The sequence below is a fragment of the Myripristis murdjan genome, chromosome 8, assembly GCF_902150065.1.
Source record: "Myripristis murdjan chromosome 8, fMyrMur1.1, whole genome shotgun sequence".
Classification (NCBI taxonomy): domain Eukaryota; kingdom Metazoa; phylum Chordata; class Actinopteri; order Holocentriformes; family Holocentridae; genus Myripristis; species Myripristis murdjan.
Genome location: NC_043987.1, coordinates 18,331,268 through 18,475,446, shown reverse-complemented (window position 1 = coordinate 18,475,446; position 144,179 = coordinate 18,331,268). Strand labels below are relative to the sequence as shown.

Genomic DNA, 144,179 nt, shown 5'->3' with positions numbered 1-144,179 from the left:
CGTGATTTCATGTGTTTTACAGTAATTTGTCAGTCAGTCAACTGAGAGGAGAAAAATAGCTCCGATTTTGTGTGCCTGCAGCTGGTGGATGAAATTGAATTAGAATTGAGCCAGTTTGGGAAACTCTGGCCAATGATGACCTCAAACAGTCTACACACTTCCCCCTCACTTTTTATTTCTATCAATTTGAAATGATCAATCACATGTGTTGCTCTGGAGTCGTTGAAACAACTATTTTTACATCTTACAGCACAGTCTATCTATATCAGGCAGCTGTGGTGTCACACACAACTCTTTTACTGTTGACTTGATTTCCAAATTTTCCTTCGTTTGATGTTTCATAATTTGGTTTATGTGTGGTTGTAATCCATTTTGCATATTACCGCTCCAACCAAAAATAGATGCTCTCTTTATCAGCTGTATCTGATAACACCTGGAATCATTCCTAAGAAATCCTGACAATATCTTCAGCATTTTCAACATTTAGCTGGAACCTATCTGAAGAAACAAAACTTGTGAATGTGATGTGTCACATGGTCGTAGAAGATTATACTATAACCTTAGAGAAAATGCGTGTGATTTTCCTTGCATTTCAGTTGTAGCTCTAGAGAACAGACAGAGTGATGACAGCATGGCTATGTCTGTGCAAACTTAAAAGGGTGAACCAGGTACTCTAAATATCAGGAAATATGACAGCAAGGAAGGAAATATTTAAAAAAAAAAAAAAAAAAAAAAAAAGTCTTCACTGTCACTGCAGCGGCTAAATCATTAAAAAAAAATGTGTTACATGTTTCAACCACTGAAGGTCTTGGTCAGGATTTTCTTGCCACATTTCCTGATATTTAAGTATTTAAGTACTCCTTAGTCCTCCTGAGCATGTGAGTACTCCTTAGACACATCAGGTTTCCTCCGTTTCCAAGATCACCCTGACTCATTCGTGATCCAAGTTTGATCATATAGAGCAACGTATTGACTTTTTATGTTTGTCAAATTCTTCGCAAATCAAGAGTCCATGTTGCTCGGTCAGTTGGTCAAGCTGTCTCTGCCCCCTGTCACACTCACAGCCAGTACAAACTGGTATACAGGCTAACCCACAAACAGCAAGACAGCAAATGGCTGTCCCTGCTACTTATATAAACACTATTCAGTTCCACACAGTGGTACTTTACTGCAGTCCTCCATCCCAGGTGTGTGTGTGTGTATGTGTGTGTGTGTGTGAGAGTGTGTGTGTGTGTGTGTGTGTGTGTGTGTGTGTGTGTGCAATTAGCGTCTGCACAATGGCAGGCCTGTGTGACCCTGTGCATCTGTGTCTGCCTGGACAAGCTCTACTGTCCTGCTGGCTGCTGGGTCCTCTTCAGCGCTGACAGCACGCTACAGGTGCCTAACACATCTGGCCCTGCGCACAACCAAACACTCCATGCACATGTGCTGAAGCACTGATAAGTCCGATTACCAATAGATAGAATGTAGATGGAGTACAGTGATGAAATCATCAGAGTCAGTACAAATTGCTTTCAGTTGCTACTTTGAAAAGTGTAGATGGAAAAGCCATTAGCAGATGTTTTTTTTTTTTTTTCTTTTTTTTTTTTTCAGTGCAGATCCACAAATGTGGTCATTATTTGACCGGGCCACAAGTTCATGACCAGAGCTCAAGTCATTAATGAAACTCTGTGTCTGGGGCAGGATCCTGAACAGTCATCACACTGTTATTTCATCTAACGCCACCCCGACATCTTTCAGTACCAAACACATCCCACACATAATCAATGCTCTGTCCCACAGCAACCTCTGTTTGCAAACTGTGGTCGAGCAAAATGTTTGTTTGAAAGGGGCCATTTATGGGTGTTTTGGTAAGCAAACAGAACATTTGTAATTCATTTGGTAACCTCTGAAACAAGCTACAGTAGCAGTTGTTAATTTGTGTGTCGGTCTACAGCTTGCAGTTGAATCAAACATATCAGCCAATAAACCTTTCATTGAGCGCAGGAGAAAAAAAAAGTCCGCAGCCCAGTTCAGTTATGCACTGGGCTATGCAAATAAGTCATGTAACCTCATGTCTATGTTACCCGCATGGCTTTGATAGCGCTCTAGCACACAACGCATCAGTGAGATCATCAGCCTCGGTCTGGCCGAAGCAGAAACACAGTGTACACAAGCCGGGGGTTAACCAGTTCACAGGTGCACTTCCTCCTTCACCTGGCTGCAAATTTGCATGAACATCTAAGGAGGAACCATCGCCTCTACCACCTGCTGTAGTGACAACCAAGCGGTTGAGTTTTGTGGCATGTTTGATGTCAAATTTTCCTCCTCAACTAGAATTTAGTCTTTTATTAGTGATCCTTATGAAATCATTTCCTGAGAAGAGCATTTTGTTGTACATCATGCTTCTGTGGCCTGTCTATAAAGCTTTTACAACATCAGTAACAGAATCCGTCCTCCTAAAAGTGCTGGGTGTTCTCCCAGCCACAGATCAGAGTGTTTGTGTGAGAGCTGTGTGTTATTACAGCTCCAGGTCCTGTAGGTCAGGGCACTGGACATGACACCTAGCCAGAGGAGAGCAGCCGCTGGGCTCATACAAGCCCACCCCCCACCGCCTACTTCTCTCTCTCTCTATCTCTCTCTTTCTCTCCCTCTCTCTCTCTGGGTGGCCTGTGTTTACGAGCTCCAGGAGCAGGTCATCACTGTACTGAGAACACGGCTGTTGCAGGGGGACCGTTACTGGTTCAGCCCTGGAGGAGCAACAAGGAATTTTTCTTGTTGTGTGCGTGTCTTTGCATGAGCGTGCATGCTTGCATCTGTGCGTGTGTGTGTGTTTGTGTCTGTGTGTATTGGGACTTCCTGTGTGCAGCAGTGCGGGGGAGCAGAAATGGGGGTGAGCTGACCCCTGACCTCGACCACATGTCCTGGTCTGCTGGCTGATCAACCACACTTCCGCCTGCGGGGCCTCTCTGCTCCACTCTGGGTCTGAGAAATCCCCCTGCATATGGCTCATCAGCACTGTAGTCATCCTCTTGTTCAGTGTTGCTGTTGTAATCATCATCACCATCATCACCAGCAGTTTTGCTGTAGGCATTGCTATCACTACTATTACCATGGTAAAAGCATAGTTTAATTCAACTGATAAAATTTAATTAAACTTACTTTGAATCATTAAAATCACCCATACAGAATGCCTACATATGCCCATATACCAGAGAAATGTAGGCCTGTATGTTGCATATGACAATAAACATCGCACAAAATTAAGGAAATTTGTGTTTGGTAGCATTCTTTATTGTAACAATGCTTCTTGGCAATAAATCTTATACCTCTGGAAAGCCTGTTTACTTCCCTTTGAAATGGCACCACATTTGTAAGGAACATGCATTTGTGGGATGAGCAGCAGAGCTGAGTATGTGGGTTGCACCCATGAAAAATTTGCCAAATCTTCTCTGCCAATGCCAAACAGCTTATTCTGCTATTGACTCTTGTTTGGTGTTTGGTGGATTGGATGATTGAAGTTCATTTAACAAACAGGAGCCTCAGTAGCGTGTGGAAGAACCATAGACAGCCACAACAACCTGGCACCTCCTCCTCATGCTGGTCACCAGCCTGGTCACACACTGCTGTGGGATGGCATCCCATTCTTCAACCAGCATTTGTCTCAAGTCAGCCAACGTGGTTGTGTTGGTCACTCTAGCACGAACAGCACGCCCAAGCTGATCCCACAAGTGTTCAATGGGGTTGAGGTCAGGACTGCTGGCAAGCCGTTCCATCCTGTCCACTCCCAAATTCTGGAGGCAGTCTCTGATAAACCCCGCTCTGTGGGGGCGAGCGTTGTCATCTTAGAGGATAGAGTTCAGTCCCAGACTGTGGAGATATGGGATTGCCACTGGTTGCAGAATGGCATCTCAATATCTCTCTGCACTGAGACTGCCCCCAATGATGACAAGCCTCATTTTTCCAGTGAGGGAGATGCCACCCCACACCATCACACTCCACCAAAAGATGTTACTCTACTGGTGCAGCAATCAGCAGAGCGTTCTCCGCATCTTCTCCACACTTTGACCCACGATCCAAATGCCACAGGCAGAATCTGGACTCATCACTGAACATGATGTTCCTCCACATGTTCAGGTTCCAGTGCACATGTTGCCAACACCAGCGCAAACGGGCCTGATGGTGAAGAGCAGTCATGGCAGGCCTCCTGGCAGCCCTATGACACCGGAGATTGGCTGCGTGCAGTCTGTTCCGGATTGTCTGGGCAGAGAGACGTCAGCCATATCGTCCTGCAAACCTTGACTGCAAATCTGTAGGAGACAGCCTGCGGTACCTAAATGCTGACGGTGAGGAAATGGTCTTCTTGGAGTGTTGTCTTCATAGGACGCCCGCTTTGCGGCCTGTCTCTGACATCCCCTGTTATATGGAACTTGGCCTTGACTTTGGAGATGGTACTAGGGTTCACTCCAAATAATGCCGCAACTTGGTTTTGCGGAACACCAGCTTGAAGTTGCCCTATCGCACGGGCCCTATCCAGATCAGTCAAACGTGGCATGCCAATTCTTGGAGCAGACACCTGGATCAGGTGCCAATCAGGCACCTGATTGGCAGCACCTGGGGGAACCAGAAGCTCAAAACAAGAGTCAATAGCAACAGCAAAATAAGCTGTTTGGCATTGGCAGAGAAGATTTGGCAAATTTTTCATGGGCACAACCCACATACTCAGCTCTGCTGCTCATCCCACTAATGCATGTTCCTCACAAATGTGGCACAATTTAAAAGGGAAATAAACAGGCTTTCCAGCGGTATAAGATTTATTGCCAAGAAGCATTGTTACAACAAAGAAATAATCTACCAAACACAAATTTCCTTACTTTTGTGCGATGTTTATATGAACCAAACATACCACCTTTGGATATGTTTATATATTTGAAGCCGATATATGTTGAACATATGTGTATCTTGTACTATATTATATGGAAATCCTGTATATGTCATTATTCTATATTTCATTTCCAAATGGGCATTCTTTATCAACAAATTTAAGTAACCTTTTTCAAATGCTATTATTATGATTTATACTTTCAAGTATGAGAAGATATACAACTTAGCACGAGTGTCTTGATCATCAGTGACCATTTGACCTCAGGCTTTCCTGGGAACGCCATCATTCCTGTCCTCTCACTCACACAGCAGCAGTCACTGGCCCAGGGCAAAGCCACCACAAGGCCTTCTTTGACTGAGCCTAATGAGAAGACTATGGCAGGGATTGCTACCCACATGTGCAGAGGTTTGCTTCCTTTACCCACTCCTTATCAGCGAGTGAATGGAAAATTATTCAATTGTATACATCTCCTCTTATTATGTCCACCCCCGGTAGTACCCCCCATTCTGCTAATATAGTTAAATACAGTTAAATTATATAATCACCGAGTCTGCAATTAGTATGCTCGTTGATAAAGGGCCCAGTATGCCTGTTGGCAGGTTGTCCCCAACTCTGAGATCCCAATTCCTGTAATTAAACGTAGGGGTCTGCATTTTGGTTTATTAAATTTATTTTGACTGATTAGCCCTGGCACTGACTGATGGCCAGGACAGAGGTGATGGTGTGTTTGTGCAGAGAAACAGGGATCTGTGTGTGTCTGTGGGGGTGTGTGGACATCATGCTGCTGTCCCATACAGTTGACCGTCCTGACGATTAAAGGTCAGCATATAGTCATAAAGTATGAATACTGACCCGTCTCCCTTTTTGGTGATTTCATTTTTACTGTCTAGGGTTACTGCACTCATGGCAGTAACTCATGGCAACTTGCCTATATATACCAAACACAACTGTCAGCTCTTTAGTTCGCAAAAAGTCAGAGTGTGTGTGTGTGCACGGTTGCCTGTTAGTGTGTTTGTGTGTTTGGAGTGGCATTAGCTGTGTTTATTTGGTCCAAGGTGTCAGACAGATTAGCTGGTGTGTTACAGGTGCTATAAAAGTTGTTGGTTTGGACACGGCTCATGAACGGCATAATGACTCCAGGCTCATGTTAATCTCCTTCTGCCTGGCTCTGTCTCAGGGCACTGGCTTGCTTAGCTGCTGGGCCGAACTCAAGAGTAGCTGATCAGAGACTACGCACAGAGGAGTAGAGCGTTCCAGTATTACGCCTACTGGCAGGAGCTGGGAAGAAGGCCAGAGAAGGAAAGAAGGCTGGAGTGAGATGAGGAAGGAAGGGAGGAAGGAAGGAAACAGGTATATTGAACACAGATGTGGTGCTTTGCTATTATCAAAGCTACTTTCACTTTCTATTCACAATGACCTTCTTGTTTTGTTTTTATCTACATTGTTTTCAGGGCAGCAAAGGGAGTGAAGGAGCAAGATCAGAGCAGAGGAAAGATTTAGTACAGAACGGAGAGGAGTCCAGGACTAAGCAAGAGAAGGGGAGAATGAGTGGAAGATAATTAGTGCTTCAGCGTGCTCTCCTGTGGGGGGGTTTAGTGTGTTGTGGAGTCCACGCTGTTTGTTTTATTGGCCCTGGGGGAAAGAGGAACGGAACATTTGTGTTGGATAGAGGGAAGTTTTGCTGCACCCCTCCACCACATGGCCTGCTGTTTATTTGTGGATGATCCTTAACTCTTTGAATGAGCTTCATGAGTCTCCACTCTCAAGTCTCTTACTCTCACACCTTCTGGCTGGCACATTTATTCTGCCCATGTCTCCCACCTGTCGCCTCACTTTTTTCTCTGGATCAGTGTCTTTGCTGTGCCAGCATTGTCCATTCCGATTATCCATCTGTAAATTTACTTATCTTAGTTCTTTATCCCTATTTATCCAATTCAGTGCAAATATATTATGAGGCAAGATTTTGAGAAAAAAAAAACTATGCTTCCTTGGCTGGAAGACTGCCAAGCTGTCAGACATGGTTGTCCTATGAGGTAGTGCATGGGCCAGGCGGGCAGACAGGGTGAAAACTCAGGTGTAGTTGAGAACCGTCGTGTTTACGAGGTACTTTGCTCATGTAATCCAAGTAATTGTTTATTATTATACAGATTTCAGCCTATGCTTAAATAATTATTTATGGGTGCCCTTGTCCTGTAAAAAAAAAAAAAAAAAAAAAAAGTTTTGTTTCCTGTCTGGGTGCTTAACACCAGCCTCTATGCTCCTCCTCCCAAAATGTATGTATTTTACTACACCTTGTGAGTGATATTACATATAATTGTGGTTTTCTGAGAGCAGCACAGTTGTAAAATACATACATGTGTTATTAAGGATCATTAGAGCTTTGATGGCAGAAAGCTATTCCTCAGTGACACTCCACCGCCTATGCTCATAAAAACCTCTGCACTGAGCCAGTGGGGGAGGATTTTAAATGTCGCACAGTTCTCTAATAGCCACTTCCTTAATCAGGCGGCTGGACAAATTGTGATCATTACCACTGTAGTGAGCAATGTGCAGGACATGGGCTTGAAACTCATTAGAGCAGGTTAGCTGGACTGGGCAAAGTGAGAAGGAGAAGGAGAAGGCGAAGGGAAGGAGAAAGGGGAGAGGAGGAGGAGGGTGTAGTCACACACTCACCTGGGTCTGTTTGCAATCAGGCAGCCTAAGCAGGCAGTCCAATTAGGGCCTAACCTGGGGCTGCACCAGCTCACACTGGCTGGACTTGCGTCATCTCCAAGCACACATGGAAGCTGGCATGAGTGCTCTTTAGACATACATGTATATGCACAGTCAGGAAAGCATGCACACTAACCCACCCAAACTGCAAAGCACATTTATAGACGTAGACATCCCAACAGCCACACATGCACACACATACGCAGTAGGGTTACTGTATTGGTCACACTCTGATTCACTCTGTGGCTTTGTTGTTCCTCTGTGCCATATAAAGCTAATCGCTCATCGCAACAAACGGTAGTGTGGTGCCAGAGCAGTGATACCTGTGAACCCACTGGCCCAGCTCCCTTTGTATCTCTGCCATGGCACTATAGATCCATGGAAAGGCACAACAGTAACGCCTGAGCTGAATTTTCAGTCTTCATTAATGTCCACTTGAAGTGGGAATCACACAATCAGGGAACTTCAAGAGGTGAGGTCATGTTCATTTACTCTGCTTTTTACTGTAAAAGACAAGGCCAAAGCAAGTGATCCATTTAGCCACATAAAAATGGTAAGCAGACCATATTTGTGAGCACACACACAAAGGATCATTTTCATACTTTTGCGTACACAAACATGTATACATGTACTAAACAGAAACATATTTACCAGCTTTCACTTATATACACAGAAGGGCAAAGACACACATGTGCATGTACACACACACACACACACACACACATCTGCTCATTCCTGAGCCAACTGTGCATCTGTCCCAGATACATCCGTCAGTGCCTCCACATCTGTGTGCTCCAGCTAAAGGCTTTTGCTCTGGCCCCCTCACCCCACACACGTTCCCCTCAACTGGGCTTGGCGTGGTGCCACCCTGCCTTACTCCTCCAGCTGAGTGATACATACACTAACCTCAGACAGCTATACCGTGCAGGAGTCCCGTCGCCTATTTAAAGTATTCCTGAAGGGGAATGTGTGACGGTGGGTTTTATTTTAGACATCTTTTTGATTGAGAGGGCAATGTGGCAACTGCTTTAGTGAACTCCTAATAGTCATAACATGGAATGTCTTTTCATGGTGACACATGTTCAGAGCTTTTCTGGCATGTTCACTGAAGCGGCAAATGCCGTCCGATGAATTGCCCGGCATCTGTCTAAAACGTGACTTTTCTCTGTAACTTAGCTCATGGAGGCACATCAGCCGAAGGATCATTCATTCAGTTGATAAAAAGGCTGTTCCCAGAAAGTGACTGGCACAGCACATGCTATTCCAGGACAGAGTCAGTTTCAATATATGTGCTGTAATTTGACCATTTACAGAGAGAATACTGTACATATGGAGGCAAGGCAAGCGAACATAATGGCGTACGCCTGTGTTTATATGTCTTGTGTCTTCATGTGTTGTCTTTTGTGGGTTAGACGAAGGTTGCGTTTTGATGCTGTGCTGATGTCGTCTTGGTGTCTTCAGTGACAGCATCAACCCCCCCTTCCCACACACACACACACATAAACACACACATACCGAAACACACACACCACCCCACACCCCTCCCTTCTGTAACCCCTAACTTACCCCTGCCCCGAGGTCATTAGTCATGGGCATGAAGGGAGGAGGGGAGGAGGGAGGAGTGCGAATAGAGCAGAGGGGACAGTGCAGAATGGAACCTATTGTTGGACCCGCAGGCCAGAGGGTGCTGTCTCACCCTGGGAAGTGTCGACCTTCAAACTGTGCCTGCAATGAAGTGTGTTTGCTTCTGCGCGTGCACCCATGTGCATGAATATTTGTTTTTCTGTCTCTGTGTGCCTCTTTGTATTTTTCTGTGTCTCCGCACATGCATGTGTATATGTGCATATGTATGTTTGTCACCACAGGCAACTGCTCTCTTTTTTGTTGTTCACTTCCATCCAGCATGTGACACAGCCTGACACCAGTGCATAAGCATGTGAAGCTTGTCACAAGCAAATTTGTAAACATGTTGTCTTCCAACCATATCACATATCATTGCTTCATTGCTATTGCCTCTTAAGGTATTTCCATATGTTGGCTTCTCTATATGTCTCTAAGTCCATGTATGTGTGGGTTGGAGGGTGGGTTCGTTCACCAGAGAGGCCTTGTCCTAATCTATATTTATGTACTTGTGGTCAAATTAATATAGATTACCATAATCATATCTGTCTGTGACATGACATTGATTTCCGGCCAGCTCTTTTTCATAATCTCGGCAAACCCATTCCTCTTTAACTCCCCTTTAAATTGGCCCCAGATTGTTAAGGGCCTATCCAGCGAGTGAGCACACCTTGTTTCAGGGGACCAGGGCCAAGGGGAAAATCAGCCTTTAATAAGTATGTAAGGGAAAAGACGCACTCTGCCAAAATGGCAGCCGTCCCGTCCACTGTTCAGCTGGCAAACAGACAGCCAGTGAAGGAGGGAAGGGATTGGAATCCTAGCAAAAGTAAGAGTGATTTTCTCCCAGACCTCCTGTTGCAGAGAGAGAGACAGCGTGTGAGAACGTGAGGAGAGGAGTGTGAAGAAGCTTAACTGAACCATCAGATATTCTATCATCACTATCCCTCCTGCGATGCAATGCATTTCTTAATCCAAAAAATGCAATATTACTCTGTCTTTGTTGGCCATAGAACTGCAACCAGTTCTCATATTGTACTCACACTTTGAATGTATACATGGAAAATATCCTAAAACAGCAGTCGTGCATTTTGTAAACTGCCATAAGCAGTGTTACATACATTAGGACTGTGAGCCAGACCTGTCCATTCGTATACCTGCCCCTCCCTTGCTATGCTTTACAGGGTGTTGGTAGTTGTGTGTAGTGTTGTAAGTTGAGCCCTAAGTCTGAGTGGTGTGCAGCTTGTTAGGGAGGAGACTCCCAGCATGTTAAAGCAACACCGGCGCCAACTCCAATGAGACATGAGTTATAGCTCCGGTTTCCCCGAAATCAAATAAATAATCTCTCCGTTATTTATTTACTTAGGCTTTTACTGTGATTTACAGCCCATTGCTTATTCTATCAGGGCAAAAGGGACTTGCTTGCTCACTCATCACATTTGGCTTTCTCTAGAGCCACACACATACATATACAGTACACAAGCATGCACACACAGTCATTGGACACATCACTGTTGCTTGTCAGACACACACCTGTCACCTGTTTTAACCATTTATAAATCAGTCTGGATAGCTCATCATTAAAGTAATTGCAGTGGGGCTGTAATGGTGTAAAATAATTGTCAGAACATTTATGCATCGACAGGGTCTGCAGTTTCAGCTCACCGACAGAGCTGGGCAATTTTAACAGACAGAAGCCAATGCATTTGCCCAACCTACCCATTAACACACACACACACACACACACACACACACACACACTCAAAGTGGTCCTTGGTAGCAACAGACACACAGCTATCAGAGCCCCTTGGCCATGTGTTGAGTGCAATAATGGTAAAGGCAACTATGTGGCTCAGCCCATACGCTCAATAAAGGCTCCCCAAGTGCTAGGTGTGGAAAGGTGTCTGGCAAAGCGCCTGACCACAGCACTCAAAGAGCACTTTGTCTGTACACCTCACACCCACCATACCTGCTCATGTTGTGGAAACAGCAAAGCGTTGTCACACAGTTGATTTAATAAAATTGGATCCCCAATATGAGACTTCTAGTGTTTCAGGGGTGCAATAGCCGTAATGGAAACACATACTTTTCTCTCTCCTCCCCATTTGGCTTTACAGGCCTCCTTCCAGAGTCTGAATGAGCGGGGGGAGACCCTGGGTAAACGGATACTTCCCCACTGTGAGCCCAGTAGTGTGGGTATGGCAAGAGCAACCTTACGTCCATCACAAGCTCGTATCTAGCCGCAAACCTGGCTGTTACTGCAGCTTATAGACTTGTTAAATGATGATGGAGAAAACAGAAAAAGTCGGAAAGGAAAATAAAGGTAGCGCCAGAGAGGTTGAGGTGCTGCTGCGGTTTTGTAAGTTGGTTTTGGGAACTGTGGGGAGCCTGAGGAGTCTCTTGTAGCTCAAGCTGAGGTGCAGTGTGTCAAGATAGATGTGTACTAGTGATTCAGGTCATCTCTAAGTTCACCTGAATCCGCCCGCATTAGTAAGTCAATTGACCGCAACAGCTCCACATGGTGGTAATTTGAATAGAAGACAAAGCTGCACACGTCTTAACCCATTTGCATAACAAAGTATAATGCCTGGAGGTATACAATAAGGGGAAGAAACAGCTAATTTAGCAAAAAATATTCTTCCATGTGGTTCTTTCTAATGTACTTATTTTAATCTTTCCAGCCCACAAAATGTATTATTCTGACCCATATCCGCCCAAAATCTGTGGTTTACCAGCAGAACCTGCAGGTCATGGGTCAATCCACATATCACTTATGTATACGCTCGTAATGCAGTACCATCACATCAGTAACAAAGTGGAATGGACTGACAACATGGAGACCCTGTACAAGAGAGAGCAGTGCAGTCTGTTCTTCAAGGAAGGATGGATGTAACAGGTTAGTCACCATGTTCGACTGATCAGCGATGGCCAATGCACCGTTCTTCTCAGTGTTGTGTTGAGAAGGCATCCCAGCACCGAGCCTGGTGATGCAGACATAACATAAACAAACTGGTGAAAAAGCCTGGTTCTGTTGGATGCGGTGGAGGTGGTAGACGGGAGGATGAGGACTGAGCTGAACACCATATTGGACAACACCTCCCACCCCCTGTGAGCCGATACAGCTACAGATCACCTTCAGATTAAGCTTCATCCCTCTGAGGTGCAACACTGATTGCTAGATGCGCTCCTTTGTGCCAGTAGCTATCAGACTGAACAACGCTTCATGGCCAAACATTTCCAGTCTCAGCCAACAAGGAGAACGCTGAGGCAGGGAGACGGTGCTGCAGTGGACTGACTACACACACTGTCCCGGATTGCTGCATGCATTCCTAGACCCTGGACTATAATATGTAGAGAGTTCCCCGTGCACCTGTGCACATTCTCTGCTCAAGAGACAACATTCATGGCATTTTTCCTATTCCATGCTTTGATAATATAATATCATCTTTCCGTGCATTTAGTACCTCCATCCTGACACTTTGTAAGTTGGCAAAGCTTGTGAAGCACATGTCCCCGAGGCATAGTTTGCATAGCCTTTATAATACTGGTCTGAAATTTTATGCCGGCTACATAGACTGTCTATGACCACCTGCAGATTTCTTATTGAGAATATAATATGAATACGATGCACATTCTGTACATTATGTTTAATTCACATTCTCCTGTCATCATTTTTTATACACTTTATTGCTATATTCTGCATTTATTGATGTTAGACTATTTTACATTTGATTTTGTTGCTTTATTCTGACCTAATTTCCCTATGGGATCCAATAAAGCTTCATCTCATCGTAATGTGCAAATGTGCTGGTATATGGTCCCCTGGTTAAAATCTAGCTGTGTATCTTTGTATAACCTTGCACCTCTCTGTCATAATTCTTCCCCCTAAATTTCTGTGCTTCTGTCCATCTCTCTCTCTCTTTTTTCTCCATGTTTTCCCACCTTTTCCCATGAGTGCGACTTACTCAGCATAGTTCATCCATAGCATATTGTACTTTCTGCTGCTAAGCAAAGCAATCAGGACTCTCCCAGAGGATGCTGGGAACAGGCTGGAGTATTGGCCAGTGGGTAAACAGGTAAAGGCACGAGTGACGTGTGTGTATTTGTTTACCTGCCATGGTGTGTTGACACATCGAGGTGAAATATTGCCAGGGGACTCTTAGGATAGGGTGGGGTGTCAGAGGTGTGTGTGTGTGTATGTATGTGTGTGTGGTGGGGTTCCCAATCCTTATAGAGCACACAGTGTGGTTAGAAACAGTGGGTGTGACAGAGGCCCCTTATTAGCCAATATAGAAAATACCCCTTTGCTTTTTCTTTGCTTTAGAATTCCCTCAGGTTCGGCATGAGTCGGTTCATACAAAGACGCACAGTGAGAGGTGAGAGGGTGCGTGTCAGCTTAATTAATGGTAATGTTACCACAGGTGATTTTGGAGAACTTGTACCATATTTTTCTCTTTGCAAGTTCAAAACAACACAATTCCCGTTCAGATCAATTTTGTGTAAAACACTAGGGCTACTCACATAACACAGGTTGTCAAAATTAGGCCTTGATAGAGAGGCGGGTCGTGGCGCACATTTGGTAAACCAAATGAATAAGACCGTAAAGAACAGAGTTGGTTGAAGCAAACATGATTACAATGTGTTTGTGAGCTTTGGGTATGTTGGTTCCATAAATGGCCTTAGTTCCCCACAACCTTTGCTATCTTTAAAATGGATTCTTCTTAAAGTGATAGTGCAGCAAGACGACTCCTTTGTTTTTTAGTGTGTGTGTGTGTGTGTGTGTGTGTGTGTGCGCACTCGTATGCATGTGAGCCCATATATCATGCAGACATCTCCAGCCGCTGTTCCACAATGATTCAGATGGGTTCGTGGAGGTTAGATCTCGCGGCCTACGACGTGGAGGTTTACTTCCATAATTATGCTCCGCAGAGTTATTCATGTACTTTATGGGTCTGAACTTGTGACCTTGGATGCATCGTGGAACAATTTATGATTTCTTTTTTCTTCCCTCTTGTACATGATAAACATCTGCAAACCTCCCCGAAGCTGAATACGATGACAGCTTACAGCTAAGGAGTTAAAAAATGAAACGGCAAAAATCTCCCCTTTCCTCTCTACCTCCCTCACCCCCCCGCCCTTCCCCTTCCCCTCCTCCCCTCTTATCCCTCTCTCCTCCACTCCCATGTGTTTCTGTAGTCTTCAGGGGAAGGGTAGGGTGGTGGGGGGGAGATCCTGCTGCACATCTGAGGTTTATTTGGCCTCCCCCTGGGGAGTGTGGTGAGGCTCCGCGTCTCAAGGAAATTGCCAGCACTTTCTGGCTTTCTGGTCGGCTTGGCAAACTCTCAAACACACTCTCATACAAACACTCATACATATACACACACACACACACACACACACGTTCCTCAGCTGGCTTAAGTCCTCCTCTTCTCTCTGTCACAGTGGCAAAGTTTGTCCACTTTTCTAACCCTCAGTGCCATTATCTTTGGGTGCACATTTCCATCCAGTGCAAATTATTTCAAACTCGCTGAGGACAGAAATGTATCACATCCCCTTTTCTCTCAGCATCAACAATGCTTCCTATGCTCTGGAAACCCCCTATAGGCTTCTTCCTAAGGCATTTACCACATTTGGGTGATAATGTCTTTACTGAGCATGCCTTGGCTTGTTGAGAAAAGCTGACATGTATGAACAACAATGTGAGTCAGAGCTCGAGTTGCTCTGTAAACAAAACAAAATTTTGCTCGGAGAGAAACCGTGACCAACAAAAAGGTGGCCATTTCTAAAGCAGGTAACAGAAGACTCTCCTGCGAGCTGCACCAAATTCCAAGACCAAAGCCAGATTGTCAAGATGGCCGCCATGGTGGCTGGCAGAGCAAACAGCAAATTGCTCAACTCTACATCCACGAACACAGTCCAACTAGTTTGCCGCTCTTGACTGCCATGTTCCTCCAGTGGTAACGAATTCCCTTTGTTTGAAATAACAGTTAACAGTCAGCATGAAGAACAGAGAGACAACGTTTTTCCCTTTGTCAGATGGGATTATTGGAGTGTTGCCAGTCTTTGCACCTCATCCCCCACTCTCCCATTCAGAGTCCGTTCCCTTCTCTACTTCAATCACAAAACTCCCAGATGGTGAGGAGAAGACACAGAATGACGCCACCCCTCCCACCCTACCATGCTTCTCCAACACCCGAGACCCCTCAGGCCTTGACTCACTCCACACACACACACACACACACACTCTCTCTCTCTCTCTCTCTCTCTCTCTCTCTCTCTCTCTCTCTCTCTCTCTCTCTCTCTCTCCCTCTCTTTGTATCTCTTTTCCACCTGGCTGTCATTGAGGTTAAGATACCAACTCAAAGGGGTTGAGCATGGAGGAGGAGGGAGGGAAAGAAACAACTGGAGACAGGTGGCTCCTCCTGTGACCCGGATGTACTTATCCCCTGATCCCTGGCGACCCTGACAGGAAGTTAGTTGCTGGCCAAGTGACCTCCCCTGGTGGCCCTTCCTGTCCCCATGTTGCCTTGCAGGAAGGAAGGATGCGGTCTGTTGTCCTCAGGCACCGCTCACTCACTCCCCTCCTCAGCCCAACTAGAAAAACGCTATTATTGATTCCAGGCTCGTCTCTCCTCGTGCTCACTTTTTTCTGTCCCTTTCTTCCTCGCTCTCATTTCTCATCTTTTTCTCTCTTCTCTCAGCACCCGGCACTTTTTCCCACTTTTGACATCCTTTCTCTCCCCTCTCTCCATCTTCTGTGCCCGTGTGAGACGTAAGTAAACATTGTAGACGCTGGCAAACCGCAGAGCCCCCAGTCCTAGTTGATTACACCCCAGAGGTTGACAAGACCCTTGATTTTATAGCCTTCATTTTATTGTCTCCATCTGCGACATTGATTTGTTTATTTGTTTGTTTGCTGCTTTATTGGCCATACGTTTAAGAGACATTAAATATACCAGGAGTCATTTCATGTGGCGGAGAAATCCCAGGGTCAGGCTTCTGGGTTTAGTCTGCTCTCAAATGATGTACATGCACACAGTGAATTACAGGACGCCATTTGGTGGTAGTTAGGACTTGAAGGGGACTTCCAGGCAGAGAGACCTCCCTAACAACATCAAACACTGTTTGTGTTGTTCTTTTGGCTGTAGTTTATGAACAAAAACTCAGTGACCAAAGAAGGTGAGAAGGTCACAAAGAATTTTTTTTGCCCTAGTTGATCCGCCATTGGTTGATTACAGTTACAAGCAGAGGAGAAAGAAATAATGCTGAGAGAGGAAAATACTTGCATCCCCTTGAGTCTGAGTGCACATCTATGTTTTCTGCCTGGATCACATGAGCACATGCAAGCATGCCGACATTCTCCATTGCATTTGATGATGTATGCAGGTAGAGTGGGTGTTTTACTGGTCCCAGTTAAAATCGCCAACACATATAAAGACTGTGACACAAGGCACTTTTTAGTTTTGTTTCCCTGTGCATGTGCAAGTTGTCACCTGGTCCCATGCAGGACAGGACCTGTTAGCAATGCAGCCTTTACTTTGTAACTAGTCTGGCTGATTTTACCGGTGCAGTGTGTCTTAAAATAACTCCAAAGCACATTTTACAAAATCTAAAAAGCTTATAGAATTCGTATCAAATAGAAAAATCATCAAACATGGAGAGAGAACATTATGACAACTTTCTCAAGGAGAAGCACTGTTACTCTGATGAAATTTTACCCAAGTAGTAAAATTAGTGTAAAACTGAAATTCAAAATGTACTCAACGTAATATTTAGTAATTTTTAGAAAACTGAACATTGTTAAATCTGATCATTTATATACAACTGTAAAAAGACATAAAGGAAAAGTTTTCCTTTTATGTAAAAATTAGAGATGACAAAATAAATTGTGTAAACAGTAAAAATAGATTGCTCTTTTCTTCTTGGCTGACATACAGTTCACTGACAATGGCTCAACAGTGAGAAGAATTACAGTAGTCCAGTTTCTGTTGCTTATGAACAGCTCAAAAAATGTGTACTCTGTCATGGAAGTGAATTGAAATGTTGCTGTGTAAAAAAAAAAAAACTTAAGAAAAAGTACAATTACTAACTTAAAAAAAAAATGGACCAAAAACTCTGTTAAACTAACTGGAATAAATGTAATCAGTTATTTCTGACCTTGAAAATCAGCCACAGTCTATTTATTTATTTTAATAATTCAAATAAGAGTTTGTTAGGCTAGGTTTACTGAGAGTTGAGGAAATTTGGTATCAACTTTAAGTATAACATTCAGTTAATAATTTCAGGCTCTTACCAAAGCAAGGGTGAGTGACATGAGCAAGACATTGATGCAAAAAGTAAAAATAACATACCTCTAAAAGTTTCCACTATGAATGTGGATTTACATACTGTACTGCTGCGTATGCAAATGTGCCTAGTAAGTGACCTCAAAGAGGGGTCAACACACTCTACAATAATCATAATTTCAGGAGACGGTCTTGCTGCCAAATCCCCACACATAATTTTAACATAATGAGTGGGATGCTGTGATCACTGGATGTCATGTTTGCAGCTTCAGATGGATGTAACTTTTTCAAGTCCATTATAAAATTCACTAAAATTAAGTTTAAATGTCCTCTTCTTCCTCATAGTGTAACTCTTGGCTCTTACAGAGGTAAATCAAATGGATTCTGTTCAAAGAAACACAAGAGCAACCATTAGCATTCCAAAATAACGCAATTCACAGAGATATGATTCTTTCAAGATCCTGGCAGGCAGAGAGAGTGCAAAGTGGAGGTGCTCTGAACACACAGGTGTTTTCCTCCATCCCAGAAAGTGAGTCTGCAACTGTATTGCCACCTAGTGGGAGTGGAGGCTCATTGTGCTAAGACTGCTCTAACTCCAGCTTATATATAATGTGGGAAACAGAAGTTCTACTGATTTCATGCTGTATAAAGCTTAACGAGGCAGCATATCTGAGGCATAGAGTAGTGCTAAATATAAAATTAAGACCAGAATAGCTGAAAGGTGTTCAAACCACCAGTACATCACCATAATCATTTGTTCACTGGTTGTGTCAGTTCAGGATGTCAGTCTGCTGTTATTGTAGCCCATGTTGCCTATAAAAGACAGTGAAGCCTTCCAGCTGAGCTCCTCCATCCATTCCTTCCACTCTTTTAAGCTAATGCAGAACCGACTATCCAGCCATTGGGTTCACATCTGGAACTTATGTGAGACATAGAAATCAACTCTAATATGTTAGGCCTTTAGGCCTTAAGCTGAGACTGAGTAGAGCGCCCTTACAGATGCAAAGCATGAAGGACATCCATAATGGATTAATCACTTATGAGTGACCCAGACAAGGCAAAACACACTTTAAAACTATACTGCTGGGCGCTCAAGCCTGCCACAGAGGGAACAAGAGAAAGATGGAGGGACTGGAAGGAGGGAGGGTGAAAAAGAGAACATGTTGTAAAAGCAAGGGAAGGTTTGTTTGGCCACGTTTTGCTAATTGGTCTCAGTGGAGCAACTAATGGTTTTAGGTTTATGGCCAAGCCTCACTGAAAAATAAGTGGGAACCAATGCATGGCTAGCCGCTGTGTTTTATGCATTTTCATTAATTTGCAAGAGAAGGAGAATTTAAAGCACTGAAAATTGAAATTGGAGACTGAAATCACCTCATTTAGACCCACACTCAGCACATCCTGTTACTCCTTCATGTATTAAACAGATGTTAGGCAAATGTGAATTTGGAACTGTTTAATCCATAGCTAGCTACTCAAGATTTTCTTCTATTTCACACCCACAACGTCAGCCATTTGTTTGAAGATCATCAACAGCACTTTGATATCTTCTCTGTTTGTCTCTAGCTGTCTTTCAGCCCTATCAGGTTATAAGTGGTCCCACTCCTGACCTTTACCAGTCCATATTGTCCGTCTTTCATCAACTCTTGCTGAGGCATGTGGCAACAAAGCTCTGGTGTGGTCAGATGGCATCTGTCCCTTCAATAAGCCTGGCGTTATCGCAACCCATCAAAGCATCCAAGCCTTGCATAATTGAGTTAACGAGTGTGTTTGGTATGTAACCTGATCCTGTGTTCCCCCTGAGGACCGCGGTCACAGTGTGTGACCACAGCCAGAGACAAAGAGAGCGAGAGTGAAAGGGAGAGGAAGAGAAAGGAGAGAGAGGGAGAGAGACTTGTATAGAAAGGCAGAGAGGCAGAGTGAGAAAGCTCTAAAGCCCTGCAACAACTGCGGGTTCAGGCCGTGGGCCTGGCAAGCCGCACAGTGCCCCAGGCCAGTACCAAGCTAATGAAAAAACAACAGTGGGGTAATGCTGGTGTGGAGCTGAGACCATAGCACCATGCCCGCCGCACAACTGCCCCGGTCAGCACTGGCCACAGTGCCAGTTGTCACGGCCTTAATCCTGCCTGCTGAATGACCTCATCATCGCCTGCCTGCCTCTCTGCAGCGGCTGCCATGGCTCGTTACTGCAGCAAGCAATGGAGTGACCTCAGCTACCCAATAGACAGACATATACGCACACATACACAGACGCACACACGTGGTAAGCAGACACATTTGTACAATAAGTGTCCAAAACACAGCAAAACCTCTACTGCGTTAATGTCAGTTACAACAAAAAACATGACTCTATCACATAAACATGAAGCTAATTGCCATTCTGTATACATTGTATGCGGGCTCCATATTGTACTCACAACAAACAAGATCAGACTGTTCTGTACATACAGGCAAAATTACCATGAAGATAGATGATAACAGGCACAAACACAGATGTACATACTGTGCATGAACATATATATCCACACAGAGACACACTTGCGTGTGATGAAAATAAAGAGACACTTGCTCTGTTGGCACCTCCTCCAATCACACACGCCGCCTCCACTCCTTCATCCCAGCTGTCACAACTGCAAAAGCTCCACAAATACACATGCACACTCTCGCATATTCACACTCACCCACACACACCACTTTTCCTGCTCACACCTTTTCCCGCTCACCATGACTCTCTCCAGTTGGTGCTTGTGTGCCCACTCTCTGTTGCAGCTTGTGTGTGTATATATGTACGTATGTGTGTGTGTGTGTGTGTGTGTGTGTGTGTGTCACCCTCTTTCATTTCCATACTTCCAGCTGAGCATGGAAAGGCAGTGCCCACCTCTGGTCGGCAGCTTGAGAGAGAAAGTGACCGACAGTGAGTCATGTTGTTTTACTGTGGCCTCTTCGAAGCTGTGAAATATTACTGCCATCTAAAACTCAATCTGTTCTGCATCTCAGAGCAGAGAAAGGATTGAAATGGCAGTGGGAAATTTCAGCATGCCTTGTAGAGTGTCCCTGCTTTTTCTCCTCTTTATTCACCATTAGTCCCCCTCTTTCCAACTCTCCAACAAAATCCATCCCTCACATTGGTCTAACGTTTGGCCAATGAATCTCAAGACCAGTGCATGAAATCTACTCTATGCTTACTCTGCAAATTCTCTTTTGTGTGTATGTGCATGGCGTGCGTGTGTGTTTGTGTATGGATGAGGGAGCGCTTGTATACTCGGCCCCTCTATCACCAAATCCTTCCTGTTCGACAGCTACACCATGTGTAAGGTCATAAATCTGATTACTACAGCAGCAGAATACAGTGACACTGACTCTGTCAGGAAGCACCCAGGGTGAGCAGGGATTTATGGCTGGGCCCCAGGGAGCACACCCATCCCTTGTGACTGCACAGAATGTGCTCCTGTCCGAAGGTGACAGACTGGCATCCCTACTCCTAGACATGGCAAGTGGCAAACAAGTCTATCTTATACCGCAAATCAATCCGTAAGAACAGAAACAGATTAAAATTAAATTTAACTTAAAGGGCCAGTGTCCAAATAAATAAGGAGAATGGAATAAGGAGCAGATATAGGGGAAAATTGGGCCCCTGGTAGTGATTATTGCTCTAGTGTTTTTCCATCTTAGTATCCTGGCTCAGAGTCTAATGTCTGGATCTTTTAAAGGGTCCAGCGAGGATTGGGTATATATTATTTTCAACACTTCAGATTAAACTCTGCTTTGGCTCTCTGAGGTCTTACTAATACAGACCCCCCGCTGGGTTACAACGAAATTAAAAATGAAAAGCCCCTGACTGTGAAAACAGTGTTAAAATAGAGGTGGAAATGGCAAGTGTGACACTGAGAAGCTGTGATGACGTCGGCCCTTGGTAAGGTAATAATTACTTGTGTCACCTTTTTTACGACGTAAAGGAAAGAGAACTGCGAATTTTGCATGATGACAGATTTGAAGTCAGGGTTTGGCTTTACTGGTTGAACATATTATAATATGGCAAGATTGAGCATGATAATCATGCCAGGACAATTCATGCCATCAGACCATTTGCTTTCAGAAAGACTTATTCCTCTCCACTTTCTCCGGTACTTGTCTCACCTATGTAGAACCATTTCGCACTTTCCTTCACAGTACAATGAGGACAGCGGCATTATGATAACTGCAAATTAATGACTCACATATTCTAGGTCAGGTTTCTACAATTTGTCACTACTGGTAAGCTTGAATAGCAAAAGGAAGTTAAAAAAAATAATAATAATGGAATTTAAATTTTAATTTAATTTAATTTGATCTGAGTTAGAGTTGATACTGTCATACAAACAGAAATTATACTCAAAATTATTCTTATGTCTAAAGTGTTTGATGACTATAACATCTTTGTTATGTCCTCATAATTCTATGCATGGCATTACTACATTGTGTGTGTTGCTAAAATACTGCAATCAGTGGTTTAGTGATGATTATTCTGAATGCTTCTTCTTCCAATTTTCTCAAATGGATCACATGCAAAAAATTTTATTTGAATGTGACTTGAACTGAATGTGGAGCAAAAATAGTTTCCACCCCTGAGTATATCGAATGTCCTTGAATTGGATGTTATTACAGAATAAGTGTTGTGCTCTGTGTCACAGTAAACACAATGCCAATTATATCCCAATTGCACAATATATTGATCTTTGATTCATTCCAATATAACCCTGTATAACAGGTATTTGAACAAGTCAAATCTTACAACGAGGACAAAATAACCCACACGAAAACCACAAATTCTCTTTTTCTTTGCATACATCTAGCCATTTTCTGTTTTGCTTTTTCTCTCCTTCTCTGTCTCACCCTCTCTCTCTCCTCTCCCTCTGTCCCTCTCATTTAAGATGCCTAAGGGAGCGAATCAGTGCCAGGCAGTACCAGTCCACTGATGGTCACTCTTGCCAAGGACTGACAAACAGGGGTGCAGGCTGGCAGGATGCCCCCTGCCCCTCCTCACAGCACTTGGACCACAGGCAGCTGAGAGAAAGAGGGGCCAACAGACCAACAGTTGCTGGGAGTTTGGTTGAGCGACTGGCTTGGCTGCTGTGCGCCGCCCAGCCCGCATTCAGGGCACCTGACCCTGGGTAAACTGACAAATGCCTGCCCTTGGGGTGCGCCTGCTGTATGACCCTGAGGGTGTTATGTCCTTACAGCACCGGGCACACACATGCATGCACTTAGAGCCGCAGTCTCTGTCTGCCTTATGTTCCCTATCACAATGTTTTTTCAAGCACCTGACCAAGTACTTTGTGCTTGTGCTCCCACACAGTTTTGAGGCTGTTTGACTTATTGTCATGGAAATGGCATGTCTAAGTGGAGAAGCTCACACAATGCTTGTACCCGGTAACGAGTGTTGTAATTTGTTCCTAATTACAATGTTGAAGTTAGGCCTATGTGATGTGATGCATTCTTGACAGTTGAATCAAGTTGCCTTGCACTGTATAATGCTAAAAAGAGAGGCAGTAAGTAGGTGTTTGCCTCATTAGCTTGGTTTCAGCTGCCTCCATAATTTGTATATATTAGCCCGTCTCGTGTGTTTGCTGTATATGTTGGCATACACACACACACACACATGCACATCATGTCCTTACAGCACACTAGCATATTTAACTCATCTTGACAAGGCTGTTAATTTCTCTGAAACCAGGGGTGGATTCCAAGCCGCCCCCCCTCACCTTTCCTCGTCCCCTATTCCCTCCAAAATGCCCAGCTGTTGCCACGGGAGACAGCTGCTTTAGGGGCAGAACGAATCTCAGCTGTCGAGAGGAGCTGTGCGCGGGGGGTTGGTGGATTTTAGGGTCTGCAGTTCCTCCAACCAATGACACCACTCTCCGCTCTGCGTTAAGTTAGGTGGGTTTTGGAAAAATGCTGACGGACAGCAGTTTTGGGGATGAAAAACAGAGACACTTCAGCTGTATTTAATGTTTACGATCAAATCTGAAACAGAACCTCTGAACTTGGGTTAACATTGGGCTCAAGTGAGAGATACTCCCTGCCCTTGAGCAAGAATGTACAATAACCTTAGTTTGACTGTTGAATAATTTGAAAAGGAATAATACAGGCTTTAAGTGTATGACTGTAAATGTCATATCAAAAAATAACTACAAAGAATATGTGACAAATAGCAGTTGTAAAATATACCTAAAAATATACCTAAAATATACATGTGCCTTAAAAACGTGCATGTGTGTGTCCTCCTTATATTAGTACAATAGTTGCATTGTAAGTCAGCTCTCATAGTGCATACAATTCATAACCTGTTTTAGAACTCAGGTATTATTTCAACAGCTAATTAGGATTTTCAGTCTATTAAAATTAGTCTGATGGGTCCTGAGCTGCTTCTTTCAGAGTGCACATCATCCCTGCTGCACATTGGCAAGGTCAAAGGTAATGCAAGCTAGTTTCCACCTGTTGCAAATAAAGTCTCTTCGACAGGCTGGACTACAAGCTTTGAACATTTTCTAATGAGCCTGGACAATCTGGCAAATGAACAGAAAGGCAGTGGTGTCATACACTAATTCCATATTTCATACCTAACTAGGCTACAGATGGGAAAAACAAAAACAGCATCTCATTACTGGACACAAAGGATCACAGTCTAATCAGCATACAATAGCTGCTGTTCTTTGTTTTTTGGAATTACATTCAATATGTGGACATCATGACAGAATGATATCCACTTACCACCCCCAGATTATACACGGTGACTTGTTTTATGTTTAAATTGTGGATTACATTTGCTGTGGGCTTAGAGCCAGGTGATCACATCAATGTACAGAGTGTCAAGAGCAATTAAAAAAATATATAAAAACTCATCTAAATACATGTGGATATGTTATTTAAGACAACAGTAAAACAGAATGAAACAAGTATAGCAGTCCAAAGTATTGTGTCATTATTGTTGCTGGACCAGCTCGCAGGATTAAGGATAACTAACCCAATTTGAAGGAGACAGAATCAGCCTCTCTTACTTGAACATTTTTGGACAAATGCTCTGCCACAGCTGAAGTTCTAGTTACAGCTAAACTTTCAACATTAAACAAGTATATGTACTAATAGTATTGCAAGAGTATGATGGTACCAGACCATTTAAAGCTTACCAAGTAAGACTTTGATTTAAAAATTGGCTCTAGCTGGTACTGATAACCAGTGCAGTGGGGAAATAATGGTTGTTACATGGCCATGCTGTCTGGTTTTTGTTAGTATTCTAGCCACAGAGTTCTGCACAATTTTCAGGCTTCTGGCAGCTGACTGGAGCAGGCTGGAGAAGAAGAGCATTGCATTAGTCAATCCTAGATGACAGAAACACATGTATTAGGGTTTCTGAATCGATCATTGATAGGATAAGCTGGATTTGACAGTATGGCGCAGGTGGGTGGTGATAGCCTTGATGATCTGCTGCATGACAGGGATTAATAAAGAAAAAAAAAACAGCAAGGTTACAGAGGTGCTAAGTGTTATTGTGTGGCTAATAAGGTTTAGGGTTCAGGGTCCAAGTCTCTCTTTTTTTTCTCTCTCTGTCACTCTCCCTATCTACCTTTTTTCTCTCTGTATTTCTCTGTCTGTTCTGTGCATTTCTTACAGAAGATGTTTTATTTGCTGATGTCCTAACAGATGCCCCAACTGAGTTTCAGTGCTTTATCGTAGCTCTCTTGATGGCAGTTGCTTGATTATCAGCCCACCTGATGTCGAGCTGCTTGTTTGTACCTGTTGTTTACCTGTTGCACATAGTAAAGCCTGTTGAAACATCTGCCTGTGCCTCCTGCCTTGATTTCTGCTTTTGAGTCTCCCTGTCACAGATGTCTGTTTTTGGCAGATTGAAAAACTAGTACCTCAGTTTTTGCTGTTTGTCTGACTTTTTTTTTTTTCTTTTATCAAATACAGGGTGTGCATAAGTTAGATTATAAAGTTCAGAATGATTGTAGGGGTTTCACAGATATCTGCTCTCATGGTACTTTTATTTATTTTATTTACTGGATTTAAAATGTATATGTGTATGTGCGTGCATGTGTGTGTGTGTGTGTGTGTGTGTGTGTGTGTGTGTAAAATTGACTATTATTTATTTTATTTTACGCATATTTATTTATTAATTTTCTTTTTCCTTATCTTTTGCCTATAAAGCACTTTGAATAACCTCTGTGTATGGTAAGGTGCTATATTAATAAACTTGCCTTGCCTTCCCTTACCTTGCCTATTTACAGCTGCATATTGTCAACATAACAATAACAGTTTGTGCTACATGTAAAGATGATTTCACCAAGCGGTAACATGTGTATGTAAAAATGGACCAAGGAATAAGCCCGGACGCACATCAAACTTAACTGGGGAAAATTTAGACCTGTTATGGACTAAATGTTAAGGATGACTGGAGCCATGACAGTGCTCACAAAGCAGCTGATCACAAAGTTATCATACAGGTTTGTGACAAGTTGGGTGGCTACAGCCCTCTCTAGAAGTTTAGATGTAAAGGGAAGAATGGTGTAATTATTCAGCACTTTAGGATCTAAAGGAGAACACAACCAGAGCTGAGTGACCTGTTAATGATTTTCAGGACATAGCAGTATTGGGGACAGCTCTTTAAAAAGCCTTGGAGGAATGGGATCTAGGATACAGCTTGGAAGTTTGGATGAATCTACCATATGGTGGAGGGTTTGAAAGGACATTTCTTTAAATTACATGAGGTTGCAGTGGACTCTGTGAGGTGCTCTGATGGAGAAGGGTGTGTATCATAAATCTTAAGCAGCCTTCGAGAAAAAAAAAAAATCTTCACAAAAAAAATATTTGGGAAAAAGTGGAATATGAGCAGAATGGTGTCTGTGCGAGTTCAGACATACAGAATGAAAAGCAAATCTCACTTATTAACGACATCTAAGCGTGAAAATTCCTGGATCCACCCAGGAAAGGCACAAGACAGAAGGCAGAAGGCGTTGAGTTTTGTTTTCCAACACTCTCCTTCAAGCTTTCTACAGGACCATTTGAATGTAGGTCATTAATTTGTGTAAGGCACGGTGATGGTGTAAACCACAAGCAAGAGATGAGACAGAACTGAATGTGCAAAAAAAAATCTTTATGGTGTTAGTAACATCATCCAGGATAACAGTGACAGTGTGCACTAAATTAAAGTGATCAACAACATGTAAGGAGGCTGTGGTGCTATTTAGGCAACAAGCATGCATTTTAAAACAGCCCAAAAATGAAATGCCCATCCTATCTAGACAGGAATAATGATATATGAGCTTATTTAGACAAACATGGTCTGAAATGTGGGGTTATGACCTGTGTTACAAGGGAAATTCAAATGAATTGAACAAGCCCAAATCTAAACAAGAACAAAGACATTCAGACCCCAGAATCTGACATGAAGATAAGATGAACTTGACCATCATCTTAAAATATCTCAACCTCCCTCTTTTTTACTCCCACTTTCTATCCTGTATTCTTATATTGCCCTCTTGTGGTGTGTTGGCGAAATCACATCTCCAGCCCACTCTACAGGTGTTCTCCTTATCCGACTCTGTAAATTTCATGAAATGGGATGGCTGTACGGGTTTTTAACAGGGTCAGTATGGAAATTCCCATGTAAATGCCCATGTCCTGGCTTTGCATTCATTTAATTTAGTAGACGTGAGCTGCAAATCTGGTGAATAGCAGAATTAACTGTTGACTTATCAACCACTCTTCAAAGTTCACTAAATGCCTCCTGGCCTCGAACTAGATACACACTTCTTATTGAGGCTTAAAGTGAATAAGATAAGATAAGATAAGATAAGATAAGATAAGATAAGATAAGATAAGATAAAACGTTATGATACCCCCAGGGAAACTGGGTCTTCGCAGCAAAACAGTAATAGGATAAGTAAATGAATAAATAATGGAGAAAGGCATTGAAAACATCATACATCATCACGTGAGCGTAAAATTATTAACATACTGAGACAAATAAATGCATGCACGATATGAAAATCGAAATGATAAAATGAAATGGATGTAGCATGAAATAATGGGAAACCGTTAAAAAAAAAAAATATCGAGACCTTTGCAAAATACACAAACAAGAGAATGTGGAAAATGTGAGTGAGAGAAAAATGTCAATTTGTGGCTTATATACATAATATGCAAAATGTGCGTTGTATCCATATAAAAGAGGGTCGACAGAGGGTTACACATACGGATGGAAAAATGTGTAGTTGTACCTTGTGGACAAAAGCATTTCTGTGTAACCTTTGTTGTACATATAGTGTTGAGGCTGGCACGTTTCAGCCCAGCACCGGTTAGGGTTTTACTATTCAGATTGAAGAAAATCTGCTTCCACATATAGTATACAGAGCTGTCTGCCAACTGATTTCAGCACCACGGACAGCAACCCGTGCCCTCCAACACTCTCATCTCCAACAGCTACCAACAGAAACCAGTCACCAATCCAAACAGGTAGATACAGATACAGCTACAACAGATAACTCTAAGACAGTGTTTTGAGGCTTTTTTTCACGACTAACTACTTACTACTACGTTTTGTAATAACAGGCTAAATTTGGTTTGGTTGTTTTTGATATAGAAGCCTTTCCCGGCGTGCAACTTCACGCTTTGCAACCACAAGCCCGGGTGCAGCGCCCCAGTCTGCAGGTTTTGCGCTCGCAAGGTGGAGTTTTGTTGCAGCCCCTCGCGTGTAGTTGTTGCCACTACAAGGCGCTCGTAGAGCTGAGGCTGTGGTCCTGAGAAGAGCAGGCAAGAGGAGACGAGAAAAACCAACCACGGCAGCGTCTACATAGCGGAGATGAGAGCTCATTTTTGACATTCTGCAATCAATTTCACTTTGCAACTTTTGGGAGAGCGGTGCCGAGGATCATGCGCTCAACGCGCAGGTGAAAAGGCAGCTATTTTAACTTCAACGCGGCTGCAACTTTTCCACCCTACGCTGTGCTTCTTTTTTTAGGCAGAATTTTTGCGTAAATAAATCGATTAAGACTGTTGAAATCTTTTGTAATCGCGCCAGACATGTCTCGTAAGAAGGCTGTCAAAGGCAAAGCTGCCACCAGTAGCCCGAGTGCGGGCAGCCCCACCGGTAAAGGCAACGGGAAAGCTGTGAAGAGCAGCCCGGCCAGCATCGTTCAAGGGAACGGCGTGGTTCATCCCAGCAGACCGTCCATCAGCAACAGCAGCGAGTTTTATGACATCGCCTTCAAGGTGAGCTACATGGACACACCTGTATGGGTTCACTAAAACATGGCGTAATGGTAAAACAAACTATTCAACTCCAACATAAGTGGAAAACAACTTCAGCGGTCGTTTAAAGGCTTACATTTTAGAGGCGAGCATCACCGTCAAGCTACAAGTTCCTAGATGGGAAATTTAAAGGGGCACTATCATAGAGAATATTGTCAGGTTATTAGTCCACATTACCCTTTTGTTTTTCTTTCTTTCATTTATCTACAGTCAGTGCAAGTGTCGTCTCCTTTAATCTTGCCTGTGATGTTTTGCTGCTCACCTTTCCTTGCATGGCGTTTACAAGAGCAGCAAGCCCTTGACACCAGCTGTGTCAATAGAGACAATCAATAAACTCCTACACAACATGGAGACGAGCACATGCAACATGTAAAACAAACCGTTTGCTCATCCTGGGAAACTGATTCAATGCACGTGTTGGTTATAATGGTTTTATTGGCTATTTGAAATCTCACCATTTTTTTTTTTTTTTTTTTTTTTTTTTTTGGACTGCAAATTCACATTATGCACCCACACATTTGCAGACTTACTAACTGAGCTATTCTTAATGGTGGGCAATTTTAGTACTGTTTACCTCACCAGTCTGATGTGGCTGGCACTTACATGGGGTTGTAGTTGACAGTGTACACAGTCAAGTGGTGACAGTTGGCAGTCTCTCTCTCTCTCTCTCTCTCTCTCGCTCTCTCTCTCTCTCTCTCTCTCTCCCTTTCTCCCAGGTACACGGGTGTTGCAGGGCTTTAAAGCTTTTACACTACAGCACACACATACACACACAGATCCGCTCTGTACTCCCAACATAGCTTCAAGGGGCATGTGCCACCCACAGAATGTCTTTGAAGCAGCTGTTTGATGTGGCTGGAAGATGGCTTTGTGTTTTTCTTTTTCTTTTTTTTTTTTTTTTTGCAGAACAGTTGAACTAATTATTCCTGCCACATCACCACACTTTTGAAAGTGTACTCTAAACCTTTCAGGATGTAACCACGCTAAGGCGCCTGTTAAATCAGAGGTTAAGTAGCTGAAGTTATAATAGCCTGCTCTGTGTCTTTGGGTCTTGCTGTAGTGTTTGACAGTGGCTGCAAGACTAAAATAAATCAAGTATGTGAGACAGTACCAGGTTGAAATTGTTCATTTCTTTCTGAACTTTATTGTGTCAAATGTAATTATCAGACAGGAGCAAGTACCACATGTTCCTAGACCCTAACACTCCCCAAAAAAATGGCACAGGAATGTACCAACAATGGTACAAATGGTACTTTTTTTTTTTTCTCCCGCTGGGACTGAACCCTATGAAAGCATAAATACTATACCCTTAGGCATGATCCATATTTATACCCTTGTCTGTTTTCCCTCTCAAATGACAGTATCTCTGTGGCAAAAGTGTACTTTGGTGCAGCTACAAACCATGACGTTTGTTAAAGTGGCAAAGCATTTTCTAAGAAGACTGATGCAGAGAGATTTCACAAGAATCACTCCAGAAATTCAATCTCCAGAGATTCACTCCAGAATCATGTGAATGCACCAACACCAGCACAAGATCAGACTGCATGGCTACTGCAAAAAGCCTCACAGCCTTTGCTAAAACTCATCAACAATAAAAGTAGAAGAAGCCTGGAAAAATCTGGAAATACCTCAGGTGATAACGACAGCATTGCTGATCCTCATAAGCCAACCTGCAAACAGTGGCAATGTGCATTTGACTCAAAAAGAGGAAGCACAGCCAATCTAGCAAGACAGCTCAAAGACTGAAATCCAAATCACATTTCTTTATTGATAAGAAATACACAGGGTATTTTGTGCAGTTCCTCTCATTTAAAATTAGTATCATGTTGGGCTGGGTTGCACTTCTAACTATATTCTTACTATAATGTAGCCCTGATGTTTAAATATTTCAAAAAAAAAAAAAAATCTGCTTACTTGTTAATGTTAATACAAAATCTAAAAAAAACAAGGTTATGCTGAATGGGATTTCTGTTTCAAAACAAATCAGATATCACAGTTTCTTTTTTTTTTTTTAGTATCAACTACAAAAATTTTGGTACTGTGACATGTCTATAGTATTTATCTACTGCTCTCAGGGCCATAAAAGGCATACATTTAGTACCTGCAGGAGCACTGACATTCCCTTAAGGGTAGATTTGTTAAGTGTACCTTTAAGTACAGAAAGAGACCTGCACTGTACCTGTTTTTCTGATAGTCCAGAGACATGTAAAACTTATAATTAATAGGACAATATGTTGGATTTCACCATCTAATGAGAACTGACACAATGCTGTATTGAACTTAGCAGTGCATTGTTTTATTAGGCCCGTTTCCACCAAAATGTTCCTGGTAGTATTTGGGGGGCAGGAGCTACTACAGGAACGTCCTCTCGCTCGGCCCTCTCAACTGCCGTGTCTCCACTGAGAGGGCCGAGTAGGAGGAAGGTTCCTGTAAAGTTACCGGGCGGTTGCGTGACCATGACCGGGGCATCAAAATGCGTGTTGTTAAAAAAGCCTGTTAGCGTTAGCTAACGTCTGCTAAAGCGCCTGCTTTCTGTTGACATCACATCGCGCTGTGAGTAAACCCAGGAGTTTTTCGGGGCCGCTCAGAGTCCCTACCCCGAGGCAGGGCCGTGTTTTAGCCCCTGTAAAGGTTTAGGAACTCTCTCTTTCGGGGTAGTTCCGGCGGTGGAGACATGCGACAACGGCCCCGACCCCGTAAAATTACCCCGAAGTTCCGGCGGTGGAAACGGGCCTATTGCTGCTGTTCTGCGCTTGCACTGTCTGTATTTCACTTACACGCATGTAAAGGCAGACACTATGATTAATAGTGACAGGTCAGGTACATCCTGCCCACTGCTAACTCCCATTTAGATGATGTAGAGCTGGCTGAAAGATAGGGCAGAATAGAAAAATTGGGAAGAGAAGAGAAGAAGAATTGATTTGGAGTAGAAAAAAGGGTGAGGACAGAAAAGAAGTACTTAAAGAAAAAAGGTAGAGTAAAGGGGAACAGAGGGTGAAAATTCAGAGACAGTATCTCCTTTGCCACATTTTGCATCAGTCCAGTCATATCCATCAAATAATTAATCTTCCCTCTTTCATCTTCACCTCTCTGTCCCCACCCACTAGACACTTCTGATTTCCTTGGTCCAGGGCCCACAGTGCCTCAGCTAACCTGATAACACTAATCACATCAAACCTTTAACTTCATCACAGCTCGGAATAAAAGGAGGAATGCATAACTTTCTGTTTAGCAGGATTCAACCACGCATAAGTCAGCGGCATAAGTGTAGACACATGCAAGCAAGTTGTTTGGATGTATGTGTGTGTGTGCCTGAGTATGCACTCTCTCTCTCTCTCATACCAAACACACACAGAGAAACACATATGCATACGGAATGTAAGGGCAACCCAACCAGATGCCCAGTCACACACACTTCATCTTTACCAGCCAGGGACCAATACACTAACTCAATTTAAATGATCCAAATGATCTGGATTTAATGAGGCTAAAACAATTAGACACAAACAGATGACCAGCTGCTCAGCCAAGCTTGACCAGCACACTCATGTTCTCTCATGTCTCTATATCTCACATGTGTTCCTACGTTTCTCTGCCTGTTTCTCCAGTTTGGTTCCACTGACATTTGTCATTATCGACCAGGCTAGACTTGGAAGCATATGCTCATTTTGGCTGAACTTTGATCTGTCATATCTCTGGTCTTGCCATGCACTTTTTTCTGCTTGTTGCTTTGGTTGCTCTAGCTGGCTGAGTTTCGTCTTCCACCTTTGTTGTCCAGGTGATGCTAGTTGGAGACTCTGGTGTGGGAAAGACCTGCCTGCTGGTCCGTTTTAAAGATGGAGCTTTCCTGGCAGGGAGCTTCATCTCCACTGTGGGCATCGACTTCAGGGTGAGTTAAAATTATTGAACCGAAAAACAAACAAAGGCTCATTTGCATGCATGTGTGTGTGCATGCACATACACGCACACACTAATGCATGCACCTAAATCCCCCACACATACACATGCATGTTCTGCACTTTTCACAAAATGGGGCTATCTCTATTTTAAGTTGTAATTGGCTTTTTTGAGCAAAGCTATTCAGTATCTCTATAGACTCCAGAGCTATGAGTATTTCATGTGTTAGAGGTCTCAAAAGATGGAATATTGATTTCTTAAATTAGTTTGACATGCTTTCATTTTGAAAGGCTCCCTCGATGATAACTATGGTTCTCATGTGCCAGTTTTATGGTCCCACATGGGCAACTAGGGATACATCTAGGAAAGAACTTGACCAACTTTTTCTGATTGGCCCCTGGGGGTGAGTGTGCAGTCTGCTCGTCCATTAGGCTGAGATGGACGACCACCGAGAGCAGCAGAAACAGGCAGTTAACCTGCCACTAGGCCTCCAGCAGCCCACTGCACAGGGCCAGGTTAGCTAACAGTGGGGTGATTAGTTTAATGACTGGTATTGGCTGAGTTTTAATCAGGAGGCCTAGTCAGGGCAATTTTCTCATTATGTCTATAAAGTGTGCAAATGACAGTGTACATCCGTTATTTCCATCAAGGTATACCTGAACAATTATAAAATAAAAATGCCCAATGTTAAAGTTATAATAAGCCCAGTTCATTTGCATTAAATGAATCAGATAGATCAAACCTGTTTTTTTCCCGACAGTATCATCTCAGTACTTGCGTATGTTGGGGACTTGCTGGTATTTCAGGCACTACATTTACCACACCTGAAATGTCCAGGAGTTGTTTTTGGGCAAAATTGTAGTTTCTGGCAAAACACATCCCCATCGGCCTTCAGTGGGGCAATGGTGGAGCTGGTTGGACTAAACTGTGTTGTTTAGTGAGAGGCGTGCAGTAAATTGAGTGTTAAATTCTGTGACAAAAAAAAATAATAATAAAATAGAGAAGATATTTTACTTACTTTTGAAAAAAGATATTGTAAAGTCACAAAAACGTAAAGCAATAAGGCTGCTGCACTTAAAAGTGTGAATGAATAGCACTAGATGAATCATAATGTTGTGACAGCGTGAAACTCTACATAGAAACACTTGAAAAATATAACCACCCTGTGCATAAATCCATTTATCCAACAAATCCAATGATTACACCAGGTGAATTTAAGTATTAGGTATAATAAAGAACCAGCAGGGCTCTGATGGACAACCACTGATCTAAACTAATGAAAGATAAGTGGAATTTTTCATGCACCTATCATCATGTGTGTTTACAAGCAGTTCAGCGCTGTGGGGTGAATTGAAGATGAACACTGTCAGATCATTAGAGTCCAGCATGTAATTGAGCTCACTTGGTTCCTTCGCTCATCTGCACTCCCTCCTCCATGGCTTCAGCTACCAAAAGCTACACAAGTCCAATGCCCTGTGCCTCATCCACTGGGGCCCGAACAGAAGTTGTGTAGTAGTCATGGTCACTCGCTGTCAAGACCCCCCACCACCACCCATTTGTTCACATGCCTTAAAATAGTGGAGCAGGTGCAGAGAAGATCAAACTGGGGGCACTGTCACGCTTTGACTAGCACTTGCAGCATTTGTCTTTTTTAACAAGGGCAGTATACTGACATGGGCTGCCCCTGTGTGTATGTGTGTTAGAGAGAGAGAGTGGGTAGATGAGTGTGTGGGTGGATGGACAGTTGATTTATTTTCTTATGTAATGGCACTTGCAACACTATCTTCAGTAACAATGTACAGTTGAGCCTATCTGAGCAAAGCAGAGACTCACCGTCTTCCTTCGGTTTTCTCTGCCTGCTATATTTATGACCAGTGGAGGAAAGAAGTCTAAATCTCTTAGAGTTCACAGCTTAGTCTGCTCTTTGTCATCCTGACTTATTATTTAATTGCAGTACGGCACTGCACTGTGTGACGCGAGCGATGTCATCATCACCCTTAAGGCGTCCGTTCTCTTCTGTATGATTTCTTGTTAAGCGGGTCAGTTTTTTTTTTTTTTTAGCACTGGGATGAAATAAACATATGCCTCTGGTAAGGAGCCATCCTTAATCACAAGTCATGAATGGCTTAGCTGTTTTTGTGTGCTCAGCAACAACCTGTTGAGTAGAACAAGGAAGTAAACACCGTGGAATTTTTTTCTGGTTTTTTTTTTTTTTTTTTTGGTGAACAACAGTGTTTTATACTTTGCATGATTCATGATGTTACCAAGTATGTTTAAAGTTGTAGATGCACACACACACAAAAGAAAAAAGGGTAATTATGTATTATGTGGAGTATTAATGTGAGTGCACACATCTGTCTGGGTGTTTGTTTGAGAGGATCAGAGCCTGAGACCTCAGCATCAGTCTTTGCATAGAGGGGTATGGAGGAGAAAAAAGGATGAGGGAGAGAGAGAAAGAGAGAGGCAGGGATTGACGGATATTTTTAGGAAAGGCAACTCTGTGTCTGTTTAGATGGTGGGAAACAGGCAATTTGCCTCAGATGGGGATTTGATCTGATTCCCACTTCAAAGCTGCAGTGAGATGCTGTGTTTCCCCCTCTTGTTTTTTGTTATCTCATCTTGTTAAAGCCTCAGCATGTTCTCAGGATTACAGAGCTGCACTGCTGCCTTGTTAGACTTAAAATACATGAAGCAACAATTCCACAGAAAATGGGTGCAAAGAAAAAGTGATTTGTGGTGATAACATATAGACATAACATTTTGGCTCCCAACCGCTTGCTGATTCATGCTAGCAATTCAACAGTTGTCAAAAAAAAGTTATAGTGTATTGCACACATAGCAGCACTGTTTATACTACAGTGCACTTTATGAATCACCAGATTATGTGTTGGCATGTGTGTAAGCTGTCCAGGCATGAAGAACCATATTATCTCCTTCATGTTCAAAAGGGTTATGGAAAATTGCAGCTAAAATGTGAATTTTTATAGTTTTAGTTAAATTTCCACAGCAATAACCTTTTTTATGTTTTTTTTTTCTTTTATTAGATACTGCTTAATAAAGAACAGGCCTCACTTTTACAAGATGAGTTTTACAACATCATGATGACATATCTCACAGTACCCATAGAGAGAGAATTTTTCATTTTTTCCCAATTTAATCATGTCTGTTTCTCAATGTGTATATGGCCCTTGTCTCTGCTGCTCCCTACTGTTGGGCTCAAGAGGGTGTAGATGACCTTGTGCTACCCCTCTGATACATGTGGAGCTGCCAGCCACAGTCTTGGGGTCACAAGGTGAAGCCTGTAGCTGGAGGACCCTTTCTTGTCCTCAAACAAGGGTAGAGGTTGTGACTCCGGCCATCCTTAATCCTTACTCTAACCTTAAACTTTCCTGACAAAACTATGGCAACCTAAGATTATAGAAGTATGAACATGGCTTGATGGCAGCAACCACAAGGCGAGCTTGCATTCCCAGTGCTCAAGTCAGTAGCAGCAGGCCATTCCAACCACCTGCTGCTTTTCATCTATTCTGTCTGCCTCTGATTGAGGCAGAAAAGTCACCAGTCAATCAGTTTCAATGATAATGCAGGTGTTAACCGACATGCTAAGAGACGGGTGACCGGGATAGGCGAGGAGCAGAGCTCGTCTTTGAGCTTGATTGCCTGGCCTGTGAAGTGCTCTGCTCATGACAGACAGAGCCGCTGGTGATTTTATGCCTCAATCAGAAGGTCATAAACTGTAGGTGAAAGGCAGCAGGTGGGCGGAAATGACTCCTGCAGCCATCACCGCTGCTGCACAGAAAGTGCGCCTCTGATGTGTTCTTTATAGTTCAGCTCGCTATTAAATGGTTTTTTGCTAATGGCATCACGTGTTTACTTTGCTGACTTCATAGAGGTGAAATATGGTTTGGTCTCTAACACAGACAGACACTCAAACGCACACACACACACACATAAAACATGAAAGTACACACATACACAGGCACACAAAGGTCACATATTGCTTTTGCTTATAGTTGCCATTGTTCACAGCACAATTACTCATTTAAGATATTTCCACTTGTTATTGTATGCAGTTGTAGTAATAAATTAGGCATTAAATCATTAAGAGGATTTTTAAGAGGTATATATAGTTGCCATTTGTTAGGCCTTTGTTTAAATGTTCCATTATTTGTGTATTTATTTATTTAGTTATTTATTTATTATTGAAATGCATCAGAATAGCCATATCATGCTTTATAATTACTTCAAGTATAAGTGCTCCACCCAAGCTGTTTATATTGTATCATTTCAGTTTTCAAAATTATACTCACTGGCCCTCAGGTTGGGCACTAAAACATCTGTTTATTTGTGTGTATGTCACACTCAATATCTCAAACATAGCTGATCAGATTTTAATCAAGTGTAATGGAAAGATACATGTCATTGGTCCATGCTGGCATTTCAAAAAGTAATTGCTCTAAGAGGTGCCCCAGTGGTGTTTGCCTAATTGTCTGTGCATCATGACAAATGTCGTGGATGCTTTTGTGATGACAGACTTCATAAATAATCCTGATGTTTGCATGTTATTTCATGGGTGTGAGAACACTGTCATATCCAATAAACAAAGCTGTGAATGGAAATAAACAAACCAGCATTTTTTGTCTTTATTTATCCATAATGGTGTGACTGTGTGTGTTTGCATGAGAGAGAGTGAGAAAGTGAAGACCCAAGAGGCATAGCCAAAGACTTGTTCCATATTTTTATCTGAGTTTATGGAAACACCTGGTGCTCTCTGTTGGATAGCGAGAAGCCTGCTTTATTGCATACAAAGTCATGGCAGTCAATCACTTTCTGAACCAGGTTCAGAGCCCCAGCAGATGTAGTGAATTTGGCTACCAATCCTATCAATACACTTACCAATATCTTGAAATAAATGACATTTCAGCCAATCTATCTCAATGTGCCTCAAGCAAGATTCTCACAGACAGGGACCGATTTCAATCTTCCATACTGTAATTGTTCACATCCATCATATTTTGAGTTTGCTTCATTTTCCTGCCACTTTCCTCTACGGTATGCAAGTCAATGTTTTGTGTGTGTATGTTATTAAAACAATATGTTTTTGTCCTTCACTTTATAAATCTTGTGGCTGGCGGAAAACAGTTTTCTCACTTTCAACCAAATCTTACTGGAGGGAAGTAAGTGAATTTATGCCATTTATATATATATATATATTTGTTTATGTATTTTTAGTGTTTATTTATATATTTATTTATATATATTTGCTGATATCATCCAGAGGGAGGCTTATGTCAGGCCTGTAGGTTATTTTTATTATCAATTCATCTATTGATCATTTCATTCATTTGACTAATTATTCAGTCAGTTGCAAAATATCAAATGCCCATCACAACTTACCAGAGGTGAAATTACGTCTTAAAATTGTTAATTTAGTCTGACAAGTACTTACTATGTAATGATACGAAATTGCTATGCTATGAAAAACAGATAACAAATCTTAATAAATGAATAAGACAGGGAATCAAATATCCAATTTTTGTCTGTTGATAAAACAACTAATTGTGTCAGCCAATGAGCAGAAAGGGTCAAACTTGCCCTATTAGGACACGACAGCTTGAACAGAAAATATTCCAAGAGTCGAAAAAGAGGAAGAGAGAGAGAGAGACAGTGAGAGAGATGAGATGAAGATAAAGGGGGGAGGAGTGAGAATCACACAAGGGAGAAGAAGAAAGGCCAAGATATTCAGAAGGAAGCCAATTAACAACATTACTCCAACAGGCCTTACGCTCATTTCCGATGTAAGTGTTGAAAAAACAAATCCTGCTCTCTTCCCTCTCGCTCTCCACAATCTACCTCGCTTCATCACACCAGCAGAAAAGTAATCCTCCAATCCCTCTGTTGTCGTAAATTCAGTGGTGGGAAGGAGAGCAGCCTTGTTCACCTCTAGTGGGAAACAAGTGCACCCCGAGTGACAGACTCCTTATGCAACCAGAGATTAACTCTCTGCCCTAAGGACAAGATAAACACTCCCTGTTTGACTCAGGAGGTTAGACTTCAAAAGATGCTTGTGACATGAATGGTTTTTGGCTATTCCAGGTCTGGACCAGTGTGAGGAATTAAAATGCTATTAAAAGCTCTGTAAAAATCTATCATTAAAAATGTAATTTCTTCTTTTATTTCCTGTCTCCGGTCTGAGCTTGGTCGGTTTATTTGCGTAACGTGGCAAGGTCACCGCGCTGAGTTGCATTTATTGCTTCTCCTCAGATTTTTTTGCAGAATTGTCGAGAGGTTGACTTTTACTGCCGCTGCTGTGCACTCTTTCACTGTGAGCGTCTCAGTCAAGACTATTTACTGCTCAGCCCGCTTGCATCTGTGCATTCAGGCAGGAAAACGAAACACTGCTGTTCTTGGCAGTCTACCTGGTGTGTGGTGTCTGGCCAAATGTGTTTGTGTCTCTGTGTGATGAGAGACTGACACTTCATCCCCATGTCTGATTGAGATGCGTGAAAACCCTTGACCTCGGTGACCATCCCTCCCTCGGCCCCTGCCCGCAGGAACATAATGTGCAGTAGCTCATCCCATATCGACATGTGTCCAGCCATGTTAAATTTGTCCCATGAAGCAGCCACAGATCCAATAATGTATCCCATGAGCATATCGATAGGTCCCTTGCATCTTATTATGCAGGACAGTGACTCATTATATCATGACACATCACAACGGTGCTTCCCTTCACACTTGATTTACTTTGTGGACTGTCTAGAAGTGGCTCGTAAAGTGTACCTGGCAGGTTTAAGAGACAATAGTCAAACCTGGCCACTAATCCATCTCACCCTGTTCATTTTCTGCATTGTACAGGATCTTTATGTCAATGATTTACCTTGGGACTGCTGCACTACAGAGGGTGTCTCTGAATATGGATGATTGGGTCAATGGAAGAGCAACCATATCAGAATAAAGCTGGGGTTTGTTGTTATTTTTGTCAAGGGTGGGGTTCAAAGGTGTTTAATTGCATATGTATTTCATATATCAATTCATATATTAAGCATAACGCTGACTGAGAGTGCTGAAGGTTGAGGTATCCTACTTTAGGAAGGGTATGAGCGAGGCAGCTGAGGCCAAAAGGCTTAATCATGGTAATCTACACAGGTGCATTTGGGTAATTGAAATCTAGTTCAAATATAGGACAGGACAGACTTTACTAACTTCTAGAAGCTTCAGTCGCAAAGTTATATCCCTAAGGCTGAGAGACTCCAAGAGCCTGTTATCTGTCCTATTTAGGATTACTTCTGTCAGTGAGGCTCTCTTAAAAATATATATATATTCAACAAGAAACTTGATGATTAAAGTTGTGCAACTTTGTGATTTACCTCTTCATGAAGTCAGGACCCAAATGTCCCTCGAAAATCTGTCCTAACCATGGATTAGGCTCTGTCCGTCCATCTGGCTTTAAATTTTGGCAAAACCGAGAAAAGCCTCAAACTGAGAAAACGCTGCCAAATACACTAATTGGCCTGGGAGCGGGGAGTATTTAAACATAATCATTTCTAACTGAGGAAGGCTACGACTACTTGCTCCAAGCACAAGCAGCCATCATGACAAACTGAACTGGTCTAATGAGGATGATATAATTAAAAGCTGATTTTCTTGTAACTGAAACACAAGTGGAAAACACTTGTCTGATTATCCAAAGCTTAGAGGAACTATGCTTTTATTGTTTAAAAACCCTACACTGATTGGCTCGAAAGAGGTGCTAGTTCAAAACGTTTGACTTTGAAAAGCTCTAATGGCGTTAGAGCTTTTCAAAGTCAAACGTTAGACAACGCTGTCACTGTGTGCCTACTGTATGCTCTAAGGTTGACCTTCACACTTCATGTTACAAGGCTACCATGCTAATGCTAACATGCTAATCACTGGGCCAGAGGGAGTGAGCTTCAACCTTGATCAAAGACAAACACACTGATAGAAGGATTTGTCTTTTCAGTAGAGAGACAGCACGTCTGACTACACTTCCTCTCCTCTCTACGGAGGAGATTTGTACTTTTATACCATTATGAGACACGCATCTAAATTATTAAGTAGCCACAGAAGCCATCATCACAGCATTGGCCACATGTCCTTCATTGTCCTGGGTAAATTGCCCAATGCTGTATGTGGCAACAACCATAAATAATAACTATTTGTCATCTATCTATCATGAATGTCATAAACGGAACAATTCAAATATGTCTGCTGTGATTATGCAGGCAATGCAGAGGATTTTCTTCATAACAAGTGATGTGGGTGTGCATTCACAAGGGGATAAGTATGGGAGTGTTCGGTGCGGAGGACGAGGAGCAGAAACCAAAGGCAGCAGCCTAAGAGAGATGTGGCAGGAAGGGTCTCATTATCTGAGCCACAGAGTGGAGGAATCAGCTGTAAATGTTAGCATTATGTCAGGAGTCGGGGATGTGAAATTAGCACAGGAAACCACACTGAAACAAACTTGTAAATGCACATATGCAACAGCGTCAGTCATTAAAATGTGATATATGCAGGGATATGCTCTACTGAGCTGTTGAGCATATCCCTGCATAGATTACATTTTAATGATTCCACTCAGCTGATGGGTAGCAGGAGGATGTCTATTCATAAAAACAAATGTATATTTAAAGTATTTACAGTAAAACTTTAATTAAGCTCTTTGATTGGTCTGGTATGGCTACAAGTTTTACGTTACATCAAAAATTCACATCAGATCTCAAAACTGTTGGAATGCATCAGGCCATTTAACCACCGCTTGTTCTTCTGCCTTTCTTTGAGCAGCAGCCTGAAAAAAAAAAAAAAACTTGTCGGGTGGCCCTACTAATATGAGACATAAAATATAAAAAACTAACAAATAAACTGGGCTACAACCAACGAATACAAACAAATTATATAAAGAAAAACATAATAACTAAGGTAATGTAATCTGCAAGTTACAGCCTCTTTTTTGGGGGGGGTGCATTGTGAATCTCATTTCCTTTTAAAAAAAAAAAAAAAAAAAAATCACAGGAAACGACGCATTTATGGAAGCAACAGCAGCTGTTTGGAGTAAATATGTTTTTTGCTGTCAGCATATACAATTCAGTGTAAGGTGGCTTCTCACTGCTTCAGCGTTGTATGTCTTTATCATCAAAACTTCAGAAATATTGATTTCTTGTATGGCCTTTGACCTCTTAATGCCTTGCCAGGAACTGATCCCAGGTTGTGATTTTGAGGCTTAGCTTAGCGCCACCAAATAGAGTTTCATGGTAGCACTGGAGGACTGAGCCTGTCATTGTGTGGTCAATAGCAATGATAACAGCTTAGCAGCTCAATGGGCTGCAAATGGGTTGGATAGTCAATTCCCTGATCTCAGCTGAGCCTATTCTCAACCAAGGATGAGAATGGGGGAAATGGCAATATGTCAGTTTAACAGCCTCTCTGTGGAGATGATGAGGTATTATGGGAAACACATTGGGAAGTAACATAATGTTGTAATTGGAAAAGAGATGGCTATGGATGCAGAGGGAATTTCTAAGAGTTTGCCTTTCTTCTTGTGGTTGTGCTTCTTTCTCTGGCGCTTTGGTAAGGTGGCTGGACTTTGAACGTCATCTCTACTGTGTGACTGCAGGGATGCCTGTGTTTTTTCCAATTTGCATTGCTTTTGTTAATCATAGCATGAGATGTCGGTGTAGTTTCCGTTGCTAGTTACACATTCACTCGCACTTTCAGTAAAGTAAAAAAAAAAAAAAAAAAAAAACATCCACAATATACAAAACACAAACACCCACTGATAACATCACTTGACTGATGTGGCAACTGTTAATGAGCCAGGAGAGACCCACACATCTCTCTTTCTGTCTTTCGCTCTCTCTTCCCACCCCCTCTATGTCTCTCTTTCCTGCTCTCTCTCTCTTTGTTGATTGTAGCTACACAATGTTAGCTGTCTTTCTAACATCATCACTGGCAAATAAAACTTCCAAAAAACTTTCACAAAACTTGTCGCCATGTTTTTTGGGATGAAGTTGGTGTGCATAGACGCTGCAAATTTCTCATTTTAACTTCCCTTGTTTGTGCCACTGCTTACAGAAACTTGAGAAAAAGAGAAAAAAAAATGTGAGGGAGAAACAGGCTGATAACTCTGTGCTTCAAGGAAATGAAGTGTTGTTTATGTGTGGAAGCCACTTGATGCACTCAGACACACACAACACACACACACACACTGTCCTTTGCAGAGTGCTTGCCGTGCATGACTGGCTCCTGATCCTTATCCAACCCGTCCCTGGTGATTGCACTTTGAAATAAGAGATTGAATGAAGACATTTGTGGTATGAATCACTTTTCCTTTGTCTTTCAGCTCTGGCTGGAAAAGACTCAAACTCTTGTGTCTATGTTCCTCCATGCCCTCTGACTTCTGACTTGTAGAATATGTTTTGCTGTTTGAGATGTTGAACCATGAATATAAATAAAGCTTTATGAGAAGGCGCTTTGCCCAGTGGAACATGAAGTCATCCTTGCTGGACAACGTGACGCTGAGAGACTAAGTCATGCAACAAGTGAACATTAGTCATCATATAATCATTGCTACTCATCCAGTTGGCCTTAGGAACTAGATGCAGTTGGGCAAGGAGGTCCATTCGTGTTCTTTTGATTTAAGTTTTGCTCCAACTGATTGTGAAACACCCAGCTGTTGAATATCCTCTTGAAACAGCGTTGAGGCTGACATCATGGATTTAATCACAGAGTTAAAACCAAGGCTGGGAGGTGGAGAGGTTGAGGATGCTGCTTTGAGAAATTTAATTAGATATTTACCCTCACCCATGTTGCTGCAGGACATTGTGCTCGAGTTCTGTCTTTGTGTCCCTCTTTGTGTTGGCAAAAGGCAGGTCAGATGACTCATCGTTTTATTTGAAACCAGTGTGTCTGATTCACAGGGTGCGGGGTGTGCAGAGGATGTCTGACTGAACTTTACATTTCTGTGTTTTTGACAAGGTATCTACAGCTCCTTAAAAAGTTTTGAAAGGTCTTAAAATAAATTGTCAAAAGTTAAGGCTTTGCAATTTATGAGAATGTCTCAGCTACACTTTATCTGAACTATCCAGTTTAATGTTCAGCTTAGCACAAACTTTTCTATCAACTTGGCACCAACCCAACCCTAGTATCAATTTAATAATTTGTTGATGTCAACCAAACTGCAACTAATGCAACCCTAACTAATGCAAAGTTGGAAGGTCACCTGCTACTGATACAAAGTTGATGGTCTGTTAAAAGTCAAACTGAACATTTACATTGAAGGTTGAAATTAAATATGAAATATGAAATAATAACAATTTTCCCACTTGGTTGGCACCTCCTGATTGGTCCAGAAGGGGCTTCTCTCTGTGGTCCATCTCAAGATTTCTCCTCTTTTCCTATATTATCTTGAGGTTTTGGGGGGAGTTTTTCTTTGCCCACTATGAGGATTCAAGACACTCATCTTTTTTTGTTCATTGTAAACCATAGACCTTCAAAGTCCTTTGAGACTGTAAACAGTGACTTGGAGCTCCAACATGAACTTGAACGTGAACAACAAAAGTTGAATGACTTAGTTGAATATTAACATTTAAAAGTCAAAGTATGATGGATGTTTTAAATACTTTCTCACATTGCACCGACCTTTATTTTTCACTTGTCATTCTCCATGTCCCTCAACCATAAACCATAAACCAAAAATTCATCTTTCTTTTTCTGCTATTGCCCATTTACAGATTCAGTGAGAAATAGGCTTGTTTAACCACCTGTGTTTCTTCATTTCAGTACTACATTTAGCTGAAAATTCATTTCCAGGTAGCATTTAAAAAGACTTAAGAAGTTTAAAATTTGGCTTTCTGAAACCTGAAGACACCCCGCATGCCTCTGCACCTTTCATAGAGAACAAGCAAGAAACTAAAAGAGATGAGGAGTATGAGAGCATGAGGAGAGGCAGCTCTGGTGTGTGTGAGACGATGATAAGAGGCCCATTATAAAAAAAAAAAAAAGAATAGGCTGTAAGTATAGGTTGATTAAATGTTCTTCACAGAAAAAGTCCTCTTCTTTCCCTGTCATTACACATGTAATTGACAGTCCATCCTCCTCTCACACTGGGGAATTTATGCATGTATCTCTCTCCAGTCTCCAGCTCCCATACATTCACTACAGCCTACTAAGGGCTGACTGACTGATTTGTCCATTATCCATTCTGCCAGCCTGTCTGCCTGCATGCCAGTCTGAGTGGGTGCAATTAAAGTGCCAGGCGTAATCATGCCAGCAAGTGGCAGTAATGTTATTTTTTTTTTCCTGTTTTTGAAATTAGCTCGATTGAGATGAGGCAGGAAACGAAATGCAAAACACAGTACAGTTGAAGGATGTTTCACACACACACACACACATACACACACGCCACATACAAGGTGAGGCAGAAAGGGAAGCTCAGCGTGTCCATATTTTTTTTCCCCTGTTATTGGATTGAATGCTTTTACCTTGAAGCCATTTTGTGAGGTTTGCAGGGCAGTTTGTGTGGTGTCCATTAGTCTGATTGGAAACAAGCTGTTTTATTGTGCTGATATGAAAAGAGCAGAGAAAGAACACACCCAAACCTTACTTAATTAAAAATTGTCCGGTGTTCAGTTTTAGTTGTAGGGACAGCATATCCAAATGTGTGTGTGTGTGTGTGTGTGTGTGTGTGTGTTAGGTGGGGGTTTGCTGCTACCTAGGGAGATGTTTGTAATTAATGAAATGCAGCTCTGCCACCTGCTGCCCTAATGTCACTGGGATCTAGAGAGATCAACCCTGAGGAGCTGTATTAATATTTAACTATGGAATGAAAGAAGTGGGAAGTGAAGTGAACTCTGGGAATACGGGAGAACTGCCAGATACAGAAAAGCAGAGATGTATGCATGGCATAGAGCAAGGGGTGAGGGACGTTTTCAACAGGAGAGCAGTGAGAAAGTGGTTTTCATGCTAAATAATGAGACTGAGGACATATATGAGCTCTCCTGCACAGTGACCTTATAGTTTATTTACTGTCTCGGATACCAACTCAGAGGTTTAAACTCATTCTACAAGTGCAAATGCCCAGGAAAAAAAAAAATCAATGTTCAAGTGTAAAGCAGGTGGGACTATCAAGGAACACTTTTTTTGTACAGATATGTATGTATGTATTTGTATTAATAGAGGTGAGTAAGAGATGCGTTGGCAGATACTCTGTTTGAGAAATCTGTGATGATGCTGGACCAAAATAAATACTAGTGTGTCATACTTTGGCCATGATTCTATAGTGACTGTGTATGCATGCACGATGTGTGTGTTTGTGTGTGCGCGTGTCTGTGTGTGTGTGTGAGAGAGATTGCTTTGCGGTGTTTAACTTGTGCATATGTCTGTATGCACATGTCTAGAGACTAGTGGAAGAAAGTTGAGGAAAGAATTTGATGGAAAGAAATCGGAAAAGGCAAAAAGTGTTGGATTCCCAGCCAACAGCTTGCTCCACAGCCGGCTCTGCCCCATGATTCAGCCGCAGCAGATTATTCACCACCGCACATGGTCACTCAACACAATCATAGAAACCTCTATTTGTTGCCATTTTGATTTGTATCTTGCTGGTCTGAAAGGAACCCAGGAAAGAGCATTACAGGGGTCAAGGCGCCCACGCACAGCATTCAGCCAAATAATAGGTCGGTAATTGTACTAGAGCATCACAGAATGCTGTGGGCGTGTGTGTGTGTATGTGTGTGGGTTTGTGTGGGAGTGTGTATGTGTGTGTGAGTGTGAGCATGTTCACAAGTGCTTGTGGAGCCTGAGGCCCAGTGCTTTTCAATTAGTCATGTTTTTTTGGCTTCACCAGGTCAGCCAACTGAGCAGGTCAATACCAGGAAGGTTCCAGCAGTTTCTGTGGCTCACTGCATAGTCAATACTCATTTGGGGAGGCAGACTGTGCTTTATTAAACATATGCCTGTGACTGATGAGCTGTGACTGGAGAGCACAAAGCTTGCTTCTTTGGCCTGGATAACGCCTCAAATGACCCGAAAAGAGAGTTCACTAGTATAACTTGGATTGAAATATGCAAACTTTTGCCCAGAAATCCTCTAGATGTTGGATATTATACCATTATCTATTTTTTTTTTTTTTGTCAGATGTAGTAATTTTCCAATTTCCCAACAGAACCAGTATAAAAGTTATCATCACCAGGAGAAACCATTATCACTACCTCTGCTAACTTTTCTGAGGGTCAGCAAATAGCTGAATTATCCCCAGGTTGTGTGATACAGGTTGCGTTAAGTATTTATGAGTTTGGTGGATGGGGATTTATAGCGCTATCTCTGTCTCTGGCAGCATATCCAGTGTGTCTTAATTGAGGGTATTTGTAAGAAGCATCTTTGACACTGAATAGTGGCCATGGAAATGCTGAGCAAGCTTTATTCACCATGTTGTCCCCAGAGAAGGAAGAAGGAGAGGAGAGGAGAGGAGAGGAGAGGAGAGGAGAGGAGAGGAGAGGAGAGGAGAGGAGAGGAGAGGAGAGGAGATGATTTAAGATATGGTATATGATATGGATTTAAGATATAAGAAAGAAGATAAACAAAGAAACGGAAGAGATTGCAGTTGGAAGTTTGAATAATATGAAGTGGTGCAACTTGTTTCATGACCATGACAATATTTCTGCAGCAACCGTCTGTCAGCATGCCTCACAAAACTTGATGGACAAGAATCAGGCTGAGAGCAGAACGGAGCAGCGCCTCCCTGTCATATCCCCCCAACCCCCCAAGTGTTTGTTTCTAAGTTTATCTCTCTCTTGCTTTCAGTTCTGACATTTGTGTTGAGGCCACACATAGCCCGGCCAAATGTACTGGTGGGTTGCCAGGACTGGAAGAAAAAACGAAAAGCAACATGGCTTACGACTGGTGTCACATTGTCTTTCTCACTAGTATTATTAATAATCCCTCTGTCATACACACAGTTGTTGTCGCCAGCATGCTCCTCTTCTTTGCTGTTTGCTGCTATCACTTCTTTATTGGCTGCCTCACACTTTGCAGGCTGCCCTCAAAACTCTTCATATTTTTGTTTTACAATATCTAACTCAGTTCCATTTGTCTTGGGGTAAAAATAGAAATTAAATGGGCACTGGAAGTCTAAAAGGCATCCAGCGTCTGATTGTGGAGAAATTTTTATTTGTTTGTGGATGTGTTTGTTGTGTGGAGGGTTTTTTGTTAGAGCTTGGGGAAGGAAAACGACCTGGAGGTGGTGGAGGTTTCTCAGCCATCTATAATCCGCTATACCTTAATTCCTCTGGTGCACTGCAGTACATACAGTTTGAGTTGTCTCTTTCTATGGCGCTTAGTCCACACTTTCAGTGAACATTTAAGCTCTGGTGTCCTGTTTAGACTAATTCCAAACATTTATACTTAAGAAATTTGGCTCATCTATCAGTGAAATGACTGTCTAACCACCCTAAATTTTCACAACAGTGCCATCATCAACATCTTTTTCTGGGTTACTGCATATTTATGACGGCTGCAAGTATTCCCTGGGTTGTTTCTTGTGACAACAACAGGGGGAAGTCTTTTGAGACTGGAATTCTTATCAGGCCACAGATACCAAGTAGGTAGCAGCTTGACTTGCTGAGGCACTGAATATGGATGAGATTTCTCCTTTGTGGATCTCAAGGAGGTAAATCAACCAAACAGACAAACAAAGACCCCTATCTATTGCTAAGTGCTCTGTGGGCAGATTTGTAGCATCTTCCAGGAGCTGAGCATCTTCAGTTTCTCCATGGGGACCAGTGGATTAGAAGGTCAGCAGCGGCTCACAGGAGCAGCACAGAGGAGCTGGCAGTAGAGGAGGTCTTTGAGCATTGCTGTGGCACTGGTGATGTAATCAGCACTGTCGTAGCAGGACACCTCGATTTGTTTCACTGAAGAACATCTTGACCTCGTCCTGTCTGCAGTGGTCACTGGGAAATACAGACAGATAATGAAAGAGCTTGTGGTGCAATACAAATGTTAACTAATGTAACAGTATTGGGAAACCAGGACATAACCAGGTTGCTGACAAATGCAATGTACAGACACCACACACACGCACACACACACACACACACACAAAGTGTTCTATGGGCACAATTTAGAGAAAACCGTCAGCCTTATTTGCAGGGCAGTCACCCATTTAATAAGCACTTCCTCCACACACAGGGGGCACTCAGGTAGCGCTGATTTTGTAAATCAATACAATTTAATGGTCCCCGAGTTGTGGGACCAAGAGTGATGTGGATCAATAGGTTGCAGGGCAGGGGTCACAAGGAAGGCACACAAACCTCCATAATGTTGATTTATATGTGTTGGATATAGTACATCCTCTTGTAGATCAGGTGCACAGAACTAGCCGGTCAAAGACAGACAGTCTCCTCCTGCTTTTATCTTGAATAGAAAAAGCCCTGCCATCAGGCTAACTGAATGTAATTTGACAGCAGGTTGGATGCATCCTGCCTGAGAGTTTCACGTCTGTACCTCCAGTTCTTCAGGCAACACCAACCTCTGGCCTGTGAAATGGCAAGTCCATTTGGCTAAGTTAGACTTGGATGTGTTGTGGAGCAGATCGAAGAAGAGATCAGAGGAATGTCTCACAAAGACGGAGGGGTACACGGAGAGGAGTGGAGGCAGCAAGGGGGGAGGTGGCTAAGCCTCTGGAGGAAAGAGGCCAGCTTCATTAAAGCGGGCCAGAATAACACAGAGACATGCAATACTGATGGAACGGAGGAGAGGAAAGTGTGGAGGGAAAATGAGAGGACGGGTGCATGATCAGACACAGCGGTGGAAAGAACATTCTTTAGGTGTCTGACCAAGTAACCACTTGCACTTAGGAAATGTTTGCCAATTTACTGAGTTTGCTCAGTCCTTCACCACCACTGCCACACACACACACACACACACACACACACACACACACACAAACACACACACACTCCCATAAACAAACTGAATTTTCCAGTTTCCTCCACTGAGTCACCGAGACAATTTTGGTATTTTTCAATTTAGGCTGTTTATCCAACCGCTTTACCATAGTGTACTGGTAAAAGCAACAATTTCACTTAGTGCATTAGTACTGAGAAAGTTACTGCTAAAAATCACCTCCCAAATAAGCTGAGTGGGGATAAATAGGCCATCTGCGAAGTAGTGCTGAAAAACATCTATAAATGCCCTATTTGTATTCAAAGTGCTCAGTTTCTAATCTTTAATCTATCAAACGATAGACCCCATGGCAGAGAAGTCATAAATACAGCCTTCAACTTCAAATATACCAAAAAAAATAATGCTCAGTGACAAAGTAAAAAGTGATTAGATCAACAAAACTGAAAAATTAAAAACTCAAGAGTGCTGATCAGCAGAATCATCACTGATGTTTTCTTGCTTTTGCTTTCCAGAATAAAGTCCTCAACATCGATGGAGTCAAGGTGAAGCTCCAGGTAAGAACACTTACAATAATATATGTTAATAATCATCAAAAGATTGAGATGCTCCATTAATAGAAATGTCTCAACCAGATATGGACTGGGCTTCAACTATCTCGGTATCCTTCAGATCTTGTTTCCAACTCTATCTGTCTTCCTAAGAGCTACTGAGGCCAACCCATTTCAGCTTTATCAATCTCTGCTGTTTACTTTTAGATCCACAATCGATGTAATCACATGAGATGGAGTAGAGCTCTGCTGGCTCCCTCATTCTATAACAGCAACCAATGTCCTATTTGGAAACAAAATAGCCTGTAAAAGACCTTATCCATCTCCATGAATCTTCCTAAGGTTATTGGGCCATGTGTTTTCCTCCCCAGCCACATTGCATTCACTCTGGCACCAATACTGAAAGCAACTCACCATTGTTGTTTGTTTGGTAGCTCCGTCAAACAGAGCTGGTAATTATGTGAATCGTCCCTAATGAACTTAATTAGGGGTTGACAGAGGTTGGTGGAGCAGGCCTTTGCTCTGTGATGTAGTCATTAGGGGTTAATTGGCTGAGAGTCAGTTTGGAGAGAGGCCTCAAGCAAACAAAAACAGGGAGAGGGTTATTTTTCCTTCAGTAAATGCCATTTCTCATTACTGCCACTCGAATCTTGGGGGAGGGAAGGGGCCAGAGCCATCATTAAAGCTGACATGTCTCAGAGACAAAAGGAGAGAGAGAGAGAAAACGGGGAGATAGATTCATGAACAGCCCATACCAAACAGGTGAGGGTCCATTTAAAAAATGCATTAAAAAAAAAAAAAAAAAAAAACCTAGCAGCCATCCCTCTCAAACCAAGTGAGGTGTGCAATCATCCTCTTGCACTATACTGAGGAAATGCTCTTGCCACTGGAACCAAATTGTGATGAAAGATAGTGCTGCCTGAAGGGAGAAAGAACAGCTTAATTAGCTTTGTTCTACTGGGGTTGGGCAATGGGGCAAATGGGCAGTAACCATAGCTCATTTATATTCATAATCATGACCCAGGCCTTGGACCCAGCCGCTCAGTGTTGGGATAATTGAGGAAATAGAAGCAAAGCAAAGTCATTGAGACAGTCATCAAGAATGGGCACATTAACGGCTATCTCCATATGTGAGCTTAAGTATAGATCTTGTTCATTGTCGTGCTCATAACAGTACCATATAGCTCTCATTTTCATGGTATATAATTAAAATGAGCTTGAGCAGGCTGGAAGAGTGGGCCAGACACTTATTAAAAAGGTAGGATGAGAGCTACTCTGTTACTCTGTTCAAGTTCAAGCTACTTTATTTGTAACAAGACAAAAAAAAAAACATAGATAGCAGACAAACATGATAAAAGTACTCAAGACTCCAATAATCGAGACATAAAAATCAAAAGAGAAAAAAAAACATGTGCAACGTTGCAGCAATTTGTTCATCTGAGTGATGGGTGCTAGAGCAAATTTATTTTTATATCACTTTGTCATATACCTTGGGACTATAAACTTCAGCCCAGAGAGAAGGGGCTGAAATTCACTGCATAAAAGGGTGGGTGTCGTCATTTCACTGGTTATGTTCCTCTCTCATGCTCCACAGATCTGGGACACAGCTGGACAGGAGCGTTTCCGCAGTGTCACTCATGCCTACTACCGTGACGCCCATGGTGAGACACACAGAAGTACACACACTGACACGCACATTTTGCATTCACTCACATTCATATCATATTGTTAGATTGTTTTTTTGTCTGTCTCAGTTGTAACAGCAGCACTGGAAATAGTTACACCCACAGAGGATTCATACACACAACCTCTAATTCCTGTCGCCAGTTCTTGTTTTATGTCTTACTGGATGTTACATTTGTGGAAATTGTTTACATGTTACATTTTTACATTATTTCACCGTTCATTGCACTTTCAGTGGATAGGGTCTGAATGCTCTTACATAAGCAGATGTTACATGTACCTTGCATGTTCAGTGTCTCTCATAAAGTGTGTGTATCCATCATTTATGATGTGTAAATTATGTGAGTAGCTCATGAGTGCAGGGGACACCATAAAAAGGTATAAGGTAGAGTGCATCCCTTTGTGCCCATAAAGGTACCCACAATAAAATAGAGCATGGGGAGGTTCACTTTTGTGCCAAGAGCTCTGCCATGAAAATAAAATTGATATGCCAGTTATAATTGCGTTAGTGTCAAGGTGTGGATGAGAGCCATTGTCTTCCCACTATTGTGCACTATGATGAAGCCCTGAAGTCTCAGTTTGAAGGACAACACAATCAAGATTTATAGGACCATATCCTCTGTTAAATATTTTATAACGATGACAGTGGGATGTGTGTGTGTGTGTGTGTGTGCATGTGTGCGTGCGTGTGTGTATGTGTGTCTGTGTGTCTGTGTGAATGATCTGTATCCATGTATTATCCTCATTATGCAGGTCTTGGTTTGGCAATTAGCCTGCGTAATTACAGCAGTGGTTATCTGTCTGTTGCTCAGAGGAAAGAGACCCCAGAGGACATCTATAAACCCCAGTTTGAAGCACCACGCCTGGGATCACAGCTAACTGTGAACACCAGGAGCCTCTGGAGCTTCACTGCCCTTGACAAACTAGAGTTAGGACATTTGGTTACTACTGTGAAGCACATCACGGGAAAAGTCAGGCAGAGTTTACTTTAATGCTGTCGACTATTCTGAAATACCAGCAAAGAAAAATACTGCCTCCTGCTCCAGTTGAAGCAGCAAAAATCACCACTTCGACAACCAGCACTCTCACCACCGTTGTCATCATCATCATTATCATCCCTATCATCATTATCATCCACACTAATGACGTCTAATTTCTACAGAGCTCAGCATAACCTTCTCCTGAACTTGTTCTAATGCCTCCTATAGCTCCTTCCCTCCTCACAGCCCAGTTTATCGAGCTCTGGAGGCCATTCGCTTGTTTTCAAAGACTTAATAGAGCTTGAGAAAGCACAGGTCATTATGACACTGGTGCCTGTGTCCTCACTGCGTGGCAGATTGTATCCTGAGCTCTGCTTACCCAATAACCCGTCTATTCTGAGAACTGGGAGGAGAGGAGACGTAGAAATAGCCATCTGTGTTACTGGGGAAAATCTGAAATTTCTGACCTTTGTAGACTACTATGCAATTTGTGCACTTTTTTTTATACTCCTCAAGGGTTCTGTCCACTTTGTAGTTTTTATACTAAATGTACAAATCATAGTGTCAACACTGAAACCTTCAAAAATATTGTTGGCAATTTTTGGATTCATTCAAAGCTTAATGCACTGATGTAAATGCGGAACGGTAAAAATTCTCCACTGCAGGCAAAGTCAGTGCTGACAGCTGTATCAAAGCGAAAGGACCCAGCTCATCACCTCCACGACCATGTAAATACCAAACCTACAGATGCTGCTGACTATGATTCACTGGGAGTTTGTCTAACCTGAATAACTTCTGCGAGAGATTGTCAGTGAGCTTTTGAAGTTTGTGAGATGTTGTATACAAAAGGGACGACTGCAGTGGTTTTCCAGCTCTTTTGTTCAAACAAAGACATTTTGATCTGCTTGCTTACCTCCAGTACATGCTCTTGTTTGCCAGCTACTTTGTGCTGCCACAGACTCTGAAAACAAACTCCAGTTCCTCCAGCAAAGTGTATTTTTTCATCCCCATATCCCAACTGCGAACAGATCATGTATTGCAAGCCGTCATTCTATATTCAAAAGCATGATTCATGGGAACCCCTGGTGACTTTTTGCCTGAATCAAGCTATGCTGTACATCAGTCAACATCAAACTGCCGTGAAATGGCCCCAGACTTTACGCCCCGAGATTTATACGAAGTGGACGAGGTTTTATTGCTGTGTGTGGTAGAAGCGGAAAATAATGAAGTGATCATCAAGTGGACATTCTTTACTTTACGTGTCATATTTATTGGTGCTCATTTTCTCCACAGCATGGGAATAATGCATCTTAGGTCATGACAGGAAGATTAAAAGTGCAATGAGAATGATTTTCAATGTCCCATAGCTCAAAAAGACCATAATATATCTGCAGGGTTTGGACAGGGCTGTTGATCAATATCTGCTACACAATGATTTTTTTTCTGGTGCCAGGATTTCTGGCTTTCAGTGTTCACTTTACAGCCTGATTTCTCTGTTTAAAACCCCTTATGCTTAATCATGTGTGAAAATGCACCTGATTTGACTGTTATCACACCATTGAATCGACATCATCGGTTGTAAACACCCCCAAGGTATGGGTTAGTGGGTCCCTACTGCACCTTTTAGTGGGTCAGAAGGCTGTTATCATCCAGTCCTAGTCCAATGAGACCCTGGAGCCAGACGTATAGTGACGTATAAGACTGACATAGTTGATCACGGAAAGAGGAGCAGCTTCTGACCCACTGGATGTTGCAGTGGGGTGATGGGGTGTGTGTGGGGGTGATTATGACTTATAACTTCCATTCAGTGGTGTGATAACAATCAAATCAGGTGCAAAATGTGACTTCACTATTTTTTTTTTTTTATCAGCTACAGGCCACCATAAGCTAGGCTACAGACCTTTCAGTCCTGTTGTTGCATAACCTCGTTTGTCGAAAGAGGTCGATAAAAGTGATAGAATACTTAACAGGAGTGTAGTGGCAGGGACAGCGCAGCACCAACACACAAGCTCTCTCTTTCTATACCTAACCCTCATTCGTTTTCACTCTTGGATGCACACATCCATTCAAACACTTACAAACTATTTGGATGCACACAAGCACACACTCCACAGTGAAGCTGAAGCAGTGTATGATAAATGGAGCTGAGAGCTGTTATCTCCCATAACTTTGTATGGGAATAGAGCAGAACTGCAGGCAGAGACAAATAGGTGCCGGTGCATTCAGAGAGCCCAGTCACTGTGGGAGGAAGGAGAGACTCTGCGAGATAGGAGAGGCTGTGGAAGTGATACAATGAGAGAGGGATGGAGAGTAGCAGAGATTATTATTTTAATGGTTTCTGAATAGGCAGTGTATCTGCTGTGTGGGAGAAAAAGTGTGGACAGCCAACAGATTTTTTTTTTTTTTTTTTAATTGCATGAAAATCATATATCATGTATGGCTACAACATTATTCTGCAGTTCTTATGCTAGGCTTGTTTATTAACATGTGAAAAAAAAACAGATGAATAGAAGCATTTTGAAGACAGACTGGATAAAAATAAAAAGGAGAGGCAAGACATTATTAATTTGTTCAGGGTGGCTGATAAAAACAAAGGTCTTCAAAAGCATTTCCCTTTGGGAAAAAAGGCAGAAGGAAATCGTTTATCAGAGGGTGGTAATGACGGGCTTACCCTGACTGTGTGTATATGAGAGAAAGTGTGATGAAGAAACACACACACACATGTTCTCATCATACGCTTCTCTTACTTGCCCATTACTGGTCTTCCAGAGTTGTTTTTCTTTTGCCTTCCTTATCTTTTCCTCCTCTTGATCAGTTTTCTCACTGTTTTTTCTCTTCATAGCACCATACCCCCCCACACACACACACACACCATGTCCCCACCCAGGGCCGGACTGGGAGATTATTTCAGGCCAGGAGGTAGTCATCCACCCAGGCCAGGGAGGGGGTGTTTGTTGGAGTGGAGCGGGGGGGGGGGGGGGGGGGGGGGGGGGGGGGGGGGGGGGGTTGGAAGCCTACACATACAGGCACTAGCCACTCCAACATTCACTCTGATGTCACATAGCCACTCCATATGAGTGTAAAAAACTTGCCTTACAAAATCAGCATGCGGCGCATCAAGGCACTCGATTCTGCCACCACAAAAAAATTAATCTCAAAGGCAGTAAAAAAAATATGGCTTGTAAATCAGTGATTTTAAAACCTCAATCCTTATTTAATTTCAAAACTTTTGAATTTCAAGTCCAGGTCCTACATTTCTACACTGTACGTGTAAAATCTAATCCTCAGTGTTAATTCAACTATAACTGAGAGTGTACATGGCCTAAAGAACCTCCTACTGAGAAGAACCAGTGTGTTTTAGAAAACTCACTTGCTGAAGCATCACTTTTTTTTGACGGTGCGACAGCGAGGAGGGGGCTGAATAACAAGGGCAACTTGAGGCACTTGGCAGCGTCTTCCTCGAGTGCCTTTCTTTTTTTCTCTCTCTCCCTTTCTGCCCCACCTTTCCTCTTTTTTTCCCCGGATTTGGATTGGGGTCCATGGAAAAATTTATTTATCAACTGCAATGTAATCACTAAACCTTTCCTTCCGCCTCCTCCGCTCTCCTCCACAGTCCCACACACTCGCGCGAGTCGCCACACCCCCTCCTATGTTTACAGCGTGCTCGGACTGTTGGGGCGGGTGTTAATCAAAACAAACCAATCACGTCTTGATCTTGTCACAGGCTGCTGGCCTCTGATTGGCCTGGCCTGGCCTGTCCCTCTGTAAGGGACAGGCCAACCGGAGAGCGGACCGGCATGACAGCTGATTGGCCTGGCCGGCGACCTGTCCAAAAAAAAAAAAAAAAAAAAAAGACAGGCAGGCCAGCAGGCCAGTGACAGGCCGGCGCTTCGGGAATTCTCCCGGTTCTCCCGATGTACAGTCCGGGCCTGTCCCCACCCCACCCCATGTCTTTGTCTATTCACAGTATCTGTTCATTCAAATGTTCATTTCACTCCTCTCACCGGTGAGCCTTGTATACAATGAGGCTTTTCGATTGAGTCTGTTGTTTCACAGACTTAAGAAGAAGAACTAGGACATATTTCACAAAGTCTGTAAATAGCTGATTTGTTTCACTGTGTTTGTGTTTCATGAATGGTAGGGAATAAAGGTTTTTTTGGAAAGGATGTTTTATACAGTATATGCCCTTATACAGCAGAAATTGGCACAAATGCACAGACTTACACGCAAACATAAGTCATGCTTGAATCCCTTCAGACACTTTAGCCACAGCAGCTTTTGATCTTGTGTGTCCTGAGTTCAACCAGTGATTGATAAGAGATAATAAGAGAGTGAGAAACACCTCGAGAACAAGTTTTGCAGAATCCAGCCTTATTACATAGCTGTCAGTCTGCATCATCCTCATCTCTCCAGGGCCACATCCTGTCTCAGCTCCACAGCCCCTTCCTGCCTCTCAAATACCTGCACACTCCTGAAGTGACTCCTTGACTGGGTGGCTTGGCAAATTGATAGGGAAGATATTGTACTGTAGCATGTCCTAGCAGCAAGTCTTCAGTGTTGTTTTCTCAGTGCAGTGCAGCAAATGTGTCACAGATATCACTCATATTGTATTATGTGATCAGAATGTTTTAATGCACAACAGCACCCCTGGAGGCTGATTAGCATTTAAAGTGTTACAGAAGGAAACTTCAGCATGGTGGATGCTTGTCAACACAACACCAGAGTATTCCACAAAGCAGGATTTCCCAGATAACTTTAAAAAGTGTCACTGAACATTTTCTGAAATTTTTTTCTGTTAATAGCAACCATCATCAACGACGACTGCATCATTATCCCAAACATAACATTCAACCTTTGTTTTACAGATTCAAATCACTATCACCAGCATTTAACATAATATTTTCCACAGTTATCTGGCTAACTTGCTAATCCTAGTTTGTGAAATACCCAGTTGAAGGACAGTCTCTGTAACCACAATAACTCTTTAATTACAGATTATTACTTCTACTCAGGATGAGGTTGTTTCTCGGTCTCAAAGGAATTACATGCCAGCATGTGATGCTATCATTTGGGCAAAACCAAAAGTGCAAACTCCATTTGGCCAAAGGATAGCACTTGTAGGTGAGAAAGTGAGTTAACCACTTTTTCCAGCTGTGCCCTGTTGGACTTTCCATTTATTGCAGTGACAGGTCATTAGACTGCTTGGACTGTGTTAGATGGCCAGCTTAAGACCAAGGACCTGTCTTTGTGAGTTCAGGCTGTCAAAGGGTGAGTCAGGACTTTGTCAGGCCAAGTGAAAGAACAAGAGCAGCAATTTACCAGTCATCACGTAGCCCCTGTGAAATGAATAATAGAGCTCTTCCCTAAATGAAATGAAGAGGAAGGTTATAGGCCAAGGTAAAGGAGCAAAAACCGAGCATTTGCTGAGAACTCCTTATGCCAAGCAATGAGAACGATGTAATGATTCATAGTCGTGCAGTTTCTTTGGACAGATATCATAAAATAACGCCTCTTCTTTTTCTCCCAATTTCTTCACATTTTCTTAGCTCTCCTGCTGCTGTATGATGTCACCAATAAAGCATCTTTTGACAACATACAGGTAGGTTGCTCTTTCTTTTAGAAACAAATGAAAATGACCTATAATCACTGGGGCCATTGTAGATAACTACTCAGAAGCCTCTAGGTGGTTTTGTGACCAAACTGGCAACATTTCATGTTTTATTCTTTCATGAAGTTTTCTAAATGACCTCTGCTTTGAGTATGAGGAGACTGTAAGGACACAAAAAGCAAAACCTGGACAGATATAAACACATACAGTGGTGCTGTATGCTGATGTGCTGATGTCACCTCTTGCACCAAGCAGTACTTTATTACAAACATGTGTCAATTCCCCCCAAAATACATGTAACTATATGCTATTGTATCTCTAGTATAGATGTGTCTAAGTATATGCATGTTGGTGTACATATTCAGAATGATGTGACACTTGGTCCAAATGGCACGATAAATTATCCAAACCAAACCCAAAATGGCATCCATTCACAGTCCTAGAGGCAGATTTGCAAGCGAGAATAGCTGGATATGTGCCCCAAATAGTTGGGTATGTGTCCCAAATAGCTGAGGATATGCCCCAAATTTCATGCCAAGAAAACTTGGCTTGTTATTTTTTGTTTTGTTTTTGTACCTGTAAGTGTAGTACCTCCCCTGGGCCCATGTGGAACTGCAGTTGCAAGATTCATCAGTGCCATTTTTTTTTCTCAAAATAGACTCAGCAGTATCTGGGATAATCGCACATAATGGGTGAACAAATGACTGGGTGATGCTCCGCGGAACATTCACACATTTTGCACGACCGAAGTAGCAATAGTCATTGGCAAGATCATTCCCCAGAGTTTTGTCAAATTCAAACCAGCAGTGCCTGAAATATCTCATATTATAGATAAATGAACAGGAAGAGAGCATTCTGCAGTCTGAGGGATGAAATGGGGTAGAAAAAGAGGAAGAATAGAAGTAAAGGAAATGGTGAGAGACAGTTTAAATGAGACTCAGTGAGGAATGGTACATGAAGGCCAGCTTTTAGTAAAGACTTTAAGCCCACTGCATCAGAGATTGACGTGGCAACTGTGGTCCCAGGTGAGCTGTTAATATGCTTCTTCCCTACTTTGGCCCTGAGGGAGTATTCAACTGTCCATCTGTCTGGCAGGCTTCTATCTATCTCCCCATCTCTCTTCACTTTCCACACACACTCTCTCACTCTCTCACTCTCACTCTGGTGGATTTTAATGGCTGCAAGGAAGGGGAGAAAATGTTGCTAACTGTGACCAATGAGCAGGTCTTCTGGAGTGATGAGTATCTCTCCTGCTGCTAATAGAATATTTGCAATATTGTGAGCCAATGAGGTGTAAGATATAATATCCTCAGCATGCAATTTCCTCACAGAGGCCATTTTAGACAACACCCGAGATGGTCGAGAGGTTAGATCAGGTTAAAGCAACACCTGTAGAGCCACTGTCTTGACTTCATCTTCCCTACATTGTCTCCTTTTCTGTCTTAGAACTATCTAAATAAATACTAAAGTGAGTGGTAAATAAAGATGAATATACTTTACCTTGTGACAAATAAGTTTTTGTTCATCCACAGTGTAGCTACCCAGTTTTGCTGGCTGGTATTTCCAACTGTGTCCTACCTACAGATATCAAACTGAGCAGAACAACAGAGGATTTTTTCTTTTTTCGTTTTTTTTTTTTTTTTCCTCCCGGATGTTGGCTCAAATTGTTCTGGCTGTATTCTCTCTGATAGCAGGAACACTAAACCCAAATTAGAGGTTGGGGGATGAAAGTGACTACTCATGCAAAGGAAATGTTTCATTAGATCAGTATAAATTATTTGATTTCCCACAAATCCAGTTAGGCTGGATGTGAGCCTGTTGTACAGAAACTGCCCGTGTGTGCATGTGGCTTTATTAAAAATGGGCTTATAATCTTTGTAGCCTGTCCTGCAGCACAAGGCATTTTGCAAGTCAGAGCACTGTGGCAACAGTCTTTGCTGCCTTTATTGCTTCACCAACGTTTGATTAAAAGAAAATGAAAATGCAGGAGGCAGGTTTACACACTTGAGGATTAAAGAAAGTCCACTGATTTCAATTCATGTTTCTGTTTTGATTATAGCTTGATTAGTAAATACATACAGAAAAAAAATCAAAGGCCACTTAGTCATTAGAAAAATAAAATGCCTTTTTTAATGGTGGGTAATGCATGCATCACACCCACCTGAGAAAGCACCGACAAAAAATTGGCACCAGCAAAAAGAGCAAAACAGTCAACCACACATTATTAATGTGTTACATTGCAATCACATTACCATGAATGTCTAATGACCACTAAACATGGTATCTGTGTGCATCATAATCATGTGGCAGCACCCTAATGAAGGCATCAATACCACAACATGTATTATGCCTTTTTTCCTTGCTATTTTTTATGAGTGAGTCACCTTGTTTCTTTCTTTCTTTCTTTCTTTCTTTCTTTCTTTCTTTCTTTCTTTCTTTCTTTCTTTTTGTACATTTCCCATTGGGAGCACCTCCATTGTACGCCTCATTGAAGCAGGTTAATTTGTGTCGGGGCAGAAACCTGAAGTGAGCTGTATGAATCAAAACAAAACGTAATTTAGGATTAGAATTCAGAGATGAAGAGACAGCAATATCAGCAACGGGTCTACATAACAATAAAATGTGTATGCATTGTACACACAAAACATGCCACACTGGAACAATTACAGAAAGCCATCTTCTCTCCTCCCCAGGTCTGTCCCTCTCTCCTCTCTCCTCTCCAGGCCTCTGTTTGTCTGATACTAACATTATTCCCGAGCTAAGCAAGCAGTGGCACCACCTGTTAACCCGTCCCTGTCACAGATAGCACTGCTTTTCTGAGTTCAAGGAAAACTTTCGTACATCCATTGTTATTGTTATCCATGGCATGTTCTGTCTCTTCCTGTCAACTTTGTGCATCACTCACTAGGTGGAGGAGGGGCAATAGTGACAGCAGCAGATGCTGGGGGTGAGACCAGACCAGATGTGCTGGCAAAAAAAAAATTATTCAGGACTTTAGCCCTGAATGCCAAGGTTGAGCAACACCCCTGCTGTGTGCATGCAATGCCTTAAACACCACAGAAAGTCTTTCTTTTTTATTCTGTGAATGACTGACACAGTTTTGTGCAGCGGCAAGTAACTCAAACTCCCGCCAAACAGTTTATCACCAGTAGTGAGCACGGGGCCTACTTAACATCAGAGACACCAACATCATTAAAACACTGGCTAAAGCACCCACAATGAAGAAAGAAAACAATGACGTTGCTGCTCAGTTTTGGAGAAAAAAGGAAGAAATGTCTCAGACACAATGTTGTTGTTTTTTTCTTGACAATGAAAAGAGTTGCTGTGTCATGGCAACAAGGATGACATGTTGTGTTCAGCCTGTAAAACCTCAAGCCATTTCAAGCCTGAAAAGGTCAGTTTGAGACAGAGAGAAACAACCACAAGTTAAAGAGTATTAAATATCATTAGAGTGACAGAGCAGTTACTTTCTAAATTAAAACCCCATAATGGTGGAGATCCTACAGTGTCTATAGCCCCTTAGCTTGTTAAAGCATTTCCAAATAATTCTACAGTATGTATAGGCTAATGTGTTCATTAATTAGTTAACAGAAAATCCTGACCAATAGTAAGGATAGTAGAGAACAGCTTAATTACTATTGCATTATTTATTGAATCCCGTGTATGTAGTATGTATGTTACAAGAAACAAAAATAACACTGAAACTTATTTTTAACGTTGTAGCTAAGGGTGTGTGGTCCGTTAAGGTTGCTAGGGCGCCACCTCTTTTTGAGCTCTAATTGTGAAATATGCATTTTAATGATAAATCGCTTTTTTTATTGTTGTGTTGTATGTATATGTATAAATTTCAGTTGTTATTCTCATCTAAATCATACATTATTACAGAGGTGTGAATATTTTTCTCTGCCCGACAGCAGTAGGCTTCATTATGTGTGCAGTAAGGTTTTTCCTGGTGACCCCTGATTGGTTGGCACTGCATGCTGAAAATAACTGGATCTGGGCTGGAAAAAATTGCGCCCAAGCAAATGTTTACAGATTGGGTGATTTTCTGGTGCAGGGACTAATACATAAATATTACTTTTCTTGTATTTATGTTTTAGGTGTTGGTGAATGTCTTGAGCAGTTTGTTAAAGTTGCTAAGTGGCCACCAAAAGATACTTGGGAGTCGGCAACAATTTTAACAGCGCAAGTAGAATATTTAATCTACTAGCCTGGCCAGCTAGCGCCCAAATTCCTCACGTTCCCTCTGTGAGCACTGCATACTAAAATACCAAAAGAAGTTGCAACTTTTCTGTACTGTAACTTTTCAGAGAAACCTGCATTTACCCTGCCACCACTCTACCCATTTCATGAATAAACAACATCTTTCAATTTGACGCGCTGTGAAAGTCAAATTGATAGTTAGCAGTTAGGAGCATGAAATGGCAGTGTCTCAGAGACATCCGTCACTTTCAGTGCCCTCCCTCCATTGTGCCACCTCTGTCAGCGGGACTGAAGCTGTGCCAGAAATGTCAGCATGCCATCATACCTGCTGTTTACCTCTGAGTTGAGATTGCACCATGCAACAGAAGGGGGTGGTCACTATCAAGCACTTTAATTGGCAGGAGGCCTTCAGAAAAAATATCTCTCTGACAGCAGCACGGGGTCTGTAAAGGGAAGAAGTTGTTTACTTCAAAGAGAGAAAAGCAATGCAGCCATCTGCCCGGAGAGATAGTTTAAACAGGAAAGGTGTTCCTTAGGCCCAGATGTGGACAGTAATTTCAGGCAGAGGGAGAGAGGGAGGAGGGAACCAAGAGGGGGGCATGTGGGTGCGTGAATGGGTGCAAAGGGAGAAAGGAAGGACACTGATTTTCTGGGACAAAGCAGCACAAAAATTGGGAAGAAAGGCTGAATAAGCCAAGTGGAGAAGATGGTTGACTCTGTTGAAAGTCTGAAAGTGGAAGCCCTAGAGACAGTAGCAGAGGAGAGGATGAGGGCTAAGCTGAAGTCCACCATAAATAATATCTCCCACTGCAACTGGTGAGCTGATGCAGCTCCAAAGCACCTTCAGGCTTTGTTTTGTCCTTTAGGCACCGTTTTGTGCCAGAGGCCTTTAGACTGTACAGTACTCTCTTCCCTAAAGGCCCCAGCCTCAGCCAACTTGTATAATATGAGCAGACTGTGATGATGAGGCCTGACATCAATACACATGCACCTAGCACATCTACATTTGTAAAGTGAACTATTTTTTGCAATGTGTGTAGTTTAATATAATGCAGCTATACAACCGATGCTACAACTTTTAGGGTTTGTTTGTTTGTCTGTTTGTTTGTTTGTTTGTTTGTTTGTTTACAGTTCATTGCACATGAAATCAAATTCTCATTCCCTTTACATTTGTAATATGTTGCACACTGTATATGTTGATAGTTATTTTTTTCACTAATTCACTTCAATTCAGCTTTATTATTGCAAAGGTGAAGTGCTCTGTGCAGCCAGGTGAGTGAAACAGACACATTTTGAGCAATATAACCCCACTACACAAATAAAATCAAAGGCAGCAGCTGCAACAGACGATTATAAAACCAATAATAGCGCCTATTTTGTCTCGGTAACTTAGTAAGCTAGTAGGGTCAAGAGACAATGCAGAAAAGCTGAGTATATATAGAGGGCTAACAGGTTACACGTCTCCCTTGATATCTGACTGCGGTTAAAGAGGCAAGATCACTCTATTTCTCAAGCTTGATCTTCAGAAATCCCTGTAACTCCAAAGTCTTATTCAAGGTAAACTGATTCTTTTGTGAGCAGGTCCTTCGCCTCTAATGCTGAACTCTGACTTAGCAGAGGAATATCTGAAATATTTTGTTAAAAGGTGGAGGATGTTAGGACTGTCTCTGACACGGGTGTCCTATCTATCCCCCCGCCACAAACTGTGCAGTGCTGACTCAATTTCAGCCTCAGTCTTTATCTCATCTTTGTCTCTCTTATTAAATCTGCTCCCCAGCTCAATATTATTCCCTATAAACTTTTAAAGGATATATGTCCACTGTCAGTTCCTGCATCTTATCAATTATTAATTGCTCCTCAGCCATTGGTATTTGTCCTTCTTATTTTAAGCATGGAATTGTACAAGCCATTTTAAAGAAGCCTAATCTTGACCCACTCTCATCCTCAGCATTTACTAACCAATCTCTGAAATATCTTTCCTGTGTAAGGTGTTGGAGAAAGTTATTGCCTGTCAACCGGCTGCTTTTATGAGTACTGACAGTATTTTCAAAAACTATCAGTCTGGTTTAAGAGCTCTACACAGTATTGAGACGGCCGTAGTTAAGGTGACTTGTGCAGTTAAAGATGAAAACTCCATTCTCTTTCTGCAAGACAGGCGTTTAGAAAGCCTTATATTATTTTATTTTTATTTATTTATTTATGTATTTATTTATTGATTTTATTGTTTTATTGTATTATTGATTTGTGAAGCACTTTGTAACATTGTTAAGAGAAGTGCTATACAAATAAAGTTTATGATATCACTATTATTACTGCTTCTTCTGCTTCTGTTTTGCACATTTGCATATTGCACATTTCCTCAATGCTGTCATCTGAACTTTCTCCACAATTTTATACAATTCTACTTCACATGTTCTAGCTTTGAAATTTTTGATTGTATGCGCTCATATAATGCCCTTATGTTCTTTCTGATTTCTTTGCTATGTCCTATTACTGTTTGCAACTGCAATACCGAGCTACTCCACATGGATTTTTCTCGAAGCCAAACAAATTAGGAGTAATCTAAGGAGGCACAGATTGACAAGTTCCTTGCTCTGTTCTGCCTCTCTTCCTTTCTCTCTCATCTCCATATCCCTCCACCACTCTGGCTTTCAGTCAGTGTCTATTACAGCTAGGAGATATGCTGGCAAGCTGCAGACACCTGCTGGCACACCACTGCCTAACGAGCCCTAACTCATGCTAATGAATGCTAATGGTGATGAATGCCACTATGAAGGAGAGGGGGAAAACGAGAAGAGTAAATCACTTTCCTCTCTTCCACCCTTAATCCCACTTTTCTCTGTGGTCTATCATTCTTTCTGCGGTGAGGAGGCACTGAGGCAAGACCAGCACTAACGTCGTAAGGGAGCTGTCCATCATCTAAAGGAGAAACATCAAGGATTAGTCACCTTAGTCACCATGAAAGTGAACGATTACTTGTCTATATTCTCTTGATTTGTCATGCTGCATTCAGCTGGAGTTGTGATCTAAATGGCCTGGAAATGAAAGGGCTTTCTTTTAACCCATTTTCGTCTGCTCAGCTGTCTGCTCAAATCTTGCTGCTCAACTGTGGAAAATCACTCTCCCACTGTTACTCATACTAATACTCATACATACTGTATGCTCACACAGTCACAGATACACAAACACACACGCCTCATGAATGTGTTATTCGCTTGACTGCTTGTTTGTGCGTGTGCACATGTATTTCAAGCTCCAGACTGCTCCAGAGACTGTTGCATGTTTATTGAGGTGTTCTATCAAGTCCTCTCTTGTCAGTGCCATGAATCAATATTTTGCTTATTAAATATGCTTTGCAGAAAATTTGATATTTTAGGTCATTTTAGTAGAAACACACAGTCCATTCAGAAATGTTATAAATGCCTTCTTCGAGTTAGGGGTTGAGGGCGCGTATTAAAATCCATTTAGGCTTGACTTGTTTGTTAGAATTATAGTGCTAAAAAGCAGTCTGGTTCCTGGGGCGCCATTCAGAGCTGTAATCTTTTTTCTATTGATGGGAGTCATCTCGTCAGAACAGAAAATGTTGGTGCTTTCTGTCTGTTCATCACTGAGATACACAATAAAGAAATGGCAGCAGGTTTCCATAGTGATTCGATAGATTTATATATTCTTTATTTGTCCCTATGGAAAAGTTGACTTGCACTGTAATCACTAGGCGTTTCATCACAACATCACAGGCTCACCAGTAAACATACACATGCCTTGCACTTTGCAACAGATTAGGTGCAAAGAAGAAAGGAAAAAAGGAGTTTAAAAATGTAACTGGAACAAATGAAAATTTGGATCTTTTATTAGTGAATAGACGGGGCAATATCGTCATCTGGATGGCAACAATTCAAATGAGGAAGCAAGGGGGTGTGTCTCACAATGTTGTTTGCCTCATTCATCATTCTGTGCTTTTAAGATCCATGCTTGGTAACGAAATCGTGAACAATTTACCAGCCATTGTTAGTCTTTTTCTGTGCCACTAAGGCACAGAAACAAGAAGATGATGCAGAAGACCAGAACACTTTCAATAAATGCACAGTAAAACATTCAAAACATTTTTTTGTGGACATTGAAGGACAACTTCTTTTAATAAATACATTCTTAAATACATAAATACATTCTTCTCTGTGTTTTAGTGCTTACAAGATCAGTTGACAGGTCCCATCTAAGCTTACAGTCGAGCACAACAACAAAGTACTAGTAAGTTGTGACTGATTATACAGGCTCCCCTTTGATAAAAGTAAAGTTAGAGGAAATGAGTGGACATTTCCTTTGTTTTAGTTGTTAAGGAGAAGGTTTGACTTCTCACACAAATTCAGGAAATAGTCAAGAACCCACCCATGCCCCTCCTCTCCGTCATATAGAAGCATCAAGGCAGTATTGTCTGCGTACTGAATAAAATGCCTAGGGGGACTGTGCAAGTGGTCATTTTGTCTGAGAGTGATGTAGCTGCTCTGTCCTGCTGGACTCTGCAGAACAAAATCAACAATCCATGAAATCAAGTCAGCCTCAAGTGAGAATTCTTTGGTCAATATGTCTGTTAAAATACGAGGTTGAGCAGTGTTAAAAGCGGATGAAAAGTCCACAAATAAAATCTTGGCATGTGGCCTTGGTTATTCAAGGTGAGTGTGCAATAAGTGGAATAGCATTGTTATAATTGGCCTTATAGCTCAATGTCTTTTGTATTATCCAATGTATCATATAGTTCAGGACAGCTTGACCGCTAGCAGAGAACAGATAAAACAGGAGCCACATGTACTTTTCTATCTTGTTAGTTAGGTCTGTTGCTTTAGATACACACCCAGTCAACATCCACACACTAGCATCAGACATTCCAGGAACAAGGCGTGGACAGTGGTTGGCCTGTCCAACCACTCATTTCCTGATATCGGGGCTCATTCTGACAGAGATCCTGCGACAGCTCTGTCACCTTGAGCCCAGCGCTGCCTTACTTTATATGTGACCATAATAAATATTTCATCTGAGTGCTGAAGATTGACTCTGGTTTGTTCTTGGGCTTTCAACAAAAGAATCGGGTGCTAACAAATTCACAATTGCGTCTTTCACCCCCCTAGAGGCTTGTTAGGCAAACTGCAGGGTGTCCATGAGCTGCTAGGTTTGTGATACAATGTACCTCTTCACAAGACACTCAAAACACTTAATGATATCAGTGCTATTGGTCAATAGTCATTGGGTCCTATGGGTCCTATGGGAATTTTTTGCATAGGGACAATTGCAGATGTTGTCCATAGGGTTGTCCAATGTCAGTACAGGTGCTACGTAGGTGTTCAGCACAGTGCTCTATAATACATACACATGTTGCTTGGGCTTATCCGTGGGTTACAGTCTCTAAAAAGGTGAAAGACTTCTGATTCTGTGATGGTAAGGTTAGGTGAAAGAGTTGGGTAGTGTGGGGGGCACCTCACAGAAAGTTTTTCCTGTGCCCTTGTGTGGGGCATTGGTCGGTTTTAATTTCCAGCCATGCCTCTCTGGGGTTGCCAAATGCCAGAGTGGGCCTTATCTTTTGTTTGTAGCTGTACTTGTCCAGCTTCATTTGTCTTTTAATTTGTCTCTGTGTGTCCTTTTTAGCTGTTTTAGCTGTTGATACTTCAGTGCAAGCAAGGTGCAAAATAAAAAGCAAACACATAACATCCACCTTAACAATGCGATACAATGCAGGGAGGCAGCCACACCGAAGTAGTCGAAGCTGAGTAGAGATTGCCCTTCAACCTGAGAATCTGTGTCAAAGACCCATTGCTGGCATCTCACTTGCTGAAGTCTGTTTGAGCTATTGAGTTTGAGATATCAGCTGCAAGGTGTTGTTTTGTAGCTGAACCTGCACTCTGACCCTGGGGGGGAACAAAAAGAGAATTTCCCTACAGCGATCACATTGCATTGTCATTGATCAGCTCTCCGGCAGCGATCCAAGTGAAAAAAGCAGTCTCCAAAGCCAAAGTTCTCTGTTTCATATTGACCAGGCCGATCAATGGCTCCAAACTGAATTGAAATTCATTCTCTCTGAAAAAAAATAATGTCTTTTTGGAACCAAATTGAAACATCCCTCCTTGTTGAATAGCATGGGTTGGATGCAGTGGAGTGGCTGCTGAATGTTAAATTGTGCATGTGCGCGTGTGCGCGTGTGCGTGCGTGCGTGCGTGCGTGCTCATTCATCAGTGTTTACATGTGAAAGCACATTAATGCATTTTTGTGTTGAAGAAGGACCAATTAAAGTAATATGATGAAACCTTAAGTTCTCTCTCTATCTCTATCAATCAATCTATCTCTCTCTCTCTCTCTCGCTCTCCCAGGGCAGGGGCTGGCTTCAAATGAAAGGGCTGCCTGCCTTCCACATAGCTGTTAGTTAAATGTCATGGCGCCACCACACCAGATGGTGATGAGAGCATTAGTCAGTAAATAATGCAATGATTTGAATTCAAATACCATTCATCTATCATCAGCGGAGGCTGCGGCATTTTTGAGGTGACTGCTGTGGCCTTAGGAGCCACCATGCTGTACGTCAGACATATTTCAGGCTTAAAAATTTTGTTTGGAAAAAAAAAAAAAAAAAACATTGATCATTCTGCACTGTGAAATTCCAGGTTACTGATGGTGTGACATCATCCTTATTCATTATCTTGTCGCTCACACATCTCCTGTAATTGGGTCTCTTGTAAAGAACATCAATAGTATGTCACCTCCATTGATTCTGAAGATTACTGCCTGTCCTTGACTGTCATATATGATGCAACTGGTGGAGCTTGAGTCTGTAGAATCAAGGTGTCACAAGAAAAGTGATTGGCTTGCATCCAGTGAGCTTTTGTGTATCAACAGTTCTATATATTTTTATGTTAGCTGCAAGAAAACGGCAAGCCATGCACATAGATACACACACACACACAATAAGATCATAAATTGCTAGTAGACTGTGCTTGTGTCAGCTCAGTTTAATCAGCCAAAGGTAATAAAAAAATAAAAAATAAAAAAAAGGAAATTTTGTAGTCACCACTGACATTTAGTGGCAAAGCCCACAGATTTAACCCTGGAAGTGGTGGAATTACAATGAAGTGTTTTTTTAATGAATGTATGACACATAAAAGGTTTTTTAAAAAATACACAGTGAATTGCTGGCTTTATCCTCCTTATAAAGCCTTTTCATGTGATTTTTTTTTTTTTTTTTTTTTTTATAGATTTTTAGGCAAAAAAGGCTCCTGTCTCTCTTCCTGCCTTTGTTGTGGAGAGCGTGGTGCGTGGATGACCATCTCCACTCAATCATTTTGCTGCCCTTTGTTACATAACACGCAACACTCTGTCTGTTCGCCACTAAAGTGCCTTTCATCTCGTAGAGAGTTTGGTGCAACGGTACAGAAGGGAGCACTCTACCTGGTTTGCGAGGGAATGAGGGGGTTGACAAAGGTCAGAGCCACTCAGACGTTTTCCATTAGAGCTCTCTGAGGGAAGTTGTGATTAAATGCCTGTCTGTCCCTCACAGTCTCTACTGCATGAAAATCAAAGAGCACTTCAACCTGAGCGAAACTGTCCAATAGCTCCTTCAGTTCTTTATATCACAACTGATTATTCAAAAAGATCGGCTTGTACAGTATTAGTTCTACTGTCTGTGCGGCACATACCCCACAGTTACCATGATTAAATGACATTAATCATGTGTGACGTGAAGAAATATCCAAAGACTTTACAGGAATTGTAATTTATTCATGATGCATTTAAAAAAAAAAAAGACCTTCCCTTTAGTGATAGCCTCAGGGATGGATTTTTGATTCTGAAAGCACTTATTAACAGCTTTGAAACTAATAACACAAGCTTGATTTGTTTGTTGTACTTGAGGAAAAGTTTCCTGTCCTTTTTCTTTTCTTTTCGGATACAAAGAGTTTATGCCCAATCCATGACTGCTGTGTAGTGCCTTCATAACCCCAGTCATCACTCTAGCTCTCTCTGTGTTTGTTTTGTATTCTTTAGGGTGCAGCTTTTACAGCAGTCGAGGGCAGGGGTGCACGGCAAGTGTGTGCACGCTGCAGAGTCTTGGAAACAGCCCAAGCAGCTCATGCCTGCCGGTTGCTCATGGCTAACAAGGACTGCCAACTGCTGTAGTAACTTCATTTAGCAACAGCTAATATGCAGTTTCCTCAAACACACACAAGATTTGTTATTTATTCATGTTCTTTATTGCCTCGCTTATCCCACACCATAGTTCATGCTAGTCACATGTAATCCCAAGGAATATTATATGCTCTTTTTTAAAACCCAGTGCTGTTATCCATCTTTTTTTTTCTAGTACTTGCAGATACTGCCCTTTCCTCGTTTCTTCTCAATCAGACTTGTATACAAAGAGGTGTGTTTTTGGTCTCTCTGCCTGAATGTTTAACTTGAGTTGAGATTTAAACTGATTTGTGCTCCTGTTGCACTCCTGGCCTGGAGAGGGTGTTCCTCTCTCCGTGGTCCTTTGCAAGAGTTCGTCCATTTTCCCGTAGCTGCCTTTGGGTTTTTTGGGACGGCATTTTTTCTTGCCTACTAAGAGAATATAGGTCAGACGAAGACATTTTGTTTTGTTTATATTATGTTGTTGTTGTTTTTTTCCCGTCAACCGAGGGTCTGCAAAGCCCTTTGACACTGTAACTGTGATTAATGGTATTGAACAAATATGAACTTGAACTTGTGACCATGCTCTCTTTTCAGTTCTGTCTTTCACTTGGACTTTTGTGTTTTATGACTGCTTTATCTCTGATTGCCTTTTTTCCATTTCTTCATCAAACTCCTGCTTTCCTTTTATCCTCCAAATACAGAGGGCTTATAGCTATTGTCTGAAATGGAGAAAGCATGAAAATGGAATTAAATCACCTATGTTATTCTCGTGAATAATAGTTGGCTTCAACATGAACCCAATATGGAGAGAAATCCAGCTGTACTCTGCTGTTAAGCGTTGTTAAGTGCCTATTTTCTGTGTCTCTTTTGGATTGAACTCCATTAAAAACATATATACTGTATAAATAATCATAGACCATTGAATGCAGACAGAGTTTCATGGCTGCTCATCTAATTATGAGTACCTGTTAAACAACTTTTTGATAAAACCAGGACAATTTCGTACATCACTGCAAGGCAGCAAAGGTTCAGTGCCTCTGCATATCAGCTGAACCAGAATCAATCCAGTCTCTTCAGTGTCCATGACCCTGTAGCATGACCAGAACAAGATGTTTTCCCAGACGCTTTCAGGGGTCGTGACCGCAGAGGAATAAATGAGGGGAAGGAGGAGGATAAATGCAGGGATATCTCAGCCGAGGTCACCTTCCACCTACACGTGGTGACCCCGAGTCAGTGTGATAATGTCAGGTTTTCCTAACTTATCCAAGCTATGATTTGGTTGAGCATAACATTTATCTTCAGGTGATGGATGCACATATCATCTGACAGAGCATACACTGAGCATACATACTCTGTATGTTCATTTTTAGGGAGATATTTACATTCAATTTCTGTTAACACTGGAATAAATTGAAACTGAACGAAGGCCTGCAAGTGGGAATATTGTATATAATGTTCTCTGTGCATTGTCTTACCTTCTCTCTGTCACACACACAAAGACATTAACTTGCAGTGCAACTTTTCAAAGCACATCAGTCATCTCGATACCAAGACTTTGACTTTTGCTACCTCTTTTTGTCTGTCTGTCTACCCCTCTCTCTCTCTCGCTCTCTCTCTCTCTCTCTCTCTCCCTCTCTCTCTCTTTCTGTGTCTTAAGAAAATGTTACTGAGTTGTTGTTGTTTTTTGGCTTTTTTTGTATGGGAGATAAATCAGAGTATACAGGTTTACTCAGATTTACATGAGGACTGACAAGATGTCAGCTTGATTGACAGTAAAGCAACCCCTGCGCACACGCACACACACACACACACACACACCTCTGACATGTAGCACATGTCTGTGACAACACTTGGCATGGAAGTCACAGCTGACAGGAGAATAATGAGGACAGTGTATGTGGACACATTTTGAAAAACTGGCATACACATAACTGGGCAACCTCTGCATCTACATTGTTGCTGTTATGACAGATGGTATGCATCAATTTATCATAATGATGATGTGTCACAGTAATGGCACATTCAGCAGGCTATGAATTGTTTTCACTTGTTATTGCATTACTGAGACCTTTTTGCTGATGGCACTTGACATTTAGCCTGTTCCATAATTTTTCCCTTAATGATTAACGTAAAACATTTAATTCTTCATTTTGCTTGTTATCATCAGCATTGGGAGAAATTAAATTACTTTTACTCTCATTACTATAATTAGATCAATTTCCCAGTGATGAAGTAAGGTTAGAGATTACTTTAGAGAGTATTTATATGATTAGGTGTCCAGTCTTGCAATCTCCTTCTGATACAGGTGGCTCTGAGTTTTACAAAGTAATGCAAAGTAAAGTAATTAGCGATATAATTACTTTTTAGAGGGAGTAATTTGTGACTATAATCTGTAGGAAGTGACTTTACTTGGTTACTTTTTTGAGTAACTTACCCAACACTGTTTGTCATACATGAACAAAAGAAACAGAAATCCATGTGCAGGGTTGCTGCATGCCTGACCAAAACATTTGTTAATTGAATTAATTCATCCTTTGGCTTAAATTGACCATCAGTGTCTCTCACCTCTGCTCTCCTCCCTGGTGCTGGAGCCTATCCCAGCACTCATAGGGCGAAGGCAGTGAAACACCCTGGACAGGTCGCCAGTCCATCGCAGGGCAGACAGTTAGTCTGCCTGTAGCTCGTTACCGCAGAAGATTTAATTTCTTACCATAATTAACCATTACAATGATTTGTCTCCTTTTCCTGTGATATACAGGATCTGTAAAGTAACTAAGTAAAACGTTCTTCTTTATTCTTCATAGTAAGAAAACTGAAGGTAGACACAGATCAAAAAATAATGTAGGATAATTAGTAGGCCCACTCTGACCAGACCAGCAGGACAGAGCTTCAAGCTGCAAGGGGACAGGAAAGGTGCTACGTGCTCAGTAGAATTTTAATGCAAAAATTTCACTCAAAAGGCTGTGGCCTGGAACCTACAGCCAGAAGGTATCCACACAGCAGCAATATTGTGCAAAGTGGATGCCTGGAGTCAAAACAGATGTCTTCTTTGACCCTCTCTTTCTTTGTACTTAAGATTGTCTGCTTTGCCAAGGGCACTGGTTCTCTAGATGCTTTCAAGGCGAGTCAGATGAATGTCTTGTAGTTTGCCAGCAGTTGTCACAATTTTTCTGTGCGTTTTTGTGCTTGTGTAACACTGGCAAAACCACATATAGTACTATATGTTACCACGCCCTTCACAGTGCAACCATGATATACCATACCATACATGTGCACAAATTAAATTGAACTATATGAGGAACAATTAATAGACATCTTCACAGCCTAACAGCCTCCTGATTCCTCAACAAATTACTGCCTATGAAATACTATTCTAATGAAGATCAAATAATTTGTATTTGTATCACTTTTCATCAATTTTCCTGTAATGTTCCTAAAAACAACAACAACAACAACAAGTTTGAAACAACCAAGCACCAAGCGCACCCTTAAATGTGAGTTAGTATAAGTTTAATACCTAAATATAATACTGTAATAACATAGGGTTACAGTTTGGTTCCTTTTTACAGTCCAGCTTCGGCTGTGAAAAAAATGCAATTATATTTAGTACCCTTGCAGGCCTTAGGAGGCTAAGTGTTCATTTTGATACAAATGTAAAGGAAATAACCTATCGTCACAAGTTTAATAGGCTACAGGTGGGTAGAGACACGAACAACTGCTATGTAAGAAATGTTCATTTATAGGGAAATGCTACGGATTCCTATAAACTCGGGATATTGCAAATATTAAACTGCAGCACCGTCAAGGTGGTTCATGGAATTTATGGGTAATAGAAAAGGAATTTCTAATAAAGTGTAGTCTAATTTTCTGGGGATCATGCCATTAGGCTCTTGCCATCCTGATGTAGTTCCTGTAAAAACTGATGAGCCTTTAAACGAGTTCAACAGTTTCTAAGAATTAATTCACTTAGTTACAGCTGTAATCATTTGGTAACTTATTCTTCTTTTCGTATATTTACATAATGAATACTTACTGTGATTTTTCGCAGTTAAATATGTAGAGTTTTGGTGACTTTAAAAGGGAAGGGCAACTCTTCCCCTCATTACTTCATACTTGTGAGGTCAAGATCAATATACATCCAGTGTCAAGCCTCCATATGCTCCTCTATCTGGTGAGAGCCAGATTAATTCCTGGAGTGGTAAAACATTTTTATCTGTCGCTTTAGCTTTCTTCTGGCTTGGCTTCATTTCCAAGACTTTCCCTTGTTCTGCTTTGACTAGATTTTGCCCTCTGATAAGATACACAGTTTGACAGTAATTCTTCTTTCTTCGGGCAGTCACAAGTTTTTTTCGTCCTCTTACCCCTGTCTGTGCTTTTTGGTCAGTTTCAGATGGCCAAGCTGAGCCCCATTAATATCCATAAAGGAGAGATTTAAGTAGAAGAAGGACTACAGGACATTTCCTTGGGGTAGACTGATCACAGTTCATAAGTGTTTTTCCACTTTATATCTCTATTATTAGCACATTCTCTGTACTAATCAGAAGAAAAAAAAATATTGGCCGTATAAGTCACAGCTATGTCTCAGTGTGTCCCGTCCTTTCAGCCACTGGGTGGGCTTTATCTGAAATCAAAGCCAAGGCAAAACTCTCACTTATAAGAGAATTTCTCATGACACAAAAGACACAGCCACTTTCCCCTTATTAACAAAAATACGTGCACAGACTTTGATTTGCCTCATGCAGCACTTGCAGAGCCACCAGTAGAATAATGTGTTGATTAGACCCTGGGGTTGGGTTATAAATCGATTAAAGTGTTTAATTTGGATTGATGTCTTAAATTGATGCAAAAAACGGCTTAATCGTAAAATTGAGATAGTGTTATAATTATTATCATTATGTTCTAGTGTTATAAAAACAGCTGAGTAAAACAAGTCACACAATTCACTCATCTACACAGAACCTGCATGCCCAAAGACACACACATCCCAGTCTCATGACCATGCGTGCTAAGATTCCCATCAGTTAGTAGCTGTTAGTGAAACATGAGAAAATTCTAGATTATAATCATAAATCATGAAAAGTTGTATGTATTTTGTGGCCGTATCTCCCAGCTCTATCACACATTGACTGAAAGAAAGGTCAGACTGAGCATACACACACTTTCTGCTAACGCTGAAATACATTAAAACTGAAGGAAGGCCTGCAAGTGGGAATATTGTATAATGCTCTCTGCAGATTGTCTTACTTTCTCTCTGTCACACACACACACACAGATTCACTTGCGCTACAACTTTTCAAAGCACATCTGTCACCGAGATACCAAGACTTTGACTTTTGCTTCCTCTTTTTGTCTGTCTGCCTGTCCATCTCTCTCTCTCTCTCTCTCTTTCTCTCTCTCTCACACACACACACACACATGCTGATTCACAGTTTTTCAAAGCACATCAATCATGCAGACATGTCTCACAACCCTGTTTTTTTTGGCAGAGAGACATGTCAGCCCTTCTCTTATAAACATAAAAGAGCTTTTGTGTCTCTGCCAGGATACAGAAATTAGCTTACAAGGCTGTTGCTTTATTCTAATGACTTTTTATTTCCATTGCTATTCCTTGTTTTTAATAGTGTGATGCTGCAGTGCATAGGGTTAGTTTTCTAGCGGGATGTGCTATCTCCAAGTAGCGTGGAGTGTTTGCATTTTTTTAATGTTTGTTGCCTTATCAAGAGGTCAGGTCAAGATAAAAGCTCCTTCAGATACACACTCTCATGCACACAAACACAAATGGAATGGGCTCGAATCATTTACTGACCTTTGTGTGCCATTTTATTACTAATGGTGTGCATAAAAAGTGAAAAAAAAGTTAATTCCATAAAAGCAAATTATATACAATTTTAAAATTCACTATAAACCCAGGACTTTGGATAAGTTATCACATATAAAATGTGGCATTTTCGTGCCCCTTATGAGGCTGAATGTGTCTGTGTCTGTGTTTTTGTGTGCCTGTAAGAATGTGTGTGAGTGTGTCATTAAGTCCAACCCTAAGTCTTACGTGGCCTCTCAGTGCGCACTTTGTGTGTGAGAAAGTGACACAGTGTAACTCTGTTTAGCTCGGCTGCATCATGGAGCTCAACTTGCCTCCCAGGGGAGAAGACCCACATTCTCCCCGAATCGGATGCACGTTCTCCTGGGTCGGCTTACCATGACTCTGCCTGTTCCTGGGAACCGACTTCTCCCCCCTCTCTCTCTCTGTTGGTGTAAAACTCTGATCAAAGCTCGACAAGAGCAGCGCTGTCACCCGTAGCAAATCACCCAAGACAACAGTGCAAAAGAGAGGACGTTAGGCTGAATGTGGGAAGACACTCTAAGGCTCCTTGAGGAGTTTCCGTAACATTTGTCACTTTGGAAGAGCAGTTGTGTATCTCAAGAATTCAGAACTGTCAGTGACAGGAGCACTGTTTTATGGAAAGACTGGAAATTATAACAGAACTGACATTATAACTCACCACATCTGAGTTGCATCATCAACTTATGCATTTCTCCTTTTCTGTGACCTTCTATGGAAAAAGCTGTGGGGAAAAAAAAATCTTAATAGCCAAATATTGCATGGTAAAAGCTTGCCTGGCTAATTTTGGAGTAGGAGAAATAATCTAATTGTCAAAGTCTCACATTGCTGACAACAGGAAAACAAATACATATAGATGGCAGAAGTACCTTCACAATACTGTGCCTCTACTAGTCACCAAAGCACCCATGATGCACCCAGCAGCAGTGCCTGTCCACCTGTCTTTTATTTGGTTTCTCTGCCCTGTTCTCCATCCTCTCCCTCCCCGCTGCAGGTCCTTTACTCTTTGTATGGCTTGTCTTTCACTGTGACTGTCTGCCTCCCTCTCCTTATGCTTTTTGGCACCCTTGCTGTCTTTGTGTACGCGTCTCCCTCTATCTGTGGTTTCTCCTCGCTTGTCTGTCTCCCATTGTGACCCTCTCTCACTTTTATAGCTGAGCGAGCAGCTTGGGTTTCAGCAGATGTGCTCCACTAGCTCTGCGTAAACCTCTTTTTCTTCTCCTCGCTGTAGATTTCTCCCTCTTTCGCTGTCTCTGACCGTACGTCTATCTGACTGTCTCTCTCTGTCTGTCTCAATGAGGATGTTCAAATTCTCTGGAGATGTTGCTCTTTTTATCATTATGGTTCTGTGAAAATTGATATTTGAAAACAAGCAAGAGCAAGATATTTCTCATTCTGTTAATATTGATTGGAAGCTCAATTTGGAGATGTTAAACAATCTCTCACACTGCCATTTTTCTGTAACAGCATCATAAGCCACTGACAAACAGAAATCGCAAGTCCTTTTGATGAAAAGGGAACTGAGCAACTGAGTTCGAGTTTTCTAGAGACTCTTTAATATCGGAGGAGACAGGTCCATTTTGCAGTAAGATTCGCAAATAATGTGACCAGACTGCTTTGCGGCAGGGGTTGTTGCCAAGGTTACTCTTAACAGATATGTCAAGCATGTAATCAAGCCATAGAGATTCTTTTCAAAGCTCATGAATTAAGTTTTTACATGTATGAATTCTGTGGCACCAAGTAATGCAACAGTCATTATCTCTAATGGGCTTGCAGTGTTACTGACGATGAGCTGTTGCCCCCAACTTGTACAATCTGATGAAAATATCAAAGCTGTGCTGCTTTGCAACATCTGAAAGCTGAACGTGCCTTACATTGACAGTGCTGGCATCTTTAGCATGTGCCCCATCGCCTCCAATATTTTAAAGTCTCTGATTTGTTTTTATGGATGAAAGGATAATTCCACTTGGATACCTTTTGACACAATTTTGGGGAATTTACTGCTGAGGCAATGAGCACAGATATATCTTATCTCTTCTGCATCCCTGTCACATTGCCTCTGACTATGGCCCACCTATGCCTTTGTCCGAATATCTCAATATTAATCTTGAATAAAATATGAACCCTGGGCTGTGCCTTTAGCCATATTCAGAGAGCATATTAGACTTCATTGAAATCATGCATTTATTTGAACTAGGTTCTACTGTTTTAATGGGCCCATCCTTGACCCTACAGGGCCATATTGCACCATTAGGCTGTCAACTCATCCTCACTGAATATGAGGGTATTATGTGGTGGATGCTTGGCTATGGAGAGAAAGATTTCTGCTTTCTGCTTGAATGATTTGCACCAATATAGTCACAGCTTTACTCTGTCAGACTCTAATTAAATACTTTAAATGGCTAAATTCTCTTTTATATCATCAGTTGGAGGGAAATCAGTATCCTCTCAAAGCGCCAAATGGTGTTGGTTAAATTGAGTGAGCATCAGAAAGAGGAGGTTTCACAGCAGTCTGTTATTTACATTACTCTCTGACAGAAAGGCCTTCACTCTGATCCTCGGGGGGTCGATAAGAGGGTTTGTAATTGTTGTAAAAAAAAAAAAAAAAAGAAAGTGCAAGAGTAAAGCTGCTGTTAAAAATGGATTGATGTTAACATGGAAAAAGAGAAGCCAGAGGGTAAAATTGCAACAAGCAGAGGGAGTTAGAGGAGGAGCAGGCCAAATGAATAGCCAAAATGGAGACATAGATAGAGGGAGTAAGAGAGTCTCAGAGGAGAAATTTAGCCTTTGACTCCTGCTGAATTCATTCAAGAGTCATTTTGAAGGGAATCTGCTCCAAGTAAAACAGCTTTCAGTGTTGTTTACAGTGCCGATTCACTGATACTACAGATACAAACTATCCTCTACTTTATTTTAGACAGAACTAAAGAGAGGGCTTTAGATATATACATTTTCAAGTGCAAATATGTATTGAGTTTTCATCTCACCTCATTTACTCGCAGAGCACCGTACAGCAGCTAATACAGCACTGTGGAGCCATATCTACTGTTTCAAGTCAAATTAGCTGTATTGAGGATCGAGACATCTCAGGATCAATAATGTTGCTGTTTTTTTAAGTGCATGATAACCCTGTGGTTTTGTAAACTCAGAACACATTTAATTTTCATGTCTTAGCTTATAGGTATGCACAGACATGCAGTAGGTCTCTCTCTCCCTCTCTTCCTCTCTCTCTCTCTCTCTCTCTCTCTCTCTCTCTCTCTTGCCCGGGGCCCAGGCGGCCAAGGTGTTTTTGAACAAAGTGGATCAAAGAGTGGGGATGGGTTGTCCATTCTGTAGTTGAGTCTGTGTATCATGTGTTTGCCGGGTGTAACAAATTCTCACCTCCTTTGGCACAGCTGTCTGGGATCTGTGGGGGCACGGGACTCATTTTCCCGGTGGGGCCACGTTGCCTGTGTTTGATCAGGCTATGGTGACCATTTGTCCCACAAGACGAGACAGGCTACAGGGGAGTGTGCTGGTGAATGCAGCCTTAGTGTTCAAGGGATTGATGTCTGCGCGCCTTGGGGCTGAATTTGAATATTACAGTTTGGTTAATAATAAAGAGGGGGTTTCAGAGTGTTTGGTGTGTAGGTGAGGCTGTCACTACAATGAGGGATGGGGAATTTTTAATTTGTCTCTGATTGTTTTTTCTCTGTTATGCTGTGGGCAGGTTATGCACATTTGTTGTTTGTATATTTATTTATATGGTTCTGTTTTGATGTTTAGTTGTCAGAGAGGGGGTTTCTGGATAATGTGGCGTTGGGGGTGTGTGTGTGTGTGGTAGTGAGCATGTTTTAGGAGAGAGGCGGTGGGTTTTGTTTTATTTTATATTTATACCTTTTTGTAATTATGTGGTGGGTAGGTTTTTCAGTAGCTGAATCTGTAGATTTGGAGATGTTTTAATAAAAATGATCAAAGTCTCTCTCTCTCTCTCTCTCTCTCTCTCCCTCTCTCTCTCTCTCTCTCTCTCTCTCTCTCTCTCTCTCTCTCTCTGTGTAGTGCACCAGATATTCCATAAAACAATAACCTTGGCAAAACTCATCCAGCTAGCGGTCGTTATGTACTGAGTAACGGCGCGAGTGGCCAGTAGATCAAGCCATGAAAGACCTTCCTCAGCAATTACAAATGTAAATGCTGAACTGTATTCCCACTATCATTCAGATAATAATAATGTCTAAGATGCAATTTTCTGCATTAATCCATTTTGCTGTCTGTCTTGTCATTGCTCCTATAATCCTTCTCTCATGATGAAAGGATAATAGGAGACTTTCATTCTCCAGGGTGGAAGGTGACAAGTGACACCATCCGGAAATAATGATCGTCTCGGTGAAATTACCCATGAGGGAATGTGCTATAAACAGCTGAATGGTGTCTAATAACAAGCTATGGTTCATTAAAAGAAAATGCCACATATGGAGAGGGATGTACAGAGGCAAGCTGTCAAATTCTGGAGGAACATTTCTCTCCTAGTGAGGTTTTGCTTAGAAAGAGAGAATGAGATTCCTGTGAGTCATGATGGTGGTGATGGTAAAGGTTGCCAGGTTGGAAGAGGTTGAACAATAACCCTCTGTCACTGTAATGGTTATAGTATCAGATGCTGGGAGCTTGTTTAGATGAACAAGTTTGCCAGCTGGTTAACAATGTCAGTCAGTAGGCCTACACAGACACAAGCTGGCACCATACTAACATACATTTATATATAGTCGATTGAGGTGTACAGAACTGGAAGTTAACATTGCTGGGTATTGCGTGTGTGTGTGTGTGTGTGTGTGTGTGTGTGTGTGTGTGTGTGTGTTTGCTGTATAGTAAACAAAATTCATGGGCTACTTTTGTACAAACACAACGTTTTCTATAAGGATATGTGTTAAAATGAGTAATATGTAGTAAATCAGTTAATATGAGTTATTACAAGTAAACATGTAATACAAACTGTGATAAAGAGCACAACCAGAAGTTGGCATGACCCGTGCGTCATCTAACTTATCAGCAGCTATACACAGAATCAAAGGAGACCCCAAAAGGCCCCCTTTAGAGAAACTGCAAAAAACGTAAGCGGGCCTGACCTGGAAACAAGTGGTCATGGCTCACTCACTGTGACAAGTTAATATGTTGTTCCTTAGCCTGGGACAAACCTTGTGTTATAATATTGTGCTGATAACAGCCTGAAGAGTTAATCAGGTCTTCTGTGGTCCATGACATACCTCATCAAAGTTTTGTGATGAGTTGTGAATTGGGTGGAGGACAATTACCGTAAATGAAGCTGCTAGTGTTCCTGGTGTCTGCCATTACCATTGTGAGCAAGGTGTGGAGGGGTTAAATCAGGATGTCTGCGAGAGTTTTCTGGCCTAGACTATGGGGAGGAGGTGGTGGTAGGTCCAGGAGCAACACGGGGCAACACACACAGCATGAAGGTCCTCGGTTCAAATCCTGGCCAGGGCAGGGTCTTTCTGTGGAGTTTGCATGTTCTCCCTGTGTTTGCGTGGGTTTCCTTTGGGTGCTCCAGTTTCCCACCACCCTCAAAAACATGTATGCCAGGTCAATTCTCCTGTCAGTGCTCCTGACCAAGGCTGGTCTTGGTCCCTGGATGCTGCACGTTGGCTACCCACTGCTCCTAATACTCAGGATGGGTCAAAATGCAGAGAAAGAATTCCCTAAAGGTTAACCCTTTACCCTTAACACTGATATTGGTCTCACCTCCTCTAGTCTTCAGCCATGGAGCCTGCTGCCTAAAGAATCTCCAGGCACATCTCTAATCTCTCACATCTCTGACTCCAAAAATCAAAATGCAAGTGCAACTTCCTGATTCAGCAGCGATACCACAAGATTTTTTTTTTTTTTTTTTTTTCAAAGCACATTTCCTGGAGGCTGAGAGTACATGCAGTGAATTTGAAAATAGGTGAGACGCCTTATCATTTCATACTTACTCATCACCTAGAATACTTTAATGCCCAAACATAGAACTGACATACAGTGTAAGAGTTGAAATAAAACATGCACAAATACCTTAAATTATGCAAAACCCTTCATTACCTAGTAAGGAGAAGCTGGCTGCTCAGAACAGTGCAGTTCATCTAGTTTATCTACTACTAACCGTGGGAACATAAGGTGCATGGGTGGAAATATGTGCAATGTCCAGTGGTAGACAATGCACAAAGCCATTTACAGCTGCAACTACACCACAAGACACGCTCAGAGGTATTTTTCACAACAGCTCCCCAGTATACCGTGGAGAGATGCAATATCATATAGGCAGGTGTTTTATGCCTTTGAACATGGAGAGGAACCTACTTTGCATGTTAAACAGCGTCTCCACAATCATATTCTCTGTAGGCTGTTATGCCAAATATTACCTTTGAACACTAATGCTTGTCCTCATGCAAAATTCAAATTCTCTCTTCTTCTGTCTGTCTAAATTAAATGTTATTAAAAGCCTGTTAAAAGCAGGTGAGATTTTTTTTAAATCTCACCTGCACAGATTATTAATGATGGCTCCTCTTTGTATCACTTTGCTTCTCTCCTTTAATTACTATGCAAATAAACTAAATGTAATAAATAAAATGAGACTACCGTTTATAGCATGATGAAGGGAGGATGTGGTGTTACAGATGATTGCAGAATCAAAGTTGATGAGTATTTTTTTTTATATAGTTGGGATGCACTGGGCATTTGAACCCCATCTACTTAATCCAGACAGCTTTGAGTGAAGAAATTAATAGTTTTAAAATAAAATGCAGCCTAGTCCCTCTTGAACCATTAAGCCCTTTTTAAGATTCTTCTGTCAGTGACTCATACTGCGCGTTTAAGCTGCTATATGCTGAGATGTTCGCTAAGTGCAATGCAGATGTTTTATTTATATGCACCTGTGTGTGTGTGAGAGAGAATGTGAGAGTGTGTGCATGGCCATGCAATACTAATCAGGTGGGTTTGTTGTGGGCCATGCATCATTCCCTTAGATGTGGATCCCCAGAGGAGCTGACTGGGCAAAGAGAGGGAGCTCCTGGGTTACGGTGTAGGACAGTGAGCTGAGGGGTGAGAGAGGCTGGGAAGGTGTTAAAGATGGATTCCTGTTGTAGTTTAGCAGTGGTGTGCTTAGCGAAAATTGCTTAGGTTTGCTGTCTATACACACTTTAATGGGAGGCACACTACACACACCCTACACTACACACTACCAGTCACACAGGCATATGTGCATGTCACTTTTTTTTTTTAATCAAAGGTACAAGGGAAAGGTTTGGGAACAAAGAGTGGATACACAAAAGACGATGCACTTTGCCTGTAAGGTTTCTTCAGTTGGTTAGATCACAACTCTTCAGGGCTGCTGCCATCTTTGTTTACCTGTCATTGTGAAGGTGTCATCAGAGAATTTGTCTACCGGGTAATCAGGCATCTCGCACAGATTCCAGTCAAATCTTTCCCTCGGGAATAGCATATATGACTATGAATATACCTGAATACACTGTACAGTATGGACTATATACCTGAACTTACCTCAAACAAACACCACATTTCATCTGAAATGTTTGTTAGTGTTTTGTGCAGGCTCTATCCCAAAGCCTTTTCCTTGTGTCTTTGTAAACAAACAAACAAAATTTGGAACTTGGAAGTCTGTTTCGTACCCAAATAAATGCCTCTTTTATTTACATATATCCTGGTGCCTATATCTCCTGTTTTGTGTATGTGCGTCACCATTTCCCCACGCTGCCTTTGTTTGCATATAACCTCATCTTGTATGCACTCACAGTGACATGCACAGGCACAAATGCTAACACCTCTCCCATCTCAGCACCGTCTCAAGCTATTTAATGTGACGTTACACCAGAGGTGACCGCGGTAAAATCACTATACAAACAGCAAGTCATCAACAGAATTAATTACAAGGGCCCTGTCATGGGGAAACAGCTCTGGAGCAGGGGTACTAAAGAAAAGAGGGATTGATGACCAGCTAGTCAGAAATCCAATGCAGGATAATTCACTGCGGGTTCAATTAAGCATTGTGCTGAGAAGAGAGATATTAGTTTGGCAGTGAGAGGTTGCAAATTTCTGTCAATTAAACACTTATTAATAGTAGATGGATGGCTCAGCTGCTGTTGGAGCTCATACTCATCAGAAGTGCTGTTTGTTGTGGTGATGCTGCGATGAGGCAGGCCACAGGTTGCCAGGTTGTGAACGTGACACTTGGCTCTGACAACAAGGGGCTGGAGTGCCATAAAATTTCATCTCTTCCTCTGTGTACATACCCACGACAGGATGCAGCAAACATTTTATTAATATGATGAGCCTTCAGTATTTGTGCAGTAACTCTCTCTCTGTCTCTCCTTCTCTTTATTGTCCCTTATATCTCTTTGCCCTTGCCTTAATTTTCTTTGTCTTAGCACTTGTCTGGACTTTTTTTTTTTGTCTTTACCCCGATTCATCTTCCAAATGCCATTGTCACTCTCTCCTTCCTCCTATTCATATTATTAGATTTAATGTTCAGACTCGTCCTTGCCAAGTCCCAGACAAGGTTTACTCTTTCTGAACATATTGCGAGTGTTGTACACATTTTTTCCACTTGTCTCATTATTTGAAAATGTTTCTTTTTCTCCTCAGACTGTCTCCTCCTTGTCTCTAACACCATGTCTCTCTCTCTCTCTCTCTCTCTCTCTCTCTCTCTCTCTCTCTCTCTCTCTCTCTCTCTCGCACTCTGTCCTATGTTATTACCAGGCATGGCTGACTGAGATCCATGAGTATGCCCAGCAGGATGTGGTCCTGATGCTGCTGGGAAACAAGGCAAGGCATTGTGGGAAGTGTTACTGACAAAACAGAACCACAAGTAGAGCAATAAATCTCCTTGAGGCAGAAGTCACAACAATACCACATACATACCGCACACGCGGACAATATAATGCGCCATAAAGACAAAATAGCTTGAAGCTGTGTCAGCAGAGAATTGTTTACCACTGTTTGTCGTAGCCTGATATTGTTAAGGCAGCTGCTAGGAAAACGCTAGAATGAGCACAACCATTGTCCACAGCACTTCTAATATCACAACTGTAGCGCCATTTGTCTTATTCACTTTGGCACCATGTTTACTTATAATAATACAAATAATGTCATGTGTGCGATTAGATGCTGAAGATCTATAGATTCCACTGTTTAAAAAAAAAAAAAAAAAAAAAAACTTTACCAAAATACGATTTCAAGAGTAGAATTAATCACAGTCATATATGGGAATCAGCTCAGTCGCTACAATAAAACCGTTCCCATGGCTGTATTATGTTTTCTTACCGTAGTTTTGTTGATTTAGAATGAATGAAAGTCAATCAGCAGAGAAGCCATTCACCCCCATTAGTTTTATATATCATGAACACTGCAACAGTTTAACACATTTTAATAAGGGCTCTCTATGTCATTTCATTCAATACTACCTGTGAAATACCGGTACTATTTTTATTGCCGAGTTTTAACATTGGAGTCTATGGCACTTCCAAGCTTAATGCCCTTCATTACTTCAGTTAACCAAACATGACATCGAGGTGAATAAGGGGAATTTGTGGCAAATTCAGAAAACTCCACCTGTTTTTACCCAGAAGACATCAGCCGCTCTTGCTGAGATTCAGTGCTTATTGAATCGCTGGGATTTACCCTTACAGAATGATAAACGCGGTGATGATAATAAATCAGGAGTCATTGTGTGTCAGCATACACCAGAGAACAGTCAATTGAAGCCACAGAAGAGCATCCGACCCAAACTGCAGCAAGCGGGAAGGAACAGGAAATTTCATCAGTGCACGCTCTAGTTCTTTTATTATTATTATTATTATTATTATTTAACTCTATGGTTTGAAACTGGAAGGGGTGTGATGACACCTGTTGCACATTTTCAATGAGGTTGTCATTGGAAGATAATCATGCATCACTGAACCTTCTTTAGGCAGAGTTTTGAATAGGAGTGAGGTCATGAAATCACTTGAGGGGGGCTTTAATATAATAAACTACAAACATTCTTCTCCTTTCAAGCACAAACACCAGCTAGTGGTTTCAAACACACACACACACACACACACACGTCAATGTGTTTTTCTGCTCATCTTCAATTATCAGTTACACGCTTTTTCTATAACTGAGTGACACTGACATCTCTGCAGATAACAGATGTCTCTGCTTAGATCTCAGCGTTGTTTCAGTCCCCCACACCCATATCTGCTTTTAATTAGCATACTAGTCAATAATTAGCACGGCGTCAATCTCGACTCATTAGCTACATTCAATCTCATCAGACCTCCAGATGAAAAAAAGCCTTATGTGTGAGAAGAACAAAAATTTACTGCAACAATGTACAATCAAGACAAGTGGAAAACAACAAGTGTTATGTGACATTGCTGGTGATGTTGGTGTGTGTGTGTGTGAAATGTGTGCTCCCTGTCTCATTAGGCTGATGCCTCTCATGAGAGGGTGGTGAAGAGAGAGGATGGCGAGAGGCTAGCGAAGGTGAGAATTAGAGCATACAGTCACACAAAATGTGGATGCCATTGTCACTGTGCAGCTGCTGTTAATGTAATTGGGATTAAGATCAAACAAATATAAAGTTTGCATTCGGGGGGTGTTACAAATTGTGCCACAACCACACACTTTTCATCTGTCCAGTTGTGGTGAAAACAAGGTCATTATTTGTTTTGTATAGCTTCTCTCTCTCTCTCTCTCTCTCTCTCTCTCTCTCTCTCTGTTCCCCTCCTTCAATATAGACTCTTTGTGTGACCTCAAGGGAAGAAAATGATTTTCCCTTTCAAGTCATTTCCAGAAGGATTTATATGACTGAATTAGTTTTGTGGGAGAGCAAAAGATCCTATTAGGCTACAGGAAGGTGAAATTACACCAAGATCAATTTTCTGTCTTATTCTCTCCCTCTTTATCTATTTTCTTCTGTTTTGAGAAATCTGCACCTCAGCAAAAATAAAAGCTAAATTATAATGAGGAGAAATATATCTCAGATGTATTGCCCCACTGCAGATAATTAACATTTGATAATTGGTATAATTTTTTTCCTTGTGTCAGCATCTAGAAAATCTATGAAGACATACGTTGTCTTAGTCAATTACATGGTCATAGGTTGTGTGATAAACTCCAGTACTGCTGTAAATACAGCTACAGGCCACTGAAGCGGCAGCAGACATTTTTCCAATCTCCCTGACTGTTGCTTCAGAACATGGCACACAATGCAAACAGTGTCCAGCCAAGCGTCTCTCCAGCAGTGCAAGCATTAAAGTGCCACTAAGTTAACGAAAGGCTTGACCTGGCAGGCGAAGACAAATTCCCCTGCAGAGGAGAGGCTGGGAGACAATTTATCACATGGGAGTCGGAAATATCCAAAGTAAACAAATCTGCTCTTTGTGTTTATTGAGGAAAAAAAAAACATCCATCTTGAACAAGTCTCATATTCGGTGTTAAAATCGATTTTTTCTTGAAACAGGTGAAAAACTTTGCCAGTGGGATGAGCTAGTCCCACTTACTTCCCATGCAGTTTCACTTGTTTTTTCTGGGAGCTAGTATAAATTTGTTTTTTAAAAAAAATGCAAAGTAAGGGAAATAAGACCAATAAAATCAATAAAATGAGATGTTATATAAAAAAAAAAAAAAAAAAAAAAAAATCAAGATGATTAGCATTGGCAGATTTTTTTCACTTGCTTTAAGAAAGAAAGTTTGTAAGATCTGCAAGACCATTCTTTGAAATCTTCATCTTACAGCCTTCAATTGTGCTTCTCAATCTTGTTACAGTATCAGTGATCTTATCAAATATATTTATCACAGGTATATTTGGTAAACATGTGATGTTAAAAGTCATATCTCCAATAACTTTGGCTGTGCAGGAGTTTGGAGTTCCCTACATGGAGACAAGCGCCAAATCAGGTCTCAATGTAGAGCTGGCGTTCACTGCTGTGGCCAAGTGAGTACCTGCCTGTGGGCTGGGGAAGTGTTGTTGCTGATCGCTGTAATTAAGAGACATTTCATCATTTTAATGTTCTGTTATTCATCTAGAGCAATTATTGTTCCACTTATTGGGCCAGATGCAGCAACATTCTCTCAATTTCCTCTTATATTTTCTCATATTAAGAGAAATACTATATAAGGGCAGCTGTTGTGCCCTGTGTAAAATACTCTGGCAGACGCCCAAAAATTGGAGACTCCACCAAAACAAGGATGTAGGAAGGAAAAGAACTTCAACAGTGCTGAAATCAAAGTTGGTTGTGATTGGATGGTTTATGCTGAGCCATGTTGCAAGGCAAATTTTCCATCCTGGGACAGTAAGGGTCTGAACTGAACTGATGTTCTGTTAAATGAACTTAAAAAAGTAAATGTGACTTTCCAGAGTGTCACTGTGTTACTGCATTACAAGTAAGTCAAAAAGTCAATTATGTAAAAAATCTATGATGCTCTGAATGTTGTCACAGCAGAGTGATGTGCGGTCTTTGAAATAAAATGAAAATGGTTCAGTATTGAAATGGAGATCAAAAAACACATCACTCAAGCCAAGAGCTCCATGTTGACTTCTGCAGGAGGCCAGGACAGTTTCTGAACCCTGACACTGACAGAGATGAACTTCTACTGGATAAATGCTCTAAAATTAATTTATGCATATCATACCTATCATAGCTATCAAAAGCCTTTTACTGTATCATCAATGAACATTCAAATAGTCTTATTTTAGCACTGTAATCCTAATCTAATTATTACTCTAAAATATAAATTAATCTCAATATTGTTATGCATTCATATTCATTTAATGCATTTTTGTTATGGTCTTCAATTTCAAATCCATATGTCGGACAAAAAAATTGTGGATTGTGACAATTAGATTTTTCTTATCTTGTTGAGAGTGCTCTTGACCACTTGGAAAATATTCTCTTTCCTCTGAGAAAACCAAAAGAAAACATTAATGAATCCTGGAAATTGATGAGTGCACTCAAAACAAGAACAAATCCTGGATATGAAAAAAAACTGAGCAAAAACAAGAAGAAATTTGTTTGTACATTGCTTCCAGCATATGATCCATTGTCTTTATATGTCTTGCAACCTTGGTACACAGTATGTAGGACATTATACACAGTATCTGTGTGTCTACATAGAAATAAATGCTTACTAGAAAGCATTCAGTAGAGTGCATTCCTCTGCCAACACTATGCAGATGCCAGTTCCCCATGTTAGACAGTCACCAAAAATCAATCACACCCCCCTTTGGCCAATCCATATGAAAAGTGAAGCATTTCTTCCTTGTTCCATGTCCAACATTTCCACAAAGGCTTTTTCTAGCAAATCCATTCACAAGCTTTTGAGATATCCTGCTAACAAACAAACAGAATGATGCAAAAAAACACACCCCATCCTACTCCACAGGCAGAGGTAATTAACACACTGTTTAGCCAAATTAATTACCTCATTAGCTTCACTGGTTATGTTTAATACATAGTGGTGATTATGGCAGTGCATTAGATAAGTGCTACTTGTTTGATCTTGTCTCATCATCTTCCTCTCTCTCTCTCTCTCTCAGGGAGCTGAAGCACAGGTCTATGAAGGATCCCAGTGAGAAGTTTAAGCTGCAGGAGTATGTAAACAAGGAGATGAAGGGCACCGGCTGCTGCAGGTCTTAAGCCTGACCAGACACCACCTGGGCCTGTGACCACAGCGCCTGTGTGTGTGTGCATATGTGTGTGTACGTGTGTGTGTGTGTGTGTGCGTGTGTGTGTGTTTGCAGGCGCGCACATGGAATACATCTGTACATCACTCGTCTTCACACAGTACGTGCTCCATTCGTGTGAAGATGTTGTGCCTGTGTCTGGCCTGAGCTCGAGAGATAAGGAGTCAGATTCAGCGAGGTATATGTCTGTGGTTCCTCTGCCTCCCCACTCTGTACCCTGTGTGTTTCAGTCCGCAGGATCTACCTGTACTCGACTTTCTCATCCGGTCACCCTCCTCCTCCACCCTCTGTGCCCTGCTTTTTCCTTACTGACCCACCTCCTTCTGCTGCTGTGAATGTACCTTCTGATTTTGCTTTAACAAGAACAACACTGACTGCAGCGGCTAAGCGGCAGATCAGCGCCGGTTCATCTTCAGTCACCCTGCATCTCTGTAATTACCCTACTGACGGGCATTACTCCTGTAACTGTAGCTGTACGAGATTCTTTTGGCTTTTTGATTCTTAACAGTTACCTTTGTATTACCGTGTATGATAACAACAATTGATCACATAACATAACATATTTGATGTTGGAATGAGGCTCCCACACCAGGTTATTACAGAATTTACAGGTTTATAGCAGAGATAAATATATATACCATACATGTATGGTATGTTATGAGAGCGCTCATTTTACCACATGCATTGTTTTGAGAAAGCCCCCGTGGTCAATAAGTCCATGAATGTTCATATACTTAATGTATTGTGTAATCTGTGTGTGGTTTGGTATTCCTGTAAGTCAAGAGGCACCTATAGGAGCCACTTCAGCTCACCAGCATTCTCTCATTCTGAGCATTTGCATAATAAAGCTGTTCATATGGGAGAAAATGTATTTCTTCCTCAACACAGAAGTAAATGGATATGTTTTTTGTTTTTTGTTTTTTTTTTTTCTATACCAAGAAGTGACGCAACGAACTGCATCATTAGATGATATACACCAGCCAGGTGGGTTTGCCAAATGATGTACCAGAAATTATGAAGCAGAAATTTAATGTAAACGCAAGAAGTATCGCCGTGTACAGGTCGTAAGATTTTACCAGAGCCATCATCAGGGTTTTTTAATAATAGCCCCAGCAAACGAACCTTGAGGGTCTCAAGCAACTTTAGCTTGTATGTCTGTAAGAATCCCTAACTGGCTCCCATATTCTTTTGAAATAAATGCTTTGAAAGAAGATGGAAAAAATACACATGATGGAAGAATGTATCATTTTGATTAACATGGTGTAAAATGTGGGCTTGTGACTTTTCTGCATGTAAAATAATGTTTTGTTTCTTGGTTTGCTAGTATCAGTGTAAATGTTAAAGGGTGGGAGGGTGCAGGAGGGGCATGGGATAAACTACTTTGTTGACCATCCAATGAAAAAGTATTACATAGATAAATATCCAACTCTCGTTTGCAGTATATATAAAATTTACACAATGTTTCATATTGTAGTCAGTGCAAACATTGGTAGGCTGCTTAAGTTCCTGCTTTTTTCTTTGCTCATATTTTTATATATGAATATATAGGAATGGTGTATATAGTATCTTGTCTTTTTTTTCTCAAAAATATCTTCACAATTTGACCTGTATATTTCTTATTACCTGCTAACAATATTTAGCCTATAGCAACATAGGCCTTATTTTATATTACCATTGCTTTGGTAGATGTCAGCTTGGTAAAGTTTGCTTCTCTTACAGAATCACTGAAACTGAATGTCTCACTGTACAGTATTTACATCATCATTATTGTGTGTGTGCCGCCCACTTAATATTACAAATGATGTATTACTATCTTTTTCGTTTGTTTGTTTTTTTGTTTGTTTTATTGATTTTCAATGTGCAACTCTTTTCTTCTAACTTAAAACTAACTCTACAATTAAACAATAAAAAAAAATTCAAGGTTATATGTTTGTGTCACTTTTAATATGGCTGCAACGATTTCAACATATGCTTCAACTGATGCCCATAATGAATTTTTCTTTTCAATTAGTTGGTCAAAGCACGTTGGAAGCCTTGCTTTTGTCTCCCTCTCCTGGAAAAATGAGTGTATGACATGAAAATAACTTGACAGGAATCATTAAAGTCTAATACACAAAGAGAATAATACTATACACATTCATTCAATATGTATATGTATGTATATGGGGTTACTATGGTTATCCCAAACTGCCAATGGTAACCCTGAATGGACGGGGGGGAGGCCAGGAAGCACGGTATAGCTGTTGTCTTTACTGCCAACCTCGAGTATACGCATCCTGGGAGGGAGGGTGAGAGCAGAGAAAGAGACGCTTTGAAATATAATTCTATTTTTTAACTTGGGCCCATTTTTGCGAAGTTTTGAGGTCCAAGAGACAGAGATACAAAAATGCAGTGTAACCACAAGGGGCAAGTTTGCCTGTCAAATTACAGTAAATCCAATAGTATGTGCCAGTATGTGCCAAAGTGCCAGTATTTGCCACTGACAGGTTCAGCTTGTTATATTCACAATCTGTCTGTTCTATACTTTCTGACAACATAATTGAAAGGATCCCCACAGAGCTTGGCATTTTTCCATGTGTCTAATAACATTGCTCCACCCTGTCTGCAGCAGGCCCTCTTTTTGTAATCCCGGTCAAAATGGACAAGATCTGATGGTCTGGAAGGTGCAGTGTACGAACAGGAACGTTTGTATCCATTTGTAGCACAACTAGCCACAACTTTTTTTTTATCTTTTAGATAACACAAAGTTATGTTATATGTACTCCAGAACAACAAACTCTTCCCAGTGACTCCTCTCTCCAACTCTCACGTTTCCGCTGTTGTCTTCCTGCAACAACTCACTTCACACAAGTTTTCACAGCGAGATTAAGTTGTCAGACACTTGTAATACCTGAACCTGAACCTGTCAGTGGCAAGAACAAGCACTTTTACAGGACATAATTTGACGGGTGAACTTGCCCCATATGATTGCATTGCAGCTCATTTTGTAGCTGCTGGCTGAGGCGATCTAGCTCAATAATGGACCAATTCCAAAAATTGTTGTTCCTATCAGTCATTTGGACCACCAAAGGTGGGGAAAAAAGCCCAGTTTGAAACATATCAGAATTATCTGCTAAATCCCCCTAACACATGTTTGCAGAGAATTGCAGCAGCCCATTAAGTACAGCTGACACACACACGCTGACAGCCCACCCTTCCCTTCCAACAGAGCTGCTTAGCTGTGCTGCTTACCTGTGCCAGATCCATACACTGTAAAGTAAGTCCAAATAATTTACAGTAGGATTTTACATATCATGTGATCCAAAGGTATTACATCTACGCAGTATGTTCATTTTACTTCATCTATAAAAACACTGAAATTTCAGACTGCAGGGTTGCATAGTAACTGGACAACATCACCTTTGCTCCTGTCCTCTCCATGGAGCCTTCCTTAATGTAGTTCCTGGTTAGCTTTGACACCAACTACTAGAGAAACAAAGAGCAAAGACCTGATCACTGACATGTCATGACCATGTGTGTGTTACTATTATTAAACCTTTACTTAACCAAGTGAGGGCTGTTGAGATTACAAGATCTGTTACATATTCTGTTGAATCGCTGCCAAAATAGCAGCATTACAATATGCAGAATATACAATATAAATGTTGGTGTGTTTTATGAGTGTGTGCTGCTCGTTCACCATGCATACTGACTCACAGCAGCATCCTGGGCATCAGGGAAAAGACATCTATACGTAGTGAACCTTTGCTGCTGAGAGCATTGAACCAGTGCACCATTTCCTACAAGAGCCAGGATAAGGTAGTTAAGTGACCTGATACTCCTGATACTGTTGGCTACTATGATCTACTTACATAATATGATACTTGATGATCCCCAATTTCAGTATTAAACTGCAGTCATTTCTACTCACAAGTATGTAAGGTTCAACTGTGTTGTCTTCATTTGTGTCAAAATATGGGTGTCGGCAAAAAACATGATTTGTATTACAAGAGGGGGAAAGCTATGAAAAAACCACTGACTTGTGATTACAAATTAATTCCACCAGAGGGAGACATGCACCTGAATTGAAGATGCAGGATAAAACTGCACTGACTCCTGTGTTTCCGCCTCGACCCACTGTTCTCAGAGGAAGACAAGTCAATGTGGGACTGGACACATGGCAAAGAGGACACTGGAGAACTTTGCTGTATTTTTTTATTATTAGATGCAATGCAAGGTGTGACTCTTCATCAAAGTCACACCTTGTGTATGACTGTACTGTTTTCCTTCAAATAAATTATCTAGCAGGCTGTGCAGAGAGAGAGAGAGAGAGAGAGAGAGAGAGAGAGCAGGCACTCACATCATGCCTGTTGAAATATTTAAAAATTTTTCGTCTGAGGCACTGTCCGTTGTCTCTGCCTCGTTTCCATAGAAACCCCTCTCGGTAACCTGCCAGGATCGGAGCCACAGGGGTCCCGTTCCATTGACACACAGCAGGAACATGGAGAGGGAACACAGAGGGAGGACACAACAAGCTCTTACCAAAATATAGCACGTAAGGATCCTTTACAAAGAGTCATATAGAAGCCCAAGAATGATACCCAACACCACAATCAGACAATCAACACTGGTCATGAACATTTTCTCTAAATGTTAAAGTGTGTGTGTGCGTGTGTGTGTGTGTGTGTGTGTGTGTGTGTGTGTGTGTGTGTGTGTGTGTGTGTGTGTGTGTGTGTGTGTGTGTGTGTGTGTGTGTGTGTGTGTCACTGGGGTTATCAGCAGTCTTCCACTGAATCAGGCCCTCAGCACCTCCAGTAGAACAGAGCATCCTACCACCTGACTCCTCCACCTCTGCTGTCTGCAGACCCTCAGGTCAGGTCAGACTTGAGATCCATCATAGATTACATTCATCACACATAGTGCATGCACTGACAAACACACACATGCAGACTCACACACAAAATGTGTTTCTGTTTGTGAGAAGTTAACTTTTTGAGAACAAAGTCACAATGCATTTTGTCTTTGTAATACAGTATGACCATCAAGAGTACTATTCAGCATTAGTAATACAAAGTTGTCTGGAGAACCGTGAGCTGTACAGAAGCTGAAGGGTTGAAACTGAAGCCCACTATACGTCCACTCCATCCTGTTGTGCAAGGGGTGGAGGTAGGTAGAATGCAAATGCAAAAGCAGGCAGGCAAGCAAGCTCAAGAGAACTAAAATTTAATAATAATCAAAACACTGGGAACACTGGAAGCATGAGGAATAACACAGGGAAGAAACAAATATAGCAATGACAATGACAGGACAAAGAACTAAACTGAAGACAGGACTTAAATACACAAGGAACTAATTAGGAAACAAAACAAACCTGGAAGGAGCTGGAACACAAGACAGGAGAACAACAGACGAATGGCTGAGGGGAACACAGAGGAGGGAACAAAACAATGATTCCACAGACTGAGGACAGATGTGGAACGCTGGGAAACACAAACAAGACTGACACAGAACAAGGGGAAACACAGGGAACAGCCATAGGAGCTGAGTGGCTAGTGAGTGGCTGAAAAATCAGGAGGCCGGCTTAACAAACTGGGTAACAAGACAGAGGTAACAGCACTGGTGAAATGACACGGCAGGGCAAAGCAACGGGTGGACATGAGGAACACTCAGAGCAGGAACAGAACTCAAAGCAAAACAAAATCCATAAACACAGAGTCCGCAGGAAACACAAGAGAGCAGGAGTTCAACACAAGTCCATAAATAAAAGATCCAAAATGCAGACCCATGACGGTTGCCTTGGTTGAAGGAGTGATATGTTAGAGTTGTTGGAGGGAGGCAAGTTGTAACATACTCCTGATTTAACAGGGACAATGTATACTAACAAACACTGGTAAAACTTTATATTATTAAGGTTCTAGTAATAAATGTTAGGTAATAAGGCCCTTATATGTCCTTTATATGATGCCTTTAACATTAATATGTGATAATAAGACAAAGTGTTAATAACACTATGCAAGTGTATTAATAATAGCATAATGACATTTATTTTAGATTATAAGACATTTATAATCACTATGCTTTTTGCACTTCCAGCATCTGGAATGAGCACAGCATGTGGTCAAGGTTAAGCATAGCTTAGCCTAATCTTTCCCAAACCTTCAGCGAGAGGTTTTGTTGTCTAAACCTAACCACATGGCACTGAACCTGATGCGTCTCATCCCGACGCCCGAGGTTGCCTTTGCCAGCCTTTTGGTATGAGAAACAGGGAACATGACAGCATCGGTATTTGACGACCTGGAAGTGAGAATGTTGTCACACAGCAGCTCGTAACTTTCGAATGCTTTTATTAATACACTTATATAGTCTCATTAACACTCACTAATATGCACTCAACTGAGTGTTTTCTCATTGATTTAGTTTAGTACATTGTGTAGTTGACCCATGGACCTCCCTTCCTGTTGAGTTTGACCAGCCTATCTCTGCCCTTTGTTTTGTTGATAATCTGTGTATCTATTCAGTTGATTGTTTGTGTTGGGTCACTCATAAACTAGTTTTGTCTTGCAGCTTATAACTCTGCCTCAAATTTGTGTTATTGACTTCTTGGTGAATTACTATGGTGATTCCAAACTGCCAATGGTTTCAAGTTTTGGCAGGGACATGTGAGTAGGCTCATCCTGACTGAGTTCATGCACATGCACAGCTATCTGTGTAACACAATATACACAGATCTGAATCTATTCTAATTTATATAAAAGGCTTCAGTGTGCACGTGTTTAATGTAGCTAGTGCACTGTGTAGTATGGTAGTGATGTATAGGTGTGTACTGTATAGTGATGTATTATGGTATGACCTGATATGAAACCCCTTTTGAGACATGCATGTGATGAAGGCCTGTATAAATTAAATAGACTTTAATGTTTATGTACTTGTATTGTGTAATCTGTTTGCGGGACAGTATTTGTCTCCTGCATCATCTTAATCAGAGCATGATGAAGTTATACAGGGAAATATGTACTTCTTTAAAACAAAAGTAAATGAATATTGATGTTTTGTATACAAAGTAATTCAGTAAAGAACAGCACAGTTAGCCAATGTAAACCCAACCATGTGGTAGTTTTGAATTCAGTAATGGCTAAAATGAAAAAGCAACTAGGCGGCACAGCAATGTGTACATCATAAAACCTGAAGAACTCATCAGACCCATTATCGGGGTTCTTCCATATTAAGGGAACAACTATGTGCAACAATCTGATGCAAGCTCACTTCAGATCAGAAGAATCCCTTACTCATTTCCAAACTGTTTCAAAAACGTAAAAACAGATGGTCAAAAGTATTATAATAAATATATATTGGATGAAAATAGCATTTTGAATAACATGTTGATAAATACTGTAATTTTTCATCTGCGCATGAAATAAGTTTTAATAGAAGTCATAGTTGTTTTGTTGGATTTCTAACAGCAGTTTAATTGTTTAAAAAAATTACTTGGGGGCCAAAATTGAATGCCTTGATTATGGTTAGGTCCTTTTTTTTTTTTTTACAGTCTTACATAAGTTTGAGAGAAAAATGAGCCACTACTTGAAAGTGATTTTACACAACAAAATGACAGTTAAACTAACCGGCATGAATACATGTAAAAAAATAAAAATAAAAAAAAAATACTGTAGCTTATTGAATCTGCAGTGCTTGGCACTATGTAAAACTGCATATAACACATTAGACAGTTATTTAAAAAAAAATAAATAAATACATTGAGAAGTAAATACCAGTGCATCGATCCATGGAAACAACTGTACCCGCTGTGAATATGTAGCCTAACTACAGTATGTTTCAAAAACTGAAATGAACTCTGAGTAATGTAGACCAGGAATGAATGACATTGACCGATATTAGACAATATGAGCTTGTTCTTGCCTGCATAGCCAGCCAGATTGACATTTATATTTTGGAGATTCTGGTCATTTACCTGGTTTCCAATCTGCCAGGCAAATTAAATTAACGACATGTATTAAATATCTGAAGCGTTCTTCTTATATTATTATTACTAAGTACAGTTACTCTCCTTGGTATTTTTTTTTTTCATTTGAAACATAAAAGAGGAGGGAAAAAACACACATCAGGTACTTTTCACAAGTCTGAGCAGCAAAAATTCTGATTCCCACACAAGGCGTACATATATAACTCACATTCATGTCAGAGCAACTGACCTCTGTTTCAAGTAAGTAAGTCACATCAAATGACAAATACACAGGTGAGTAGGCTAATATTCATGTACTCCACAACTTGGAATGGACAGTGATTCTGACTTCGGAATAATGAAATCTGGCACACCACTGACTGGTGGATGTGAGGCCAGGGATGGCGGGTGCTCATGTAGGGTAAAAGAGTCGAACAAGGAATGGTAACTGCAGTCCAGGCTCTCTCCCACCTTTGGGTCCTTTTCTCTTTTACTCCTCAAGCTTTATAAAGTCTCTTACTAGGATAAGATCAAGTGTGTACTTTGTGGCTGGAAAACCCATCCCAGGACCCTTTCCTCTTCCTCTTCCACTTGAAATTCTTCAAAAACTAAGGAGATCTCAGGGCTTGTGCTTAAAATAGGCCTCCACTGTGGAAAATGAATCAGAATCAGACCGAGAAAAGCAAAAGTCATAATTACACATCTGAGCTGGTCATTCAGTTTACCTGCATACTCCTGAGGCAGCATCGGTCGGTTGACAACGCTCTGGAACGCAGCAATCCAGTCTCTCTGTTCCTCTTCAGTCTCGCAGGTAAAAAGAAACTTCCTGTCTGGGGTTACTATGGTGATCCCAAACTGCCAATGGTAACCCTGAATGGACGAGGGGAGGCCAGGAAGCACGGTGTAGCTGTTCTCTTTACTGCCAATGAACACTTCACCCCGTGCATAGGCGTCCTGCGAGGGAGGGTCAGAGAGCAGAGGAAGAGACGCTTTAAATCCTCTTTAATGAACCACCAACACGTTGGCACAGAGTTGCAGCTGCCCATTAAGTACAGCTGACAAGCACATGCTGACAGCCCACCCTTCGCTTCCAACAGCACTGCTATAACTTCCTACCTTCCAGAAGTTTTCAGGGTGACAGTAACATTTTCAAGAGAAAGGAATGAATATTGCATAGGATTACCTTACCTTTTCTTTATCCCAAACTTTGCTTGCCCATATATTAATTCACAAACCACATGCGCAGCTGTTCTCTTTGCTTTTATCCCACAGTAAACATCAGCACACATCAAGCATATCCAAGCTTAATCGAAAAGGTACAAGAGCATCTATTGGTCACAAAGTGCAGTCGCCAGTGGCAGAAAGAGCACAAAAAATTGCTATTCAAATAGTATATTTTACTTAAGTAGAAGTACTCCTAGTGAAAAAGTAAAATAGTTACTTTTTCAAAACAGTAACTGTATTAGGTCTGATCTTTTCCATTCAGGTATAAAAGGATGAGAGTACAAGGGCCAAACTAGATTCTTTTAAAGGTGCCTTGTGCAAAACTGACCACGGTTGATTGAAGTGAGGGCCCTGTAAACCCAACTGATAAATGTAGCATAAGCGCAACATGATGGTTGAGTCCACATGGTTCTCAGCATCAGGCCAACTCACTGACATTATTCCCCTTTTGATTTTTTTTTCACATTATTCCACATTTTTGCCAGTTCTGTTTAAATGGTCCTCTATTCCATCGACCATCTGCAGTTTTTCATTGTGAATTTTTATTGGAAATGACACAAAGTAGAACCTCCCAAGTAGAACCAGATTCCTCTTCTTATCTTTGCTGACTGACTTTTTATTGTACAAGACTACACAAGTACTTAAGTACAAGTTAAAGTAATTACTTTTAAAAATACTCAAAAAAGTACCACAAAAAGCTACTCAGTAACAGTAATGTAGGTAAATGTAATTAGTTACTTCCACCTCTGGCAACTGCACTACAATTTCCTCATGATGTACTTCTTGAATACCAGTGGATCTTTGAAGTACATGAGCCTCCTGTCATCCATAGTGAACCATCTTTTCTTGAAGCCCTCTGTGTGCTGTGGGAGAGAGACAGGAAGAGATGTAGCAGCAATCCCAGTTACAATGACCTAGAAAGGTTCACAATATATAATACTATATACCATATACTAGTATTACTACTATAATCCTTATCATAATTATAAACACCAAAAACACCAAATCAAAATCATAACACAATTAAACAGACACATGTAAGATGACCAGGTGAAAAAGAGACACTTCCCACTTCCCAATTCATTAGCAATGTCGCTAAGACCTAAAACCTGTTTTTCAAGATGCACAAAAATTGAATGGCCCATCATATCAAATGTTGCATGTAAAATCTAAGAGAACCACAACTGTGCCAGTCCCCAGCATCAGCAGCCAAGTAACTTTAATTAAGGCAGTTTCAGCGCTGTGGAGGATTCTGATACCAGAATGAAATTAATCAAATTTGAGTAAATATTCATGAAGACAATTAGCTGTGAAGCCGTCACTCTCTTTAAAATCTTAAATGATGATTTTGAAATGGGTCTATGGTTGTTACCTCCAATAATTTTGCACAAAATACCTTAGCTGTCAAGCTCTGCAAAGTAGTAGACTCTGCTTTCTGCTCCTTAGTTACAGCTACACTTTGTATCATGTGGTCTGTAAATATTACACACAGTACACAGTACAGCTGCATAGTGACGGGAAAGCAAATCACCTTTGGTCCGGTCTTCTCCATGTAGCCTTCCTTAATGTAGTTCCTGGTTAACTTTGACACCAACTGGACAAAGAGCAAGGACCTGATCATTAGCATGATAAGTGTGTGTGTGTGTGTGTGTGTGTGTGTGTGTGTGTATGTGTGTGTGTGTTATGCATCTCTGGTTTGGGGTCAATACGGTACATATCTCTATGCACTGCCAACGATCTGATACATTACAGATACATAAGCAGCAACTACCAATGTGATGCGCTACAATGTGATGCAGCGCAGTTTAACAATTTGATTCAACACAATACGATTTAATGCAGTACGACGATGCAAAGGAATGAATGATGGTATGCAGGAGTCGGCATTCCCTCTGTAAGCTAACGTAGGAGAAATAGTTTTAATAGTAATAATGTCAAGTTATTGAATGAGTCATCTTTCTAAATAAAGGCATAGAACATCTAATTATTAAATGGATTAGATTTTATTGATGCAAAGACGCAAAAAACGATGCATCTTGATTTAATCTAAAAATTTATCTATTCACAGTTTCTCTACCAATGCACTTGCATCAGCCTGTACATGTCTATGTATTGATACAAATCGGTGTATCTTCCCACCCCTAGTATGTATATATATTGGTGACTGTTTGTTGTGTGTTTGCATTCAGAGGGGTGTATGTCTCCCTTGCACACAAACTTACATCAGCATCCTGGGCACCAGGGAAAGCCACCTGTAGGTAGTGAAACCTGGCTGCTCTGATGGCATTAAACCAGTCCACCATTTCCTTCAGGAGACAAGATAATGCAGTTTAATGACATACTCAGACTGGAGGCTACTTTAATGTCCTTACATGAGCAATATAACACCCAATGACCCTAAGTACACAGCACTAACTTCCACTGCTTTCTAGCTTCTACTAGTTTTTACTTTAGTAGCTTTTACAACCGTAACTGTACAGCAAAGTCATCTGTAAATTTGCCTTAAGTACTGAAAACACTACATTAAAAACAACAACAACAACAACAACAACAACAATAATAATAATAATAATAATAATAATAATAATAATAATAATAATAATAATAATAATAATTTGTAATTACAAATGATTTCCACAGGAGGGAGACATGCACCTGTTCTTGCCCTACCCGACTATTTAGTTCCTTAGTTTAGTGGTTCTTTAGCGGACCACCAAACAGGACATACAGAGCAACTGTGGCTCACCTTCCCATCCTCATGGTAAACAAAGATATTCCTTGTGCTGTTGTCTTTCAAATAGGTTATCTGCAAGCCGTGGGCGTTGCCAATTTTGGTTGGCTGGAAGGTGGCGTTTAGAGTATTGATCTTCATCACCGCTTTGGGCTCTCTAGCCTGAAGAGGAAGAGGAAAGGAGGAGAGAGTTAAGTGTATAATTACCGCTCTCCAGTACTCCCTGTTGAATTCTCTTATGCACATTATGGAACAAATCTGTGAATCTGAGATCAGCAGTAAGCTGGCCTATGGAGGAGCTGTGTGGCCTTTCTGCTCTTTTGTTGGTGTTTAGGATAGCAGACATCACATTGGAAAAAATAAATGCAGATCCTGAGTTATAGATGAAACACTTTATATATCTATGAGATCAGTACCGCACATGCAAGGTAAAAGAGAGAGCAGGCACTCACATCATGCTTGTTGAAGTATTTTAGGATGCCCTCCCGTTCAGACAGAATAAATTTTCGTCTGAGGTACTGTCCGTTGTCTCTGCCTCGTTTCCATAGAAACCCCTCTCTGTAACCTGCCAGAAGCGGAGCCACAGGGGTCCCGTTCCATTGACACACAGCAGGAACATGGAGAGGGAACACAGAGAGAGGACACAACAAGCGCTTACCAAAATATAGCATGTAAGGATCCTTTACAAAGAGTCATATAGAAGCCCAAGAATGATACCCAACACCACAATCAGACAATCAGCACTGGTCATGAACACTTCCTCTAAATGTTACAGTGTGTGTGTGTGTGTGTGAGTGTGTGTCACTGGGATTATCAGCAGTCTTCCACAGAATCAGGCCCTCAGCACCTCCAGGAGGACAGAGCATCCTGCCACCTGACTCCTCCACCTCTGCTGTCTGCAGACTCTCAGGTCAGGTCAGACTTTAGGTTGATCACAAAAACATCAAAATATTGAAATTTCACACAGCTCATAGTGCACATAGTGTATGTTACTGTGCGTATACACAGACACACAAAATATGTGTTCAGTTTGTGAGAAGTTAACTTTTTGAGAACACAGTCACTCATATCACTCTCAAACACATTCACACACATTCACACACACACTGTATGCATGTCCACTGTATGTTCCAGTGGTCAAAAAGAGACTGATCAGGATAGTTTTCCAAACATGTGATATCACCCGAACGCTTTAGAGGAATGCATTACAAAATGATGAGTCAAGGTTGGTGGACTTTTGCTAATCATAAATAATTCATCTTGAATTACCTCAGCAACTGATGGCATCCTCTGCCAGCCAGATCAATACTGAAATCAAACTCCTGACTGGGCTGGGGGCACCCTCTGTCACCCTCACACTCTCTCTCTCACACACACACACACATACACACACACAAATAGGGCACACAAAGGGCATGTTGATCATAGACTGCAAAAGGCACTGAGTCAAACCCTCTCAAATTTTTGTCACAAGAAAATCAGAATCAATATAGAAACTTTCTACATGAGTCACATGTACAGGATTTATCTTTTTTTTTTATTTATTGTGCTATTTCTTTTCATGACTACCCATTCACAATCCCTAATATCCTCAAAATAATATTTAGTGACTAATGTATTCATCACTTCTCCATGCTCTCTCTCCCCCTTTCTCTGCCACCCTCATAGACACACAAACACACACACACACACACACACACACACACACACACACACACACACACACACACACACACACACACACACACACAGATACAAGGATCTTCTTGGCTCTGTGCCTGTCACTGGCCTCTCTGTCATTCAGAGTGAGCCAACAGCAACAGTGCCGCAAGAAGAAATGCAGTGTCACCGCAGAGAGCCCACACACACACAAACACACACACACACACACACACACACACACACACACACACACACACACACACACACACACACACTGTGGTCCATCCTTTCCCAGTAAGAAATACAGAATAATTCAAAAAGAATAAATTGATGTTTGGTCATTGTCTGTATTATAAACCTCAGCCTACTAGTCGATCCAGTAATGGTGAAGTCAAAGTCAACTGATAGGAATTTTTTTACTTTTCTAATTATCACACACCATTTTTATTTTTATCATTTTTTAAAATTTTTTTTTGGCATTTCTGCTTTATTTAATAGTGACAGTAGAGAGAGAAAGGAAAGGCAGGGCAGAGAGAAGGGATGACTTGCAGCAAATGGCCTGAGGTCGGATTTGATCCCAAGACGCTGCGATCAGGACTCAGCCTTAACAAGTGGTACACGCTCTTACCAGGTGAGTTACGGCGGCACACTTAGTTTTATTATTAAAACAAATTTCTCTTGAACTTTTCTTATCGACATGAAAATGTGGAGATATTCGTAGTAATCATCTCCCACTGATGTAATACTATCACCACCTTAGTCCTCCTCATCACAGGTTCTGCATCCTGGAGGTGAGCACAGACCTGGAAAAAAAATGCCACTATACCACTTTATACACCACCACTATACAAATTTCCTCCATACTGCTACACTGCATGTAGACTATGCAGATGTAGTCACTGATGGCTTAATGCCCACTTAATATAAGCCCATAAAATGCTGTAACAAAGCCACTCTGTCCCCTTAGCACACAAACAACTGTTGCGTGAGTCTCAGCATAATTGTGCACGTCACACAGCATGCCAATGGGCACATTGGAGGCAGATGACACAACCACTCTTCCTTCTCACTAGTATGGAATAACACACATTTGGCTGTACTGTCCTGAACTTAAATGAACTTTTGATGTTCTTAGAAGGCCACTGACCACCTATTGACCTTGTGAGGCAAGCCAGCCCCACTCCTCGAGGGCGTCATTCAAAAGCACCATTCACAGAAGGCCATTCTGCCCTGTGAGTGTGCCTTTCACCAGTGTCTTCACTGTGGCCATTTGTCTCACTTCCCACACATACCTGGAGCATGTGTGGAGCTGCACTCTCACACCACACACCCACAAACCACCCTACTGTATTTTCACGTGCCAAGGTGCAACAGCACAAAGTATGGTTTAACACTTAGTGCACCAGGGACATCACAAACTTTGGGAATTTTTGCGACAAAATGGTGCATTTGGAAACAGTGTGGGACTGAGATTAATATTTTATCAGTAAGTGTGGGAGGGCCTGGGGTTAAATAAACCAATTAGTTATCTACTTATTCTTCCCTTTGAAGAGAGTGCATGTGTTATTTTTGTGATGAGTGAGTGACAGAGAGAGCGACGGAGAGTGACAATGCTGCAAACCACATTAATCAGAGAATTCAGAGAATAAAATGCCATTTTTCTTACTTTCCCTCTGCTTTAAGCAGAATAAAACAACAAATTCCCCAGACCAGACTTTTGTGATTTCAGAAGTGTATTTGGTTGTTCCTCCACCGACTAAAGAGACAAAAATGACACATAACAACGATGCAGTTTGCCATTGACTCAGTCCAAGCGGGAAGGTATTGCCAGACACGAATCGTGGTCATCCATGACACCAAAGTTGCAGGGTGCCACTACACTGATAACAGCTCACACACTACTATGCCTCTCCCTCCCATCTTAGCACACAGCAGGTCACCAAACATACAAAACAGAATCAGGTGCACCAGTCCAGTATCCCATAAAGTCTGTTGGCTAATTTGAAGTGTGCTCTTCCACCAGTTGATTGGTTAGCAATTGGGCTCACCAGGCCCACAACAACTGGACTGAGTGGGGCATGGCTCACTCTCTGGACAGGTAAGGCGCAGGTAGGGCAGTACTTTGCAAGTGGACTGTCAGATGAAGCCATACTAGGTTATGTTTTGAGGTGCTGAAGAACAGATGCAGAGTAGAGGTAAAGATAGAGGTTTTCTCACTTTATATAAGGCCAGGAACCGCAAGGTTATCTTGAGCACATTCATGCATGTTCAACGCACTGATGTAATTAGACCAGAAGCCCTTTAGAGCAAAACAGATCAACCACAAAGGAAATATAATGGCAGCGCATTTCTGTAGAAAATAAAGTGCCTCAATCAAACAATTGCATCGACCAGAGTGCTATGCAATAAAAGGCAGATAATTGAAAGAAAATTGGATGATCCCTCTGGTATGACAGACAATTCCATCTCAGTTACCTCTTTCCTTGGGGAAATAGGTCTGACATTAAGAGCCATTTAAATCTGTTTGTCTGTTCCTTGCGTACTTGTCTACCGGCCTCTTTGTCTCTAATTCTTTTCTCTCTTTTTCTGCCTGTCTCCATCCTTCTGCTCCCAAACCTCCTTTCTCTATCCCTCCCTGCTTCACTTATTCATATAGCAATGAAGTCACCAGAACCAGCAGTATACTGAGCAATGGCCTGCTTTCAACCATTATCCATGTACCAGGGTGTTAAGTCTGACAGCTGCGAGCAGGGGGTCAGATCCCTCCGCACCAAATTCATTCATCAAACATTTGGTAGAACCAAGCACGTTTTTGGACCACAGTGGATATTGTTTTATTTCTTCAGGTTCTACCAACCACAGAGAAACCGTTTTTAGCATTCTTGTGGTTATGCTGCTAGTCTCCCCTGGCCATGTTGGACAGAAACCCAGGAACAATGTTATGCAGAATGGGCTATACACAAAGGATAGCATTCTTCCCCCACTGGCAGAGACACACAGCCACATGCTCCCGAACCCCTGCACAGCACAACACAAGGAGCCATTGAGTAAGACAGGGTGGGGTGGAGAGAGAGAGAGAGAGACAGAGAGAGACAGAGAGAGAGAATTTGATTTTGACAGTCATGAGACACTGATGATAGTACCTGATTTACCTTAAAGCAGCATTTTGCTTTTGCACAAAATCTTCACTTTTTGTCTGTACTGCATGCCGTAAAACGTCAAATCAGGTCCCAGTGTGTTTAAAGTGATCGATACACTTTACAAAAAGAAAAAAAGTAGCAACTGTGATTTAAAAAAAAATAAATAAATAAAAATAAGAGTAATAACAATGACAAGAGGAAAACAAATAAAATGGCACAATGATTAGTAACAGCCAAAAGTCAAACAAGGTAAACAATTGAGTATAGACAATTAATAAGGCATACAATTGTCATAATACTGGGAGTGTGGGAATGAGTCTACTGTCCTAATGAAGAAAGGAAGAGCATTCCAAAGATAAGGGACTCGGTAACTAAATGCTCTCCACCCGATCGTTTCCTTATTGATCTTTGGGATGGTAAGATAGCCCGCATCCAGTGAGCGGAGAGGCCATACAAGGGGGTATATTGAGCTCTTCCAAATAAGATGGTGCCAGACCGTTGAGTGCTTTGTAAATTAGTTACAGCGATGTCAGCATCAGTTACACTTTAACATTGTCAAATTCTGTGAGTGTGGGCTTCATTCCTCTGTGCGAGTGGTCAAATCTGTTATTGAATAGGTGGGTATGATTAGTGGTTTTTGCAATTCTGACAGGTTTTAATGATGCTGCACGGGGTAATTAAGCTCAAGACATTCATCATTTTGGCATACATAGGCTGCCTGACACACATTTGTTATCTGGCCGAGCTTATATCATCATAATTTCACAGTCTCAATCATGAAAGCATGGAGAGAGAAAGGCGGAGACAGAGGTAGATTATATATATACAAAAGTGGAAAGGTAGAGCAGAACGACAGGAGGAAACAAGAGCAGAGACAGGAGGACAGTGAAGGGCAGTTCTCTTCTCTTCTCGACCAGTCCTCCCTGACTCTCCAGCCTGAGTCACACTGACACACTGTTTGTGAGGACTGCTGCCAAACATCGCAACAAACAATCAGCCAGGCTTATTGGTAGGGGTTCACCAATACTGATACTGGTGCCAAGCAGTGCTAATCCAGACATAAATCATGGATCAGATATGTATATACTAATGTTACTGATCCATGTACTGATTTTCAATAGCTGTACTAATTTTGTAATATTTCTGTAGTTAATCTACTGCTTCTGCCTACACAACTGTCTGTTAACCTGGCTGTAGATAGTGAACACAGTGGTTTTCTTCTTCATCAGTTCCTTTCCAGATACATTGTGCTGATTACAGTATAGCAACACAGTGGCATATGGCCCTATAGCAACATAATGGCGTGTGCCCCTATTGCAGAAAGATGAGGAAATTCTACTGTAGTGGTCATTACTATAGGTGAAATGTACTTAACAGCAGTTGATTGGCCATAGTAATCAAGTTGCCATAGCAGCCCATTGCACCCCTACATTTCTTTGTATGTGAAGCCGACATAACCAACATTTCAAATAAATTGCTTTCAAATTCATATAACATAATACATTTACAAAAATGTATTATAAAAATATTTTTTGCATCATTTAACATTCTGACCAAGAATTTTTTTTTTTTTACATTATTTGTAGCCAAAGATAGACAATCTTTATCATGAGCATATAATATAGAGGTAAAAATGGGTGGAAGATTTTAAGGGTTTTCAAGGCTTTGTAAAGGAGTAAAATATATGGAGGGGGGGCAGCAAACTAGAGTGTAAGATGAGGCCTCTGTCTCCTTCCTCCCTCCATATTTATCTTTATCTGATCATCTATTCAACCCAAGAATGTTGATAATGCTAAATGAATGATGCTGTTTCCCTGCTGAGTGTTCAATCAGCTCTGAATGGGTGATACTGTGGCTGCGAGACAGAGGAGATGCATTGTGGTGCCTGAGTAAGCAAGAAGTAGTGTGTGGGGGGTGTGCTCATGTGTGTAAGTATGAGTGCATGTGTGTACCTGCACATAAACATGTTAAATTCTTACCTGCCGAGTAGGGCTCCTGTCTCTCCACACACACAAATTCACTCCTCTCGTACCTGGCTCGGATCCATTGTTCCCGGAGGAGCCTGCAGAGCAGTTGGTGTTGAGATAATCAGCTTTGTCTGGGTTTGATGTTTACTTCATGCTTGAGCTGAACTGCTGGGAGTGTCTCATTGGCTCACATTTATTTCAAGCATCCTGGCTACATTATTTCATAACACGGGCAATCAAACATTACAGTAGTTGGCTCATCTTCTTGCAATTATCATTTCAGGATTGTAGTTCATTGAACACAGAGTGATCAAATGGATGAAACTCATGTTTAATTTTGTGAATCATTTAAAGTCTGTCTCTGCTCTTTTAATTATTATGATGCTACTAGTCTTCCTCACATTGGCAGACATTCCTCTGTCTACCAATTTTGTCTCTACTTTCTGAGGAAGCAGAGGTCCCTCAACATCTGCCAGACGACGCTGAGTTTTATGTGTCTGTGGTGGCCAGCGCTCTCCTGTTTGCAGGTTGAGGGGCAGCAGACGCCAACAGACTCAACAAAATAAGAAAGCTTTGTAGCTGCTGTAAGGTTTATTTTTTCACTTTAATGGAGCTGGGCTAATGACCCCCATAGACTTCATGTCTTTATGTTCAGCCAACACAAATTGCTACCCGTAGGAATTGAACCAATGGATGTCCAGAGGTGAAAATGGTCTATCTTGTCTCAGTTCGGGTAAGTCATAAAAAGAGAACTTCACCCAAAATGTAGGAGCATAGCTTTAATAGATATCCTTCTTACTTTCTTCATCACTCGTTTCACCATGCCTTTGCACTTAAAAGCACATTGTCTGATACTGCAGGTTCCCTCCGGAAACAGCTAAAACTGCCCAGTGGTTTGTGGTTATATATTTTTATTTGTATTTCAGAAACAGTTGAGGAGAAACCCTCATGCTGCACTGGTGCTTCCTGTTCACATTACAGGAACTCAGCACTCTTATCACGGAGGAAAGCTGCTTGCTGTCGCTTGATGGCCCTCTGTTGCTGAATTCACCCCTATGTGGAGCAATAAATGAAGTCTTAACATTTGCTTTTCACCATGTCATTTCATTCTCAACTCCTTCTTACACAGCTTGATTTGCCACTGGATGTGAGGGACAACACTGACCTCCATGATTTGATGAAACCAGGAAAGCAGAACTCAAAAGCAGCATGAAAGAAAAGTTGTGCCATAGTTTCCACAATATCCACCTACACTGTAGGCGTGTTATCAATCTATCTTACATTAGAGGTCACCATCAGTACAGGAATGACAGAGAGCGATGGCAAGTGTGCTGAGAGACGCCCAGAGGAGGCACTGCGGGTGGCAGAGGTGGCCACATCACTTACGTGCAGTCTGTGTGTGTGGGCTGGTAGTAGAACGCAGGCACCTTTTGTTCGAACTTGACCTTGGCAGCATTGTTACCAGTGGACTCCATGAACTGCAGAGAGGGAGAAGAGAAAGTTTGGATATTTCTAAAATGACTGTGTGTGCTTGTAAGAGAGAGAGACGGGGCAGGTGTGTGTTTTTATCTGATAAGGGCCAATTGTTCATGCTCACACCCACACAGATTCAAATGTAATGAGGTGCTTGCAGCTCAGTGCTTGTGTGTCTATGGGATTCCTGGCCCACAGGGAGACAGTCCTGCTGCTTCTTCCTCTGTCTTCCTCATTATCAGAGTTTCACCGCTCAACACTTACAGAGGGTAAACTCTACATCCCACACAAACGCATGGATGCAAACACAAAGCAAGCAAAAGACAGAGAGAGAGACAAGGAGAGAGTGCTGATGAAAAACTGACAAAAAAAAAACCACCAGCATAAACCTGTTTTTTTTACACACATACACTAGGGGTGCGGTAGTTCAATTAACCCACGGCTTGGTTTGTCATGCGGTCTCTCAGCCACGATTTCAGTTTCTTTGGTTTGTTTGGTACATTAGAGACAGAAGAGAAACACTACCATTTCTAATGTTTTCTGTATTTTGTCTTATTTGCAAAAATAACATTAGTCTATACTTTACTTGAAACAAACATAAAAATACTTTCAGTATATTCATTAATTCATCAGCTAGGTGCATGGCTTTCATATAGTGGATGTGTTTGTTACACTGCGTTTTTCATTTCCCGGTTCAAAATACAATCAACACTCACAGTCACGTAACTCTCAGCTGCCCTGGAGGTCCAACCATCACTGGTGAGAACTTTGTAGAGTGTATTGTGTGTTGAACAGTTTATTTATTTATTTATTTATTTTTTGGTTTGGTTTTGCATCCCTAACATACACGTTACCACATATATAGCAGCATACTTCTCCTTTGACTAGATGTGTGAATTTTTTTGTGTATTCTTACTATGTATTATTTTCATCTCAATGTCACTGACATTGTCTTGCCATCAATCTCTTTACAAAGTGACAACTGTGTGTCCCACTATTCAGTGTACCTCTAACCCATATATGTGGAGACACACACACACACACACACACAAACACATATAGTGTGTGCCAGCTGCTAGCTCATGCCTTTTGCCCCAGACTGAATTGAGACTGATGACTTGTTTTATTCTTCCAAGCAGGGAGGCAGGGGCAGAGCGGTGGGCACAGCAGCAGAGCGGGCTGGGTCGTCAGGCCAGAGGCTGCAGTCATCAGTTCAGGCCAAGTTTTAGACAGTAATCGATGGCTGATCCTCTCTTACAAAGCACTGGCGTCTCTTACTTTTCTTTGTATTAGGATTTGTATGAACCAACAGGACTCCCATGACAGCCTACATGATTTAACAAGACATCCATATTTACAAAAACGGGCCCACACTCAAAAGGCGGCAGTATGCTTGGAAAGACGTAAGATTCACTGGAAAAAATGTCAGAAAACACCGCTGCTGGGATAGTCAGTAAGAAATGTGTCTTGTGGGGTGGAGAGACAGAAGTACACACACACATTCATCCACATGTCATACACATTCACTGAATTGATTCTCAAAGACACAGAAAAAAATGTGTCCTACATGAGTATTGAATGCAGTTTTGGTCTACTTTACAATTCCACTAAATGCATCTGTTACAATACATAAAACTGGTATTATTAAAATATGGCAAAATATTTAAAAATACAATTCTAGACAAGTTAATTCAACAGAATTTGGACCAACTAGAGACAAATGGAGATCAAAGAACAATGAAAGACATAAGTCAAGTTTAGGCAAGAGGCTCACACATAAAACAACAAAACATTTTTCCTCACATCACTGTGCAAGACATCTTTTCACCCCATAAGTTCCATTTCTCATAAAGTATACTGCGGCCTTAGAATATATGGAGGACTAAAAGGGACAGAATGAAATAAATAAATACATCTTTAAATAAATACTTAAAAGTGTCATTAATTAATTAAAATGGGAATTAAATAAATAAATGTGTCATTAAATAAATAAATATGTCATTAAATAAATAAATGTGTCATTAAATAAATAAATGTGTCATTAAATGTGTCATTAATTCATTAAAATACCAGTTCATTTAATGTAAAAACATATATATAATTATTTCATTATTTATTTAATTATTTCATGGACCGGTGTTGCAGTACTTCATGAATTAATTTTATCTGTCAAACTCACCCATCAAAGTTAGTGGGCGGGACTAACGTGAATCTAGCCCAATCGATTGCTTAGGTCTGAAGCCTGGAAGTCTGCCGGAGCCGGAGGAGTTTTGCTGAGAGCCTCTCCAGTTAAAGTTACTGCTTCTCTGAGTAGTTCTGGGCAACTTCTCGACATTTTGTGGCTGCACCTATCTAGCACGCATCGCGCACCGCAGTAACATTTGCTCCTGCAAATCCCCCATTTGCTTGAACCGAGTAAAGGTTGCGCCACCAAGTGTGTCAGAATATCAAATCAAATCAAATCAAATCAAATCAAGCTTTATTGTCATTAAGCTACACATACAGCAGTAGTGCACACAAAATGAGATAGAGTTTTTCACTTAGGATCCCCGACTGATGGTAAAGTCAGCAGTTTAAAAGTCTAACAGCTTTCTGGAGGAAGCTGTTGCTCATTCTAGTGGTTTTGCTTTTCACCGTTTGCCTGATGGAAGCAGTTCAAAGTATTTGTGGAGCGGGTGAGAAGGGTCTCTGACAGTGTTCAGTGCTCTACTCCTGCAGGGATGGGATGTTTCCATGGAGCCATGTCTCCGCAAAAGCAAGCACACAGCAGTCTCTCTCCTGCGGGTGTCTTAGCAAGCGTAGCTCGTCCAGCTTGTTGTCGAGGGAGCGAACATTAGAGAGCAAGAGCCACGGTCCTGCTGGTCTGGAGGGGTTAGCCTATAGCCTTTAGCCTGTAGCCTATAGCCTTTAGCCTGTAGCCTGTAGCCTTTAGCCTGTAGCCTGTAGCCTTTAGCCGTTAGCCTGTAGCCTAGCGTGGATCCCGGCTCTCTTCCCCCTCATTTGTTTACGTTTGCACCGCTTGCGCTCCCTCCTCTCCCTGGTGACGGCCGGTGTAGACGCAGGTAAAATCCCGTGCTGGCGTAGTGTGTCCACATCAAAGCAGAGTGCCTCAGTTCTTGCAGCATGCTTTACCTGATGTTTAGTAAAGTCTCTCGGCTGTAGGTTATGCAACCTGAGCGTCTGGGTTAAGCAAAACAGTTAAAAACTTTCACTCTAGAATATGTTTACTTGCTCTGCATCAATCGATTATCTGAAGTCGATCTGTCTTGGCTTGCTGTGCCGGGTAACCAATCAGGTGTTAGGATCCGCCCACTGACTTTGATGGGTGAGTTTGACAGATAAAATTAATTCATGAAGCACTGCAACACCGGTCCATGAAATAATTAAATAAATAATGAAATAATTATATATATGTTTTTACATTAAATGAACTGGTATTTTAATGAATTAATGACACATTTAATGACACATTTATTTATTTAATGACACATTTATTTATTTAATGACATATTTATTTATTTAATGACACATTTATTTATTTAATTCCCATTTTAATTAATTAATGACACTTTTAAGTATTTATTTAAAGATGTATTTATTTATTTCATTCTGTCCCTTTTAGTCCTCCATAAGAATAAAGTCAGACACACACACATTCAAACACACACAGACTGAAGTCCTCACCTCCACCTCAGAGCTGCTCCAGGGATCCAGCAGGACAGACTTGACTCTGCTGATCTGAGGGATGTTTCTGTGGAGGCCCGAGCAGCTCTGGCAAACAAACACACCCAGGGTGTAGGATGCCCACTCCGGGTCTGCAATACAATACGATGCATGCGCACACACACACACACACACACACACACACACACACACACACACACACACACACACAGAGAGAGAGAGAAAAAACTGTAATCTCAAAATAACTGTGAAACGTTTTAGAACTTCCTTCAGTCAAGCGCACCGCTATATCTGGAGCAAGCTGACCATAGTCAGCACTGGGCAACTCAAACTCTGCTTAATACATCACATGCAGAGCCATCTCACTGGGGAGTCAAATTTTGCATATTGTTATAGAAGAAGGTATAGGAAGACACAACACAATGTAACTTCTCGTAAAACACATACTTTTGTGTTTGTTTGTTTTAATTCCAAGACGCGTATTTCAAATACACGTGATACATTGTGTAACTATGATAGCTTCAAGGTTGCTGTAATTTTTATTTTTTCACTTTGATGGAGCTAGGCTACTGACTCCCGCAGACTTCAAGCGTTTATACAGAGCTAACATGAAACACTGGAACCAAACCACTGGACGTACAGAGGTGAAAATGGTATCTAAAATCTTTCCTCAGTCTGGGTCGGTCGGAAAAAAAAAAGGTATTTTGTGCAAAAAGTCGGAGTATTCCTGTAAGTCCATCAGAGCTCAAAGGGAAACGAGACAAAAACCAGTGTCAGACCTCCAGCTCCTATAGACTGAAACAGGCGAAGACAGAAAAAGAGATAGAGAGGAACCGTACAGTTGTGACGAATGTGTGTGTGTTTGTGTGAAAGCTATGATGGACAAAAAAGAAGAACAACACCCCTCCCCACCCCCACATTCACCTGACACGCTGACAAAAAAAGGCATCCATCTCCCCATTTTAAGAAATACTCCCTTCAGTGCAGACAGGAAACAGGTGCACCAAGTGTCCTCACACACAGCTAGTACCTCCGTGACCTGGATTTAGACCATATCCTGGGAGCGAGTGTGTGCAGTTGTTAACAGGCTCACTCTCTATCACAGATAATCAGTGTAACATCTGTCTAGGCTGCAAACTTTACTCCATACGTAAGTTTGTATGTGGGGAGGCTGGGTGTCTCCTCTCTATTTACCAGTAAGGTTAGAGCAGAGCCAGCTGGGCACCAATGATGGCTCACCTTGATTCACCTTGGCAGGATAGTGCTTCATATCCACCACGTCTACACACATACACACAAACACCAGGGGGAAAAGGTTGGATGAAAAGTTCACCCTGACTATTTACACAATATCAGCCCCCATGTTTTACTTTGTTGTTGCAACTGGCACAGCAACACCTTAGAGGGAAAAATGGATATATCACAGACAAGCATCTTACCACACTATATATAATATGAATGAATGCTTTTTTTTATTACTGTGTCGTGCCACATATTGGTCCATCCCACATGGGACCATAAGACACCATTTCAACAAGAAAACAAAATACAGATCGAGGGACCGCGTTCCCAGCAGAGCCTCAGACAGCGTTGTTATGGAGCTAAGGCAGCAAAACATCAACACAAACAAACCTATTTCACACAATATCAGAAACAATTTCCTCAAATTCCATGCTTTCCCCAGATAACCTGCTGAGTAATAAAAGTCATTCTCACAGAGCCATTTGAGGATTTCACAGTCAGTCACTGCAATCAAGTCCACTGTATGTCCACATATGTGTGCACGTGTCTCTATAAAAACTGCAGTTAAAACATGAAATGCACCAAAATTGAATTTACGAGGTTTTTACACAACAATAATGTGTCTTTTATTGCTTCTCGAAAAGCAGTCAAAAGGCACGGATGGAAATTCACAATTCCTTTGAGGCCTGAGAAAACACAGAGAACAGGTAAAAACCAAAAACGTCATTGTGTTTTAGTCATGTGTCACCTAGCCAGTGATTTTTCAGTATTCATGCCTGGAAATTCTCAGTGCTCCTATGAGGTTCAACAAAAGGTCAGATCATTAAAAATGACTTTGAATGGGGGGTTATGAGTGTGGAGGGACAGGGAGTGAAGCAAAAGCATCTGTTTTACATGGTTTCAAAATGAGTATTTGGTATTCTTGTTTGCACCAAAAGGAGCATAAAGCCAGGGAGTAAATGACAGAATAGAGCTGCATATGCACAGACAGCGGAATTGTATATATATACAAGCACTGGGCCCTGAAAAAGGGATATACAGATGAAGCTACAACAACACATGGCAAATTACACCAGTGAAAAGAAAAGCTCTGCTACAAGCATGTGTGAATGCTTGCGGCATCTCACTGTACCTAAGAATCTCATCTTTATTAATCTGATCTATGCAAGGTGAGATTATGGCTCCTGCAGTGGCCACTTTGTAACTGGGCCAGGGAACTAGGGCAATCTCAAGTAGTTTGTGTATCTGAGAGCTGCAGGTCTTCCATCACTGCAAATGAAGACAAAGTGAAAGATGACACACACGTGCAATCTCACACATATTGTATGCAGTATGTGTGAGACTCTCTCTCTCTCTCTCTCTCTCTCTCTCTCTCTCTCTCTCTCTCACACACACACACACACACACACACACACACACACACACTCTGATAGTAGCACAAGATAGCAATGCCATAATCGGAAATATAGCATGAGAAGACTACTACATTACTTCCTTCTGTACAATCTCGATGCCACACGCTTGCCATAAAAGTACATGTGTACAGAAGTGACAAGAGGCTGATGTGTGCAGCTGCAGTTCTTACTGTACTCCAGTTCTTACTGTAACATGTATTGCAGTTAAGGCAGTCAACCACGGTGTGTAACATGTGGGTCTGTGTACTGGGTGTGAGGTCAGAGAAACAGGGGAGTGAAAGACTGCTGTTGCAATGAAAAAATAGACCAGAGAAACATAACATAGCTGGAAAAGTCTCAAAATCTGTAGTGAATATTATAAAATATATAAAATGAAGAGAATTAAAATGAACAGTGTTGAGGCTTGATAGGAATAGGTATTCATACATACAAGTGTGAGCTCATCTACTACACATTTCACACTGGAGCTCTGATCTATTCAATATGTTCAATATATTGTCATCTATAAAGAAAAGATAAACAGATGGGGAACAAGGGAACATGTTAAGACGTTTGACAAATTATTCCTACAAATGCTGCACGTATAGTTTTTAAATGCTCGAGCCGTCAGTGGTTTTCCCTCAGATGGATTTTCCCTCAGAAAGCACACCACCCTGTTTGCTTGTCCTCTGCTTGAGTGTGCCAGCGCTTAACTGCAGATCTGATAAGTGAGAACAAGGGAGGTCAACCCTGGGGTGTGAAGAGGCAGCTTGTGTGGCCACATGCCTGCACACAGGAGGAAATAAAGCAGCAACTGGACATAGATCTGGCCCACCTGATGAATTCCCATTCTACACCTACTGTTTACACACTGGACAAACACAACGACAACAACACACACCAACACTCCCATATTAACAATAAGTGTAGCCTTATCAGATTGCTTTTTCAGGGCAAAGATACCGCTATAAGCAAGAAATACACTTTTCAAACAGCACTTGTGTAACCAACTGCATTTTTTCTACTACATTAAATGAACATGGCTTGCTTTAAAAGACTTGCATACATTATTCAGTCAACCTATTATTCTAATCCTTGCCCAAGTGTGTACTGAGTGATAAACTTCAATTTATCAAGTGATGAATATTTCATAAGCATGCCCAGACAACATAGTGACTGTCTGCCTCTGAAAAGAGAAACTCCACGACCTTGTGAGATAATCTCTCAAGAAAAGGAATCATAAAGATAACACACAAAATACGACTATAACTATAAATCATGAGCAAAATGAAGTATAGCAAGGTCACTTTAAAGTCACAACTTTGTACCTCAGACACACATCCATTCCTACACGAATAGCAGCTTCATGTCTGGTTTGGGCTGTCGGTGTGACAACGACCCGCTCACCGCCCGAGACATTTCATGTTTCTTCTTGCTTTATCATACTGTACCTGCAGCTCCGCAATCTGCACAGTGTCCATTGCCAGGCTTCCCCAAAACCTGTTTTAAACGATGTTTGTTCTTTTCTTGATCCGTAGCCATGACGCGCACTTATTATCTGTCAGACGTCTGCTCGGCGGCGCAGAGCCTCCAACTCCCATGCACCGAAAGTAAAATTGCGCTGAACAGCCTATATCGCCTATAGGCCAACGCTATATTGTAATTTCGCGGCGGAGTATAGAACCGTGGCAGTCACTGATCGGCATTGTTTTAGATGGAATAAAGGGCTCGTTATGGAAGCATGGTCTGTTCAATGTGGGTGCTGTAAAGCCATAAAAATAAAAATAGGGAGTTCGTGTAATACTTCTATACTCTCTCTCTCTCTCTCTCTCTCTCTCTCTCTCTCTCTCTCTCTCTCTCTCTCTATCGTGAGACCTCCTGCGGTCAATTTGTGTTTCTCAAGAGCAGAGAGTCACGACGCTGCCTGGTGCAAGTTCCTCAGTCATGTGTGCGCTCACTTTTTGCCTGTTCTGAGCCAGGTTAGATTAGAGAATCAAAATGATCAGGGCTATTGGGCAGTCATATCATAGTCTGGCGGAGCACAAACATTTTTAATGACTTGTCGTCCTGCACAGGCCGTTGTGATCAAGGCTTTTCTTCCGCTGCTTTTCTGCGTCTCTCCCTGGAAAGCTATGCGGCCCGGCAGGCAAGCTCCGCGGCCCCACCCCTCCTCTCGGACGCAGTTGGCGGAGAGGCGAAACTTCTCTTTAAAGGCAAAGATGGGAGCAAGCGGAGCAGGGAGAGCCGGTGCCCAGTTGTGCCAGCAACTAAACTGCAACATAGATCCAACAATTTGTCGTCTAGTGCAGTATCCGTGTACGATGAGAACATTTGGCAAGCTGAAAAGCGTGTTAGGTATTTGGAGAAGTCAGGTGGCACATTGCAGAGTTCAGACAGTGCTTTCTCTGTGGCATGTTGAATTTTGCACAGCACATTTACACTAAGTGGCCACTTTATCAGGTCCACCTGTACAGTAATGCAGTGCAACAGCTCTGCCGTAAATTCTACCTTTTAACAAAGTTTATAATGTTCAGTTTTTGTTGACATTGTGGAGAATGTGCAAAATTGATTATATGTTCATTACTGAGGATGTAGTTTGCAGGGGTCTTGTACTGGCATACATTATACTGAGAGGAGTTCCTGTTTTTTTGTTTGTTGTTTTTTTTGTCCTCCCTATTTATATACAATGAGGGGGACAGGATATTAGAAATAGCTCTCAATAAAATGCAGTCCAGTACAACAGCAGCACTAACTATGAGCTCAATGCCAAACATAGAACTGAATTAACACCACTATTACTGTAAGAGAGAAGAGAGAAGCTGAGCTGAATGTGGTGCAGGTAGATCAGGCCAACTTGATGCGCAACGCACAGCAAAGGAGGGACCAGCTGGCAGAGGAGTTGTAGCCGTGGATTGCATTCTCTGTCAGGCATTACTTACATTTGTTACTTTAAAGGGGCAAAAAAACAAAGGAATGCATATTTATTCATCTGATAATAATGAATTCCGCGTGTAGTTCATCTCCCTACCCCTCTAATGTATTCCTCTACACCCAGCCCTTAGCGCACTTGGGCAAGGCTGCGCCCGGATGAGTAAATATAGCGACCGAGACTGCATCCGCCCTCACTGACCATGAGTGCTCAGCGCTGGTTATAGTGACTGCGAAGTTAAAATAGGACATCATGTCTCCTTGGTTAGATAGATGGAACATTTTGCACTTGTGCATGAAGATTTGTAGCCCTACTTTCTCTGCGTGTCATTTATACGGACTGGCTGCTGTCTGGAATTTATTAGTATGATACCATTAAAGCAGAAGAAAAGAAATGCAGTTATTTTTTTTCATGTAATAATAGATCTAACATTGTACTGAGAGTAGCTACCTGTTGCCATTCATGGACACATTATTCCGTGTGGCCCATGAACCCCAAGTGAATTTGAACCCTGCTTTAGTTGAATAGCCGTGTTCACACTTTGCATTTAGGTGATTCAAACTTACAAATCTTCAGAAACAGAAAAAAAAAAATAGTAACACAAACCAGAAGAATTTTTTTCATGTAAAATCAATAATCATTCCTGACACAAACTGCAATTTTGACTAAATTATGAACAGAAGATTTATTTTACAAATGAACAGCAGCCCCAAAATACAACAAATGCTATTTTAAAGCGCAAAGTATTGTGTTGTTTGATGTTATTCCTTGCAGGAAAAGTTCAGACGATCAGAAAATGAAAATATGATAGTTGCTGGTGGGCTTTCACTTTTATAAATCACAAGCTTTCCTAATCATATGAAGACATATGATGATGCTGTATGGGTCCTGAAATTTTGGGCCTTCTGTACTTCCAGACTCTTGAGCTTTTTACTGCAGATGAAGAAAAGGCCTTTTTCATCAGATTCATTTATTCACTTAAACCTATAGCACAGACGCTCCACTCACACATTGGCCAAAGATTACCTGAGGATGTGCTAAACAGAAAAGATTTGTGTAGTACTGAATCAAAAAACTGAAACATAACCAGTGGCCTTTCAGAATCATCCCATTAGTTAACTAAAAGTCAAGCCCACACATATTTAAGCATTTTTATTTTCAAAATGTCTAAAAGTTCAGTACATGGTAAAAAGGTCTCACAGTTTTGAGTAAAACACGAATATATCTCAAAAAGGAATACCAACTCAGACTATAACCCTCAACATAAATATTGAGCCACTAGCTTTGAGAGACAATTTAGCTAAACAAATTGGAAAAAAAAAAAAAAAAAAAAAAAAAAAAAAAACAAAGACAAAGAAAAAAAATCTCAATACACATACATGTCCATTTCCTACATGCAGGCAGAGTTTTATGTTTGGCTACAAAGCAGATCGTTGTATTGGTGTTGAGTCCATAATACACGTATGAGTCTGAGAGCAGACTGTCCAGATGATCTGGTAGCAGAGCCGCCAGGTGATTGAGTGGCACTGGGAACCAGGGAGCCTCCTTTTATCGAGAGGAGTTGGAGCTGGAACGGGAGCGGTGACGCCTGCGACCGGGAGACCTAGAACGAGAGCGGCGGCGTGCAGGGGACCGTCTCCTTGGTGACCGAGACCTTCAAGGACAAAAAGAAACAACATTATCAGGGAGGATGTGCACAGATTTAATGGTATTAACAACAAAAAAGCACAGACAATATCTTTTTTTCTACAATTCATATTTGGCAGATGCTTTTATCCAAAGTGATGTAAATATGAGATTTTTATATACCAACAAACAAAGATCAATTCAGGAGAGAACAACAAAATCGAATGCTAGAAAGCTCCAGTTCTGGTCCAATGGACATAGGTGCTAGAAGGCAGAGCAAAGAGGGAATATACAGAGTGCATAAAGTCCTATATATGTCCTGTATATACACATTATACAGCACTCGAGTGAAATTCAAAAACAGGAATACAGAATGACTAATCACTAATGAGAGGTAAAAACAGAGGATATCTGTCCAAGTGAGACATTTTGTGGATTGTTGTTTGTACTATAATCCTGAAATCTGTCCCCGAAGCAGTGATGCTCTGAGACTGACCTTCTCCTCATGCGGGGCGGGCTGCGACGCCACATAGGCGGAGGTGGGGGCATTCTGCGAGGAGGAGAGGGTCTGCGAGGTGGGGGTCGGATTCTCTGAGGCAATACAGCCGAGGCAGTGATTTCCTGCCCATCAATCTGACCTGTCAACAGCATAAGGGACGGAAAGAATTCATGATCAACACTCACGCCCGGTGTAATCCTGCGAGACAGAGGGATTAATGTGAACATGTTCCCCTACCGCCATCCATGTGTTTGAGGGCCTTCTGGGCCTCTTCAGGAGTCTCAAACTCCACATAGGCGTAGCCCCTGGACAGGTGTGGGTGGAGCCTGTCCATTGGCATGTCGATCATTTTGATTTTCCCGTAGGTGGCAAAGATCTCCTGGATATGGTCCTGTGCATCAAAGACAAGTGCTCAGTGCAACTATGTTGAGGCGTCAAAGAGTTCCCTTTCAACGAGACTTAAAAATCTGAAATGCTGCTCTGCTCTCACTGCAATTATATGATGTGAACTTTAAAGAATGGACATTTTTCAAAATATTCATTTTGACACAAAATAACAGGGTAAACACTGGTGTTACTAATGACTTTAACTCAGGTTCCAGTGTGCCAGAGCCAGAGCCGTTCCAGTGAGCCACCTCTGTTAGACCTAAATGGTATACAACTTGTATTACCTGCTATTTCATGTCAAAATGGCTGCTGCGGAAAAGGTCTAGTTCCTTTTATCAAGACACTGAAATATTAGACAGACATTGCCATTGACCAGCAGAATGAATGAATAAATGTGATGTGGTTATGGACCATCTCTTAATTCACATGTCACATTTATGGTGCAGCACGGAGTGAAGAGGATGCTAGTTGTGAACGGTGCGGTTAACACTATAGTGAGGCGCCTCACCACCTTTATCTAACAGGCGTGACTGAAGCAAAGCAAATTCACGTGATATCAAAACATCTTCACCCATATTTATCAGATCACGCTTTCCCTTACAAAACAGATTCTAAAATGAAACTTAGATTATCCCAAGAGGGACTTACATCACTGCAGAAGAAAATAATGTGAAAGTTAATAATAGAGGTAGAATAAATTAACTTACTTAAGGTGAAACAAATAAACATACTTCCGATACAAATACTGCATCTGTGTCATGCTAATCCAGAACTCACTGGTATTAAAAAAGTTTTGTGACACTAACTAGTGACAGATTTACAGGTTACCAGAGCTTTTCAGCATACAGATCTACATTAGTAAAACATACAAAGTTGTAGCTTGCATAGCAGGATGTAGGATGTGTTACAAAACTGACACAACACACTGGATAAGCCTACCAAATGTTTAATACCCCCTTGGTGAGGAGGAGGTTTGAGATGATCTTTTGTTTTATGATGGTTTTTTTAGGCCTATGGAAAGTAGTATTCAAGAACTTAAAAGAATCTATATATAACAGCACATCTGAGTTATATCAAGCATTCAAGAAAACTGGAACGCAGAGCTGAACAACACCCTGGCAGGATTTGAAACCACTGAATCGCAGTTATATGGTATATGCCACAGCCTTAACCTTGAGGCATCAGGAAGCCTCCCAGTATGTGATCTGCTGTGAGCAGTGCTGTAAACTAGCAGTCGCCACTCGCCAAATGCACCTAAAATATTCCCTTGGTGAGTTAATTTTGGAGGTCTACCTGCCACGGGGCGGATAAATATTTGCACCAAGTCATGCAAAAAATTATGCAAGAGGTGGCTTTAAATTTTCCGACGTCGGGGGAGCTATTTAAGTGTGACACACACCAAACAGATCACTTACCCTGCGTTCCAAATCGCATACTTATACTTTTTACTTTTAGTATGTACTGCAGCTGCCCTTACAAAGTATGTAGTTTAGTATGTATTGGGACATACTAATTCTTTTTTTCCCTACTAAATAGTATGGTAGTATGAGTATTGGAACGCAGGGTAGCGCTAGCCGACGGGCTAGGGGGAGCTACTGAAGTGCGACACACAAACATCACCGGTCAAACGCTAACGTTAGCTACCGACAGGACTCTGTCAGAGGCAGGCGGCCTAATTTCATGGATGGACCTGACGACTAGAGATGCCATGTTTTAGGTTACCTCGGCATATTAAGGGATGTCTGAGAGGAGATATGACTGCCTTTTTGGTTGCAAATGCCATTTTGTTTACAAAAAAGTTTTATTTTATTTATAGAAGTTATTTTGTTGTATTAATATTTACAGTTACAGTTAGTAATATTTACAGAGTTAATGTAAATAAAAATAATTGTTCACAACAACAAAATATTAAAATGTATTTTAAACCTTACTTTGGCCTCTTCTCTAAACATGTATTTCAATATAATACTGTTATCTCAATTAAAAGTACTAAAACATATGCATAGCCTATGGGACAACAAAAGGCAATTTGTTATTTTGGCCGGTAAAAAAAATTGCTTGGCTGCTAGATTTTTAAATCTACCGGTCCCCTTGGCCAGTGAGCCAAAAAGTTAGTTTTCACCCCTGGCTGTGAGTGTTTCACCATTTTTCTGCTCACCTTGGTGACATTCCTGGTCAGTCGTCCCAAGTGAACTTTGGTTGGTTTGGGGCTTGGGCTTCTTTTCCTCCGCTCCTTATCATCTCCCCTTTTCTGTGTTTTGGATCTGCAGAAAAACAAACAAAACAATTTCCCACTGCATCACTATTTAAACCAGAGGAAATGTAAATACAATGGCAGCTCGTATGCAAATATTATGCTGTTGGATCAGCTGCAGTGACTGACGCTGAGCGGGAGCGCCGGCGGTTGTCATGGCGTCGACGGCTTGGGCTGGGGGAGCCAGAGGAACTGGAGGAGGATGAGGAGCGAGAGCTGGAGGAGCCGGAGCGACTGGACCCAGATGAACTGGATCCGCTTGAGGAACCCGAGCTGGAACCAGAGCTGCTGCTCGAGGTAGAGCTAGATCTGGACCTGGTCATCATCACAAACAATGCAAAAAACAAAAAACAAAAAACAGGCTGGATTAGTGATAATAAATAATAAAAGGCATTTCTTACTTCTATCATGAACACAACTGATCTCATAAAAATGTGATCATCGCTCATACCTGCTGCTGCTGCTGCCGGTAGAGGCACTGCGACGCTTTCTTCCTTTGTCCCGTCCTCTCTCCTTGTCTCCACCTTCCTTGGTCCCTGTCTTTTCCTTGCCTCTGTCTTTTGTTTTTTCCTCCTCCTTCCTCTTAGTGGGGGATGGCGCCCTAAAGTGTGACGTAAACTGTTGTTACTATCATTTAAGTTTTGAGGGGGCAGAAAGGTGTGCACTTCCTCCACATATGGTAAGTGGTTGTGGAAAAAAAAAAAAAAGCATGAAGCACTAGAGTGAATAACAATACAACTTACCAGTGTAAGTTATCTAAAATATTAAAAGTTATTAAAAACATCTTTCTGAGATCTCAACACATTAAGTGGATGTTGCCCAAAGCCAATAAAATAATAATAATAATAATAATAAAATCTAGACAAATTCAACAAACTCATTCTCAAATTCTCACTAATGTACAAAACAACCCAAACCAAACCCAAAAACGGTGATCCACAAACCGAACCGTGGCTTTACTGAACCCTTAGACTAGAGCCCGACCGATTTATCGGTAGGCCGATTTAATCGGCCGATTATAGCCATTAGGGAATAATCGGTAATCGGCCAAAAGTTGGCCGATTGACGCCAATGTTAACACTTATTTTTCCACTAGTAAAATGAAGGGAATATGGTGTTTTCTTAGAAGTAATGCCCTTGCGTTACGTATCCAGTAGAGGGCGCTCCGACTCCTTTCACGTCACGCTCAACAGTGAAACAGCAGAGTGAAGTAGTGAGAAGAGGGAAGAGCCGACAGCGCGTTTACTGAGCCGAGCGGTTTGCTTCAATGGTAAGTTTATAACTAGTTTGTGAATTAAACAATAACTCAATAAGTTTCCCATTCCCCATGGCGTGCCTCGCTGTGTTTGTCACACTTGACTGATATGTTAGCAAGCTAAAGTTAGGATGACCTAGCTTAAATATTACCTTGCTAAGTACTTTGCATGCTAGCAGACTAGATAAGACCGGAGCACATTAGGAAAACGCGTCGTCGCCGTGCAAAAACCATTATGGGCTGCATTCATTTACAGCAGCGCACCAACTGTGTTTTTTTAACTTATGGCGTTGAGGAAGAAAAAAGCGTTTCTGGTCCAAGTTATAACTTCATGGAGGAAAGAAAATGTGAACGCACGTTTAGAGGACATCAGAGAGGCGCATTTCAAATCATGTTTTACCAGAGACTTTTATGACGCTGTTTATCCACCTACCTATTACCTACAGATAATAATTTATTAATAATTTGTAATTTATTCCACTCACTGACCACTTCATTAGACACTGTGCAATGTAATGCACACCAATAACAGCCCTACGATGAATTCTACTTTAATAAATGTATTACTTTGTAAATGTTGACACTGTCAGAGAGATTTCTTTATGTTTTCTGAGATGATAGTGGGTGTTGCTGTTGGTGTGCAGAGCAGTATGTTGAAGTGTTCAGAGTATTTTGACCCTCTGGTGCATGTAAGTGGGGTTGACAAAATATCAGACACCTCAATATGATGCTCCTCACACCAACACCGACTGCCACCTCAATAATAACCATAAAGAAGAATTATCAGCTTTCTTACAGTCAACAACATCTTAAAAGTAAGCAGGTTTAGTCTAGTGAAGTGGCCGGGAGTGTACACGCCATATTCATGTGAACACAAGTAAGACAAATGCTTAATGTCTGAGTTTCAAAATGGCTCACATAACTGGACAGATTTGTAACGTTATTTTTTAACTAACGTGTAATATGTCTTACTGTTTTTTTACAGATGACAAAAGAAGGTGGATGCAGTTTGGTGTGGGACTACTTCACCAAGGATGTCACTGGTGAAGCAGTCTGTAATATTTGTGCAGCTTCTGTAAGGCAGGGATCAAGCAAGCAAAAAGCAAAAAACACAACCAACCTATGGCAGCACCTTAAAGCTAAACATGATGACATGATGATACTGCCTTTTTACACATCATATTTTTGATTTGTTTTATGTTCAAATTGTTCATATGCTGCTTGTTCCACACAATTTCTGATAATAAAAGTATTTGAAAATAGTAAAATGTTCTCCCTTCAATTAATATCTTTGTAACAAGTGTTTAGAACTATATTTAAGCCATCCAAAGCAGGTTGTCTTTTTTTTTTTTAATTGAAAAATGTAAAAATTTAATCGGCCGATATATCGGTTATCGGATTTTTTTTATTCCCTAATATCTGAATCGGCATCGGCCCCAAAAAATCCATATCGGTCGGGCCCTACCTTAGACCCCTAATTTTACCATGTATACCATTTATTTCCTTGTGTTTTTAAAAGTAAAGTACTGTGAAAAGATTTATCACAATAAATGAAACTAATTTCTTTTTTTGTGTACAAAATCTGGCAACACCTACTCACCTACCACACAACCATGACTTATCTTTGACTACTGCCTTGTCTTCAAATTAAAAGGCAGATGGTGAGATGCTGACGCTGAAATTCAGTCAATTATTTGTCCTAACATTAGTCTGGGGGGAAAATATTTGCAAGAGTTGCTAATGTTGCCGCCTCGACTCTGCTGGCGATAAACAGTGGCCGCCATTGAAGTCCCTCCATTGATTCAAAAACACAGCTCTCTCACAGGGGGAGCGTGTCAACACTGATACGACCATGAACCGCAGATGGCTTCAAAGCATGGCGTGGTTTTACAGTATGCACTACAAACAGCTGAAACTGTCTTGATATTTAGTCTGGAAAACGCTCAAAACTTACATTTCCTCAACGTGGACGTGAACCCGCTTCCACCACTCGTTCGAGGTCCGGAGTGCCGTCGCCGAGCGATGACGCCAAGAGGAAATGGCGTTGCGAGCCGTGCGCCACAAGTCATTTGTTTATTTATGTTTTATGGCTGAAGTGCGAGCTTACTAGGCGTTGGGTTACGAAAAGATTTGGGTTGCAAAAATCCCGCACTGCACACGAAATGGTTTAAAAGGAGACGGGGATATCCAGTGGTTTCTGCCTCATTTTTCACAACGATAACCAAGGTAAGTGCAAAAAAACCGGATGTGTCTACCTGCCATAGCTGCAGTCGTTAGCTAGCTAGGCTAAGATTATCTAGTTGGACTTATGAAGCCACATTGTCACGTTAATAATACTAGTCTGTATAAGAGTAGCTTTCCAGCAGCAAAATAAACACCGCCGTCCGGTTTGTTTTATTCGGGTCTGGTTCTCGGTGTTAGTCATTCATCAGGTGTCGCAGTTTCTCTAAAATGGCTCTCTTGGGGAACCACAGGTCAGGAGAGCATGGGCCGGCTGGATGATGCCGCCAAACGCAAAGTGGTGGAGCTGCGGAAGGCTGGTCTGAGTTTCCGTAAGATCAAGGCTGTTTTGGAGCTGGAGAACATCAAGGTGTCTGCGCAGGCCATCTACCTGTTCCTGAGGGAGTTTCACGGGAGGCCGCCGGGGAGGGTCCGACCCGAGGAGGCTGCAAGCAGCACCTCTCCGACACAGGTGCAAGCTAGAGCTGGGATGGTGAGCCAGGTGGGAAGGCGAGACGGCTGGAGTAACATTCATCTCCACAACCTACTACGGGAGGCATCTCACCATGTTGGCTTCACTGCAGCGGCAGAGTTTGCCAAGCAGACGGCCAGCAGTCCTGAAACTACTGCAAAGCCTTCTGAGTCCGGGGAGAGCAGCGGAGGTGGCAGGGCAGAGCAGCAACACGAGGCCAATAAGGAGGAGAATGACATCCAGATTGTCAGCGTCACCTCTCTTGCGCAGAACAGCCAACAGAGGGGCCTCCAGTCCCCGGTGACAGGAGCAGGGGCTGGGTCAACCACAGTGGCAGTGGCAGGAGCATTCACAAGGAGGAGAGTCACACCTTCCCCAGCCACCAACCCAGTCCTGGCAGCTCGCAGGAGGCTTTTGGATAAAGCTCTGTCACACAGAGCAAAGGTAACTACCTACATTTTATATCTCTAAGGTGGTACATGCCTAATTAAGTTTGTTATTATGGCTTATCAGCAGGGCTAGACAGTGTAGACAAAATTAAGTATCAGGATAACTTTGGACTAAATATATCCAATATGGTGAAGATATTATAGGGATAATTATTGTTGGTGCTTTCATTAGATATCGACATACAAGAGATTTGTGATAAACAGTCATTAGTATTCTGGATATGCTGTCCAAACAAGTGGAAGCAAATAATGCAACAGCTAGAACAGTCTAATAACTTCAGAAAATTGCATCTAAAACACTTAAGCAAACTGACACCTGTGCTATATCATGATACTACAATATCCAAGATCCCAGACGATATCTGGTCTTACATCACAGTATTTATACAACAGTTATCTATTACTCATCAGAACCTGGAAAAGCTGTCCATTTTGTCACAGATGTGTCACATGCGCGTCATCTATCCGTCTGAACTCTGCATAACTTCTTTCTAACCAGTCATTTCATCAAATGGCGTCGTTGTTGAGGAGGGATCACTCCAGTGTTCAAGGTGCTGATTTGAGAAGTGCGATGCCACAGCAACCTGAGACTTATGATCTGACTGCTGAAAAGGTGAGAAAATACAACAACAAACCACAAGCACAAAAGTTAAAGTAATGGCTGCAGCCTTTATGTACCAGACAGCAATAGGCATTGTTTATAGTTCAGTATAACAGCATTATGATACATACTTTACTTTTTGCGTTTACCCAAATCTTATATGCCCAAAAGTGATAGAATATAGTGATATTTTGTAAACAATTTTAACAAATACATTTATGCAAATACAGTTTTTATAGTATAAACATATTACTCTGTCAGTCAACTGATGTCCGACACTGCTACTGCCAAAACTAACAATAATAATGCTAATAATGATAGTAATAAAAATAACTACAAATATATTGTTTAGAAATGCCAGTAGCCGACCCATGCAGAGCATACTGGTCGTCATCAGCAAACAAAGCATCAATGCATCTAAACAGAATGATATAAAACATGCTGAAGCCATGATTTTTTTTTTGTTTGTTTGTTTGTTTTGTTAAGTCTCGGGTCATCATGTACAGACCAACAAACAGAAGTAATGCTTGATAGCAATCTAGACATTAGGCAAAGTCTCTGTTCACATAATGAATTTCAATGCTTTCACTTTGGATGAATTGCAGATATCTGTTGGCATGGCATTAACATGTCAAGGGGTTCCTGTATTATGCACAGCATCTCTTTATGGAGATTTTTTTGTTGTTATATTGCAGTAAAAATAGTTTCCTCCTTTCTGTCAACTGTGGTGTATTTTTTCACTTTTCTTATTGTACATGAGCAACAGTCACTAGCAAGTTTTAGAGATCCACACACTATTTCAAGTTTTATGGTAACATGCCTGCTGAAAGCCTCAGTAGTATAGCTAGTGATGCTTTCACACCAACTTCTTCATGATATCTATGTGTGTTTATGTGTGTGTCGGTGTATGTGTGTGTGCAGACAGGTGTGGAGGGACAGCCAGGAGGAGCCAGTGCCCCCAGACGTTTTCTCACACAGAGACCAGGTTTGTCTGTGCGGTCCCTTCACCCCCCTCCTAGGGTTGGCATTCGGATTCCTAGCCGGGCACCAGCACCTCTAACATCCACAGGTCCTGGGGGTGCTGTCATCCGTCTCCAGACTCCAGGAGGCCAGGGCATCACTCGGAGAGAGGGGAACCCCAGCCCCCAGCAAGCAGTCCATGATGCAGGAGGGAGAGGTGGGCTGCAGGATCAGATACAGAGCCTGGGCACTGAGGTGCGCAGCCTGGGCCTGGCAGTGAAGATGCTGGTGGAGCAGCAGTGCCGTCTGGAGAGAGAGCAGGTGCAGCAGACAAATGTCCAGAGGCAGATCCTCAGCACTCTGCAGAGCTTAGCCTCCAGGCTGGGCCCTTGTAGCAGTCTCCAACAGCAGCACAACAAAACCCCATCTCCCTCATCTTTACCTACTGCCTCTGCATCTACCTCCTTCAGCCAGGACACCTTCAACTATAGTCAAGGCACGTACACTCAGTGCAGCCAAACCCAGCCCAGCTACAACTCTATAGAGGGTCTGGAGTCTGTGGAGGCCTTTAAAGTGCCAGGACTAAGCCCTACAAGCATGAATGGTTTCCCACAGTGTAGCAATGCTGAAAGCCTCCCGCTTACTCACACCCACCCTCAAACACAAACATATGCAACAGCATACACACAGCAACACAGCCAAGCACTCATGCCATCCTTCACACAGTCTTATGTCCCCACATACTCCCAGTCCCACTCTCAGCCATTCAGAGGGTCAGAGACTAAAGCCTCTGATTTCCCAAGTAGCTGTTCAGCAGGGACTCTCCAGGACTGCAGCGTCTCCACCCAGCCAGCAATGAACTCTAATCATTCTCCACAGGATCACCAGGTCAATATTATCAAAGTGGAGGGACCGTAGAGTGCTTCACATTCCACACACGCCTTGGTTTCTAAGCCGTCTTGGGATCAAAAAGGGCTTTGATGTGTTTTTGTAATGAGTCACTTTGGTAAAGTTGTTTAAGACTTGTTTTCGTATAATAATTAACATACTGTATGTTGTAGCATTTTTTACATTAAATAATTTATTTACAAAATACTGTTAAACATAACACAAAGAGCAATAGGAGAAAAGGAATAAAATGCCATAGTAACAGTGAGCCCTGTTTTTGTGAATCAAGACGCTGGTGCAAGTTGATAGAAGCTCATGGTGTAAACATGTTGGGCATGACCAACAGATTTTAGTAGGTGACCAACATTATCAGCCGGTGTGGGAGGGACTTGAATCAATCAAGACCTATAAGATCAGCTCTTGTCATCTCCTTTACAAGCAGTGAACTCTCCACCTTGATCGACTGCCATTTTCATAATGGGAAGGAGAGTCCAGACCAGCCTCTCCCTAGAAAAACCCCAGTGCAGTCGATGAAGAACATATTGCACCCAATAATGAATATATACTGCACAGATATGTCGCCAGTATGTCCCTCATGTCATGTTTTGGTAGACTGATTCACACAATAACAATACTGTTACAACAAACTTTATAGTACAATAAAATGTGTTTCAATTATTTTGTTGTTTCCTTACAGTGTTTTCCTTAAATGAATTTCCTTTGATGAAGACTGCACTCAGTTAGCCAAGTGAAACCACATGTAAGTATCCACAGTGATGCCACAATCACCAGTACCGAGTAAAACATAATTGTATAAACAAACAACTCCCCATGAAGTAACCTATTGATTTAAATTGACAGAACTGTAGAAATTTAAGTTAAAAACATACAAACACACACTTAACCTAACCTAACCCTAACCCTGACTCTAAACCACCACACATGCAGTTGCAATCCAGCAACACAGAGTTTTGGGTGAGGGCGCCAAGTGAGGATGATGACGATTGTGTAAACATGGAAGCTGTGCAGAATAATCCTACCAAGTTACAGTCAGCCAGTTTGTTGTGTACACAAGCAATCACGTTTGTGAACATTTGCAAGAGCCTGCTGGTTGCACAAGACTTAATCGAGGTGTCCACACTTAGTATTGTGTGTTTAATTGCACAGTTCTTTGAGAATTTGCACCATATCCTTCAGATTAGAGGCTACAGATTGAATGATATACTACTCTTGTCACCTTCAGATGGCTATAAGAACCGTGCATTTTCCGTTCTTTTGAAATCTTAAATTAAACTGATATACTGATAAGGATCTTAAAAGTATTTTAAAAGCAGAGTTTTTGAGATACCTACAGCAGTATTTTGTCCGTTTAGAGTCATTATAGTTGACTGTGAAGGTTTTTTTTTTTAGACTTATAGCTATTTAGACAACTTTATATCTTTATATTACAGGCATTAAGGAATCTCTTTCATTTGCTCTGCTCATCCATTATGTGGCTAGAGTTATAGGTGTCTAGGGTCCAAAGAAAAGAGGAAATAGAAGAGCAGAAATTCTAATTCAACATTCTTGAATGAAATGATGTGTTAAACAATGCTGCATGAATGATAGCACTAACACAGATGAAGTTCTTCTGTTCTGCCAGGATCAAGTAGGATGTGTGGGCTTCCTGTTTCTCCTCCTCAGCACTTCCTCAGGGTCAAACGAAATCACTTAAATTAATTATAACAAAGTAAATGGCAAAGCCATTGGATTTTTTCTTCTTTAACCCAACAACACTCAGCATGTGAGGGTTTAACATTCTCAGACTTTAGATTTGAAACGCCGGTTCAGCTCACATGCACATTCTAAAGTGCCTAACATTATTGCAAGTTTAATATCTCTCTTGGTATAAGTCTTAATCAAGTAAAACTATTGCTAAGATTTTTTTGGAAGTTTTTTGGTGAAGGTAATCAAAATATTGATTACATAAAACAGTTCTGGAGTCATAAATTGTTTTTGTTCAGCCTACTCAAATTCAGATCAGAATCAGAATCAGAAATACTTTACTGATTCCCGAGGGGAAATTGGGTCAGCTGCAGTTGCTCAAATTCACAAAATTAAATTATGAGAAGTCGCAAGAAAAAAGAAAATGCTAAATATACAAATATGTGCCCTTACAAATTGCAAAGAGTATGTGCATTATGTATAAGTTGTACCAAAGTACAGTCCAGTTGCCTGTTTACCTCCTTACCATGTCCACCACTAGAAAATGTGCATGCATATTCTTGAGGTCCATGGAAATCACTCAATATCTTACTGCCAAATAGCTGCTGAGATGTATGCTAAGTAATTTAATGTGCTCAAAACGTTCACTCACTGCAGTCCGTTTTGAAGAGATCTCTTGAGATTAAGAAAATTCTGCAAAAAGAAACATAGCACGCTGTATGGAGGCTCTGTCCCGATCTTTGAAGCTGGAGACAAGGAGGACAAGCAGGGACAGAGCCGTCTGCTGGTGACTGAAGAAAACAGAAAACGTTTTATTGGACCCATGGTTCAAACCCTTTTTACTGTTTTATACCGCACTCTTGATGATAAAAAGGAAAGCTTTGAAGATTTAGTTCATGCGGCAATGATGGCATTTTTAGTAGTAGCAGGAGACGCCTAACAATTGTCTCAGAAGGTAGACAACATAAGGGACAGTAGACATAATAAGGAGCAGACTGAACAGTCACTTCATTTGTATGTCATTTTTATTAAGCAAAATCATTTGATAGTGTTTTCTGATCATCACTTATTGTATTGTGTAACAAAAATGATTTTATTCTAGATAATTATGTATTCATGAAAAACATCATAGGCAGATATGTCACATCAATCCTGTAGTGAAACATCCTTTACAAGCAGTTCACTGACAAAATACAATATATTCTGAAATTATGATGACATACTGATTGGGTTGAATGAAATTTTCATGAATCATGGTGCAAAGTTACATACATCACTGTACAGTGTGTAGATACATATGCATGTATTCATGCATATGCATACATTTGGAAGAAAAAAGCATAGGCTAAGGTCATGCTGCAAGGCCATTTAGTGTGTGCAAGAGTGTATGTCAGTATTGGCAAATTGCAGGTGCAGTTAATGCAATGAAAACTACAAATTTCCCCGTCACAGCCTATTTTCGTGTCCAACATGAAAAAACAATGCTTTAATTTATTTATTTATTTAGTATCTTGAGAGATTTATATCAAACTGAAACAGACAAGCAGCAGGCTATACATAAAATGGGACTTTGACATTCGGATGTGTAATGACAAAAATAACACAATAACACAGCGCATGAATGCACTGTTGATTTGGCCTGAGCAGACTTCCATTAGTGGGTTCAAATCATGATTATCCATGGCACCAAAACGGCACTGCACCACTGGAGTCGTAATAACACACCCAGCCAACATTCGCCAATATTAGGTAGCGAGCTAAAGTTACCTAAAAACAAACTCAGCTTGAACTCAGACGGCAGAGGCCAGTAGTTCTGTTGATTGTACCATCCAACACCCAAACCACCTCCACATGTGACATTATTCACTCCCTTGATATTATGTCTTGAACCGTCTGATTTGCTTCATCTTAGTTCCACTGTGTGGTTTACATTTTGCAGCATTTCTGTGTTCGCTTGTGTTTTCTCAGTTTGCAGCTTGTTTCTGTATTGTTGCAACTATCATATGATCTAAAACAGGAGTTTTCATATGTAAAATTCAAGTGTTACATTAATAGGCACACCACAGAATAGCAGCTTCTGCAAAACAGACAGAGAGAGAACAACACAGAGACTCAAAGACAAAGAAAAGAAGAGACGGATTAGTGCCCTGCAGAGAGTCAGCATGAGACATGACACACTGATGGAAACCAGCAGCTCTTACTCAGATTCGTTCCCTCAGCCACAACTGACAGCACACAGCTGGTGTGGTGAGGGGTTGAGGGTGGCGCCCACAGCTGGTGTCAGATCCAATTCATCCTCCTTTACACCAGGTGGAGGAGTGAAACGAAAGTGCTGGAGGAGAGAGGTGAAGAAGAGGAAGAGCTCCATCCTTGCCAGACTCTCTCCGAGACACACCCTGCGACCTGTGAGAGAACAAGCAATAATTTCAGGTCTGCAAGTAAAATGACACTGACAAAAGAATACACCTGAGCTTGCTCACCTGCAGAAAAAGGCATGAAGGCATCTCTCTTGACAAACTTCCCATTTTCATCCAGGAAGTGTGCAGGATTAAAGCTGCGTGGGCCCTCCCATTCATTCTCATCCCAAAGAACAGATGCCAACAGAGGAAATACTATGGTCCCCTTCAGAAAGGCATTTAATACTTTATTAATTCTACCGGTGTTTTAGAGAGTTCCTTGAATGGAGCATTACTGTTCAGCTGTCATAAAATTTTGCTTGAGTTTGAAAATGATTTTTACCTTGCTGATGAAATAACCCTGGAAGGTGACATCCTGACTGGTGACGTGAGGAAGGGACACGGGGAGAATACTTGTGAATCTCTGTGTCTCATGGATGACAGCATCAGTGTAGGGCAAGTTCTTCCTGTCCTCTACCTGGACCTGACGACTTCCTATCACCCTGCTCAGCTCCTCCTGAACCTGATCTGGAAAACACAAGATGACAGAGGACAAAACCTTCTTAAAAACCAAGAAACAGCAAACAGGTTGTCCCTGAGAAATGATATGGCTGTTCCTTGGGCTAATCATTCATTCATCACACTCTGAAGCAATGGAGTCATTTGATTTCATCATCAGTATAGAAATGATTCACTTAGCAAACACTGAGTTACACAGCCCAGCCTGTGATCTTCCAACAGAAAAGCTAGCAGCAATGCAAGTAACTGCATCACACTAACATACCCCTTCATTCTATGTAGTTATTTTATTTAACCTTCATTTAACCACAAAAGTCATTAAGAACAAATTCATATTTACAACGGTGGCCTGGCACTATGCAGGCCAAATGTTGGTGATGACCAAGTTTGTCTGCCACTGAAAGACCAGTGTTTATCCAAATAAAATGCAAATACTAATTTGCATACAGTATGTTAGAAATTTTGGACTCTTGAAAAGGATTTTTTAATTTTTTACTATTGATACAATTTGTTTTTTTTTTGTTTGTTCTGTGCTCTATTTTGTTTGTTATTCTCCCACTGGTGTAAATTCATTTTACTCATGTGACAAAGGACTACATCCACAGCCAATCAGAAGCAGCCAGTCAGAACCCCTCTGCCTATATTTTGTTGCACTATATACCAGGAATTTAATATTCTGTTGACATATGTATGTATAGACTGTTACTCCTTATTTTTGCTTATATTTCTGTTTCAGAACCACATGCACATTTTTGTTTTCAATAACCAACCAAAGGAGCATCTTGGCTGTGGTGCAGTCTGACTGATGCCCCCTGGTGGCCGCAACCATTATAAACCAGTCAAATTATTCAGTGCATCCCCTTCACCATAGCAATTCATATATGTCATATTCCCTCTGAATATACTGAGTCACAGTAACATAACAACATAAGTTGTAAGGACTTCATTCTTACCTTGTATGTGAGGATATTTGGCCATGAGCAACAGGCCCCATCTCAGTGTAGTTCCTGTGGTGTCGGTGCCAGCCGCAAACAGGTTGCCAACACTTGACACAAGATGTTCATTACTGTAGTGGGTGTTCATATTCCCTGATTCCTTATAAACAAGAAAACAGATAAATTAATTAAATTATGTACTGATATGAGTTCACATATTGATATTGGTAAGATATACAGTAGCAATGAGTTTGGGTTTGGTGGAACAGATGTGTTTTTACAGCTTGCGGCTGCACATACACCTTTAGGCAGAGCATAACCGCCATGCAGCAGATAAATGCAGATCTAAACAGGTGGAGCTGGTGGATGAACAAAAGCAGTAAGACTAATGGCAGCAGAGAGAAGCATCAGAGGAAGCAATGTACTCAACTTGTTTTGTTCATTTCCATTACATTTTAAGATGAATCAAGAAAAATCCATCATTTTCCTAAAGACAAGTGACATGCTTGCTTTAAATACCTCTAGACTCTGCTTGCGGGCCAGAAAGGAGTCCACAAATCCTCTGCACTGTTGAGCATTCAGCGTCTCCTGTAAGTGTTTGATCAGCTTTGTCATCTGTTCTCTGTTGGATACCATGTTTTTATGAAAGCGCTTTCTGTTGCCAACCCATTTAAACAACCACGGAAGGGTGTTGTATAGCTGTTGGGAAAAAAACAAATATTAAAACATTAAATACAAATATCAAATGCTGTCAAAGTTCAAATGTTATCAAATTAACCAATTTTCTGCAGTTTTTTCTGCTGTTTTCTTTTGTGTTTTTTTCCCCTCTTGAAACTATATCTAGACACTGTCAGGCCAAAACATACAGTATATGAAGCTTTTTAAAGCTGCCAAGGCATTTGGCCATATTTACAGCAAAACGTCTCAATGCATTGTTTCCTCAGTATAAAAATGAGAATTTTACTCAATATAGTTTCAACATAGTTGAAAAATCCTACATCTCCTCTTCTGCTTACAGTGGGTTACTGCCAATTCTCCCACTCACTGTGAAGATGATACATGGTGCTGACCAAACCAAAGTTGTGACCCATGCCATGTCATATTTACTCACATATTTACCTTACTGGAACACAACAGAGCTTAGATACATATGACCTCTGCCCAGTCTGTTTTCTATTTATTTATTTATAGCAGGGAAAACTGAGTAGCACGCTTCACAGGCCATGTTGTCAGTAAAAGATATTGTACTGCCTTTTAGCTCAACCATGCATCCCATCATTTGATTCTCAAAATGACTTTACTTAAAGCTGCACTAAGTGATTTCTGACCACAAGAGGGTACTGAATGCATAAACTCCTTTTATAAAAGCAGAGCCAGTTTAAGCCAGCACTGACACCACGGAAAGTCAGCATCGTGCACCAAGTTGCAGCAAAGTCCGCAGGCACTTGGCGTCCTGCTAAATGTCTTGAATATTATTGATACCCTAACCAAGGAAAAACCAAACAGTACCTGTATTGAGGGGCAGCCTGCAAGACGAATGTTGTCACTGGCTCGATTTACCATGGCTTTGAACTCTGGATCAGCGTATTCAAATCTGCTGCCATAGACAATGGAGCAGATGATGTTTGAGACAGCATAACATACTGACTGGGTTGTACAAAAGGCTTTACCTAGAACCAGACAACAGACCATCGATGAGTAAAATAAAGAGTACAGTGTAGTGCGAGGATGTACAATATGACATAATACAACACAATACAAGAGCAACAGGTTACCTTCATGCTTCTCAAACACTTTGATCAGGTGCTGACATTCCTCCACAATTTTCTCCTCTACTGCTTTCTTGCCCATCCCGAAGTCTCTCAGGTTACTCAAGGCAAAACGTCTCAGCTCTCTCCATGACTCCCCATTGCTAAATAAAACACCTAAAGTTAAGTGTAAACATTGCAAGTTATGATATTTGAAGTCCTTGAAGGAAATAAATACAGTTCAAGAGGTGAACAAGAAATCAGTAGAGATGATGAACCCATAGGTAGCCAACAGATTCAAGCAAAGGTTTGGCTCAAATTTAAAAATAAAAATAAGATATTACTAAGTACAACAACTCAGCTGTTTTATTTGCTATCTCTCAACCAGACTGCCCAAATTTGCCTAAAGAGCTATCCAGAAAATCTTGAACGGTGAAGCTGGGGACATTCCTCCATCCTCTGACCCCAAGCTGAGTGCTCCTGCCACAGCCAGATATGCAGATATGTGTGTGTGTGTGTGTGTGTGTGTGTGTGTGTGTGTGTGTGTGTGTGTGTGTGTGTGTGTGTGTGGATAGATAGATATATAGATATAGATAGATAGATCTATAGATCTATAGCATATATATACACACACTCACACACACACACACACACACACACACACACATATATACATATATATATATGCACTACTCACAAAAAGTTAGGGATATTCGGCTTTCGGGTGAAATTTCAGGATGAACCTAAAATGCATTATAGCCTTTACAGGTGAACTTAATGTGACCTTCTGTAAACTTTTGAATGCACATGTCCAACTGTTCAGTGTTTCAGTACTTTTTGCACAAGTTGCTGTTCTCTAACAAGGAGTTTAACGGCAAAATTCACATCAGGTGTTTGATGCTCCAGCTCATCAAGGTCGTATCATTAGGAAATGGCTGCTGGAGACTGGGGTACCTCAAATGGAGTGGCCTGCACTTTCTCCAGACCTGAATCCCATAGAAAACCTATGGGATCAGCTGAGTCGCCGTGTAGAGGCTCGGAGCTCTGTACCCCAGAACCTCAATGTCCTGAGGGCCGCCCTTCAAGAAGAGCGGGATGCCATGCCTCAGCGGACAATAAGTCGACTTGTGAACAGCATGAGACGTCGTTGTCAAGCTGTAATTGATGCTCAAGGGCACATGACAAGTTATTGACACTGACATTTTTTGTTGTGGTATATCCACCACTGTTGTTGGCTTTTGTTTCAAGAAATTGTTTGAGATGAGGAAATCACCAGTGTATGCTTCTACTTAAATGCCCTACTTTCATGATTTAATATCCAAGCCAAATATCCCTAAATTTTTGTGAGTAGTGTATATATATATATATATATATATATATATATATATATATATATATATATATATATATATATATATATCATACACACACACACACACATACACTATTTCAGCTGGTGATTTCTTGTTTGAACCTGGTTTTTAAGCATCTTCGCTCTCCTGCACTAAACATACCAAATATCTTGCATTTTGGAATCATGTCTCTGCCTTCATTATGAACAAACATGTGAATTTTAAGGTTCAGGCTGGTAACAACATATTGGCCTCTTAACCCTGAAGTCTAGGCACAGTTTTAAGTGTAGTGCCATAGGTTAATCCCTTACCACTCTGTCATAATGTTTTTTTTTTTTTTTCTTGAAATTGCACTGATTGTATGCTGTAAGAATTTGGCTCATTGCTACATTTCTAATTAAGGACGCTGTAGTCGTGGTTTGTGGATGTACCTTCTGAAGTCATTAAAGTCCTTGGCTGATGTGTCCAGCCTCGCTCCATGGTTGTCACATGTATTCTCTGAAGTCTTTATTTAGATATACTTCAGCCTCTACAGTCAACACAATTACATTTTCTACTTCCTTGTCAGACTGAAATTCAAAAGGTTTTGTAAGGGAAGACCATACCATGTCCTTGACCAGCTTCTTGAAAAATCAAGGGAATGCTTCTGTTCCCAAACTCCTCTGCATGGTTAACCAGAGCCCGCTTGACTGTCTTGTATCCTGCCAGCACCACCACTTTAGTTGGTCCAAAGTACACCGTAAATACAGATCCATATTTCTTTGAAAGCTGTAAAATATATAAGTTTATTAAACCTTTCAGAAATGAACTCTCAACATTCATTATTCATTCATGTATTGTAATGATATTACAATATAATAATGAAATAAATCATTTAAATAAAACAATTTTACTCTAGAGGAATCATCCAATAATGATCCCGATGGCCAGTATCTGACCTTGACACTGCTCCTTTTATGTGCTGATGGCAATTAGTATTAGATAAATGCAATATGTAATTTAAGTGCTGCTATATTTTTTTGACACTGCAACATAAATTGCAACATTTTGACTCACTCGGCGAGTTCACTGCCAACCAATCCATCATTTCACACAAGAGAGGGCAATGGATTTTGGCAGTCCAGACAATCCATTCAACAGAGAGGGGCAAATTCAAATTATAGCTACTACTTTCTTGTGTGATTTAAAAATTTTCAGAGACTGATTAGCATGGAAGTTTGGTTAACAAAAGTCACTGTGACTTTGCTTTTTCTAGTGTCAAACTCACCTCACACAGGGTGATGTAGGGTCTCTTGAGATCCATCTGCAGCAGGTTGCCAAGCAGGGGAAGTGCTGTGGGTCCTGGAGGCTCCTTCATCTTTTTCTTTGAGCTGAAGCTGGACGAGAAGATGTAGAGGACCAGCAGGAACACCACAGCCCCCAGAAGGCTGAATGAACTGGAGGACTGGAGAAGAAGATCTAATAGGCCCATGACTTTTAACCACGTCCGTGCTTGCGTTCCCTGTGAAATGGTGCGGCAGCAAGAGGTATTGTAAACCGGTAATAGTATATCAATTAATTATTGCAGTTATAACTATAGATTTTCATACCAAACCAAAATCTGGCTACGCCACCACAGGGATTGCACCTGGAGAATTGAGATGACCTCTGTTAACACCAATGACAGAGTAGGCACATAAGTTCATTATACTAAAGAGAGACGTGGTTCCATACAAAAATAATTTCTTTATTACAAGCTAGGAATTTTTCACAATAAAATGTGTTAGTGGACCAAGAGAAAAGAAAAGCTATTCAAAATAAGGAGAAAATAACTCGAAAAGAGGGAAAGGAGGTCCTTACAGGGCTGAGGCCCTACCAGTGTGGCTTACCAGGGAGGACCAGGAGGAAGCCCAGAGGAGTCACCCCACTCACACGTGCACAGCTCAGCAATGACACACACACTTCAGGTAGACACTCAAACCAGGGAGGTGACAGCACAGCAAACCAGCGAGGGACACCACCACCTGACCACACCAGTCTACCACTGTCAGCCCTCAGCTGCTGAAGGACAAGAGAAACCAAATTAGGAGGGGATGCACACAAATAAATCAATCTAACCTATGCTAATAAAGCAAAACAAAAACTTAACACAATATACACAGAAAACACAGAAAAACAAAATTGCAAATTAATTCAAATAATTAAAATCAATAAACAAAAGTCATAAATTTACAAAGAAAACTATTCGCAAAAGAAAATCAGAAAATACATTTTAAAAAAATAGTCACATAAATTTACAAAGAAAACAACTATAAGAAAATAAATCCCTTAGTCGCAAAGTCAGTCCAAGTTAAATCAGTGCCTCTGGGAAGGAGCTGCACGACAAGGCGACCCAGCTGTGGAAAATGGCCCTAGTGCCGGAGCGAACCACAGCTGAGAGGAGCAGGCGGAGCGGACGTAGTCACACGCCGGTGCTCTGTCAATTTCTGCTACTTGTCGAGAAATGCTGCCTTGCGATTTTTTAAATTTCATTGCGACCCTGGTAAGTAATGTCCTCAAATTTCTTATCTTTTTTTTTTTTTTTTTGGCCTATTTAAACTTTTCATTCAACATGCGTATCGTAGAATGACATTTCTCTTGAAATTGAATATTAAATAATCGCATGGACTGTGTCATTATCTTTGCACGTTGCCATTGTGCCATATTATCTTTGCATGTTGCCAGAGGTGTCAAGTAACGAAGTACAAATGCTTCATACTGTACTTAAGTAGATTTTTCACGTATCTGCAGAAACATCTGTACTTTCTACTCCTTACATTTTTAACACAGGCCTGTTACTTTCACCCTGCAGTGACAAGGACGTGACATCCTATCAAATAATGCTACCGCTACTCTATGCATTCATATAAGACTACTGATCACCTCACTGGCGCTGCAGGATGAAAGGCAGCATATTTACACGGACCATTTTAATATTTAAAATCAATATTTCAGGGGTAGCACATTTCGATAGTCCAGTAACAGCCTATCAAATAATGCTACCGCTACTCTATGCATTCATATTTGACTGCTGATCACCTCATGGCGCTGCAGGATGAATGGCAGCATATTTACACAGACCATTTTAATATTTAAAATCAATATTTCAGGGGTAGCACATTTCGATAGTCCAGTAACAGCCTATCAAATAATGCTACCGCTATACTCTATGCATTCATAGAAGACTACTGATCACCTCACTGGCGCTGCAGGATGAATGACAATGTTTAGACGTAACCAATTTCCAGCCTTTAGGCAACATGCTCACGTCATCATTAACAGTGAAAAATGTTCTTAAAATGCTTATTTTATTTCCTTTTTTCCCTTAGTTTTTCAAAGTTGGAATGTCAATATTATAATTTGAATAAATATCCAAAATCAATACACATTTTTATTTAGTTTAGATTTATTAATAACAGATTTGCTCTTTGCTTTGTAGCAATGGAACAGAAGTGGGATGAAGTTTTCAGATTCCTTTCTGAGGGAATATAGCTACCCTCCTGGGTATAATAAAGGCCAAAAACTAAACCTCAGAAGGTACTCACAAAAATTTACTTTGAAGGGTGAGTATCCAATAATCATTCAAATTTAGCTATTGTAGCCTAATACATGGATTAGTTTCTAATGATTTTATTTTTTCAATAAATTATCATTTCAGAAGGTGAGCTGGAGTTTCACAGCTCACCAATGGGTGGGCACACAGGAGTAATAAAGACACGACATGCCATTTGTTCCAGATTTTACTGGAAAGGCATGTCTGTTGACACCATAGGCGGAGTTTGAAATTTGCGCTGGGGGGGGCAAACATTTTTTTAAATTATTATTTTATTTATTACAATACCAAACATAATGTAATTCAGATTTATTTCTGAAAATAATCTTATTTTATTGCATTGCTTAAATGTTTATAGATATGTATACAGGAACCCCCCCCTCCTCCCGCAAACTCCGCCTATGGTTGACACTGATACCTGGGTATGTTCTCTGAAGTTTCTATTCTATTTTTCTTATTTGCTATGTCTTAATTTTTATGAAAGCTATGCAAATGTTAATTATTATAGGTGCTGGAATGTGACAAGTGCCAGAGGGTGGGAAAACCTCTGGCATGCTCAGAGCCACTGCAGTGTATAGAGGTAAATCGTGAGACCTGTAAATAATGTGACAAACCAATACTTCCATAATTCTTCCTCATTCCCCTGTCTTTCCATTACCTACC

The 144,179-nt window shown here is 41.4% G+C and overlaps 5 protein-coding genes across 6 annotated transcripts; 2 read left to right on the top strand and 3 right to left on the bottom strand.

Moving 5' to 3' along the window:
* The first annotated feature begins 28,446 nt into the window (after window positions 1–28,446).
* Window positions 28,447–90,251, top strand: LOC115364031 (ras-related protein Rab-26-like). The gene is made up of 9 exons (XM_030058441.1): window positions 28,447–28,725; window positions 32,543–32,653; window positions 50,094–50,135; window positions 51,724–51,790; window positions 58,339–58,391; window positions 85,330–85,395; window positions 87,040–87,096; window positions 88,473–88,549; window positions 90,152–90,251. The coding sequence occupies exons 1-9, from the start codon at window positions 28,537–28,539 to the stop codon at window positions 90,249–90,251; spliced, it is 762 nt and encodes a 253-aa protein (XP_029914301.1). The 5' UTR covers window positions 28,447–28,536.
* A 7,537-nt stretch (window positions 90,252–97,788) lies between these two features.
* On the bottom strand, window positions 97,789–118,552 carry LOC115364480 (arf-GAP with dual PH domain-containing protein 1-like). The gene is made up of 11 exons (XM_030059069.1): window positions 118,203–118,552; window positions 114,116–114,246; window positions 110,345–110,436; window positions 108,971–109,053; window positions 102,642–102,754; window positions 102,205–102,351; window positions 101,681–101,764; window positions 100,990–101,052; window positions 100,250–100,321; window positions 98,960–99,188; window positions 97,789–98,882 (listed from the first exon to the last, which is right to left on the bottom strand). Exons 1-11 carry the CDS (start codon window positions 118,291–118,293, stop codon window positions 98,854–98,856), a joined length of 1,134 nt encoding a protein of 377 aa, XP_029914929.1. The 5' UTR covers window positions 118,294–118,552; the 3' UTR covers window positions 97,789–98,853.
* Window positions 118,553–120,817: 2,265 nt separating this feature from the next.
* On the bottom strand, window positions 120,818–127,792 carry rnps1 (RNA binding protein S1, serine-rich domain). The gene is made up of 7 exons (XM_030058514.1): window positions 127,656–127,792; window positions 124,898–125,047; window positions 124,576–124,761; window positions 124,351–124,456; window positions 122,043–122,196; window positions 121,803–121,944; window positions 120,818–121,334 (listed from the first exon to the last, which is right to left on the bottom strand). Coding segments are annotated over exons 1-7 (846 nt in total). The 5' UTR covers window positions 127,658–127,792; the 3' UTR covers window positions 120,818–121,228.
* Window positions 127,789–132,485, top strand: LOC115364088 (uncharacterized). 2 transcript variants are annotated; one of them, XM_030058511.1, is made up of 5 exons: window positions 127,789–127,927; window positions 128,176–128,837; window positions 129,342–129,455; window positions 130,365–130,899; window positions 131,989–132,485. In XM_030058511.1, the coding sequence occupies exons 2-5, from the start codon at window positions 128,187–128,189 to the stop codon at window positions 132,033–132,035; spliced, it is 1,347 nt and encodes a 448-aa protein (XP_029914371.1). In that variant the 5' UTR covers window positions 127,789–127,927; window positions 128,176–128,186; the 3' UTR covers window positions 132,036–132,485. The 2 variants fall into 2 exon arrangements, with proteins under 2 accessions (XP_029914371.1, XP_029914370.1); XM_030058510.1 differs by lacking the exon at window positions 131,989–132,485 and having other exon boundaries at window positions 130,365–131,969.
* Window positions 132,486–135,192: 2,707 nt separating this feature from the next.
* Window positions 135,193–141,416, bottom strand: LOC115364090 (cytochrome P450 2K1-like). The gene is made up of 9 exons (XM_030058513.1): window positions 141,213–141,416; window positions 140,551–140,713; window positions 138,621–138,770; window positions 138,355–138,515; window positions 137,365–137,544; window positions 136,864–137,005; window positions 135,735–135,919; window positions 135,476–135,617; window positions 135,193–135,398 (listed from the first exon to the last, which is right to left on the bottom strand). Exons 1-9 carry the CDS (start codon window positions 141,414–141,416, stop codon window positions 135,211–135,213), a joined length of 1,515 nt encoding a protein of 504 aa, XP_029914373.1. The 3' UTR covers window positions 135,193–135,210.
* Between the last annotated feature and the right edge of the window lie 2,763 nt (window positions 141,417–144,179).

Coding starts and splice junctions, on each gene's coding strand:
- LOC115364090 (XM_030058513.1), bottom strand. CDS start 141,416: ATGGGCCTATTAGATCTTCTTCTCCAGTCCTCCAGTTCATTCAGCCTT. Junction 137,006..137,364: donor CCCGCAAGCAGAGTCTAGAG/GTATTTAAAGCA, acceptor CTTGTTTATAAG/GAATCAGGGAATATGAACAC. Junction 135,920..136,863: donor CAAATATCCTCACATACAAG/GTAAGAATGAAG, acceptor TGTGTTTTCCAG/ATCAGGTTCAGGAGGAGCTG.
- LOC115364480 (XM_030059069.1), bottom strand. CDS start 118,293: ATGGCTACGGATCAAGAAAAGAACAAACATCGTTTAAAACAGGTTTTG. Junction 102,352..102,641: donor AATACTTCAACAAGCATGAT/GTGAGTGCCTGC, acceptor CTTCCTCTTCAG/GCTAGAGAGCCCAAAGCGGT. Junction 101,053..101,680: donor CTGGTGCCCAGGATGCTGAT/GTAAGTTTGTGT, acceptor CTCTTTGTCCAG/TTGGTGTCAAAGTTAACCAG.
- LOC115364088 (XM_030058510.1), top strand. CDS start 128,187: ATGGGCCGGCTGGATGATGCCGCCAAACGCAAAGTGGTGGAGCTGCGG. Junction 128,838..129,341: donor CTCTGTCACACAGAGCAAAG/GTAACTACCTAC, acceptor CTTTCTAACCAG/TCATTTCATCAAATGGCGTC. Junction 129,456..130,364: donor ATGATCTGACTGCTGAAAAG/GTGAGAAAATAC, acceptor GTGTGTGTGCAG/ACAGGTGTGGAGGGACAGCC.
- rnps1 (XM_030058514.1), bottom strand. Junction 122,197..124,350: donor TGACCAGGAATGTCACCAAG/GTGAGCAGAAAA, acceptor TTTGATGCACAG/GACCATATCCAGGAGATCTT. Junction 121,945..122,042: donor CCTCAAACACATGGATGGCG/GTAGGGGAACAT, acceptor TGCTGTTGACAG/GTCAGATTGATGGGCAGGAA.
- LOC115364031 (XM_030058441.1), top strand. CDS start 28,537: ATGTCTCGTAAGAAGGCTGTCAAAGGCAAAGCTGCCACCAGTAGCCCG. Junction 50,136..51,723: donor GAGTCAAGGTGAAGCTCCAG/GTAAGAACACTT, acceptor CATGCTCCACAG/ATCTGGGACACAGCTGGACA. Junction 51,791..58,338: donor CTACTACCGTGACGCCCATG/GTGAGACACACA, acceptor ACATTTTCTTAG/CTCTCCTGCTGCTGTATGAT.